Genomic DNA, 137,075 nt, shown 5'->3' with positions numbered 1-137,075 from the left:
TACACATCCCAGCATGCCCTGCATCAGTTTTTGCATGGCCAAATAGCAAAACTGTAGCAGGGCATGCTGGGATGTGTAGTTTAACAACAGCTGGAGTGTCAAGGTTAGCCATCACTGCACTAGGAGAAAAGGAATTACCGGTAGGTATTAAATTCCTATTTTCTCTTACGTCCTAGTGGATACTGGGGTCTTGTACTTTAGTACCATGGGCAAGTCTCAAAGCTCCCAAACGGGTCGGAAAGTGCTGAGACCCCTGTAAAACCGCCTGACCAAACTGAAGGTCATCCTTGGCCAGGGTATTGAACCGATAGAATTTTACAAACGTGTTCGAACCAGACCAAGTAGCAGCTCGGCACAACTGTAGGGCCGATACTCTTCGGGCAGCCGCCCAGGAAAAGCCCACCGACTTCTTTGAGTGGGCCTTAATAGACGAGGCAAGGGCAGAGCCACCGAAGTATATGCCTGTTGGATGGTCAACCGAAGCCAGCGAGTAATAGATTCCTTAGAAACCGGCTGACCAACCTTGGAGTCATCATAAAGGACAAACAGAGTCAGATTTCCGATGACGAGCCGTCCTTTTGACAAATCTTCAGGGCCCTGACCACATCCAGAGACTCAGGGCCAACGGAAGCATCAGACAACACCGGAACCACAATAGGTTGATTCACATGATAGACTGACACCACTTTTGGCAAGTACTGAGGACGGGTCCTATGTTCTGCTCTGTCTTCATGAAATATCAAATAAGGGCTCTTACAGGATAAGGCCCCCAATTCAGACACCCGTCTGTCAGACGCCAATGCCAATAACATCACCATCATTCAGGTGAGAAATTTTAACTCCACCCTATGTAAGGGTTCAAACCAATCCAATTGGAGAAAGGACAGAACCACATTGGAGGTCGCACGGAGACGTGGGAGGTAGAAAGGGCGGTTGCAAATGAAGAACTACCTTCAAGAAAGTTTGTACTTCAGGCAACCAAGCAAGTTGTTTCTGGAAGAAAATAGAGAGCGCAGAAATCTTAATGGAGCCTAACCGCAGGCCCATATCCACTCCTACTTTACCTGCAAGCGGAAAATGACCAATTCTAAATTCCACGGGAGAAACCTTTCTACCCTCACACCAGGAAACATACTTTTTCCAGATGGTAATGTTTTGACGCAACCATGTTCCTGGCCTGGACCATGGTGGAAATGACCCTGGAGGGAAGACTTTTCCTGGCTAGAATTTCAGTCTCAACTTCCAAGCCGTCAAACATAGCCGCTGTAAGTCTGGATAGACGAACGGACCTTGTTGAAGATCTTCTCGGAGCGGTAGAGGCCAGTGATCCTCCAGATCCATGGTTAGGAGGACCGAGTACCACGCCCGTGGCGGCCAATCCGGGACAATTAGAATTGCCTGAACGCATTCTCTTCTTAGTCTTTTTAGAACCCTTGGGATTAGTGGTAGAGGAGGGAACAGGTACACAAACTGGTACCTCCACGGCGTTGTCAGTGCGTCCACTGCAACAGCCTGCGGATCCCTCGTTCTGGAACAGTAACGGCATAGCTGCTTGTTGAGTCGAGAAGCCATCAGATCTATCTGCGGACAGCCCACCATTCCCCCGGATGGAGGTCGTGCCTGCTGAGGAAGTCTGATTCCCAGTTAACCACTCATGGAATTAATATGGCTGAGATGGCCCTTGCGTTGGCCTCCGCCCAGAGGAGGATTTTTGACAACTCTTGCATCGCCAATCTGCTTCTTGTTTTCCCTTGCCAGTTTATGTACGCCACAGCCGTGGCGTTGTCCGACTGAACATGGATTGCCTGATCCTTCAGGAGATGAGACGCCTGCAGAAGAGCATTGTAAATTGCCCCAAGTTCCAGGATGTTTAATCGGCAAAACAGACTCCTGTCTCGACTATATCCCCTGTAACTGGGCCCCTTGGGTCACAGCCCCTCAACCCCAGAGGCTGGCATCCGTTGTCAGTAGAGTCCATGAGTGGATATTGAAACTCCAGCCCTCCACCAGGTGAAGAACCTGTAGCCACTCTAATAGAGAAATCTGGGCTTTCGGAGATAAGGTCACTTCCTGATGCATATGAAGGTGAGACCCCGACCATTTGTCCAGTAGATCCAGCTGAAATGGACGGGCATGGAATCTGCTGTATTGGATTGCCTCGTAAGCAGCCACCATCTTGCCCAGTAATCGAATGCAAAGATGTATGGATACCTTGCGAGGACTAAGCACAGAGTGAACCATAGCCTGGATAGTCAAGGCCTTGTCCATCGGGAGAAATACCTTTTGAGACACTGTATCCAGCATCATTCCCAGGAACTGAATATGTTGGGTCGGTTCCAGGTGAGATTTCTGAAAATTTAGGATCCACCCATGATCCGTAAGTAGGTGAGTCGTCAGATCGATGCTGTGCAGCAGACACTCCTTGGACACAGTCTTTATGAGGAGATCGTCCAAGTAGGGGGACTATGTTTACTCCCATCATGTGCAGTTGCAGCATCATCTCCGCCATGACTTTGGTGAAGACTCCCGGAGCTGTGGGTAAGGCCTGAAACTGGAAATGTTTGTTCAATATGGTGAAGCCTGATGATGGGGCCACATGGGAATGTGTAGGTAAGCATCCTTGACATCCAGAGTCACCAGGAATTCCCCCTCCTCCAGAGCAGACACCACCGCCCGCAGGGATTCCATCTTGAATTTGAACACCCGCAGATACGGGTTTAGAGACTTCAGGTTCAAGAGGGAGCGCACCGAACCGCCAGGTTTGGGAACGACAAAAGGACTGGAGTAAAAACCCCTGTATTGTAATGGAGGAGGTACTGGAACCAACACCCCCGTCTGTAAGAGTTTTTGAATAGCCTCTCGTAAGGTAACTTTTGCTGCGGGTAAAGCTGGTAAGCCCGATTTGAGAAATTTGTGAGGAGGGAGTGTTTGAAATTCCAGCCAGTATCCTTGGGAAATGAGGCTGCTCACCCAAGGATCCTGGCAGGATTCCGCCCACAAGTGGGCAAAGTGTTGAAGGCAAGCACCTACCTGAAAGTCGTCTTGCTGCTGGGGCCAACCAGTACATATAGGGAAAATGGGGGATGGGGATGTCCTCTGCACTAGAGAGATACTGAAATTTTTAATTTTTGCTGAAAAATTCTCCAAATTTTATGATTTCAAGAAGTTTTATTATCATTCATCATAGGGGGTGCTGCCTTAGACAATAAGTTACAGAACAACACAGGACAGAAAAATCTTTTTCTGTCCTGTGTTGTGCTGGGGCCAACCGTCATGCGGAAGGCTTAGCGGCAGGGGGTCCGGTGGTCTGGTCCAGGGAGACAGCATTTGCAGGTTTACAGGACTTACCATGAGATCCTCTGGGAGTGGTGGAGACCCCTCTGACTCTGCCTCTGAACCTCGCCACACAAAAGGACTGTAAAGAGGGTCCGGTGTAAGAACGTCTAGCAGGTGGCGCAGCCGACGGCAGATAGGTAGACTTACCCGCCATTGCTTGGGAGATCCATTTATTTAATACTTCTCCAAACAAGGCATCACCTGTAAAGGGAAGATTTTCTACACCCTTTTTGGAATCCGCATCTGCCGACCACTGACGTAACCGCAGAGCTCTGCGTGACGAAAAAAAACCATAGCAGTAGCGCGGCCATTTATCTTACACAACTCTTTAAGAGCCTCACTCATAAAATTTGCAGCATCCTGTATATGTTGCAGCAGAGTAATTACCTCATCCCGGGGCAGAGTCTCTAAACCGTCAATAACATTATCTGACCACATGACTATGGCCCTGGAAATCCACCCAAACACAATTGTGGGGCATTGCGCTGCGCCTGCTGCCGTATATATTGCCTTGAGTGTGGTCTCAACCTTACGGTCAGCTGGCTCTTTTAGGGATATAGCCCCTGGCACTGGCAGTACCAATTTCTAAGACAGTCTGGACACAGACGTATCGACTGACAAAGGGTTTTCCCATACCTTCCTGCCATCAGCTGCGAGGGGAAAAGTAGTTAAAAACCTCTGAGGAATTTAAAATTTATCAGGGTTTAACCATGCTTCCTTGGCCAGTGAGTTTAACTCTTGACACAGGAAAAGTTGCAGAGGTCTTTGGTCTGACATTAAAATACAACTCCTTATCCGTCTCTGACTCCTGATCCGGTATGTGAAGAGCCTCTCACACAGCAAAGAGGTGGGCAGAGAGCTGTCCTCATCCATATCATCATCTACATCAGGCTGATCAGAATCAGACTGGAGCACCTGTGAGCGTTTATGTGAAACCACTACAGGGGGCTGAGAAGCCTTCTTGGTATCTGCTGCTTTGGGCACACAATCAATAGTGTTTTAACACCTGTCTCTCTTTTCTAGCTGCAGCTAATTCTGAATTAGCATGATTTTAACATCAGGCTTTTAAAACTATCTAGCCAATCAGGTGCCTGTGAACTGTGACCTTGTGGAGATAAGGAACATTGGGGGTCATTCAGAACCAATCGCACGCTGCCTGTTTTTGCAGCCGTGCGATCGGGGCTGAACAGCGCATGCACCGCAATGTGCAGGCGCATTGGCCGCCGGCAAAGGGGATCGCCGGGCAGCAACAAATATAACGAAGAAAGCGATCGCAAGAAGATTGACAGGCAGAAAGCGTTCGGGAGTGGCTACTCACTGTTTTCTGGGAGTGTCCGGAAAAACGCAGGTGTGCCCAGCCGTTCCTCCGGAGGATTCCTGACGTCACCACCTGTCCGGATCGTCGCAGCGGCTGAGTAAGTCCTGGGCTGTGCAGAAACTTTGTTTGTGCAGCTCACTGCACAGCCGATTGCACCCCTGCAATGCGCCTACCCTCTCCCCTGTAGGCGGCGATTACCCGGTCGCAGCAGTGCAAAAAATAGCCTGCATGCGACCAGGTCTGAATTAGGCCCATTGTTCACACGAGTGACCCCGCTGAAGACGGGGTTGAGTCACAAGCAGCAGACATTACCATGTTCACAGACATCTTACACAACTGTAAAAACAGCACAGCCCACTGACCAACACCTTCACACAGACCCTAGAGAGCCCCCGGAGTGACACTGAGAAGCGGACACCAGCGCACAGAAACACAGCAGTACAATGTGTAACGAAGTGTATGACCTGACAATAGTGCAGTGGTGCTACCGCTGGAGTGCCCCCCTCCCCCCCCCATCTATGACCCCCTGGTACCAGCACAGAGTCCTGTAGCAGCGTGGGTCTCTGGAGGAGCAGCGTGCATGCAGCCTTGATCCACAGCAGGAAATGGCGCCTTCCCGCCACAGGTCCTGCTACGGGAAGCCCTACCCCCTGTAATGGCGCGCAGTCCCTGATCAATAGTTTATACTGGCTATGTTAGAAATAACATCATAATATGCATACAGTACACACAAAGCCATTTTGTGAGAGGGAGCACTGAGGGGCATCAGCCCTTAGCCAGTTTGTCCGCAGCAGGCACCGTAGCTCTGGGCCCGTGACCACCGCGTGACTTGCCACCAAAACTGCACCAGGGACCGGCTAACCGGGACCCCGGTGTAAGACTCACGGCACCTTGTACTTCACCATCTGTTAGAGGGTGGCGGCTAGCTGCTGGTGTGGGCACACACACTAACGATGTGTGATCAGTACCTTACGAGCTCAGTTTTCTGTTAGCTGGGATTACGAACCATTAACCCTCAGGAGGTTGGTTCGGTCCACCCTTTAAGTCCCAAGAAGCATGTAGCCTGGTTGCCAACCAGGGCTACCTGAAAATAATAAAATAAAATAAAAACAAAAGGAAACTCTCTGGAACTCCAGAGAAATGCACCCGGCTCCTTGTGCACATTTTTCTAAACAGAGTCTGGTAGTAGGGGCTTAGAGGGGAGGAGCCAGCACACACATACACTAAAGGTTTTTAAAGTGCCAGGCTCCAGTGGACTCGATCTATACCCATGGTACTAAAGTACTAGACCCCAGTATCCACTAGGACGTAAGAGAAAATAACATTTGCCAGTGAAATGGAAAGTTTTTGACATTTTCAAAACAAGTTCAGTGCTGAGTAACCTAGTTAAACAAGCAGGAGGTGAATGGTGTGACGTTTAAGTGAAAGTAGTCCTTCAGTATTCTGATTTTGATAGAGTGGTCGCCTTCAAATTTACCCTGAATCTACCTGCTTCCAGTTTCAGTGCATAACCTTGTGTTCTAACACTTCTCTTCCTTTGAAGAATGTTAACTTCCGTCCCTTGTTAAGATCCTTGTTACATTTGAAAGTTTCTATCCTGTCCAAATGATACGTATTAAGATCATTTAATCTTTCCGGGTAAGTTTTGCGATGTAGACCATGAACCATTTTAGTTACCCTGCTTTGTAAAGCCTTTATTGTATTAATATCCTTCTGGAGATAAGGTCTCCTTCTTCCTGCCTCCTTCAAACCTCACAATCTGTACCTTTCGCAGTGCTGCCATTTCAGTCTCCGAAATACCTAAAGGAACAGTCCCTGCAGTTGTCCTGCGGTATCCGGCACCACAACGTTAGCAGCAGATCTTGTGAGTTGTGAAGGTAGAGCCTCTATGGCTCAGACTTGTGTACATCCCACAGATGCTCAATCAATTGAGATCTGGGGAGTTTGAAGGCCAAGTCAACACTTTGAACTCTGTTACATTCCTAAAACTATTCCTGAACAATTTTTGCAGTGGGCCAGGACGCATTATCCTACTGAAAGAGGCCACTGCTAACACGGAATTCCATTGCCATAAAGGGGTTTACCTGGCCTGCAACAATGCCAGGTAGGTTGTTCGTGTTAAAGTAACATACACTTGTATGCCAGGAACCAAAGTTTCAAAGCAGAATATTGCCCGGACTATCACATTACCTCCACCGGTTTGTGCACATCCAGCCATCCACAGAATATAAAAGAAAATGCGATTCATCAGACCAGGTCACTTTCTTCCACTTCATCATGGTCCAGTCCTGACAGTCACATGCCCACTGTAGGCGGTGGTGGACAGGCTCAGCATGGGTCTTTACTAATCTGCGTATTGCAGAAAATAGGATTTTAATTACCTACCGGTAAATCCTTTTCTCGTAGTCTGTAGAGGATGCTGGGGTCCACATTAGTACCATGGGGTATAGACTGGTCTACTAGGAGCAACTGGCATTTTAAGAGTTTAATAAGTGTGGGCAGGCTCCTCCCTCTATGCCCCTCCTACCAGACTCGTCTAGAAACTGTGTCCGAGGAGACGGACAACTTTGAGAGAAGGATTTTACACAGATAGTGGCGAGATTCAAACCCGCTCACACAAACAAGGCAAAACAAGCTAACCAGCTTAAAAACTCAGCAACAGCTGAATAACATTACTGAACCAAGTAACAATGCAGTACATAACGAAGAACACAGCAGTACTGACCAAGTAACCACTGCAGGATAAAGATGGGCTGGGCAAGCGCCCAGCATCCTCTACGTACTACGAGAAAAGGAGGTAATTAAAATCCTATTTTCTCTTACGTCCTAGAGGATGCTGGGGTCCACATTAGTACCATGGGGTACCATTAGTACCAAAGCTCCCAGAACGGGAGGGAGAGCGCAGAGGCTCCTGCAGATCTGATTGGCCTCTGAGGATCTGAAGTTTGGTCAAAGTATCAAACTTGTAGAACTTAGCAAACGTGTGCGACCCTGACCAAGTGGCCGCTCTGTAAAATTGTAAAGCTGAGACCCCCCCCTGGGCAGCCGCCCAGGAAGAACCCACCTTACGAGTAGAGTGGGCCTTAACAGAATTTGGGCACAGCAATCCTGCCGTAGAATAAGCGTGCTGAATAGTGAACCTGATCCAGCGAGAAATTGACTGCTTAGAAGCAGGACACCCAAGTTTCTTGGGATCATACAGGACAAACAGAGTCCAATTTTCTGTGACGAGCAGTCCTCTTCACATAGATCTTCAAAGCCCTCACAACATCCAAGGACTTTGATGTAATTGAGGAGTCAGTAGCTACTGGCACCACAACAGGTTGGTTGAAATGAAAAGCAGACACAACCTTCGGAAGGAACTGCTGACGCGTCCTGAGCTCAGCTCTATCTTCATGGAAGATTAAGTAGGGGCTTATACAGGACAAAGCCCCCAATTCCGACACACGTCGAGCAGAAGCTAAGGCCAACAAAGTGACCGCCTTCCACGTAAAACTTGACCTCAGCCTCCTGTAAAGGCTCAAACCAATTCGATTGCAGGAAATGCAGCACCACGTTAAGATCCCAGGGTGCCGTCGGCGCCACAAAGGGAGACTGAATGTGCAGAACCCCTTTCAAAAAAGTCTGAACCACAGGGGGTACAGCCAATTGTTTCTGGAAGAAAATGGATAAAGCTGAAATCTGGACCTTTATGGATCCCAAACGCAGGCCCATATCCACACCTGCTTGCAGGAAAAGGAGAAACTGTCCAAGTTGAAACTCCACCGTAGGAAACCGCTTGGATTCACACCAAGACACATTTTTTCCAAATGCAATGGTAATGTTTAGACATTACGCCTTTCCTAGCCTGTATCAGGGTAGGAATAACCCTGCTCGGAATACCCTTCGGGCTAAGATCTGGCGTTCAACCACCATGCCGTAAAACGTAGCCACGGTAAGTCTTGATAAATGAACGGCCCCTGTTGCAGAAGATCCTCGCGAAGAGGAAGAGGCTTTGGATCTTCCAGCAGTAAGTCCAGAAGATCCTCGTACCAAGCTCTCCTTGGCCAGTCCGGAGCAATGAGAATTGCCTGAACCCTTGTTCTCCTTATGAGTTTTAGAACTCTTGGAATGAGAGGAAGTGGAGGGAACACATACACTGACTTGAACACCCACGGTGTTACCAGGGCATCCACCGCCACTGCTTGTGGGTCTCTCAACCTGGAACAGTACCTCCTAAGTTTCTTGTTGAGGCGTGAGGCCATCATGTCTATTTGAGGCATGCCCCAAAGACTGGTCACCTCTGTGAACACCTCCGGATGGAGGCCCTATTCTCCTGGATGGAGATCGTGCCTGCTGAGGAAGTCTGCTTCCCAGTTGTCCACTCCTAGAAGGAAGATTGCCGACAGCACCACTGCGTGCGTTTCTGCCACGAGGAGGATTCTTGTTACCTCTGACATAGCAGCTCTGCTCTTTGTTCCTCCCTGTCAGTTTATGTAGGCCACCGTTGTCACATTGTCTGACTGTACTTGAATGGCCTGCTTTTGCAGAAGATGTGCCGCTTGGAGAAGACCGTTGTATACGGCTCTCAGTTCCAGAATGTTTATTGGAAGAATGGATTCCAGACTTGACCACCTTCCTTGGAAGGTTTCCCCTTGAGTGACTGCGCCCCAACCCCTCAGACTTGCATCAGTGGTTAGAAGGATCCAGTTCTGAACCACAAACCTACGGCCCTCCAGAAGGTGAGGCATTTGCAGCCACCAGAGGAGTGAAATCCTTGCTTTCGGCGACAGACGTATCCGCTGGTGCATGTGTAGATGAGATCCTGACCACTTGTCTAGGAGATGCAGTTGGAAAGACCGAGCATGAAATCTTCCGTACTGTAGAGCCTCGTAGGAGGCAACCATCTTCCCCAGAAGGCAAATGCACTGATACCCGGGTATGCTTCAAGACATCCCGGACCATTGATTGTATAAACGCTTTTTCCACCGGTAGAAACACCCTCTGTACTTCTGTGTCGAGGATCATCCCCAGGAAAGACAAATCTTTGTCAGCTCCAAATGTGACTTAGGAAGGTTCAGGATCCAGCCATGTCCCCTGAGCAGATGAGTCGTGAGAGCAATGGACTGCAACTTCTCCTCCCTGGACGATGCCTTTATCAGCAAATCATCCAGATATGGAATTATGTTCACTCTCTGTCTGCGGAGGAGAACCATCATATCTCTGCCATCACCTTGGTGAACACCCTTGATGCCGTGGAGAGACCGAATGGCAATGCCTGGAACTGATAGTGATTGTCTAACAGTGCAAACCTGAGATAAGCCTGATGCGGCGGCCAAATCGGAATATGGATGGACGCATCCTTGATATCTAGAGATACCAGAAACTGACCTGAGATCACCGCTCACAGAGACTCCATTTTGAATCTGAACTCCCTCAGGTAAGGGTTTAACGATTTCAAGTTCAAAATCGGTCTGAACGAACCATCCGGTTTCGGCACCACGAAAAGGTTTGAATAGTAACCCTTGTGTTGCACAAGGAACTGGAACAATGACCGCTGACCTTTCCAATTTTTGGATGGCTTCCTGTAGGATAGCCCTTTCTGTCAGTAAAGCTGGCAAGCCTGATTGGAAGAATCGGTGAGGCGGGAGTTTTTGAAACTCCAGTCTGTATCCCTGGGACACAATATCCTGTATCCAGGCCGGACGACACCCAGACGTGGCTGAAACTTCTGAGTCTCGCCCCCACCAGCCCGTTCTCCAGGCTGTGCGGACCACAATCATGTTGAGGATTTAGAGGAGCCAGAAGCAGGCTTCTGCTCCTGGGAACCTGCAGGTGCAGGCTTCTTGGATTTTGCCCAACCACCTCTAAAGAAGGTGGTAGGAGGCTTGGACTTTTTCGTCTTAGCGGTCCAAAAGGACTGCTATGTAGATGAAGAAAAGGGTTTCTTCGTAGAAGAAGTAGCTGAGGGAAGAAAGGGTGACTTACCCGCAGTTGCCGTGCAAATCCACGCATCCAACGCTCCCCCAAATAGAGCCTGACCTGTGAAGGATAGGTTCTCCACACTTCTCCTGGATTCCGCGTCTGCAGACCATTGGCGTAGCCAGAGTCCCCTGCGAGCTGAGACAGCCATGGCAGATATCCTTGAATTCAGCGTACCCAGGTCCTCATGGACACCACCATGAAACCCACAGAATCCTGTATGTTACGTAAAAACAGTTCAATGTCACTTCTATCAATTGTATCTAAGTCTTCTAGTAACGTGCCTGACCACTTTACTATAGCTTTAGAAATCCATGCACAGGCAATAGTGGCTTTGAGCATAGTGTCAATTTTACGATCAGCTGGTTATTTTAACGCGGTAGATCCACGGACAGGTAAAACCACCTTTTTTGACAGTCTGGAGACAGATGCGTCAACTATGGGTGGGGTTTCCCATTTTTTTTCTATCCTCCTCAGGGAAGGGAAAAGCAACCAGAATCCTTTTTGGGACCTGGAATTTTTTCTCCAGGTTTTCCCAGGATTTGTCAAATAGAGCATTTACTTCTTTAGACGCAGGGAAGGTTAGCAAGGCTCTCTTATTGTCTGTGAAGTGAGCCTCCTCAACCTGCTTAGGTGGTGTGTCAGTAATGTTTAACACATCCCTAATGGCCTCAATCATGAGCTGCACCCACTTTGCAAAGGATGCCGTGTCAGTCGGTATCCGTGTCGGCTTGCATAAACTGTTCAAGTGCACGTTTCTTTGGGTATATGCTAGGGGATTTAGAAGGAATAGGAACAGCACCTGACCAAACTGCCATAGAATTCTTTAAAACATGAGTTTCAGTCTCAGTATGAACCACCCATAGTAGAAATCTGAGAGATCATTCCCTTAATTGAAGTCATCCATTACATTACATTCCTGGGTACATGGAATGGATTCCTCTGGAGAAGATACCATCTCTGCAGCATAAGACACAGAGTCCCTGTCCCTGCACAGAGAACATATACCCCCACACACACACACACAGGAAAATGTCAGACACAGTCCTCCCCCCCCCCCCCTCCCAATTTCCTTCAGAGAAACACAAAGCTTGGAGCCAGCACACACACAGCGCTTCCATAGGTAGATATAAATCAAATACCTGGCGCTGACTGTGTACCCTTAAAAGACTACACAGTAATTTACAGCCTCCCCCCCTCTACAACCCCCTGGTACTGCACAGAATAGCTGGAGTCGTGTGGAGGGACAGCACTCCCTGTCAGCGTCGCTGTATCTGCAGGGAGAAAATGGCGCTGGAAGCCGCTGGGTCCGCTCTGAGTAGAAGCTCCACCCCTTAAACATGGCGCGTCTTCCCGCTTTCAAATCTTTATACTGGCCTGAGGTATGGGCTAGCAGCGTTACCAAGGTCCCCGACAGCCTTGAGTGACCAGTGTAGGGTATTCGCGCTGGCTCAGGTGTCCCTCATAGCGCCGTACTGTGTACCACTGAGCTCTCCGGGGCACAGTTAGTACTGCGCTCCTACCCTGTTGCCACCATTCACACCGGCTTCCCGCTTGTCGGGTCGCCGGTGACACTCACCACCGGAATCTTCTGGCTCTGTTAGGGGGTGGCGGCATGCTGCGGGAGTGAGCGGTCGCCTCTGGCGGCTAGCGATCATTACCCTCAGGAGCTCAAGATCCTGTCAGCAGAGATAGTGGCCATTAACCTCTCAGGGTTGGACACTACTCCCCCCCTAAGCCTCCCTGTGCCTAACTCTAGGTAAAATAATAAAACTAGAAAAACTCCTATGGAGCTCCCCTAGCTGTGACCGGCTCCTCCGGGCACATTTTCTAAACTGAGTCTGGTAGGAGGGGCATAGAGAGAGGAGCCAGCCCACACTATTAAACTCTTTAAGTGCCTAGTGGACCCGCCTATACCCCATGGTACTAAAGGGGACCCCAGCATCCTCCACGACGTAAGAGCAATCTGCAATGCACTGTTTTGATCCCTTTCTATCATAGGTAGCATTCACTTTTTCAGCTATTCGTGCTACAGTAGCTCTTCTGTGGGATTGGACCAGACGGGCAAGCCTTTGCTTCCCCAGTGGCATCCATGAGTTTTGCCCCCCCCCCCCCCCCTTCCTCCCCCATAACACTGTCAGCAGTTCTCCTGGCACAGACCACTTTCATAAGTACTAACCTCTGCACACTGTGAACACCCCCACAATACCTACCATTTTGGAGATGCTTTAACATCTACCCATAACAATTTGGCACTTGTCAAAGTTGCTAAGATCCTTACACTTGTCCATTTTCTTTGACTCCAACACATCAAGTTCAAGAACGAAGCATTCACTTGCTGCCTAATATATCCTACGTCAACAGGTGCCATTGTAATGAGATGTTATTCACTTCACCTGTGTGTACTGTACAATATGAATGCATTTGCTATAACAATCATTATAGGCATAGGAACAGCTATACAAAATGCAAAGAACATTTTTTTCTTGCCTTTTACCAGGGCATCCACCCTGGCTAAGATCATATGGTCGTCCCGAGTCTGGGACTTTTCGTTCTCTTCCGAGAATTCCTCTGATTGGGAATCATCTGACTACGTAAGAGGCAATGCAGTTTTACCTCTTGAGCTTGGTGGATGATTTGTTGCAGGTTATTAGATACAGGAACAATTCTCTGTACCAACTGGGACAGGCCCTGAAGCCAAGTTGGTTTAGTAGAAGGCTGCTGTGCCTGAAGGGGGCGGGTAGTGCATCAGGAGTAACCACCGCGACCAGTGGACTCTGGAAGCTGACAGTTGGGAAGCAAATTCACACATATCAATGAGGCCCAATCTAGTGGTGGTGCAAAGACCCCGGCAGCAACACCATGAGATGTTTCCGTATGGCAACGTTCACAGAGCTCTGTGTGGTCCTGTACCAGAGAAGAAAAAAGTTTCTGTAGGCTGTACAAGTATAAAAGTGTGCTACCCAGTAATACCCTTCTCCTTCTGGGAGGTTTTGGCAGAAGATCCCTTTGAGGACATCTGACAACCTGTAAGGAGTGGATAGGAATATGCGCGCGCACATACACACACCTAAAGTAGGTAAAGAGGACGAAAAACACTGGACTAGTGAACAAATAAAGGAATAAGTGGTTCGGGTACTACAACTGTGAGCCCACCACAGAAGTCGCTACTGTTGAGGTAAACAGGAGGCACTATAAGTAAAGCTAGAATTAGAGATAGCTCCAAATAAACGGTTTAGTATAAAATTACTAGGTAACCCAGTATTCTAGCAGTACCCTTAGTTGCAGTGCTTAAACAGAAATAGGAAACTTGGCACCTTGTTCTCAACCACCACCACCAAGAGGTGAGGCAGGGGATAATACAGAATACGTACATACGATATCCCAGCAGCGGGATGCCGACTGTCACTATTTCGACAGCTAGTCCCCTTGCGTGCTTGCTACGCTCGCCATGCATGGGGCCCACTGCGCTTGCCACAGGTTCTATTCACACTCAGTTGTGGCATGTACCCACAAACCAAGTAGGAATACCGCGCATCGGCATTTCACCGGCTGTTTTGGATTCCGGCTTTGGTCTCCTGAACGCCAGGTTCCCGAAAGCCGGTATATTAACTGCATCCCGAATATTCAGCCTGACACTAGGACAGTGCTATTATAAGGAAGGCAGAAGTGGTTGTCAATGTAGTCTGCAGCTCAGAGTAACACACTCACTGCAGATGTCTACAGTGCAGCCACTTGCCGAATGGATAGTGCCGTGACAACCTCTCAGTGCTGCCTGTAGCTCAGCCAGGATAAAATGGCTGCTGGGCTTGTGAAAGAGCGAGAAAGGACCCTGAGGCAGGAAACATAGTGGTAGGAACCAGTGAACAGGGCTGGGGGTGGAGCTACGGGAAACTAACCCACTCTTGGAGCCCTGGGGACCTGCTTCCCACCAGCACTAATGTTCCTGGTGGCCTAGCGGTGGACTCAAGAGTGATCTCTCGCTGATGTGAGGAGCCATTTACATCTTCCCCGCACTGACTGCGGCTGCACACAGTGCCAAAGAGGCTGGCCATGGAGGTCAGAGACCCGGCTACAGTGCGGAGAGCTGGAGCGGTGAGCAGTAGCACTAGCCGCTCAATAAAGGTGAAAGAAATTAAAGAAGTTAATCAGGGCTGAAACTGCCCTGCTTCTTAAAAATGTGCCCTTTTCTAAGGCATCAAGGAGAAAAAAAAAGTGACTGGCCTGGGGCAGGCTGGCTATAGGGAAGGAGGGGCCTCTCTGCTGCACTCAAAAGTAGTTTACTCCTTGGGGCTTGGTGGACGCCATTGGCTGAATGAAAAATGCACTAATGTTTACGTCAGAACACTTGCATGCCAACAGTCTCTTACTAGCTATACATATCTGTCCTTGTGGATCTATATATCATGTATCTAAGACAGGCCCTTCTAATCTCTGGATATCAATGACCGCAGTGGGTGTATTATTTTATGGGATTAGCACTAAATTAAAGACCATGACACCTCAATAGAGGTAATAATTGTCCAAACCGTGACCGAGTCAATCATCACTGGGGAAGCTTGTGTAAACCATGACTATAGACTTTTTAGATCCCTATGTGGCTTTTCAGAAGTATATTTGGGAAGCAGTTAGCTTCCCGACGGATAGGATCCCGGTGTTCAATATACGGATGCCGGGATCCCGAAGGACACAATGCCGGTGTCTACATACCGATGCCACTCAGGTTGTCGTTGTTGCATTACCGACGGTCAGCATCCCGATCGTTCTGCCGCACGGGATTTTTTTTTTGGGGGGGGGGGGGGGGGTTAGGCAGGAGAAGGGGTGTGGTTTAGGCACTTAGAAGGAGAGGGTTAGGCATCAAGCAGGGAGGGTTATATCTATATCTCTACACACACACACACACACACACACACACACACACACACACACACGTATGTGTCTTCTAGGAGTGTTTTTCATAATAGTGACCCAAAGTGATAACATGGAGCGAAGCCTCAAATCATTTGGCGACAGATATTTTAATTGATGTACAAGCAATGCGTTAAATCAAACAATTGAAGAAGAAAAATACACGCCATATCATTTCCACGTAAGGAGTTTATTGTAATATAATTTACAAATATCAGATTTCTTCATAAAATGAACCAACCCTTTCTAAGGCCTGGAGATCCACAGACAGCTGGCAAGCCAAAGGTTCATACATTATCTGAAAATAAAGTGATTTGTCATTAGGCTTTACAATTGCAAACACATTTGTTATACTGGCATTAGTATGTGGTAAGGACTAGTATGGTAATCTGCCATATCAATTTTATTTTCCCAGCACAATTTAAAATGGTTTCTTAATCCTTTCCATTTTTGACAGGTAAATCGAGGAGACACAGAAGCGGTTAAATCACTATCCATTCTGCGTTACATACTGCACAAGAGTGACCTAAGAAACCACTAGGCCCGATCCTGTGAGGACTACACATACAATAGTTTATCTCCAAAAAACGTACCGGACATAAGTGTAGAGAATGGTGTAATAGGCTGGAACAATAGGATGTGCATACAGATATAAATGAGGGGTTAAACCACCGCTAAATTCACAGTCAGTGTGTATTAGTGGTATTATACAGTATATAAAAATAAGTTTAAAATATATTTCAATTTTCAGATACATATTTAGATATTTCGCCATAGAGAGCCGTATTCAATAGCCGTCGTCTTGCCGGAAAGACTGCAGGTTCCGACCGATTCAATATGGGCGATCCGCGTGCTTCTGTCAGGAAACGGGGCCAAATCCGACAGGCGGCCGCTGCCAGCTCCCCCGCCACCCGCGCGCAGAGATCTCCTCTCGCTGCCAGCGCACCCCTGCCGCAGACATCACGACGATCCCGGCCGCTGCCAGCGCACCCCCCCCCCCCCCGCCAGCACACCCCCGCCGCAGACGTCACAACAATCGCAGCCACTGCCAGCTTCCCCACCACCCACGAGTAGAGATCTCCTTCCACTGTCAGCTCCCCCCGCCGAAGACATCACGACGATCACAGCCGCTCCTAGCTCCTCCCCACTGCCAGCGCACACCCGCCACGACGATCCCGCCCGCTGTCAGCTCCCCCCGCCAGCCGCAGCAGAGATCTCGCCCCGCTGCAAGCTCCTCCCGCTGATGCTGACAGCAGCAGCAGCATAGGACACAGTGAACGGCCAAATCCGAAAGTCGGATTTGGCCGTTCATTGAAATGCATGTCGGAATGGATCTGGCACTTATTGAATATACCCCTAAGCATGATAAGTAACACTGAGGCAGATGTATTAACCTGGAGAAAGCTGGTGCATTTATCACCTTGCACTTATCACTGGTTTATCACTTCCTTATACCATCTCCAGGCTTAATACATCTGCCCCACTGTACTGAGACTCTTAAACTACAGCTATGGCACATCATATGACAGTACCCTCCTCAAGCCCAAAAGGAGCAGCATTGGACTTGCATAACAGTCACAGTAACACAGCTTTTCCACTAACACAATAACCTGGGTTATTGTCAGGTCAACCCAGGTCACAGCTCAGTGGAAAAGGATACCAAAAAAATAACCTGGGTCTTGTTACCCAGGAATTAAACCCAAGTAGCTACCAGGGTCAGACCCAGGTAATACCCCTTTCACACTGCCAATGCTGGATCCCACCCGGGAATTAGAAACGGGTCCTTCCCGGGTGGCATCCGGCCCTGACCGCTGCTGCTGGCTTCCCCGACCCGGCAATATGCCGGGTGGGTTGACATAGCAGCGGGGAACGGAGCCGGCAGCGGGGGCGGAGCTGGGAGATTAGATCATCTCCGCGCCGCTTCTCCCTGCTGCAGTAAAACGGGTCCCATCTACCCGGGAGCCCGTTTACGCAGCCACTGACCCGGTATTCAACCCAGGTATAACACCGCTTTATTCCCGGGTTGAATTTCCGGGTCAGGATCCCGAGATTTCGGCTATGCCCCTTTCACACCGCACGCTGATACCGGGTTATTTTGTGCGGTGTGAAAGGGGTATAATGGGGCAGTGTAAATGGATAAACTGGGTCATCCCACCCGAGTCCCGTTAAATGCATAGGAAAAGTCAGATCACTGGCCCTTGGAGAGACCCTCTCCAAGGCGTTGGGTATGGGATGCCAGCGGCCGGGATCCCGACGGTCAGCATACCAATGCTGGGATCCTGCACGTTAGAATCCCAGCAGGGGGCGAGTGCAATGAAGCCCATTGCGGGCTCGCTGCACTCGCCACAGGTTCTTTTCCCACTCTATGGGTGTAGTGGATACCTACGAGTGATAATAGCCCCTATTAGCTGGGATTCTGGCTGGCAGCATTGTCAGTAGTAGGGATTTCAGCGTCTGGATCCTGACTGCCGGCAATGTAACTACATCCCCTCTCCAGGCGCTGGCAGAACAGAAACACTGCAGACGGATGTAGTGTGAAATAACCAGTGTTGTAGCTACAGCGTGGATGTGGAAAATGGGTATCAATGACTTCACCTCAGGCAGAGCATCGGAGAATGAGTAGACTTCTAATGGATATGACCAATACAGATGCATGCTAGGCCCCAGAGGTGCAGTTTTTTATTTTTTTAACACACGTTGATCAATTTCTGCATGTTATAAGCACAAACCGAGTATATAGGTCAGACACCACTGCTATGCTTTGGAAATATGTGTCTGCATTGTAGGTACATGGCAGATACGATTAGTAGAAATTAGGCAAACCCACCCATAACAATGTTTTACTTCATGTTCTGTGCACTACAAGATTTCCTTACAAGCTGTAACTACAAGTTGCTCCACGAGAGGAGAGTGTTGAACGGACTTGCAATACTGACGCTTGTTCTAGCAAGAATACTTCTGCTCGTGGCGGGATGGACAGATGGCAATGTCCCGTAACAGCTCCCGCTCTGCTATGCCGTGCACCTCCGTATTTGCCAGGAACACGCGTTTCGTCACGGAATCACGTGACTTTTTCAAAGTGGTACTACTTTGAAAAAGTCACGAGATTCCGTGACGAAACGCGTCAGTCTCCGCCCACTTTGTGCAGCTGCAGCAGTGTTCCTAGCAAATACGGAGGTGCACGGCATAGCAGAGCGGGAGCTGTTACGGGACATTGCCATCTGTCCATCCCGCCACGAGCAGAAGTATTCTTGCTAGAACAAGCGTCAGTATTGCAAATCCGTTCAACACTCTCCTCCCGTGGAGCAACTTGTAGTTACAGCTGGTGATACGAAAGGCAACCCCTGTGGACAATCCTAAACATCCGAGGACGCTCGGTTACTGGGGGCAGGACCACACCGCTATATCCACAAGGGAGGTAATCGGACACTTTGTAAACGCTGTCATTAGCCGCTACACCTCCACAATCTCAGCGTGCAACAGTTACCATCACTGACTGATACAAAGTTACTACACGCTGTCAGCACAGTTCTTTCAGTGCGCTGATTCCTCACTGAGGGAAGTTTTAACAGCAATCATTGTCAATTTAAACTGCTGGCCAGCAAGTTATTACCATATCATATTGGGTGCAATTAATTAATTGTCTGTGACATATCTATTGATGTCATTTTTTATTAAATAAACTTCTTAACCTATTTAATTACCGGCTCTGCATACACTTATTAGGTTTCTATTATGAACCCATGAGCGCTCCTCTCTTTTTGTATTTTTAACTATTGCTATATTGTAGGGGTGTATACAGCCCCTCGAGTGAAGCGAACGTGTGTTCTAGTGGTTACTTAATAGTCTTTTTTTTTTGGTTAATACAGACGCAGGCGATTCATATTTTGTGTTAAGATTTCCTTACAAAACTGTTGGCTCCTAAAGTATGGGGACTTTCACATATTTACACTGTATAATGTAGTTTGTCACTCTTATGTAAGGCAAGTTTTAGTTTACGCTCAAATGGTCCTTTAAGGCCAGAAATGTTTAAACTTTTAAATAGCACCAAAGCTGTCATGGTATGGACATTTTATTCAATGTTCACTAGGGCCAAGTGTTTCTACTACACCAATTTGAACCTGCATAATTTTTTATAAACTGCTGTCCATTAACACTGAGGTATAAATGTCACCTGTGATTTGAGAATTACTCAGGATGAAATATGGTGTGCGGCTAAAAATCCTGGGAGGGAAATGTGATCAGGTGACACATGCACCAATAGGCCAACAAGGCATCTCACACTTCCTGCCAGACCAGGATTTGCTGTGAACACCCCTTAACATCTGAAACCAAAGTGAGTATATTGTCGACTTCTAAGAAAGGCAAATGATTATACCGTTTCTCTTACATCCTAGAGGATGCTGGGGACTCAAAAAAGACCATGGGGTATAGACGGGATCCACAGGAGCTTGGGCACACTGAAAAGACCTAATCTGGGTGTGAACTGGCTCCTCCCTCTATGCCCCTCCTCCAGACCTCAGTTAGACTTTGTGCCCAGGAGTGACTGGACACACACTAGGGGAGCTCTCCTGAGTTTCTCTGGAAAAGACTTTTGTTAGGTTCTTTATTTTCAGGGAGACCTGCTGGCTACAGGCTCCCTGCATTGTGGGACTGAGGGGAGAGAAGCAGACCTATTTCTACTTAGTTAAGGGCTCTGCTTCTCGGCTACTGGACACCATTAGCTCTAGAGGGTTCGATCACTTGGTGCAACTAGCTGCTTGTTCCCGGAGCCACGCCGTCACAGAAGCCAGAAAAAAGAAGTCGGGTGAGTATGAGAAGAACAGAAGACTTCAGGACGGCAGAAGACTTCAGTAACGGAAGGTACAGCACAGCGGTAACGCTGTGCTCCATGCTCCAACACACATCACCAACGGTAATCACAGGGTGCAGGGCGCTGGGGGGGGGACGCCCTGGGCAGCATGTTACTGGAGTTCGGGGCTGGCAGAAAGTTTTTCGGTGCCTCGGCACCGTTTCTAAAACCCCCGCCGGCATCTTTTCATTTTCAAATTTGGCGGCCGAAGCGCGCCGGGAGGGGGCGGAGCTTCGTCCCGCAGCTCACAGGCGCCATCTTCTCCTTCAACACGCGGCTGAAGGAGACGCTGCCGGGACCTCCACAGCTCCTTTTACAAGTAACGGGGAGATATTCAGATAGGGGGGGGCCGCAGTGTGGTGCTTCTTATCATTATAAAGCAGCGCTGGGTACATATATCTTTTCTTGGGATATATGGGCGCTGGGGTGTGAGCTGGCATACTCCCTCTGTGTCCTCTATCTGGGCTTCATTGTGGGCCTGTCACCTAGCTGGGACGTTCTGTGTGTATCTGTGTATCGGTACTACGTGTCGGCATGTCTGAGGCTGAATGTTATTCACCAGAGGAGGTTATTGGGGGAGCGGATGCGGGGCTAGATTTGGGACTGTCGACGCAGCAGACACCCGATTTACTCGCATTGCTCAGTACGATGAATTCGAATGTAGCTTCTTTATCAAAGAGGTTAGATAAGTCTGAGTTACAGACGCAGGAGTGGAAAAAGTCCATGGAAGAGGCTTTGTCTCAGGTTCAGACCCCATCCGGGTCGCAAAAGCGGCCATTTACTCAAGTGGTAGATACCGATACGGACTCCGATTAGTTAAGAGTATTCAATACATGATTGTGGCTATAAAAGATGTTTTACACATTTCTGATGAACCTGCGGTACAGGAAACAAGGATTTGCTTGTTCAAGGGAAAAAAAACCTGGAGGTGAAGTTTCCCCCCTCTCATGAAATGAATACTCTTTGTGAAAAGGCTTGGGAGTCGCCGGAGGTGGCAGATTCCCAAGAGGATTTACATGGCATATCCGTTCCCCTCTGATGACAGGGAAAAATGGGAGTCGTCTCCAAATGTTGACAAAGCTCTATCTCGCTTGTCTAAGAAAGTGGCACTTCCATCTCCTGACACGGCAGCTCTCAAAGATCCGGCGGATTGCAAGCTGGAGACGTCTCTGAAGTCCATATTCGCTAATTCGGGTGCGCTGCTTAGACCTGCTGTGGCGTCGGTATGGGCGAGTAGTGCTATTGCTAAATGGGCTGAGAATTTAGCTAATGATATGGATACCCTTGATAAAGATAATGTCCTTTTGACTCTCGGTTATATCAAGGACGCTGCAGATTACCTGAAGGATGCGGCAAGGGACGTCTGTCTCTTGGGTTCAAGAACCAATGCCATGTCGATATCAGCCAGGAGGGCGTTGTGGATCCATCAATGGAATGCTGATGCCGACTCCAAGAGGGCTATGGAAGCGTTACCCTTCAAAGGTACCGTCTTGTTTGGGGAGAACTTGGCTGACCTGGTCTCGACCGCGACTGCGGGTAAGTCCTCTTTTCTTCCTTATGTTCCCACACAACAGAAAAAGGCACCACATCAGCAAATGCAGTCCTTTCGTCACAATAAATACAGGCGTGGAAAAGGTTCGTCCTTCCTCGCTTCAAAAGGTAGAGGAAGGGGAAGGAAACCACCTGCAGTGTCAGGCGCCCAGGACCAAAAGACCTCCCCTGCTTCTACCAAGTCCACCGCATGACGCTGGGGCTTCCCTGGGGGAGTCCTGACCGGTGGGGGGCCGTCTACAAATATTCAGTCAGGTCTGGATTCAATCAGACCTGGATCCTTGGGTCCTAGAGATTGTGTCTCAGGGATACAAACTGGAGTTTCGGGAGATACCCCCTCACCGGTTCCTCATTTCGGCATTACCAGTAGCTCCTCCGTACAGGGAGGTGGTGCAGGCAGCTATACAAAAATTGTGTCTACAGAGGGTCATTGTTCCCGTTCCCTCGTCCCAACGGGGGGAGGGGTTCTACTCGAGCCTCTTTGTTGTGCCGAAACCGGACGGTTCGGTCAGACCAACTCTAAATCTAAAATCCCTCAATCCATACTTGAAAGTTTTCAAGTTCAAGATGGAATCTCTTCGAGCGGTAATTGCCAGCCTGGAAGGGGGGGATTTTATGGCGTCAGTCGACATAAAGGATGCCTACTTACATGTCCCGATATATCCTTCGCATCAGGCCTTCCTCAGGTTTGCGATACAGGATTCTCATTACCAATTTCAAACGTTGCCGTTTGGGCTTTCCACGGCTCCGAGGATTTTCACCAAAGTCATGGCGGAAATGATGGTTCTCCTTCGCAAACAAGGGGTTACAGTTATCCCGTACTTGGACGATCTCCTGATAAAGACGAGGTCCAAGGAACGGTTGCTGAGAAGAAGTGTAGATTTGTCACTGTCTGTTCTGCGACAGCACGGTTGGGTACTCAATTTGCCAAAATCTCAGTTGATTCCAACCACTCGGCTGCCTTTTCTGGGCATGATTCTGGACACGGATTTACAGAAAGTATTTCTTCCAGAAGAAAAGGCTCTGGAACTGCAGACGATGGTCAGGGAACTTCTGAGGCCGACGAGTGTGTCAATCCATCACTGTACTCTGGTTCTGGGGAAAATGGTTGCAGCGTACGAGGCCATTCCATTTGGCAGGTTTCATGCCCGGGTGTTTCAGTGGGACCTGCTGAGCAAATGGTCCGGGTCTCACCTGCACATGCTCCGGAAGATAAGTCTATCTCCCAGAGCCAGAATTTCTCTCCTGTGGTGGCTACAAAGTCCTCACCTCCTGGGGGGGACGCCGGTTCAGTATCCTGGATTGGGTACTTCTGACAATAGATGCAAGTCTCCGGGGCTGGGGCGCAGTCACCCAAGGAAGAAACTTCCAGGGGAAATGGTCGCTCAAGGAAGCCTGTCTCCACATAAATGTTCTCGAGTTAAGAGCCATTTACAACGGCCTGCTGCAAGCAAGATGCCTTCTTCAGGGTCGACCTGTCCTGGTACAGTCAGACAACATCACAGCGGTGGCACATATAAACCGTCAAGGCGGAACAAGGAGCAGAGCAGCGGAGGCCACAAGAATCTTTCGCTGGGCGGAACAACACGTGAGCGCCCTGTCAGCAGTCTTCCTACCGGGAGTGGACAACTGGGAAGCAGATTTCCTTAGCAGACACGATCTCCATCCGGGAGAGTGGGCGCTTCACCAAGAGGTATTTGCAGAGGTGACAAAACGTTGGGGAATTCCGTTGATCAACATGATGGCATCTCGTCTCAACAAGAAGCTCCCGAGGTATTGTTCCAGGTCATGGGACCCCCAAGCCAGTGCAGTGGACGCCCTGGTGTCTCCGTGGGTGTTCCAGTCGGTGTATGTGTTCCCTCCACTTCCTCTCATTCCAAAGGTACTGGGGATCATTCGACGAGCAAGGGTTCAGGCGATTCTCGTTGTTCCAGATTGGCCAAGAAGGGCCTGGTACCCGGACCTTCAGGAATTACTGGTGGAAGATCCTTGGCCACTTCCTCTAAGAGATGACCTGTTGTTGCAGGGTCCATGCGTGTTTCCAGACTTACCGCGGCTGCGTTTGACGGCATGGAGGTTGAGCGCCAGATCTTAGCTTGTAAAAGTATTCCCAGGGAGGTCATTCCTACTCTCATTAAGGCTAGGAAGGAGGTTACGGCAAAACATTATCACCGTATTTGGATAAAGAATGTTTCCTGGTGTGAGTCTAAAATGGCTCCTGCGGAAGATTTTCACTTGGGTCGCTTTCTCCACTTTTTACAGGCGGGAGTAGATGCAGGCCTGAAATTAGGTTCCATCAAAGTGCAGATTTCGGCTTTGTCTATTTTCTTTCAAAAAGAGTTAGCGCTCCTCCCAGAGGTTCAGACTTTTGTGAAAGGAGTAATGCATATCAATCCTCCGTTTGTGCCTCCTGTAGCTCCATGGGATCTTGATGTGGTCTTACGGTTTCTCATGTCTTCCTGGTTTGAACCTTTGCGTAAGGTTGAGTTGAAATTTCTCACTTGGAAGGTAGTTACGCTATTGGCGCTGGCGTCTGCCAGGCGGGTGTCAGAGTTGGCGGCCTTATCTCATAAGAGCCCGTACTTTATTTTTCATTCGGATAGGGCGGAATTGAGGACTCGCCAACAATTTCTGCCGAAGGTGGTTTCTTCATTTCACATTAACCAACCTATTGTGGTCCCGGTGGCTACGGAAGCTGTGGCGATTCCAAAATCTCTGGATGTTGTAAGAGCGTTGAAGATCTACGTCACTAGGACAGCTGTTACCAGGAAAACTGAGGCGCTGTTTGTCTTGTATGCTTCAAACAAAATTGGTCATCCTGCTTCAAAACAGACTATTGCACGCTGGATTTGTAGTACGATTCAGCAGGCTCATTCTTCGGCCGGACTACCGGTGCCGAAGTCAGTAAAAGCCCATTCTACCAGGAAAGTGGGCTCATCTTGGGCGGCTGCCCGAGGCGTCTCGGCATTACAGCTTTGCCGAGCAACTACGTGGTCGAGTTCAAACACTTTTGCTAAGTTCTATAAGTTTGATACCCTGGCCGATGAGGACCTTGCGTTTGCTCAGTCGGTGCTGCAGAGTCGTCCGCCCTCTCCCACCCGTTCTGGAGCTTTGGTATAAACCCCATGGTCCTTTTGGAGTCCCCAGCATCCTCTAGGACGCAAGAGAAAATAGGATTTTGGTACTTACCGGTAAATCCTTTTCTCCTTGTCCGTAGAGGATGCTGGGCGCCCATCCCAGTGCGGACTGTTACTTGCAGTGTTTTCTTGCTGGTTAAATTTGTTTATACACGGGATGTGTATTACTTGTTTAAGCTTATTGCTGTTGTTGATTCATACTGTTATCTGGTTTAAAGTTACTCCGGTTGTACGGTATGTTTGTGGTGTGGGCTGGTATGTTGGTAGCCCTTAGTTTAAACAAAAATCTTTTCCTCTAAATGTCCATCTCTCCTGGGCACAGTTCCTATAACTGAGGTCTGGAGGAGGGGCATAGAGGGAGGAGCCAGTTCACACCCAGATTAAGTCTTTTTAGTGTGCAAAAGCTCCTGCGGATCCCGTCTATACCCCATGGTCCTTTTGGAGTCCCCAGCATCCTCTACGGACTAGGAGAAAAGGATTTACCGGTAAGTACCAAAATCCTATTTTTTCAGGACAGTTTTATTTTGGAAAAAAAAATAAAAATAAGAATTTACTCACCGGTAATTCTATTTCTCGTAGTCCGTAGTGGATGCTGGGAACTCCGTAAGGACCATGGGGAATAGCGGGCTCCGAAGGAGGCTGGGCACTCTAGAAAGATCTTAGACTACCTGGTGTGCACTGACTCCTCCCACTATGACCCTCCTCCAAGCCTCAGTTAGGATACTGTGCCCGGACGAGCGTACACAATAAGGAAGGATTTTGAATCCCGGGTAAGACTCATACCAGCCACACCAATCACACCGTACAACTAGTGATATGAAACCCAGTTAACAGTATGAAACAACGGAGCCTCTCAACAGATGGCTCAACAATAACCCGATTTAGTTAACAGTAACTATGTACAAGTATTGCAGATAAACCGCACTTGGGATGGGCGCCCAGCATCCACTACGGACTACGAGAAATAGAATTACCGGTGAGTAAATTCTTATTTTCTCTGACGTCCTAGTGGATGCTGGGAACTCCGTAAGCACCATGGGGATTATACCAAAGCTCCCAAACGGGCGGGAGAGTGCGGATGACTCTGCAACACCGAATGAGAGAACTCCAGGTCCTCCTCAGCCAGGGTATCAAATTTATAGAATTTTGCAAATGTGTTTGCCCCTGACCAAGTAGCAGCTCGGCAAAGTTGTAAAGCCGAGACCCCTCGGGCAGCCGCCCAAGATGAGCCCACCTTCCTTGTGGAATGGGCATTGACAGATTTTGGCTGTGGCAGGCCTGCCACAGAATGTGCAAGCTGAATTGTATTACAAATCCAACGAGCAATAGTCTGCTTAGAAGCAGGAGCACCCAGCTTGTTGGGTGCATATAGGATAAACAGCGAGTCAGATTTTCTGACTGTAGCCGTTCTGGAAACATATATTTTCAGTGCCCTGACAACGTCTAGCAACTTGGAGTCCTCCAAGTCCCTAGTAGCCGCAGGCACCACAATAGGCTGGTTCAGGTGAAACGCTGACACCACCTTTGGGAGAAACTGGGGACAAGTCCTCAATTCTGCCCTATCCATATGGAAAATCAGATAGGGGCTTTTACAGGACAAAGCCGCCAATTCTGATACTCGCCTGGCAGAAGCCAAGGCCAATAACATAACCACCTTCCACGTGAGATATTTCAGATCCACGGTTTTTAGTGGTTCAAACCAATGTGATTTTAAGAAACTCAACACCACGTTGAGATCCCAAGGTGCCACAGGGGGCACAAACGGGGGCTGAATATGCAGCACTCCTTTAACAAATGTCTGAACTTCAGGTACTGAAGCTAGTTCTTTTTGAAAGAAAATCGACAGAGCAGAGATATGTACCTTAATGGAGCCCAGTTTAAGGCCCATATTTACTCCTGCTTGCAGGAAATGCAGAAATCGACCTAGTTGAAATTCCTCCGTTGGGGCCTTTTCGGCCTCACACCATGCAACATACTTCCGCCATATGCGGTGATAATGAGTTGCTGTGACCTCTTTCCTGGCTTTAATAAGCGTAGGAATGACTTCCTCCGGAATGCCCTTTTCCTTCAGGATCCGGCGTTCAACCGCCATGCCGTCAAACGCAGCCGCGGTAAGTCTTGGAACAGACAGGGCCCCTGCTGTAGCAGGTCTTGTCTGAGCGGCAGAGACCACGGGTCCTCTGAGATCATCTCTTGAAGTTCCGGGTACCACGCTCTTCTTGGCCAATCCGGAACCACTAGAATTGTGTTTACTCCTCGCTTTCTTAATATTCTCAATACCTTTGGTATGAGAGGTAGAGGAGGGAACACAAACTGACCGGTACACCCACGGTGTCACTAGAGCGTCCACAGCTATCGCCTGAGGGTCTCGACCTGGCGCAATACCTCTCTAGTTTTTTGTTTAGGCGGGACGCCATCATGTCCACCTGTGGACGACCCCATTGATTTACAATCATTTGGAAGACTTCTGGATGAAGTCCCCACTCTCCCGGGTGGAGGTCGTGCCTGCTGAGAAAGTCTGCTTCCCAGTTGTCCACTCCCGGGATGAACACTGCTGACAGTGCTAGTACAGGATTCTCCGCCCATCGGAGAATTCTTGTGGCTTCTGCCATTGCCATCCTGCTTCTTGTGCCGCCCTGTCGATTCACATGGGCGACTGCCGTGATGTTGTCTGACTGGATCAACACCGGCTGGTGTAGGAGCAGGGATTTTGCTTGACTTAGGGCATTGTAAATGGCCCTTAGTTCCAGAATATTTATGTGAAGGGAAGTCTCCTGACTTGACCATAGTCCTTGGAAGTTTCTTCCCTTTGTGACTGCCCCCCAGCCTCGTAGGCTGGCATCCGTGGTCACCAGGACCCAGTCCTGTATGCCGAATCTCCGGCCCTCCAGAAGATGAGCACTCTGCAACCACCACAGAAGAGACACCCTGGTTCTTGAGGACAGGGTTATCAAGCGATGCATCTGAAGATGCGATCCGGACCACTTGTCCAACAGGTCCCACTGAAAAATTCTGGCATGGAACCTGCCGAATGGAATTGCTTCGTAAGAAGCTACCATCTTTCCCAGGACCCGCGTGCAGTGATGCACCGATACCTGTTTTGGTTTTAGGAGGTCTCTGACTAGAGAAGACAACTCCCTGGCTTTCTCCTCCGGGAGAAACACTCTTTTGTGGACTGTGTCCAGAATCATTCCCAGGAACATTAGACGTGTCGTGGGGACCAGCTGTGACTTTGGGATATTCAGAATCCAGCCGTGCTGGCTCAGCACTTCCTGAGATAGTGCTACTCCCACTAACAACTGTTCCTTGGATCGTGCCTTTATTAGGAGATCGTCCAAGTATGGGATAATTAAAACTCCCTTTTTTCGAAGGAGTATCATCATTTCCGCCATAACCTTGGTAAATACCCTCGGTGCCGTGGAGAGTCCAAACGGCAGCGTCTGGAATTGGTAATGGCAATCCTGTACCACAAATCTGAGGTACTCCTGGTGAGGATGGTAAATGGGGACATGCAGGTAAGCATCCTTGATGTCCAGGGATACCATGTAATCCCCCTCTTCCAGGCTTGCAATAACCGCCCTGAGCGATTCCATCTTGAACTTGAATTTTTTTATGTATGTGTTCAAGGATTTCAAATTTAAAATGGGTCTCACCGAACCGTCCGGTTTCGGCACCACAAATAGTGTGGAATAGTAACCCCGGCCTTGTTGAAGTAGGGGTACCCTGATTATCACCTGCTGGGAATACAGCTTGTGAATCGCTGCTAGCACCGCCTTCCTGTCTGAGGGAGCAATCGGCAAGGCAGATTTTAGGAACCGGTGGGGTGGAGCCTCCTCGAATTCCAGCTTGTATCCCTGAGATACTATTTGAAGAATCCAGGGATCCACCTGTGAGCGAGCCCACTGATCGCTGAAATTCATGAGGCGGGCCCCCACCGTACCTGGCTCCGCCTGTGGAGCCCCACCGTCATGCGGCGGACTTGGAAGAGGAAGCGGGGGAGGACTTTTGTTCCTGGGAACCTGCTGTTTGCTGCAGCCTTTTTCCCCTACCTCTGCCTCTAGACAGAAAAGACCCTCCTTTTCCCCGCTTGTTTTTCTGGGTCCGAAAGGACTGAACCTGATAAAATGGCGCCTTCTTAGGCTGTGAGGGGACATGGGGTAAAAATGCTGACTTCCCAGACGTTGCTGTGGAAACTAGGTCGGAGAGACCATCCCCAAATAATTCCTCCCCTTTATAAGGCAAAACTTCCATGTGCCTTTTGGAATCTGCATCTCCAATCCACTGGCGAGTCCATAAGCATCTCCTAGCAGAGATGGATAATGCACTTACTTTAGATGCCAGCCGGCAGATTTCCCTCTGTGCATCTCTCATGTATAAGACTGAGTCTTTGATATGGTCAATTGTTAGCAGAATCGTGTCTCTGTCTAATGTGTCAATATTTTCTGACAGTTTATCTGACCACGCAGCGGCAGCACTGCACATCCATGCTGACGCAATAGCTGGTCTAAGTATAATGCCTGAGTGTGTATATACAGACTTCAGGATCGCCTCCTGCTTTCTATCAGCAGGTTTCTTAAGGGCGGCCGTATCCTGGGACGGTAGTGCCACCTTTTTAGACAAACGTGTGAGCGCTTTATCCACCCTAGGGGGTGTTTCCCAACGTAACCTATCCTCTGGCGGGAAAGGGAACGCCATTAGTATCTTCTTAGGAATTACCAATTTCTTATCAGGGGAAGCCCACGCTTCTTCACACACTTCATTTAATTCATCTGACGGGGGAAAAAAATAAGATTTTACTTACCGATAAATCTATTTCTCATAGTCCGTAGTGGATGCTGGGACTCCGTAAGGACCATGGGGAACAGCGGCTCCGCAGGAGACAGGGCACAAAATAAAAGCTTAAGAATCAGGTGGTGTGCACTGGCTCCTCCCCCCATGACCCTCCTCCAAGCCTCAGTTAGGATACTGTGCCCGGACGAGCGTACATAATAAGGAAGGATATTGAATCCCGGGTAAGACTCATACCAGCCACACCAATCACACCGTACAACTTGTGATCTGAACCCAGTTAACAGTATGATAAACGCAAGGGAGCCTCTGAAAAGATGGCTCACACCAATAATAACCCGAATTTTTGTAACAATAACTATATACAAGTATTGCAGACAATCCGCACTAGGGATGGGCGCCCAGCATCCACTACGGACTATGAGAAATAGATTTATCGGTAAGTAAAATCTTATTTTCTCTGACGTCCTAGTGGATGCTGGGACTCCGTAAGGACCATGGGGATTATACCAAAGCTCCCAAACGGGCGGGAGAGTGCGGATGACTCTGCAGCACCGAATGAGAGAACTCCAGGTCCTCCTCAGCCAGGGTATCAAATTTGTAGAATTTAGCAAACGTGTTTGCCCCTGACCAAGTAGCTGCTCGGCAAAGTTGTAAAGCCGAGACCCCTCGGGCAGCCGCCCAAGATGAGCCCACTTTCCTTGTGGAATGGGCTTTTACTGATTTTGGCTGTGGCAATCCTGCCACAGAATGTGCAAGCTGAATTGTACTACAAATCCAACGAGCAATCGTCTGCTTAGAAGCAGGAGCACCCAGTTTGTTAGGTGCATACAGGATAAACAGCGAGTCAGATTTTCTGACTCCAGCCGTCCTGGAAACATATTTTCAAGGCCCTGACAACGTCAAGCAACTTAGAGTCCTCTAAGTCCCTGGTAGCCGCAGGTACCACAATAGGTTGGTTCATGTGAAATGCAGAAACCACCTTAGGTAGAAATTGAGGACGAGTCCTCAATTCCGCCCTGTCAGAATGAAAAATTAAGTAAGGGCTTTTATATGATAAAGCCGCCAATTCTGACACACGCCTGGCTGAAGCCAAGGCTAACAGCATCGACACCTTCCATGTGAGATATTTTAAGTCCACAGTGGAAAGTGGTTCAAACCAATGTGACTTTAGAAAACTCAACACCACATTGGAGATCCCAAGGTGCCACTGGAGGCACAAAAGGAGGCTGTATGTGCAGCACCCCTTTTACAAATGTCTGAACTTCAGGTACTGAAGCCAGTTCTTTTTGGAAGAAAATCGACAGGGCCGAAATTTGAACCTTAATGGACCCTAATTTTAGGCCCATAGATAGTCCTGTTTGCAGGAAATGAAGGAAACGACCCAGTTGAAATTCCTCTGTAGGGGCCCTCTTGGCCTCACACCACGCAACATATTTACGCCAAATGCGGTGATAATGTTTTGCGGTTACGTCCTTCCTGGCTTTGACCAGAGTAGGAATGACTTCTTCTGGAATGCCTTTTTCCCTCAGGATCCGGCGTTCAACCGCCATGCCGTCAAACGCAGCCGCGGTAAGTCTTGAAACAGACAAGGCCCCTGCAGTAGCAGGTCCTGTCTTAGAGGTAGAGGCCACGGTTCGTCCGTGAGCATCTCTTGAAGTTCCGGGTACCAAGTCCTTCTTGGCCAATCCGGGACCACGAGTATAGTTCTTACTCCTCTCCTTCTTATGATTCTCAGTACTTTTGGTATGAGAGGCAGAGGAGGGAACACATACACTGACTGGTACACCCACGGCGTTACCAGAGCGTCCACTGCTATTGCCTGAGGGTCCCTTGACCTGGCGCAATATCTGTCCAGTTTTTTGTTTAGACGTGACGCCATCATGTCCACCTTTGGTTTTTCCCAACGGTTTACAATCAGGTGGAAGACTTCTGGGTGAAGTCCCCACTCTCCCGGGTGAAGGTCGTGTCTGCTGAGGAAGTCTGCTTCCCAGTTGTCCACTCCCGGAATGAACACTGCTGACAGTGCTATCACATGATTTTCCGCCCAGCGAAGAATCCTTGCAGCTTCTGCCATTGCCCTCCTGCTTCTCGTGCCGCCCTGTCTGTTTACGTGGGCGACTGACGTGATGTTGTCCGATTGGATCAACACCGCCTGACCCTGAAGCAGAGGTTTTGCTTGACTTAGGGCATTGTAAATGGCCCTTAGTTCCAGAATGTTTATATGAAGAGATGTTTCCATGCTTGACCACAAGCCCTGGAAATTCCTTCCCTGTGTGACTGCTCCCCAGCCTCTCAGGCTGGCATCCGTGGTTACCAGGATCCAATCCTGAATGCCAAATCTGCGGCCCTCTAGTAGATGAGCACTCTGCAGCCACCACAGGAGAGACACCCTTGTCCTTGGCGACAGGGTTATCCGCTGATGCATCTGCAGATGCGATCCGGACCATTTGTCCAGTAGATCCCACTGAAATGTTCTTGCATGGAATCTTCCGAATGGAATCGCTTCGTAAGAAGCCACCATTTTTCCCAGGACCCTCGGGCACTGATGCACTGACACCTGGCCTGGTTTTAGGAGGTTCCTGACTAGCTCGGATAACTCCCTGGCCTTCTCCTCCGGGAGAAACACCTTCTTCTGGACTGTGTCCAGAATCATTCCTAGAAACAGTAGACGTGTCGTTGGAATCAGCTGCGATTTTGGAATATTTAGAATCCACCCGTGCTGACGTAACACTACCTGAGATAGTGCTACTCCGACTTCTAACTGTTCCCTGGATCTTGCCCTTATCAGGAGATCGTCCAAGTAAGGGATAATTAAAATGCCTTTTCTTCGTAGAAGAATCATCATTTCGGCCATTACCTTGGTAAAGACCCGAGGTGCCGTGGACAATCCAAACGGCAGCGTCTGAAACTGAGAATGACAGTTTTGTACTACAAACCTGAGGTACCCTTGGTGAGAAGGGTATATTGGGACGTGGAGATAAGCATCTTTGATGTCCAGAGACACCATATAGTCCCCTTCTTCCAGGTTCGCTATCACTGCTCTGAGTGACTCCATCTTGAATTTGAACCTTTTTATGTAAGTGTTCAAGGATTTCAGATTTAAAATTGGTCTCACTGAGCAGTCCGGCTTCGGTACCACAAACAGCGTGGAATAATACCCCTTTCCTTGTTGCAGGAGGGGTACCTTGATTATCACCTGCTGGGAATACAGCTTGTGAATGGCTTCCAAAACTGCCTCCCTGTCGGAGGGAGACTTTGGTAAAGCAGACTTCAGGAACCGACGAGGGGGAAACGCCTCGAATTCCAGTTTGTACCCTTGCGATACTACCTGTAGAATCCAGGGATCCACTTGCGAGTGAGCCCACTGCGCGTTGAAATTCTTGAGACGGGTCATGCTGAAGACTTGGCAGAAGCAGGGGAGGGCTTCTGCTCCTGTGAAGCGGCTGCATGGTGCAGTCTTTTTCCTCTTCCTCTGCCCCGGGGCAGAAAAGAATGTCCTTTTGCTCGCTTGTACTTATGGGAACGAAAGGACTGAGTTTGAAAAGACGGTGTCTTTTTCTGCTGATGTGGGGTGACCTGGGGTAAAAAGGTGGATTTTCCAGCCGTTGCCGTGGCCACCAGGTCCGATAGACCAGCCCCAAATAACTCCTCCCCTTTATACGGCAATACTTCCATGTGCCGTTTGGAATCCGCATCCCCTGACCACTGTCGCGTCCATAACGCTCTTCTGGCAGAGATGGACATAGCACTTACTCTTGATGCCAGGGTGCAAATATCCCTCTGTGCATCACGCATATATAGTAATGCATCCTTTAAATGTTCTATAGTTAACAAAATATTGTCCCTATCCAGGGTATCAATATTCTCAGTCAGGGAATCCGACCATGCGACTCCAGCACTGCACATCCAGGCTGAGGCGATTGCTGGTCGCAGTATAACACCAGTATGTGTGTATATACTTTTTAGGATATTTTCCAGCCTTCTATCAGCTGGTTCTTTTAGGGTGGCCGTATCAGGAGACGGTAACGCTACTTGTTTAGATAAACGTGTGAGCGCCTTATCTACCCTAGGGGGTGTTTCCCAACGCGCCCTAACCTCTGGCGGGAAGGGATATAATGCTAATAATTTTTTAGAAATTAGCTGTTTTTTATCGGGGGAAACCCACGCTTTTTCACACACCTCATTTATTTCCTCTGACTCAGGAAAAACTATTGGTAGTTTTTTCTCACCCCACATAATACCCTTCTTTGTGGTACTTGTAGTGTCAGAAAGGTTCAATGCCTCTTTCATTGCCGTGATCATGTAACGTGTGGCCCTACTGGACATTACGTTTGTCTCGTCACCGTCGACACTAGACTCAGTATCTGTGTCAGGGTCTGTGTCGACCCACTGAGGTAACGGGCGTTTTAGCGCCCCTGACGGTGTCTGAGACGCCTGGACAGGCACTAATTGATTTGCCGGCTGTCTCATGTCGTCAACAGTTTTTTGCAAATTGCTGACATTATCACTTAATTGTTTAAATACAATCATCCAGTCAGGTGTCGACTCCCTAGGGGGTGACATCACCAACACAGGCAACTGCTCCGCCTCCACATCATTTTCCTCCTCATACATGTCGACACATGCGTACCGACACACAGCACACACACCGGGAATGCTCTGATAGAGGACAGGACCCCACTTAGCCCTTTGGAGAGACAGAGGGAGAGTCTGCCAGCACACACCCAGCGCTATATATATATATATATATATATATATATATATATATATATATATACAGGGATAACCTTATATAAGTGTTATTCCCTTATAGCTGCTGTTATTATCGTTATTTGCTGCCAAAAATGCCCCCCCTTCTCTTTTTTACCCCGATTCTGAAGCAGGACTGCAGGGGAGAGTCAGGGAGCCGTCCTTCCAGCGGAGCTGTGAGGGAAAATGGCGCTTGTGTGCTGAGGAGATAGGCTCCGCCCCTTCACGACGTCCTTATCTCCCGCTTTTTTGTGTAAAAATGGCAGGGGATTAAAATACATCCATATAGCCCAGGAGCTATATGTGATGTATTCTTTTTGCCACCTAAGGTATATTGTTATATTGCGTCTCAGGGCGCTCCCCCCCAGCGCCCTGCACCCTCAGTGACCGGAGTGTGAAGTGTGCTGAGAGCAATGGCGCACAGCTGCGGTGCTGTGCGCTACCTTAGACTGAAGACAGGATGTCTTCTGCCGCCGATTTCACCGGACCTCTTCGTCTCTTCTGGCTCTGTAAGGGGGACGGCGGCGCGGCTCCGGTGACCCATCCAGGCTGAACCTGTGATCGTCCCTCTGGAGCTAATGTCCAGTAGCCTAAGAAACCCGATCCACTCTGCACTCAGGTGAGTCCGTTTCTTCTCCCCTTAGTCCCACGATGCAGTGAGCCTGTTGCCAGCAGGACTCACTGAAAATAAAAAAACCTAAACTAAACTTTTATTCTAAGCAGCTCAGGAGAGCCACCTAGATTGCACCCTTCTCGGCCGGGCACAAAAATCTAACTGAGGCTTGGAGGAGGGTCATGGGGGGAGGAGCCAGTGCACACCACCTGATCCTTAAGCTTTTATTTTGTGCCCTGTCTCCTGCGGAGCCGCTGTTCCCCATGGTCCTTACGGAGTCCCAGCATCCACTAGGACGTCAGAGAAACTACAGGTAGTTTTTTTCTCCCCAAACATAATACCCTTTTTTGTGGTACCTGGATGTAAATCAGAAATATTTAACACCTCTTTCATTGCCTCAATCATGCAGTGAATGGCCTTAACGGGCATTAAATTTGACTCATCGTCGTCGACACTGGTGTCAGTATCCGTGTCGACATCTACTTGTGCCATCTGAGATAGCGGGCGTTTCAGAGCCCCTGATGACTTTTGAGACACCTGGACAGGCACGAGCTGAAGACTCGGCTGTCCCACAGTCGGCATGTCGTCAAATTTTTTATGTAAGGAGTCTATACGTGCACTCATTTCCTGCCATAAACTCATCCACTCAGGTGTCTGCCCCCCAGGGGGTGACATCCCTGCTAAAGGCATCTGCTCCCCCTCCACATCATTATCCTCCTCAAACATGTCGACACAGCCGTACCGACACACTCCACACACACAGGGAATGCTCAAACAGAGGACAGGACCCACAAAAAGCCCTTTGGGGGGACAGAGTAAGAGTATGCCAGCACACACCAGAGCGCTATATATATATAGGGACTAACTGAGTTATGTCCCTAATAGCTGCTTTTCAATAAAATAGAGATATATATAATATATATATATATATATATATATATATATATATATATATATATATATAGCCAAATTTAATGCCCCCCCTCTCTTTTCCCTCTTACTGGTACTGTAGATTGCAGGGAAGAGCCAGGGAGCTTCCTTCCAGCCGAGCTGTGAGGGAAAAATGGCGCCAGTGTGCCGAGGAGATAGGCTCCGCCCCTTTTTCGCGGCCTATTCTCCCGCTTTTTATGGAATTCTGGCAGGGGTATTTTCCTCATATATAGCCCCTGGGGCTATATATTGAGGTATTTTAGCCAGCCAAGGTGTTTTTATTGCTGCCTCAGGGCGCCCCACCCCCAGCGCCCTGCACCCTCAGTGACCGGAGTGTGAAGTGTGTGAGAGGAGCAATGGCGCACAGCTGCAGTGCTGTGCGCTACCTTGGTGAAGACAGAGTCTTCATGCCGCCGATTTTCCGGACCATCTTCTTGCTTCTGGCTCTGTAAGGGGGACGGCGGCGCGGCTCCGGGACCGAACATCAAGGCTGGGCCTGCGGTCGATCCCTCTGGAGCTAATGGTGTCCAGTAGCCTAAGAAGCCCAATCCGGCTGCAAGCAGGCGAGTTCGCTTCTTCTCCCCTTAGTCCCTCGCTGCAGTGAGCCTGTTGCCAGCAGGTCTCACTGAAAATAAAAAAATCTAAGACTATTACTTTCTAAGAGCTCAGGAGAGCCCCTAGTGTGCATCCAACCTAGGCCGGGCACGAAATCTAACTGAGGCTTGGAGGAGGGTCATAGTGGGAGGAGCCAGTGCACACCAGGTAGTCTAAGATCTTTCTAGAGTGCCCAGCCTCCTTCGGAGCCCGCTATTCCCCATGGTCCTTACGGAGTTCCCAGCATCCACTAGGACGTCAGAGAAATATATATATATATATATATATAGATATATATATATATATATATATATATGCCCACAGGCAAAAATTATATGGGGAGAGGGTGGTGTCTACCTATTTATCACTTATTTATGAACTGGAAACCAGATTACTACTACATCCATGCAATCAAGGAACTAATAGTAATGCCTCAAACAGAATACCTTACTTATACCCCGCTCACAGTGCCATTGCCGGGTCACACCCAGGAATTGGATACGGGTCCTTCTAGGGTGTGACCCGGCATTGGACCTGTGCAATGTGAAAGGGGTGGTTTCCCGACCCGGCAAGGCGGCATCGGGGGCGGAGGCGGTGTTGGAGATGACATCTCCAGCGCCGCCTCTCCCTATGCTGTGAACAGATTCAAGGTTGCATCGACCTGGGTAATCCGCTCACACTGCGCCTGACCCGGTAATTCAACCCAGAAATAAAGAAGGGTTATTCCCGGGTTGAATTACCGGGTCAGGCGACCCGGGAATTCAGCAGTGACCCGTTCACACTGCACAGCGTCCTGTGTCGACCCGGCAAATTACCGGGTCAATACCGGGTTTTTGGTGTAGTGTGAATGGGGTGTTAGTGGTATTTGAGGACTGGTGTTAGGGACCACTAACAGGTCATGTTTTGTGGATCTTTTTAATCATACACAGATGCGTTAATCTACTTTGCTGGGTCATTAGCTACCCAACCTGCTTCAAAATATAGAAATCCTCAAAACATGACCTGTTGGAAATACTTGAGGGGAGGGTTGGGGTTCATTCTGCTATCACAGGATGGCTGCCTCACATGGCCACTAGGAGGAAAAGGCCTGATAACATTACTATGGTGCTTTGTTACTAAAGTATTCTGTGTTGAAACAGCAAGTATTATGTGGCCAAATATCACAGCTTCAGGTAACGCCGATAAGCAGGACAGCTGTTCTTATGTGGTTAGAAGAGGGTAGGGTTTAGGTAGGGTAGCTGAGATATATGAACAGAAATATGCTTAAGAGTAACTGGCTTGATTTTAAATAAGATTTTACTTACCGATAAATCTATTTCTCGGAGTCCGTAGTGGATGCTGGGGTTCCTGAAAGGACCATGGGGAATAGCGGCTCCGCAGGAGACAGGGCACAAAAAGTAAAGCTTTTCCAGATCAGGTGGTGTGCACTGGCTCCTCCCCCTATGACCCTCCTCCAGACTCCAGTTAGGTACTGTGCCCGGACGAGCGTACACAATAAGGGAGGATTTTGAATCCCGGGTAAGACTCATACCAGCCACACCAATCACACCGTACAACTTGTGATCTAAACCCAGTTAACAGTATGATAACAGCGGAGCCTCTGAAAGATGGCTTCCTTCAACAATAACCCGAATTAGTTAACAATTATTGCAGATAATCCGCACTTGGGATGGGCGCCCAGCATCCACTACGGACTCCGAGAAATAGATTTATCGGTAAGTAAAATCTTATTTTCTCTATCGTCCTAGTGGATGCTGGGGTTCCTGAAAGGACCATGGGGATTATACCAAAGCTCCCAAACGGGCGGGAGAGTGCGGATGACTCTGCAGCACCGAATGAGAGAACTCCAGGTCCTCCTTAGCCAGAGTATCAAATTTGTAAAATTTTACAAACGTGTTCTCCCCTGACCACGTAGCTGCTCGGCAAAGTTGTAATGCCGAGACCCCTCGGGCAGCCGCCCAAGATGAGCCCACCTTCCTTGTGGAGTGGGCCTTTACAGATTTAGGCTGTGGCAGGCCTGCCACAGAATGTGCAAGTTGGATTGTGCTACAGATCCAACGAGCAATCGTCTGCTTAGACGCAGGAGCACCCATCTTGTTGGGTGCATACAATATAAACAACGAGTCAGATTTTCTGACTCCAGCTGTCCTTGCAATATATATTTTTAATGCTCTGACAACGTCCAGTAACTTGGAGTCCTCCAAGTCACTTGTAGCCGCAGGCACTACAATAGGCTGGTTCAGATGAAATGCTGACACCACCTTAGGGAGAAAATGCGGACGAGTCCGCAGTTCTGCCCTGTCCGAATGGAAAATCAGATATGGGCTTTTGTAAGATAAAGCTGCCAGTTCTGACACTCTCCTGGCCGAAGCCAGGGCTAGAAGCATGGTCACTTTCCATGTGAGATATTTCAACTCCACCTTCTTTAGTGGTTCAAACCAATGAGATTTTAGAAAGTCCAAAACCACATTGAGATCCCACGGTGCCACTGGAGGCACCACAGGAGGCTGTATATGTAGCACTCCCTTAACAAAGGTCTGGACTTCAGGGACTGAAGCCAATTCTTTTTGAAAGAAAATCGACAGGGCCGAAATTTGAACCTTAATAGATCCCAATTTGAGACCCATAGACAATCCTGATTGCAGGAAATGTAGGAATCGACCCAGTTGAAATTCCTCCGTCGGAGCACTCCGATCTTCGCACCACGCAACATATTTTCGCCAAATTCGGTGATAATGTTGCACGGTTACTTCCTTCCTTGCTTTAATCAAAGTAGGAATGACTTCTTCCTTTTTCCTTTAGGATCCGGCGTTCAACCGCCATGCCGTCAAACGCAGCCGCGGTAAGTCTTGAAACAGACAGGGACCCTGCTGAAGCAAGTCCCTCCTTAGAGGTAGAGGCCACGGATCTTCCGTGATCATCTCTTGAAGTTCCGGGTACCAAGTCCTTCTTGGCCAATCCGGAACCACTAGTATCGTCCTTACGCCTCTTTGCCGTATAATTCTCAATACTTTTGGTATGAGAGGCAGAGGAGGAAACACATACACCGACTGGTACACCCAAGGCGTTACCAGCGCGTCCACAGCTATTGCCTGCGGATCTCTTTCCCAACGGGTTACCAGCAAGTGGAAGACTTCTGGATGAAGTCCCCACTCTCCCGGGTGAAGATCGTGTCTGCTGAGGAAGTCTGCTTCCCAGTTGTCCACTCCCGGGATGAACACTGCTGACCGTGCTATCACATGATTCTCTGCCCAGCGAAGAATCCTTGCAGCTTCTGCCATTGCACTCCTGCTTCTTGTGCCGCCCTGTCTGTTCACATGGGCGACTGCCGTGATGTTGTCCGACTGGATCAACACCGGTTTTCCCTGAAGCAGAGGTTCTGCCTGGCTTAGAGCATAGTATATTGCTCTTAGTTCCAGAATGTTTATGTGAAGAGACGTTTCCAGGCTCGTCCATACTCCCTGGAAGTTTCTTCCTTGTGTGACTGCTCCCCAGCCTCTCAGGCTGGCGTCCGTGGTCACCAGGATCCAATCCTGTATGCCGAATCTGCGGCCCTCCAATAGATGAGCACTCTGCAACCACCACAGAAGAGACACCCTTGTCCTTGGAGACAGGGTTATCCGCAGGTGCATCTGAAGATGCGACCCTGACCATTTGTCCAACAGATCCCTTTGGAAAATTCTTGCGTGGAATCTGCCGAATGGAATTGCTTCGTAAGAAGCCACCATTTTTCCCAGGACTCTTGTGCATTGATGTACAGACACCTTTCCTGGTTTTAGGAGGTTCCTGACAAGCTCGGATAACTCCTTGGCTTTTTCCTGCGGGAGAAAAACCTTTTTCTGAACCGTGTCCAGAATCATCCCTAGGAACAGCAGACGAGTTGTCGGCATTAACTGGGATTTTGGAATATTCAGAATCCACCCGTGCTGTTTTAGCACTTCTTGCGACAGTGCTAATCCCATCTCTAGCTGTTCTCTGGACCTTGCCCTTATTAGGAGATCGTCCAAGTATGGGATAATTAATATGCCTTTTCTTCGAAGAAGAATCATCATCTCGGCCATTACCTTTGTAAAGACCCGAGGTGCCGTGGACAATCCGAACGGCAGCGTCTGAAACTGATAGTGACAGTTTTGTACAACGAACCTGAGGTACCCCTGGTGTGAGGGGTAAATTGGAACGTGGAGATACGCATCCTTGATGTCCAAGGATACCATAAAGTCCCCCTCTTCCAGGTTCGCTATCACTGCTCTGAGTGACTCCATCTTGAACTTGAACTTCTTTATGTACAGGTTCAAGGACTTCAGATTTAGAATAGGCCTTACCGAGCCATCCGGCTTCGGTACCACAAAAAGAGTGGAATAATACCCCTTCCCTTGTTGTAGAAGAGGTACCTTGACTATCACCTGCTGAGAGTACAGCTTGTGAATGGCTTCCAAAACCGTCTCCCTTTCGGAGGGGGACGTTGGTAAAGCAGACTTCAGGAAACGGCGAGGTGGATCTGTCTCTAATTCCAACCTGTACCCCTGAGATATTATCTGCAGGATCCAGGGATCTACCTGCGAGTGAGCCCACTGCGCGCTGTAATTTTTGAGACGACCACCCACCGTCCCCGAGTCCGCTTGAGAAGCCCCAGCGTCATGCTGAGGCTTTTGTAGAAGCCGGGGACGGCTTCTGTTCCTGGGAAGGAGCTGCCTGTTGCTGTCTCTTCCCTCGACCTCTGCCTCGTGGCAGATATGAATAGCCCTTTGCTCTCTTATTTTTAAAGGAACGAAAGGGCTGCGGTTGAAAAGTCGGTGCCTTTTTCTGTTGGGGAGTGACTTGAGGTAGAAAGGTGGATTTCCCGGCTGTAGCCATGGCCACCAAATCTGATAGACCGACTCCAAATAACTCCTCCCCTTTATACGGCAAAACTTCCATATGTCGTTTTGAATCCGCATCGCCTGTCCACTGTCGCGTCCATAAAGCTCTTCTGGCCGAAATGGACATAGCACTTACCCGTGATGCCAGTGTGCAGATATCCCTCTGTGCATCACGCATATAAAGAAATGCATCCTTTATTTGTTCTAACGACAGTAAAATATTGTCCCTGTCCAGGGTATCAATATTTTCAATCAGGGACTCTGACCAAACTACCCCAGCACTGCACATCCAGGCAGTCGCTATAGCTGGTCGTAGTATAACACCTGCATGTGTGTATATACTTTTTTGGATATTTTCCATCCTCCTATCTGATGGATCTTTAAGTGCGGCCGTCTCAGGAGAGGGTAACGCCACTTGTTTAGATAAGCGTGTTAGCGCCTTGTCCACCCTAGGAGGTGTTTCCCAGCGCTCCCTAACCTCTGGCGGGAAAGGGTATAATGCCAATAATTTCTTTGAAATTATCAGCTTTTTATCAGGGGCAACCCACGCTTCATTACACACGTCATTTAATTCTTCTGATTCAGGAAAAACTATAGGTAGTTTTTTCACACCCCACATAATACCCTGTTTAGTGGTACCTGTAGTATCAGCTAAATGTAACGCCTCCTTCATTGCCAAAATCATATAACGTGTGGCCCTACTGGAAAATACGGTTGATTCGTCACCGTCACCACTGGAGTCAGTGCCTGCGTCTGGGTCTGTGTCGACCGACTGAGGCAAAGGGCGTTTCACAGCCCCTGACGGTGTTTGAGTCGCCTGGACAGGCACTAATTGATTGTCCGGCCGTCTCATGTCGTCAAACGACTGCTTTAGCGTGTTGACACTATCCCGTAGTTCCATAAATAAAGGCATCCATTCTGGTGTCGACTCCCTAGGGGGTGACATCCTCATATATGGCAATTGCTCCGCCTCCACACCAATATCGTCCTCATACATGTCGACACACACGTACCGACACACAGCAGACACACAGGGAATGCTCCTAACGAAGACAGGACCCACTAGCCCTTTGGGGAGACAGAGGGAGAGTTTGCCAGCACACACCAAAAGCGCTATATATAACAGGGATAGCCTTATAATAAGTGCTCCCTTATAGCTGCTTTATATATATCAAAATATCGCCATAAATTTGCCCCCCCTCTCTGTTTTACCCTGTTTCTGTAGTGCAGTGCAGGGGAGAGACCTGGGAGCCGTCCTGACCAGCGGAGCTGTGAGAGGAAATGGCGCCGTGTGCTGAGGAGATAGGCCCCGCCCCTTTTCCGGCGGGCTCGTCTCCCGCTATTTAGTGAATCCAGGCAGGGGTTAAATATCTCCATATAGCCTCTGGGGGCTATATGTGAGGTATTTTTAGCCTTTATATAGGTTACATTTGCCTCCCAGAGCGCCCCCCCCCAGCGCCCTGCACCCTCAGTGACTGCGTGTGAAGTGTGCTGAGAGGAAAATGGCGCACAGCTGCAGTGCTGTGCGCTACCTTTAGAAGACTGCAGGAGTCTTCAGCCGCCGATTCTGGACCTCTTCTGACTTCAGCATCTGCAAGGGGGCCGGCGGCGCGGCTCCGGTGACCATCCAGGCTGTACCTGTGATCGTCCCTCTGGAGCTAATGTCCAGTAGCCAAGAAGCCAATCCATCCTGCACGCAGGTGAGTTCACTTCTTCTCCCCTCAGTCCCTCGTTGCAGTGATCCTGTTGCCAGCAGGACTCACTGTAAAATAAAAAACCTAAGCTAAACTTTTTCTAAGCAGCTCTTTAGGAGAGCCACCTAGATTGCACCCTTCTCGGCCGGGCACAAAAATCTAACTGGAGTCTGGAGGAGGGTCATAGGGGGAGGAGCCAGTGCACACCACCTGATCTGGAAAAGCTTTACTTTTTGTGCCCTGTCTCCTGCGGAGCCGCTATTCCCCATGGTCCTTTCAGGAACCCCAGCATCCACTAGGACGATAGAGAAAAGTGTATATGTAGATTATATATAAAACATTATGACTGAACCCCCTTAACAATATCATCTATTGGTTTCTGAGAGACATTTTACCTGTTGACAGCGGTTCAAACTTGTTTCAATTTCAACCCCTGGTGAAAGTGTTAGAAACAGAACAAGCAAGTTAAAGCACACCATATAAAGTGCAGAACATTAAACCATGGACATAGCTGCAAATCTATATTACAACTTAACATGCAATTCTTATATTATATACAGATGTAGCCACACGCATTGTGGTTACATCTAGGCATGAATGCGGCTCATTTGCTGTGATGATGCGCACGCCGCACCCCACTGAAAGTATATGGGGTGAAAAAAAGCAGCACTGGGAGTGCACGTGGCGCCTAGACGTGGCTACATTTATATAATTATATATGCAACGATTACTCAAACATGCATAACAAAACCGTGATACGGTAGGTCAGCAGCATTCATGCAAACAATAAACAAATACCCAAATATTCAAATTAACAATAATCCACTCTGCAAAGTCATTTCCATGAACAGAAAATATGGGAATAAAGAATTTATACACCTTTCCTCTTCTGATGCTGGCAGTGCACAGTCTAATCTTGGGTATGCTTTATATTGGAAATACCCAAAACAAAAACAGCAGCATTGCCATACTATGGCATAAAAACAACATTATGCACTTACAGAGCAGCAGCACCAGAGATGATCTCAATAAGCTCCTTGGTGATGACAGCTTGACGCGTACGGTTGTAAGTCAATGTCAATTTGTCAATAATTTCAGCTATATAAGTGAGAAATAAACAAATAAAAACAGTAGTTGTAACACTCAATCCAGTATACTATGCAACATTAGCTCATTACCTCTGTAGATCGGGGAGAAGAGACCTCAAAATGACCTTTGTTGCCATCAAGGCAAATAATGAATCCTGAATTTAGCTGAATAATTTGAGTTTACAGTTAACATAAAACTTTCTGACATTAAAGGACATATTTTAATATATGAAAGTGCTAGCACTCAGACATTTACAGCAGGCTTTCTGCTCGCACCTCCATAGGCTGTGAGCACTAATCAGCAGAGAGAAATCATGCAACAGTGCTAGCGAGTAATGCTGGGTACACACTACGCGATGTGTACCCAGCTGATACAGTATGTCTGCCCGACAGGCTAACAAATCGGATCCTGGGTACAAATTAGAACAATCTAATGAAGGACGTAAAGATCACTGTTCCATTCTTCATTAGCATACACCAGGTTTACGTGAGATTGGGCGGGTGGCCATGCAGCACGGCTGACGTCATATGTGACCGTGGGCAGCCGCATATCAGGTAAACACTGAAAGATATGCCCGAAATGTCGTTCCCGATACGGCCAGAAACTACATATCGGCCCGATATCGTCTCAGTGTGTACCTGGCTTAATTTAATCAGCCCCTAAGTTGTAGGGGCACTCTGGATGAAAATTTGGCAAAAATCACTCTCTAAACTAGCATTTCTGCGATCATTGTGGTATTGAAACTGGTGTTAATTACTTTCAAAGTAGAGAATATTCAGTCAAAGAAAAATCTTTAAATCCAAGTCAAACAGATGTATCCATACTAATCTTTGCTGTGATGCAGCACGGCATGCCAGGCTGCGACTATTCGCAACCTCTGACTGTAAACAGTCACAGCCCAGCACGCCGCATTGCAGCAAGAAGAGCATGGCTACATCCGTATCTCTGCTACTTGCACGATTATGGCTTTTTCATTTTGAAAGAAAAAAATAAATAAAATAAAAAAGGGCACGCAGAAAGTGTAATATAACAGAAAAAAAATCTTACAAGCATTCTTGCTGGCATTGTCCATAGCGGTCATTCTGGCACTCTGCTCACTTGCAGTGGCCTCTTTCATTGTGTAGTAGATGATGTTTGCCAAAGTAAATTCCTGGTAATTTCTCAGCACATCTGCATCAATGTCATCATACACAGTGATACTTTCTGGAGAGGTTAAGGGCAGGGAAGAAGGGGGGGGGAAAAAATGCCTACAATTATTTTTCAGTCTGAACTACAGCCAGAGAAAAGTGTAGCTGAAAATGGGAACTCTGCCTGTACACCAAAAAAGCCAAACCAATTGGGAACACACTATAGATGTCTATTAGTGGTCAAAATACAAATATTTGGGATACTAGAATTGTATCAAACGGCTGTTATATGCATTAAAAAAAAAAAAAAAGTCTAAAACTGATAGGAAGCAGGTGTTTTTCCGCTAAATAAGTGCTCAAATTAAACTGGATGTAAATAAAAATGGTTATAAGTATATATTTGGGTTATTTAAAAAATCAAACACAGTAACTCCCACCTGCAAGCCTAAAGACCCTCTTCCCACTTAAAGCACCCAGATATAGCTTTTCCCATACCTAGTACTCCAATTTACATCATTTTGCACTTTTTGACCGCAAAAACAACATGTCATTAAAAATAAAATTAAAAAGTGTTTATTAGCCATTCAGGGGGTGTCCCAGGGGTTCCAAACCAATTCTAAAGTTTTTACCTTACCTAGGTATTTTTTCCAACTTCTTACCAATAACTTTTTACGGGCCTTGATAAAAACCCAGTTTTTTATAACAGAAATGGCATTTAGCGGCTAACTGAATTCCCCACTTAGAGTAGCACTATCCAATCTGAGATACAACTATGGTGGTCATTCAGAGTTGTTCGCTAGCAGTTTGTAGCAGTCGTGCAAACGCTAAGCCGCCGCCCTCTGGGAGTGTATTTTAGCTTAGCAGAAGTGCGAACTAAAGGATCGCAGAGCAAGCTACAAAAAAAATTAAAAATTGTGCAGTTTCAGAGCAGCTCCAGACCTACTCAGCGCTTGCGATCACTTCAGACTATTCAGTTCCTGTTTTGACGTCACGAACACGCCCTGTGTTCGGCCAGCCACGCCTGCATATTTCCTGGCACGCCTGCGTTTTTTCGAACACTCCCTGAAAACGGTCAGTACACACCCAGAAACGCCCTCTTCCTGTTAATCACTCTGCGGCCAGCAGTGCAACTGAAATGCATCGCTAGACCTTGTGTGAAACTGCATCGGCCGTTGTGAAAGAACGTTACACGTGCGCATTCCCCGCATGCACAGAAATGCCGCTTTTTTGTCTGATGGCTGTGCAGCGACCGAAAACAGCTAGCGAACAACTCGGAATGACTCCCTATATCTCTACATGGCTTTATGGAGGCTCTAGCTTGCACTGAAACTCTATTAATCCCAGGCTGTTTTTTCAATCCCTGAGCGTCCCTCAGATGGAATCAGAGAAAAAGATTTTACGGTAAGTAAAAAAATAAATAAATCCCTATTTCTCTTTCATCCATCTGGGGGATGCTGCGCACTTACTGATGGTATTTCCCAAAGCAAGCTAATTAGAGGAGGAAGAACCAGACGGCATAAGCTGTCTGCAAAAATTTTGATGCCCAACAGAGGCAGTCTCCAATCCAAAAGTATGAGAACAGTAGAACTTTGTGGAAATATGCACGGACGACCAGGTCGCCGCTCTACACAGCTGCTCGACAGATACACCTCCGCGAACAGCCCAGGAGGCTCCAACAGCCCTAGTCGAATGAGCCCTCAGGGGGTCAGGAACGGGAAAGGTAAAGGATACATAGGCCTGTTGAATAGCAGAGGACACCCAACGAGCCACCGAGGCTGGCCAGCCACGTTTGGGTGTGCGTCAATAAAAATCAATAAGGTATCCGTACGAGACAATAAATGCATGAGGCCCTAACAACATCCAATAAGGCCAAATGACTATCCTCTCTGGAAGAATTCGGAACAAAACACCAGCAGTACAATGTCATGATTCAGGTGGAAAGGCGACACCCACCTGAAGAGTAAGGAACCGCAAATCTACAGATTCCAGAGGTTCAAGCGGAGGCTTCTATATAGCCTTAAAAACTAAATATAAATCACAGGGGGGAACCAGAGGAACAAACGGAGATTGAAACCTGAGAACCCCTTGAAGGAACGTCTGGACCTACAGAATGAGAGCCAATTCTTTTTTTTTTTAAAAAGCACCGACAAGGCGGAAACTTGCCCTTTAAGAGAAGAAAGATGACGTCCTTTAGTCAGACCATCCTGAAGGAAAGACAACAGGCGAGGCAAGCGAAAGAGGTACGGCGACAACCCATTTTTCTCACACCAAGCAATGTAGATACGCCACACCCTATGATAAATTCAAGAGGTGACTGGTTTCCTAGCTTGGAGCATAATTCTCACCACCGGCCGAGATAAACCTTTAGCTCTGGAATGCTGGATTCAAGAACCCTGCCATCAAAGCCAGACGATTTAAACGTGGTGGCGACAAGGTCCTTGTAGAAGACGTTCTGGTCGCAGAAGTAGATGGAACGGTTCCTTGGTCTCCATACTGCGTAAGAGAGTGTAACACTGGTGACGAGGCCAGTCCGGAGTCACAAGAATGACCGGCAGACCACTTCTCCAGATGCACTGGAACAAACGTGGAATTGGCGGTAACACATATCCCAGTTGAAACCGCTATGGACCCTGAGTTTGTGAGCCGTACCGAGGCAGTTTTCTGTTGAGACGAGACGCCCTGAGGTTGATGTCGGGAGTACCCCACAGAGACACCAGAGTAAGAGAGACCTCTTGATGAAGCTCCCATTTCCCCGAATGGACTATGCGACGGCTTAAGAAATCTGCTTTCCAGTTTTCCACATCCCCGGAATGTGAACTGCGGAGATAGTCGGAACCCAATGTTCCGTTCACTGGAGAATATGAGAGACTTCTTTCATGGTTCTCCATTTATGTAAACCACCGCCGTTGCGTTTTCTGATTGAAAGCGTACTGAATGACCCCGGACCTGATTTGTATCTGAAGCAGAACATACCGGATTGCTCTCAATTCCAAGATGGTGATTGGCAACATCGATTCCTGGCTGTTCCAGAGGCCCTGAAAGTGCTGAGATTGAAACACCGCCCCCCAACCTGTGAGGCTGGCGTCCGAGGTGACCATCATCCAAGACCAAATAGTGAACGGCGCCCCTTTAGATAGACTGGGACTGTGAAGCCACCAATGGAGAGACTGATAAGTCTGTACCGATAAACGAAACAATTACATTCTGGTTTGTAGATCTTGAACTTTGTCCTGAGGCAGAAAAATCTCCATGGCTCCTGGTGTTGAACAAGAGACCTACTGTAGAAATACCATCTTCCAAGGAGGAAGCAGCGAAGATTTGGGGAATTTCACTATCTACCAGAATGACTGTAGGGCGACTGTTGTGCGCTGCCATTGTTGGTGATGAAGTGTGCCTTCAGCAACAGGTCATCAAAGTAAGGAGGAATGTCGACTCCCCGACACCTCAGTACCGCAACTATGTGGGCCATGATTTTCGTAAACAGCTGAGGGGCCGTGGATAGGTCGAACGTGAGAGCTTGAAACTGAAAAAGCCAGGGGCCGATTGCAAATCTCAGAATATGCTGGTGACCTGTCCAAATGGGAACATGTAGATATGCATCCTTTATGTCTATGGAAGCAAATATCCTCCAGTTCCACGGAGGCAATGATTGAACGAGAGGATCCCATTTTTAATTTTTGTAGAGAGAGATACGGATCTAGGCATTTTAGATTTAAAATGGGCCGAAACTAACCGTCCGGTTTGATTACGAGAAAAAGACTTGAGTAAAAGCCCTGATCCTGTTGTTGTTTGGGAACCGGAAGAATTACTCCGATGTGTAAAAAGCGCGGAAGTTGCCTGAATCAGTGCTTGTAGTTTGGAGGGATCGCATGGGAGAGGAGTGATGAAAATGCAGTGTGGGACTGGATCCTCGAGGTCCAAAATATATCCTTGGGATACGACCCCCGTCACCCACCGATCTGGTTTCAACAGGAGCAATACCTCCCTGAGTAGAAGTAACCGAGCCCCAACCACCAAGGATCACTCCTGAAACCTCAGAGCGTCATGTGATAGACTTATCTGTAGACTTGATGGTTGGCCAACGAGTTGCCTGGGTTTCCCTACCTCAGATTGCTCCTCTACGTGGAAATCTTGAAAAGGCTCGAAAGGACTGGAAACTTCCCCTGCCTTGAGTACAAAAGGACCAAAACTTCGTTGGTGTCGACTTTTGAGAAGCAACTGGAAGAAACGGGCACTTGCCCCCAGTGGTATTGGAGATAATATTCGTAAGCTCCGAGCCAAAGAGAGATTCCCTTTCAAAGGGAACGGCTGATAAAGTCTGTCTGGAATCGGAGTTAGTGTTCCAAACCCGAAGCCAGAGTGCACGCCTTGCAGTTACCGCTAAAGCAGATACACATGACTGGGGCAAGGCAGAGTCCAACAAGGCTTCACCTACATAAGTGAGTGTTTCAGAAATTTGTTCAGCTAATTGTATAGCCGCGGATGGGTCATCAGATTGAATTCCAGACAGCACCTGTGCAAGACAATCCTCTACAGCTTTAAGGATCTAAGCGCCGGCTATGATTGGATGTAGAGAAAACAAGATTTATGGTAAGAACTTACCGTTGTTAAATCTCTTTCTGCAAGGTACAGTGTACCTCGCAAAAAGCGATTTAACAACGGTAAGTTCTTACCATAAATCTCGTTTTCTGCTGCGGGGTACACTGGGCTCCACAGGAAATTACATTGGGGATGTCCCAAAGCAGTTCCTTATGGGAGGGGATGCACTGTGGCGGGCACAAGAACCCGGCGACCAAAGGAAGTATCCTGGGAGGCGGAAGTATCGAAGGCATAGAACCTTATGAACGTGTTCACTGAGGACCATGTAGCCGACTTGCACAACTGTTCAAGGGTCGCACCACGGCGGGCCACCCAAGAGGGTCCAAACGACCGAGTAGAATGGGCTTTGATGGTAGCAGGAGCTGGAAGGCCAGCCTGTACATAAGCGTGTGCAATCACCATTCTAATCCATCTTGTGAGCAGGCCAGCCACGTTTGTGAAAACCAAACAGAACAAAGAGAATCAGACTTCCTGATGGAAGCAGTTCTCTTCACGTAGATACAGAGAGCCTTTACCACATCCAAAGACCGCTCTTTGGTAGACAATTCAGGAGAGGCCAAAGTCGGAACCAATATCTCCTGATTAAGGTGGAAAGAAGACACCATCTTCAGTAAATACCCGGGACGTGTTCTAAGAACCGCCCGATCACGGTGAAAAATCAGCAGAGCAGAGTAAGAGGTTAGGCTGGCTGCACAGTATTTAAAGTTCAGGTTCTGGGTAATTATAATTAATGTATGTATGTATGTATGTATGTATGTATGTATGTATGTATGTATGTATGTATGTATGTATGTATGTATGTATGTATGTATGTATGTATGTGTGTGACATCTCATGGTTTTTATACCATTTCTTCAGGATGGTATAAAAACCATGAAACGTCGATCATAATCTTTCAGTGCCACCTCAGAAGCAAACCTAAGTATTTCCCTCCAGCATAGAGATACAGGGAGCGCACCTGGCACAATTACTTGCATTATTCATTGACAAGGAAGTACCGGAACAAGCATTTGGGTGTATGTGTATATATATATCACAGTACGTCAGCTTAAAAATACCCCAAAAGACAGTCTCTATATGCCACTCCCTAAAAACATAAAAGGCGTCTGCTACCTCTTAAATGGGTTCTGCACTAGTACGAGTGCAGGATAAAAATTAAAATTGGAAGTGATGGATAAGATCTGAGCGACCAATGGTGGCAGAAGAATAAAAAGGACTGCTAATATTAATTAAAAGAAGGGGGTTTATTTATGAACAGAAAGATGTTTTATATATAAAAGACTTATAAAAACACATAACTGGCCAAAGCGGGGTTACAACATCCAAGGTGCTAAATACTAGCACGATGGGACCCTAGGCACATAACAATGAAAAAGCATCAGAATTACACTGGCAAGAGAACAGTTTAAAATTTACATTGAGCACATAAAAAATTTTTGAAAGCAAATTAAAAAGCATGGGGTTACTAAAAAATACAATTCAAAATGTTAGAAAAAAAAAAATTAAAAACACGGAATTGATGAGGGATAAAGAGATTTGGAATGCAATTATAATGGAGATGGATAGAAGTAGCTTAACTGAGGATTCAGTAGTATCAGGATTCATACAACGCGTTTCGTCTGGTCTGACTTCATCAATATAAAATATAAATATATAATTTTCCTGACTACAATTTGAATAATAAATTGAAACGTTGAATTAGCATACAGGACAGCTGTCCTTTTTTTGCATGAGACAAGCATGAGTGCCGCACCTATGGGACATTAATGATTTTACACAGTGATGGCACCAGCGACAGGAGTTGATATGATATATTAGATCTTAGGGCCCCCTGTCACCACATTAGGTAAATAACCTGGCCGCGTTCTAAGAACCGCCCGGCCACGGTGAAAAATCAAATAGGGAGACTTACAGCATAAGGCACCCAAGTCCGAGACCCTTCTAGCTGAAGCAATCGCCAGCAAGAATAGGACCTTAAGTGAAAGCCACTTGAGGTCAGCAGAGGCAAGAGGCTCAAACGGAGACTCTTGCAAGGTCTCCAAAACCACAGACAAGTCCTAAGGGGCCACAGGTGGCACATAAGGAGGCTGAATCCGCAACACACCCTGAGTGAATGTATTGGGCATCAGGTAGGGAAGCAATTTTTCTCTGAAACCAAACCGACAAGGCAGAAATGTGAACCTTGAGGGAGGCCAGACGCATGCCTAAGTCCAGGCCCTGTTGTAGAAAGGCCAATAGTTTGGCTGTACTAAACTTGAAAACGTCATGATTGTGAGACGCACACCAAGTAAAGTAAGCATTCCAGACCCTATGGTAGATTCGAGCAGAAGCCGACTTACGGGCCTTCAACATAATTTGAACGACCGCCTCAGAAAAACCCTTGGCCCTCAGGACGGAAGCTTCAAGAGCCATGCCGTCAAAGCCAGACGGGCCAAATCCTGGTAAACACGAGGAGGTCTGGTCGTTGTGGAAGTAGAAGGGGACGATCCCACGAGAGACCCAGGAGATCGGAGAACCAGTGCCGTCTGGGCCACGCTGGAGCGACCAGAAGCAGGTTTCCTCCTTCTTGCTTGAACTTCCGTATTACTCTGGGCAGGAGTGACACCGGAGGGTACACATACGGTAGCTGAAAGTTCCATGGAATTGCCAGAGTGTCCACGAACGCAGCTTGAGGATCCCTTGTCCTTGCTCTGAATACCGGAATCTTGTGATTGTGTCGAGACGCCATCAGATCCACATCATGAAACACCTCCGGATGGAGGCTCCACTCTCCGGCGTGTACGTCCTGACAACTGAGATAGTCCGCTTCCCAGTTCAGGACGCCCGGAATAAACTCTGCGATTATGGCCGGCAGAAGGTGCTCCACCCACTGAAGAATTTGTGATACTTCCCTCATTGCCATGCGGCTTCGAGTGCCGCCTTGATGATTTATGTACGCCACCGTGGTGGCGTTGTCTGACTGTACTTGAACAGGTCAGCTCTGCATTAGATGCTGGGCCATTGTCAACGCATTGAACACTGCCCGCAGTTCCAGAATATTGATCAGGAGCAGAGACTCCTCCATGGTCCACCGACCCTGAAGAGAGTGTTGTTCTAACATCGTGCCCCAACCTCACAGACTGGCATCCGTCGTCAGAAAGACCCAGTTGGATATCCAGAAGGGACGGCCCCAGCTCAATTGTTGGTCCTGGAGCCACCAAGCTCAGTGACAGGCGGACCTCCGGAGACGAGATCATGCGAGATCTGATCTGGTGAGGCAAGCTGACCCACTTGGCCAGAATTAACTTCTGCAGAGGGCGAGAGTGGAATTGAGCATACTCCATCATGTCGAAAGCCGACACCATGAGAACCAGCACTTGCATTGCCAAATGTATCAACACTTGCAGACGAGATAGGAAGCATCAAATCATGTCCTGAAGCTTCAGGACTTTCTCCTGAGATAGGAACAACTGTTGGTTGTAAGTGTCCAATAATGCTCCCAGGTGTAACATGCTCCGAGCAGGAACTGGACTGTCAGATCGAGATGACACAGGAGAAGTTCTGGGGAATTTGCCAGGATCAACAAATCGTCCAAGTACGGTAGGATCCTGATCCCTTGACGGCGGAGTTTAGCCGTCATGACCGCCATAACTTTGGTGAAAACTCGGGGAGCCATTGTCAAACCAAAGGGTAACGCCCGAAATTGGTATTGAAGGTTACCCACCGCAAACCTCAGGTACTGCTGATGAGATACCGCAATAGGAATATGTAGGTAGGCATCCTGTATGTCCCGGGAGACCATATAGTCCCCAGGCTCCAAGGCCAGAACAATAGAGCGCAGCGCTTCCATACGAAACTTTGGAGACCCGCACATGCTTGTTCAAGGACTTCAGATTGAGAATGGGCCGCGAGGACCCATTCGGTTTCGGGACCAGGAACAGCGGTGAATAGTACCCCTTGCCTCTTTGAGCTAGAGGCACCTGTACTATCACTCCTGTGGTCAGGAGGGAATGTACCACAGAGTGCAAAGTGTATGCTTTTGCCAGATCCAGAGGCACATCTGTCAGGCAAAATCGATGAGGGGGACGATTCTTGAAGGGTATGGCGTAACCTCGAGCGACGACTTCCCTCACCCAGGTATCTGAAGTGGTCTTCAACCATTCCTGGGCAAAACCTAGAAGTCGGCCCCCACCCTGGGATCCCCCAGAGGGAGGCCCGCCCCGTCATGCAGCAGGATTGTCAGTTTTGGAAGCAGGCTGACTGGCAGCCCAGGCCCACTTCAGTCTGGACTTGGCAGGTGTGCAAGCACGAGCTTGCTTTGGGTACGCCTGACCTTTTGCTTTTCCTGTAGGACGAAAGGGCCGAGGGAAAATAAGAATTTACTTACCGATAATTCTATTTCTCGGAGTCCGTAGTGGATGCTGGGGTTCCTGAAAGGACCATGGGGAATAGCGGCTCCGCAGGAGACAGGGCACAAAAAGTAAAGCTTTCCGATCAGGTGGTGTGCACTGGCTCCTCCCCCTATGACCCTCCTCCAGACTCCAGTTAGGTACTGTGCCCGGACGAGCGTACACAATAAGGGAGGAATTTTGAATCCCGGGTAAGACTCATACCAGCCACACCAATCACACTGTACAACCTGTGATCTGAACCCAGTTAACAGTATGATAACAGCGGAGCCTCTGAAAAGATGGCTCACAACAACAATAACCCGATTTAGTTAGCAATAACTATGTACAAGTATTGCAGATAATCCGCACTTGGGATGGGCGCCCAGCATCCACTACGGACTCCGAGAAATAGAATTATCGGTAAGTAAATTCTTATTTTCTCTATCGTCCTTGTGGATGCTGGGGTTCCTGAAAGGACCATGGGGATTATACCAAAGCTCCCAAACGGGCGGGAGAGTGCGGATGACTCTGCAGCACCGAATGAGAGAACTCCAGGTCCTCTTTTGCCAGGGTATCAAATTTGTAGAATTTTACAAACGTGTTCTCCCCCGACCACGTAGCTGCTCGGCAAAGTTGTAATGCCGAGACCCCTCGGGCAGCCGCCCAAGATGAGCCCACCTTCCTTGTGGAATGGGCCTTAACAGATTTAGACTGTGGCAGGCCTGCCACAGAATGTGCAAGTTGAATTGTGCTACCAATCCCACGAGCAATCGACTGCTTAGAAGCAGAAGCACCCAGCATTGTTGGGTGCATACAGGATAAACAGCAAGTCAGATTTCCTGACTCCAGCCAACCTGGAAACTATATTTTCAGGGCCCTGATAACATCCAGCAACTTGGAGTCCTCCAAGTCCCTAGTAGCCGCAGGTACCACAATAAGCTGGTTCAGGTGAAACGCTGACACCACCTTAAGGAGAAACTGGGGACGAGTCCGCAGCTTTGCTCTGTCCGAATGGACAATCAGATATGGCTTTGTGAGATAAAGCCGCCAATTCTGACACTCGCCTGGCCGAGGCCAGGACCAACAGCATGGTCATTTTCCATGTGAGATATATCAAATCCACAGATTTGAGTTGTTTAAACCAATGTGATTTTTTAGGAATCCCAAAACTACGTTGAGATCGCCCAGTGCCACTGGAGACATCAAAGGGGCTGTATATGCAGTACTCCCTTAACAACTTCTGGACTTCAGGAACTGAAGCCAATTTCTTTCTGGAAGAAAATCAACAGGCCGAAATTTGAACCTTAATGGACCAATTTTGAGACCCATAGACACTCCTGTTTGCAGGAAATGTAGAAATTAACCTAGTTGAAATTCTTCCGTGGAGCCTTCCTGGACTCACACCCTGGCACATATTTTCACCTAAGTGGTGATAATGTTGTGCGGTCACCTCCTTCCTGGCTCTGACCAGGGTAGGGATGACCTCTTCCGGAATGCCTCTTTCCCTTAGGATCCGGCGTTCACCCGCCTTGGCGTCAACGCAGCTGCGGTAAGTCCCGGAACAGACACGGTTCTTGCCGAATCAAGACCCTTCTTAGTATCTCTTGAAGTTCCGGGTACCAAGTCCTTCTTGGCCAAACCGGAGCCACGAGTATAGTTCTTACTCCTCTCCTTCCTATCATTTTCAATACATTGGGTATGAAAAGCAGAGGATGGAACACATACACCGACTGGTACACCGACGGTGTTACCAGAGCGTCCCAGCTATTGCCTGAGTGTCTCTTGACCTGGCGCTTCAGGTGGGACGCCATCATAACCACCTTTGGTCTTTCCCAACGGTTTACAATCATGTGGAAACTTCCAGATTAAGTTTCCACTTTTCCGGGTGGAATTCATTTATGCTGAGGAAATCTTCCCAGTTGCCCACTCCCGGAATGAACACTGCTGACAGTGTTATCACATGATTTTCCGCCCAGCGAAGAATCCTTGCTGTCATTGCCCTCCTGCTTCTTGTGTCGCCCCGTCTGATAACGTGGGCGACCGCCATGATGATGTCCTACTGGATCAGCACCGGTTGACTTTGAAGCAGGAGTCTTCCTAGGCTCAGAGCATTGTAAATTGCCCTTAGCTCCAGTATATTCATGTGGAGAGAAGTCTCCAGACTTGACCACACTTCCTTGGAAATTTTTTCCCTGTGTGACTACTCCCCAGCCTCTCAGGCTGGTATCCGTGGTCCCCAGAACACAGTCCTGAATGCTGAGTGTGCTGCCCTCTAAAAGATGAGCACTCTGCAGCCCCCACAGAAGAGACACCCTTGTCCTTGGAGACAGGATTATCCGCTGATGCATCTGAAAATGCGATCCGGACCATTCGTCCAGCAAATCCCCTGAGATCTGCCGAATGGAATCGCTTCGTAAGAAGCCACCATTTTTCCCAGGACTCCTGTGCATTGATGCACTGATACTTGGCCTGGTTTTAGGAGGTTTCTGACTAGGTCGAATAACTCCTTGGCTTTTTCCTCCCGGAGGAACACCTTTTTCTGGACTATGCCCAGAATCATTCCTAGGAACAGCAGACGTATCGTCGGAAAACAGCTGCGATTCTTGGAATATTTAGAATCCAGTCGTGCTGTCGTAGAACTACTTTAGATAGTGCTCTTCCGACCTCCAACTGTTCTCTGGAACTTGCCCTTTTCAGGATATCGTCCAAGTAAGGGATAATTTAGATGCCTTTTTTCTTTGAAGAAAACATCTTTTCGGCCATTACCTTGGTAAAAGGCCCGGGGTGCCGTGGATAATTCAAACGGCATCGTCTGAAACTGATATTGACAGTTCTGTACCACGAACCAGAGGTACCCTTGTTGAGAAGGGCAAATTTGGACATGGAGGTAATCCTTGATGTCCAGGGACACCATATAGTCCCCTTTTTTCCGGTTCGCTATCACTGCTCTGAGTGACTCCATCTCGATTTGAACCTTTTATGTAAGTGTTCAAAGATTTCAGTTTAGACTATGTCTCACCAAGCCGTCTGGCGTCAGTACCACAATATAGTGTGGAAAAATAATACCCTTTTCCTTGTTGTAGGAGGGGTACTTTGATTATCACCTGCTGGATATACAGCTTGTGAATTGTTTCCAATGCTGCCTCCCTGTCGGAGGGAGCCGTTGGTAAAGCAGACTTCAGAAACCTGCGAGGAGAAGATGTCTCGACTCTCCAATCTGTACCCCTGGGATAATACTTGTACTATCTAGGGGTCAACCTGCGAGTGATCCCACTGCGCGCTGAGACTCTTGAGACTACCCCCCCACCTTGAGTCCGCTTGCATGGCCCCAGCGTCATGCTGAGGACTTGGCAGACGCGGTGGAGGGCTTCTTTTCCTGGGAAGGGGCTGCCTGCTGCAGTCTACTTCCCTTACCTCTATGTCTGGGCAGATATGACTGGCCTTTTGCCTGCATGCCCTCATGGGAAAGGAAGGATTGAGGCTGAAAAGACGGTGTCTTTTTCAGCTGAGATGTAACTTGGGGTAAAAAGGTTGGATTTCCCAGCTGTTGCCGTGGTCCCCAGGTCCGATGGACCGACCCCACTAACTCCTTCCCTTTATACGGCAATACTTCCATGTGCCGTATGGGATCTGTATCACCTGACCACTGTCGTGTCCATGACATCTTCTGGGTGATATGGACAACGTACTTATCTTGATGCCAGAGAGCAAATATCCCTCTGTGCATCTCACGTACATATATATAGAATGCATCCTATTAAATGCTCTATATGAATAAAATATTTTCAGTCAGGGAATCCGACCAAGCCAACCCAGCACTGCATCTCCAGGCTGATGGCGATCGCTGGTCGCAGTATAACCACCGTATGTGTGTATATACTTTTTAGGATATCTTTCCAGCTTCCTATCAGCTGGCTCCTTGAGGGCGGCCGTATCTGGAGACGGTAACGCCACTTGATAAGCGTGTGAGCGCCTTATCACCCTAAGGGGTGTTTCCCAACGCGCCCTAATTTCTGGCGGGAAAGGGTATAACGCCAATATTTGCTATCGGGGTAACCCCACGCATCATCACACACTTCATTTTATTTTATCTGATTCAGGAAAAACTACAGGTAGTTTTTTCACTCCCACATAATACCCTTTTTTGTGGTACTTGTAGTATCAGAAATATGCAACACCTCCTTCATTGCCCTTAACGTGTGGCCCTAATGAGAAATACGTTTGTTTATTCACCGTCGACACTGGATTCAGTGTCCGTGTCTGTGTCTGTGTCGACCGACTGAGGTAAATGGGCGTTTTTAACGCCCATGACGGTGTTTCTGAGACGCCTGGACCGGTACTAATAGTTTGTCGGCCGTCTCACGTCGTCAACCGACCTTGCAGCGTGTTGACATTCTCACGTAATTCCCTAAATAAGCCATCCATTCCGGTGTCGACTCCCTAGAGAGTGACATCACCATTACAGGCAATTTCTCCGCCTCCTCACCAACATCGTCCTCATACATGTCGACACACACGTACCGACACACAGCACACACACCGGGAATGCTCTGACAGAGGACAGGACCCACACTAGCCCTTTGGGGAGACAGAGGGAGAGTTTGCCAGCACACACCAAAACGCTATAATTATATAGGGACAACCTTATATAAGTGTTTTCCCTTATAGCATCTTTATATATATCTCAATATCGCCAAAATCAGTGCCCCCCCTCTCTGTTTTAACCCTGTTTCTGTAGTGCAGTGCAGGGGAGAGCCTGGGAGCCTTCTCTCCAGGCTTTCTGTGAGAGAAAATGGCGCTGTGTGCTGAGGAGATAGGCCCCGCCCCTTTTTCGGCGGGCTCGTCTCCCGCTATTTAGTGAATCTTGGCAGGGGTTAAATATCTCCATATAGCCTCTGGGGGCTATATGTGAGGTATTTTTCGCCAAAAAAGGTTTTCATTTGCCTCCCAGGGCGCCCCCCTCCCAGCGCCCTGCACCCTCAGTGACTGCCGTGTGAAGTGTGCTGAGAGGAAAATGGCGCACAGCTGCAGTGCTGTGCGCTACCTTTAGAAGACTGCAGGAGTCTTCAGCCGCCGATTCTGGACCTCTTCTTACTTCAGCATCTGCAAGGGGGCCGGCGGCGCGGCTCCGGTGACCATCCAGGCTGTACCTGTGATCGTCCCTCTGGAGCTGATGTCCAGTAGCCAAGAAGCCAATCCATCCTGCACGCAGGTGAGTTCACTCCTTCTCCCCTAAGTCCCTCGTTGCAGTGATCCTGTTGCCAGCAGGACTCACTGTAAAATAAAAAACCTAAGCTAAACTTTCTCTAAGCAGCTCTTTAGGAGAGCCACCTAGATTGCACCCTTCTCGGCCGGGCACAAAAATCTAACTGGAGTCTGGAGGAGGGTCATAGGGGGAGGAGCCAGTGCACACCACCTGATCGGAAAGCTTTACTTTTTGTGCCCTGTCTCCTGCGGAGCCGCTATTCCCCATGGTCCTTTCAGGAACCCCAGCATCCACAAGGACGATAGAGAAAGTACTTTTAGTCTTCTGTGCGGAAGGAGCCGTACTAGGTAGGCAAGCTATTTTAGCAGTAGCCAGATCAGCCACAATCTTATTGAGGTCTTCTCCAAAGAGAATGTCTCCCTTGAAAGGAAGCACCTCCAGGGTTTTCTTGGAATCCATATCCACCCACCAGGATCTCAACTAAAGGATACGTCTAGCCAAGACGGACGTAGTAGTAGCAGCCTTGGCCGCGAGCACCCCGGCATCGGAGGCCGCCTTCTTAAGGTACAGAGAAGATGTGGTAATATACGAGAGACATTGTCGAGCATGCCCAGATGCGTTGGAAGGCAGTTCCGCCTCAAGCTCTTGAGCCCACGCCTCAACAGCTTCAGCAGCCCATGTTGCTGCAATGGTTGGCCTATACACAGCCCCCATTAGGGTATAAATAGCTTTTAAACAACCCTCCACACGTCTATCCGTTGGTTCCTTCAGAGAAGTGATGGTAGTTACTGGCAGAGAAAAGGAAACAACCATACGCGCCACATGAGAATCTACGGGCGGAGGAGTTTCCCAATTCTTACATACCTCCGCAGAGAGAGAGAGGACAGCGAGCCAACAGACTCTTATTCGGTGTGAATTTTGTCACAGGATTTTCCAAGGATTCCTGACGTATGTCAACCAGGTGTTCAGAATGAGGTAAAACTTGTTAAACCACCTTCTTACATTTAAACCTATCTGGTCTCTTAGACACCTGAAGAGTGAGTCTGATAGCTTTAATCAAATCCACCAATGACTTCCCTTCCCCATCAGAAACATCTGTGTCAGTGTTTGTGGGATCGGTATATGCGCCATCCTCGTCAGAGGACGTGTCTGGGATAGCAATGGATTGGGAGGAGGTAATGGCCCGTTTAGAAGACGACTTAGTCTCAGGCGGGTGAGAGTGGCACTTAGATTTAGTCAATGACCGGTTCAAATGCAGTAACAGAGTGGAGATTTGATCTGCCCATGGCAGATTAACAGCAGGGACCATAAACTGCTGCATTGGCACAGGTGGTCCCACAGGTGGTGCCAATTTAGTTACAAGCATGTTTAACAGCGTGGAAAAACATAGCCCAAGGTGGGTCCTGAGATGCCAAAAGAGATGGGTGTACAACCACAGTATTGCGCAATAAATGAATCAAAGCAGCCTTGCTTCTACACAAATAAGGAATAAACACAAATTCCATAGACATAAAAATGGAGTTGAAATCGTGTAGCTTGCACTGGCGCTCAGTTTAAAAGATGTATCCCTTTTATTTAGAGGGATGTATGAGCCAACAGATGAATTATACCGAATATAGGATTATAATAAAAAAAGGGTTTTATTTAAACACATAAAATTACTGACATCTACACATACATAAGGTGCATCGGTGAAGCTGGACCAGTTAAAGTGACTGTGCAATGGAAAAAAAGGCTCTCACCATGTATTAGGGTTGCGGTGGGCTAGCTTTAAAAAAGCAACATGGGTCCAAGGCTGAAAATAGCCTAGGCACCACCGCAGTGGATTTATTCAGCTTATGAGTCCTTTAGCTTCCTTTACTGGTCCTCTCCACTCGTTACCTCCGTCCACGAACAACGCGTTTCGGTCACGTGACTGTGACCTTTCTCAAGTTTCTGGATCCTGAGATGCCCCAGGTGCTACCGACCCACTGGGGGGTAAGGAACCCCATGAACCTGAACTCTCAGCTGCCATATTCTACTCCATCACGTCTGCGGCCTCACTACCACGCAATGTGGGAGAAGCCCCAGCATCGTTGCCACGTGTTGCAGACATAAGAATGTGCACAATATCAGGCAACCTGGTACAATGTGTAGCAGCAATATACCTCGCAAGAACACTCGGTGAAGTGTGTCTATGACAGCACAAACCGGGAGTTCAAGAGATATATAGGGTGACTATGAATCACAAGTAAAAATACACAGCAAGTATATCTTGTGATACAATCCTATATTATACAGAAAGAAACCTGATCCATTTAGCCCCCTCAGGTATAGCAATATAGGAGTAGCCCACTGAGTGAAATACCCTTTAATAAGGCAACCACGCAGCAGCTACATGCACACACACAAATATAGTCACAAGCGTACCTTGCAGAAATGATGTACCATAAAACTGCACTGGACTAGCAATACAAAGTAATACTCAGTATGGCTATATGTGTTAACAATAGATATAACTAGCACAGTAGCTACTGGATGTATATCACAGGGTGTTTGTACCACACAACCCTGAATGTATGCACTCTTTCTTAACTAACACTGTCCCAGTGACAGGTAGAACACTTAAGTGTCCTGTAGGAAGCACAGCATTGGCAATCAGGCGGTTCTACAGAGGAGGATTTGCACCAGCAGTCCCAGGAACAGCACAGCTCTATCAGTGATGGCTGCTGGCCGGGAGTGAAGGAGAGGAAAGCAGCTCCAGGGCGGGAACATTTGTAGAAATGGCACCCTGGGGCTGTGGGGAGGGGCCACAGGTCCGACCTGCTCCCCCTGCTGCCATCCCACCGGGCGCTGCGGGCAGTTAAAAGCGGGGTTTATGTATAGTAAAAGACCCCCAGACCTGTGCACATTAAGTGTCCCTGGTGGCTAGGGGAGCGGCTGCCCAGTAATCAGTGTCCACGCCAGCACGCGCGCGGCCCGCCTCCTAAGTCCGCGCTGGATCGCGGTAAAGTGCAGGCACAGAAGCCCCTTACTTTCCCCGTACCTGCGGCTCCACGATCTGGGAGGACGGCGGCGTGTGTGCGACTCACGGTTTGAAGAAACCGGCGCCTCCGCTGCAGTGACCCGGCAACCAGGGCGCGGGAGTATACAGCGCCGCTGGGGGTGACGGAGCTGCAAACAGGAAAGTCTACGAGACGTTGCCTGCTGCAGCCCTTTGTAGTCTGAGAGAAGACTCTTCAGTTCTTTCTTTCAATTAAAGCAATGAATAGGCTGCCTAATGCAGCCCTCCTGTTAAGTGCCTGCTTACTGCATGGCACCAATTTACAAACTGAGCTACTGTGCACGGAGGCGGGGTTATAGAGGAGGCGGCGCTGTGCATTTTGGGAACAGTCAAAAGCTTTGAGACTGTTGGTGCCTCGGATCAAGAGCCTACTCTACACCCCGATGTTAATCCTTGTGGAGCCCAGTGTACCCCGCAGCAGAAAACTATTAGGCAGAGAAAAACTGTGCCTGTACTCTCCAGGCACAAAACTGAAACTGAGGTGATTCTTGAACAGGCTGCAGATGGGAGGGGTTAGAGAGGGAGGAGTTAGTTTCTATAGGTTCTGTGTCAAACTCCCTTCCCACACAATCTAACCCATCAGTAAGTGTGCAGCGTCCCCTAGATGGATGAAAGAGAAAAAAATAAGAATTTACTTACCGATAATTCTATTTCTCGGAGTCCGTAGTGGATGCTGGGGTTCCTGAAAGGACCATGGGGGATAGCGGCTCCGCAGGAGACAGGGCACAAAAGTAAAGCTTTTACAGGTCAGGTGGTGTGTACTGGCTCCTCCCCCTATGACCCTCCTCCAGACTCCAGTTAGGTACTGTGCCCGGACGAGCGTACACAATAAGGGAGGATTTTGAATCCCGGGTAAGACTCATACCAGCCACACCAATCACACCGTACAACTTGTGATCTAAACCCAGTTAACAGTATGATAACAGAGGAGCCTCTGAAAGATGGCTTCCTAAACAATAACCCGAATTAGTTAACAATAACTATGTACAAGTATTGCAGATAATCCGCACTTGGGATGGGCGCCCAGCATCCACTACGGACTCCGAGAAATAGAATTATCGGTAAGTAAATTCTTATTTTCTCTATCGTCCTAAGTGGATGCTGGGGTTCCTGAAAGGACCATGGGGATTATACCAAAGCTCCCAAACGGGCGGGAGAGTGCGGATGACTCTGCAGCACCGAATGAGAGAACTCCAGGTCCTCCTTTGCCAGGGTATCAAATTTGTAAAAATTTACAAACGTGTTCTCCCCTGACCACGTAGCTGCTCGGCAGAGTTGTAATGCCGAGACCCCTCGGGCAGCCGCCCAAGATGAGCCCACCTTCCTTGCGGAATGGGCCTTAACAGATTTAGGCTGTGGCAGGCCTGCCACAGAATGTACAAGTTGAATTTTGTTACAAATCCAACGAGCAATCGACTGCTTAGAAGCAGGTGCACCCAACTTGTTGGGTGCATACAGTATAAACAGCGAGTCAGATTTTCTGACTCCAGCCGTCCTTTAAATGTATATTTTTAAGGCTCTGACAACGTCCAACAACTTGGAGTCCTTCAAGTCGTCTGTAGCCGCAGGCACTACAATAGGCTGGTTCAGGTGAAACGCTAATACCACCTTAGGGAGAAAATGCGGACGCGTCCGCAGCTCTGCCCTATGTCGAATGGAAAATTAAATAAGGGCTTTTATAAAACAAAGCCGCCAGTTCAGATACTCTCCCGGCCGAAGCCAGGGCCAGTAACATAGTCACTTTCCATGTGAGATATTTCAAATCCACATTCTTTAGTGGTTCAAACCAATTGGATTTGAGGAAATCTAAAACTACATTTAGATCCCACGGTGCCACCTTAGGCACCACAGGAGGCTGTATATGCAGTACTCCTTTGATAAAAATCTGGACCTCAGGGACTGAGGCCAATTCTTTTTGGAAGAATATTGATAGGGCCGAAATTTGAACCTTAATAGATCCCAATTTGAGACCCACAGACAATCCTGATTGCAGGAAATGTAGGAAAACGACCCAGTTGAAATTCCTCCATCGGAGCACTCCGCTGCTCGCACCACGCAACATATTTTCGCCAAATACGGCGATAATGCTTCGCGGTGACTTCCTTCCTTGCCTTTATCAAGGTAGGAATGACTTCTTCTGGAATGCCTTTTCCTTTTAGGATCTGGCATTCAAACGCCATGCCGTCAAACGCAGCCGCGGTAAGTCTTGAAAAAGACAAGGACCCTGCTGAAGCAGGTCCCTTCTCAGAAGTAGAGGCCACGGATCGTCCGTGACCATCTCTTGAAGTTCCGGGTACCAAGTCCTTCTTGGCCAATCCGGAGCCACTAGTCTTACTCCTCTTTGCCGTATAATCCTCAATACCTTTGGTATGAGAGGCAGAGGAGGAAAAACATATACCGACTGGTACACCCAAGGTGTTACCAGCGCGTCCACAGCTATTGCCTGCGGATCTCTTGACCTGGCGCAATACCTGTCCAGTGTTTTGTTGAGGCGAGACGCCATCATGTCCACCATTGGTTTTACCCAACGGTTTAATAGCATGTGGAAAACTTCTGGATGAAGTCCCCACTCTCCCGGGTGAAGGTCGTGTCTGCTGAGGAATTCTGCTTCCCAGTTGTCCACGCCCGGGATGAATACTGCTGACAGTGCTATCACGTGATTCTCCGCCCAGCGAAGGATCCTGGCAGCTTCTGCCATTGCCCTCCTGCTTCTTGTGCCGCCCTGTCTGTTTACATGGGCGATTGCCGTGATGTTGTCCGACTGGATCAACACCGGTCTTCCTTGAAGCAGAGGTTCCGCCTGGCTTAGAGCATTGTAGATTGCTCTTAGTTCCAGAATGCTTATGTGAAGAGACTTTTTCAGGCTCGACCACACTCCCTGGAAATTTCTTCCCTGTGTGACTGCTCCCCAGCCTCTCAGGCTGGCATCCGTGGTCACCAGGATCCAATCCTGCATGCCGAATCTGCGGCCCTCCAATAGATGAGCCTCCTGCAACCACCACAGACGGGATACCCTTGTCCTCGGCGACAGGGTTATCCGCAGGTGCATCTGAAGATGCGACCCTGACCATTTGTCCAACAGATCCCTTTGCATGGAATCTGCCGAAAGGGATTGCTTCGTAAGAAGCTACCATTTTTTCCCAGGACTCTTGTGCATTGATGTACAGACACCTTTCCTGGTTTTAGGAGGTTCCTGACCAGGTCAGATAACTCCTTGGCTTTTTCTTCGGGAAGAAAAACCTTTTTCTGAACTGTGTCCAGAATCATCCCCAGGAACAGCAGACGAGTTGTCGGCATTAATTGGGATTTTGGAATATTCAGAATCCATCCGTGCTGCTTTAGCACCTCTTGAGATAGTGCTAAACCCATCTCTAGCTGTTCTCTGGACCTTGCCCTTATTAGGAGATCGTCCAAGTATGGGATAATTAATACGCCTTTTCTTCGAAGAAGAAATATTATCTCGGCCATTACCTTTGTAAAGACCCGAGGTGCCGTGGACAAACCAAACGGCAGCGTCTGAAACTGATAGGTGACAGTTTTGTACAACGAACCTGAGGTACCCCTGGTGTGAGGGGTAATTGGAACATGGAGATACGCATCCTTGATGTCCAAGGATACCATAAAGTCCCCTTCTTCCAGGTTCGCTATCACTGCTCTGAGTGACTCCATCTTGAACTTGAACTTCTTTATGTACAGGTTCAAGGACTTCAGATTTAGAATAGGCCTTACCGAGCCATCCGGCTTCGGTACCACAAAAAGAGTGGAATAATACCCCTTCCCTTGTTGTAGAAGAGGTACCTTGACTATCACCTGCTGAGAATACAGCTTGTGAATGGCTTCCAAAACCGTCTCCCTTTCTGAGGGGGACGTTGGTAAAGCAGACTTCAGGAAACGGCGAGGTGGCTCTGTCTCTAATTTCAACCTGTACCCCTGAGATATTATCTGCAGGATCCAGGGATTTACCTGCGAGTGAGCCCACTGCGCGCTGTAATTCTTGAGACGACCGCCTACCGCCCCCGAGTCCGCTTGCGAAGCCCCAGCGTCATGCTGAGGCTTTTGTAGAAGCCGGGGAGGGCTTCTGTTCCTGGGAAGGAGCTGCCTGTCGCTGTCTCTTCCCTCGTCCTCTGCCTCGTGGCAGATATGAATAGCCCTTTGCTCTCTTATTTTTAAAGGAACGAAAGGGCTGCGGTTGAAAGGTCGGTGCCTTTTTCTGTTGGGGAGTGACTTGAGGTAGAAAGGTGGATTTCCCGGCCGTAGCCGTGGCCACCAAATCCGATAGACCGACCCCAAATAACTCCTCTACGCATCGCCTGTCCACTGTCGTGTCCATAAAGCTCTTCTGGCCGAAATGGACATAGCACTTACCCGTGATGCCAGTGTGCAGATATCTCTCTGTGCATCACGCATATAAAGAAATGCATCCTTTATTTGTTCTAACGACAGTAAAATATTGTCCCTGTCCAGGGTATCAATATTTTCGATCAGGGACTCTGACCAAACTACCCCAGCACTGCACATCCAGGCAGTCGCAATAGCTGGTCGTAGTATAACACCTGCATGTGTGTATATACCTTTTTGGATATTTTCCATCCTCCTATCTGATGGATCTTTAAGTGCGGCCGTCTCAGGAGAGGGTAACGCCACTTGTTTTGATAAGCGTGTTAGCGCTTTGTCCACCCTAGGAGGTGTTTCCCAGCGCTCCCTAACCTCTGGCGGGAAAGGGTATAAAGCCAATAACTTCTTTGAAATTAGCAGTTTTTTATCGGGGCACCCCACGCTTCATCACACACGTCATTTAATTCTTCTGATTCGGTAAAAACTACTGGTAGTTTTTTCACACCCCACATAATACCCTGTTTAGTGGTACCTGTAGTATCAGCTAAATGTAACATCTCCTTTATTGCCAAAATCATATAACGTGTGGCCCTACTGGAAAATACGGTTGATTCGTCACCTTCACCACCGGAATCAGTGCCTGTGTCTGGGTCTGTGTCGACCGACTGAGGCAAGGGGCGTTTTACAGCCCCTGACGGTGTTTGAGGCGCCTGGACAGGCACTAATTGAGTGTCCGGCCGCCTCATGTCGGCAAACGACTGCTTAAGCGAGTTGACGCTATCCCGTAATTCCACAAATAAAGGCATCCATTCTGGTGTCGACCCCCTAGGAGGTGACATCCTCATATTTGGCAATTGCTCCGCCTCCACACCAATAACGTCCTCATACATGTCGACACACACGTACCGACACACAGCAGACACACAGGGAATGCTCTATACGAAGACAGGACCCACTAGCCCTTTGGGGAGACAGAGGGAGAGTCTGCCAGCACACACCAAAAAGCGCTATATATGACAGGGATAGCCTTATGATTAAGTGCTCCCTTATAGCTGCTTTTATATTAATATATTGCCATTTATTTTGCCCCCCCTCTCTGTTATACCCTGTTTCTGTAGTGCAGTGCAGGGGAGAGACCTGGGAGCCTTCCTGACCAGCGGAGCTGTGACAGAAAATGGCGCCGTGTGCTGAGGAGATAGGCCCCGCCCCTTTTTCGGCGGGCTCGTCTCCCGCTATTTAGTACATTTAGGCAGGGGTAAATATCTCCATATAGCCTCTGGGGCTATATGTGAGGTATTTTTAGCCTTTTTAAAGGTTTTCATTTGCCTCCCAGGGCGCCCCCCCCCAGCGCCCTGCACCCTCAGTGACTGCCGTGTGAAGTGTGCTGAGAGGAAAATGGCGCACAGCTGCAGTGCTGTGCGCTACCTTAAGAAGACTGCAGGAGTCTTCAGCCGCCGATTCTGGACCTCTTCTTGCTTCAGCATCTGTGAGGGGGCCGGCGGCGTGGCTCCGGTGACCATCCAGGCTGTACCTGTGATCGTCCCTCTGGAGCTTCATGTCCAGTAGCCAAGAAGCCAATCCATCCTGCACGCAGGTGAGTTCACTTCTTCTCCCCTCTGTCCCTCGTTGCAGTGATCCTGTTGCCAGCAGGAATCACTGTAAAATAAAAAACCTAAGCTAAACTCTCTAAGCAGCTCTTTATGAGAGCCACCTAGAATTGCACCCTTCTCGGCCGGGCACAAAAATCTAACTAGAGTCTGGAGGAGGGTCATAGGGGGAGGAGCCAGTACACACCACCTGACCTGTAAAAGCTTTACTTTTGTGCCCTGTCTCCTGCGGAGCCGCTATCCCCCATGGTCCTTTCAGGAACCCCAGCATCCACTTAGGACGATAGAGAAATAAATAAATATTTACCTTCCTTGGGTCCACCTGTCAGTGAGTCTGGGCGGGCACGGCTCGCACTGTGCTACGCAATGTGACCTCTAAAACCAAGTCACGCTGTGCAGGGGGAGCCAGGCAGTGTCCGCTATATTGTGACCCAGCTCAGATTAAAAATGTTTCTTTAAAAAAAAAAAAAAAGGATTTTAGTACCTACCGGTAAATCCTTTTCTCCTAGCCAATCAGAGCTCGCGGACCGGCAGCCAATCAGGAGCCGCGGCTGCCGGTCCGCGAGCTCTGATTGGCTCTCGAACCGGCGGCTGGTTTGAAGTACTACACGGCGCCGCCGCTCCCACCCGACAGCCGCGCTCTCCTCCGTGTCTCACGGTAAGCAGCACGGAGGGGAGGGGGGAGGGCATCTGCATACCTGGCACTGTGGGGGTCATCTGCATACCTGGCACTGTGGGGGTCATCTGTATACCTGGCACTGTGGGGGGCATCTGTATACCTGGCACTGTGGGGGGCATCTGTATACCTGGCACTGTGGGGGGCATTTGTATACCTGGCACTGTGGGGGGCATTTGTATACCTGGCACTGTGGGGGGGCATTTGTATACCTGGCACTGTGGGGGGCATTTGTATACCTGGCACTGTGGGGTCATCTGTATACCTGGCACTGTGGGGTCATCTGTATACCTGGCACTGTGGGGGCATCTGCATACCTGGCACTGTGGGGGGCATTTGTATACCTGGCACTGTGGGGAGCATTTGTATACTTGGCACTGTGGGGGCATCTGTATACCTGGCACTGTGGGGGCATCTGCATACCTGGCACTGTGGGGGCATCTGCATACCTGGCACTGTGGGGTCATCTGCATACCTGGCACTGTGGGGGGCATTTGTATACCTGGCACTGTGGGGGCATCTGTATACCTGGCACTGTGGGGGCATCTGTATACCTGGCACTGTGGGGGGCATTTGTATACCTGGCACTGTGGGGGGCATTTGTATACCTGGCACTGTGGGGGCATCTGTATACCTGGCACTGTGAGGGGCATCTGTATACCTGGAACTGTGGGGGGCATTTGTATACCTGGAACTGTGGGGGGCATTTGTATACCTGGCACTGTGGGGGGCATTTGTATACCTGGCACTGTGGGGGCATTTGTATACCTGGCACTGTGGGGGCAATTGTGGATCTGGCACCGCACTATTGGAGGCATATGTGTATCACGTCCCATTTTAACTGGCCACACCCATTTTTTTGGCGCGTGGGCGCCTCCGGCGCGCACACACAGTACCTCTAAGGGGCAGACCTACTGGGGGGCAGGGTAATTTTTTAAGTTGAGAATTTTTGTATGGCCCCCGAAGGATTTTATAAATATCCAAATGGCCCTCGGTAGAAAAAAGGTTCCCCACCCCTGTCCTAGAGGATGCTGGGGACTCCAAAAGGACCATGGGGTCTATACCAAAGCTCCAACACGGGCAGGAGAGTGCGGACGACTCTGCAGCACCGACTGAGCAAACATGAGGTCCTCCTCAGCCAGGGTATCAAACTTGTAAAACTTAGCAAAGGTGTTTGAACCCGACCACGTAGCTGCTCGGCAAAGCTGAAGTGCCGAGACCCCTCGGGCAGCCGCCCCAGATGAGCCCACCTTCCTGGTAAAATGGGCCTTCACTGATTTCGGCACCGGTAGCCCAGCCGAAGAATGAGCTTGCTGAATCGTACGACAAATCCAGCGTGCAATAGTCTGCTTCGAAGCAGGATGACCAATCTTGTTGGAAGCATACAGGACAAACAGCGCCTCTGTTTTCCTGGCCACCACCGTTCCGGCGACGTAGATCTTCAAAGCTCTCACAACATCAAGAGACTTTGGAACTGCCAGAGCATCTGTAGCCACAGGTACCACAATAGGTTGGTTAATGTGAAACGAAGAAACCACCTTCGACAGAAATTGTTGACGCGTTCTCAATTCCGCTCTATCTGAATGGAAGATCAAGTACGGACTCTTGTGAGATAAGGCCGCCAACTCAGACACCCGCCTAGCAGATGCCAGAGCCAACAACATGACCACCTTCCAAGTGAGAAACTTTAACTCAACCTTACGCAAAGGTTCAAACCAGGAAGACATAAGAAACTGTAAGACCACGTCAAGATCCCATGGTGCCACTGGGGGCACAAACGGAGGATGGATATGCATCACTCCCTTCACAAAAGTCTGAACCTCAGGGAGAACAGCCAATTCCTTCTGAAAGAAGATAGATAAAGCCGAAATCTGCACCTTGATGGAACCCAATTTCAGTCCGGCATCGACGCCCGCCTGCAAAAAATGGAGAAACCGACCCAAGCGAAATTCTTCTGCAGGAGTATCTTTAGTCTCACACCACGAAACATACTTTCTCCAAATACGGTGATAATGTTTCGCCGTAACCTCCTTCCTCGCCTTAATGAGAGTGGGAATGACCTCCCCAGGAATACCTTTCCGAGCTAAGATTTGGCGCTCAACTTCCATGCCGTCAAACGCAGCCGCGGTAAGTCTGGAAACACGCATGGACCCTGCAATAACAGGTCCTCCCTTAGAGGAAGTGGCCAAGGATCTTCCACAAGTAATTCCTGAAGATCTGGATACCAGGCCGTTCTTGGCCAATCTGGAACTACAATAAGTGCTCGCACTCTTGCCCGTCGAATGATTCCCAGCACCTTTGGAATGAGAGGAAGCAGAGGGAACACATACACCGACTGAAAGACCCACGGAGTCACAAGGGCGTCCACTGCACTGGCCTGGTGGTCCCTTGACCTGGAACAATACCTCGGAAGCTTCTTGTTGAGGCGAGACGCCATCATGTCGATCATCGGCGTTCCCCAACGCTTCGTCAGTTCTGCAAACACCTCCTGATGAAGAGCCCACTCTCCTGGATGGAGATCGTGTCTGCTGAGGAAGTCTGCTTCCCAGTTGTCTACTCCCGGAAGGAAGACTGCTGACAGAGCGCTCACGTGTTGTTCCGCCCAGCGAAGGATTCTTGTGGCCTCCGCCATAGCCGCCCTGCTCCTTGTACCACTTTGGCGGTTTACATGCGCCACCGCTGTTATGTTGTCCGACTGGATCAGGACAGGTTGACCCTGAAGAAGGCTTTTTGCTTGTAGCAGGCCGTTGTAAATGGCTCTTAACTCGAGAACATTTATGTGGAGACAAGATTCCTGGAGCGACCATTTCCCCTCGAAATTTCTTCCCTGGGTGACTGCGCCCCAGCCTCGGAGACTTGCATCTGTTATCAACAGGACCCAATCCAGGATACCGAGTCGGCGGCCTCCAAGGAGGTGAGCACTTTGTAGCCACCACAGGAGAGAAATCCTGGCCCTGGGAGATAGACGTATCTGCCGGTGCACGTGCAGGCGAGATCCCACTGAAAAGCCCGAGCATGAAACCTGCCAAACGGAATGGCTTCGTACGCCGCAACCATCTTCCCCAGAACTCGAGTACATTGATGAACAGACACACTCTTTGGTCTCAGAAGTTCCCCGACCATCGTCTGGAGTTCCAGAGCTTTTTTTTCCGGAAGAATCACCTTCCGTAAGCCTGTGTCCAGAATCATGCCCAGAAAGGGCAACGATTGGTCGGAATCAACTGCGACTTTGGCAAATTTTGCAGCCAACCGTGTTGTCGCAGAACGGACAGAGACAAATCCACATTTCTTAGTAACCGTTCCCTGGACCTCGCCTTTATCAGGAGATCGTCCAAGTACGGGATAATGGTAACACCTTGCTTGTGAAGGAGAACCATCATTTCTGCCATGACTTTGGTGAAAATCCTCGGGGCCGTGGAAAGCCCAAACGGCAATGTCTGAAATTGGTAATGAGAATCCTGTACCGCAAACCTTAGGAAGGATCGGTGCGGAGGATATATCGGAACGTGTAAGTAGGCATCTTTTATGTCGACTGACGCCATAAAGTCCCCCCCCTTTCTAGGCTGGCAATCACAGCTCGAAGAGATTCCATCTTGAACTTGAAAACCTGCAAGTATGGATTGAGGGACTTTAGGTTCAGAATCGGTCTGACCGAACCGTCCGGTTTCGGTACCACAAAAAGGCTCGAGTAGAACCCCTCCCCCCGTTGGGACGGGGGAACGGGAATAATGACCCTCTGTAGACACAACTTCTGTATTGCTGCCAGCACTACCTCCCTGTCCGGAAGAGACACTGACATGAAAAACCGGTGAGGGGGTGTCTCCTGAAACTCCAGCTTGTATCCCTGAGATACAATCTCTAGGACCCAAGGATCCAGGCCTGATTGAATCCAGACCTGACTGAAGATCTGCAGACGGCCCCCCACCGGTCCGGACCCCCCCAGGGAAGCCCCAGCGTCATGCGGTGGACTTGGTAGAGACAGGGGAGGACTTCTGGTCCTGGGCGCCTGACACTGCAGGCGACTTCCTTCCCCTTCCTCTACCTTTTGAAGCGAGGAAGGACGAACCTTTTCCCCGCCTGTATTTATTCGGACGAAAGGACTGCATCTGCTGATGTGGTGCCTTTTTCTGTTGTGTGGGAACATAGGGAAGAAAAGACGACTTACCCGCAGTCGCGGTAGAAACCAGGTCAGCCAAGCCGTCCCCAAACAAGACGTTACCTTTGAAGGGTAAAGCTTCCATAGCTCACTTGGAATCGGCATCAGCATTCCATTGACGGATCCACAGCGCCCTCCTGGCCGAAATCGACATGGCATTGGCTCTTGATCCCAAGAGATCAACATCCCTCGCCGCATCCTTCAGGTAATCTGCAGCGTCCTTGATATAACCAAGAGTCAAAAGAACAGTATCTTTATCAAGGGTATCCATATCAGCAGCTAAATTCTCATCCCATTTAGCAATAGCACTACTCACCCATACCGACGCCACACAGGTCTGAGTAATGCACCCGTATTAGCGAAAATGGACTTCAGCGACGTCTCCAGCTTGCGATCCGCCGGATCCTTGAGAGCTGCAGTGTCAGGAGACGGAAGCGCCACATTCTTAGACAAACGAGATAGAGCTTTGTCAAGATTTGGAGACGCCTCCCATTTTTCCCTGTCAGAGGGGAAAGGATACGCCATGTAAATCCTCTTGGGAATCTGCCACCTCTTGTCCGGCGACTCCCAAGCCTTTTCACAAAGAGTATTCATTTCATGAGAGGGGGGAAATTGCCCCTCAGGTTTTTTTCTCTTTGAACAAGCAAATCCTTGTTTCCTGCACCGCAGGTTCATCAGAAATGCGTAAAACATCCTTAATAGCCACAATCATGTACTGAATACTCTTAACTAATCGTGGATGTAAAGCAGCCTCAGTGAAATCGACCTCGGAATCAGAATCCGTATCGGTATCAGTATCTACCACTTGATTAAACGGCCGCTTTTTTGACCCCGATGGGGTATGCACCCGAGTCAAAGCATCCTCCATGGATTTTTTTCCACACCTGTGTCTGTGACACAGATTTATCTAACCTCTTTGACAAAGAAGCCACATTTGTATTAATTGTATTTAACAATGTAAGCAAATCAGGTGTCGGCTGCGCAGACAGAGCCAGCTCCAGACCCGCATCTGCCCCCCCAATAACCTCCTCCGGTGAATAGCATTCAGCCTCAGACATATCGACACGGAGTATCGACCCACCGACACACACACACACAATGTCTCAGCTAGGGGACCACAAGGAAGCCCGGAAGGAGAAACACAGAGGGAGTATGCCAGCTCACACCCCAGCGCCCATATATCCCACCAAAGCACATATGGGAAAGCGCTGCTGGAAAAACACTAATTTGCACCACCAAACTGTGCCACTGTGCCCCCCCCTTCCCCCCGATCAGCTCCCAGTTACTTTCAGTGGAGCTTTAGAGGTCCCGGGCCAACGTCTCCTGCAGCCGCGTGTGGAGGAGAAATGGCGCCTGTGAGCAGCGCGGCTAAGCTCCTCCCCTTCCCGACGCGCTTCAGCCCGCCAAATTTGAAAAATGCCGTCGGGGGTCTGAAAAGCGCTGCCGGCTCCCAGACCTCAGTAACTGCTGCCCAGGGCGACCTCCAGCACCCTGCGAGTGCCGATGGAGAAGTGTGTGGGAGCATGGAGCGCAGCGCTACCGCTGCGCTGTACCTCGTTACTGAAGTCTTCTGCCTTCTGCATACTAACCTGGCTTCTGTGAGGGGGGTGACGGCGCGGCTCCGGGAACAAGTAGCTAGGCGCACCAAGTGATCGAACCCTCTGGAGCTAATGGTGTCCAGTAGCCAAAGAAGCAGAGCCCTTAAACTAAGTAGAAGTAGGTCTGACTTCTCTCCCCTCAGTCCCACGCTGCAGGCAGCCTGTAGCCAGCAGGTCTCCCTGAAAATAAAAAAACATAACAAAAGTCTTTTCTAGAGAAACTCAGGAGAGCTCCCCTAGTGTGTGTCCAGTCACTCCTGGGCACAAAGTCTAACTGAGGTCTGGAGGAGGGGCATAGAGGGAGGAGCCAGTTCACACCCAGTTAAAGTCTTTTCAGTGTGCCCAAGCTCCTGCGGATCTCGTCTATACCCCATGGTCCTTTTGGAGTCCCCAGCATCCTCTAGGACGTAAGAGAAAGCAGCATTGGGCCCGAACCCTGGGATTGGAAGCTTAAATCCCAGCCAATTTTAGGCCAAAATTCCAGGATCCCACCGATCCCAGGATTGACCACCCTATACACTATACTAGCATAACACACATGCAGGACTTAAACTGCACTGCTGTGTGGGGATTACATGACGATTGACACTTAGTAAATTTGAAAGATAGAGCACCTTCTAAACCAGTGTAATTAACAGAGCAGCAAATCACAGAGAGATTAGCAGAATAGCAATCTAAACTGTATCACACAAATAAGAGTGGATAATGCCTACCGGAATTTGCAACAGTGTCAATAGAGAAGATTGGCTTTTCTTCAGTCTTGTAAGAAATGACTGACCTACAAACACAGAAAATAATGAGTAAAGGTTCATAGAGACAAGTAAAAATCATAAGATTATAAAAACTCTTCATACCTGAATCTATTGAACAGCACAGATCCTTGGTCAAATTCATAGCCAGAGTTCAGCAGCTCTGAAGCAATGATAGAGGCATCACCAAACGTTGGAGGCTTCCTGCCAACTTCCTTAAAGTTCAGAAGTAAGTGTCCACCGTGAGTCCTTCAAAAATAAATCAGTGTCAAATACTGTTAATATGGCTTGACAATATTTTAACAAATTATCATACCAGAATTTATCATGATATGCCCCCACTTTACAGCTGCCTATGTTTTCCTATTAGATTCTCCCCATAAATACTGCTACAAAAATGAGACGCAAAATATATAAAATAGCAAGTGATCAATTACACTTCTTACACTTTAGTTGAAATTATTTCACAAATTCTCACAAAAGATCTTCAAAGCATGACCCATTGGGCAGAGCTGCAGTAAATCATCTTGTCCTTTTGACATAACAAAATGCTGAGTTAGGTACCAGCAACAAACCGTAGGTGTCATGGCTACCTGGCTCCAGAAATTATTCTGCCAATAAATGGCTAAATTTAGTGTTCACAAAATAAAATGATTAATATGTAAAAAGAACCAATTTTTGTTAAGGTGTGCATATTGTTTTTGCTTTGTACTGATAAAAATCTCTCATTCATAGGGGTCTATTCATGAAGCAGTGAAAAGTGTGGAGAAGTGAGCCTGTGGAGAAGTTGGCCATAGCAACCAATCAGCTGCTCCGTACAGTTGTACAGCATGCAAATTATAAATGTTACTTTAATGTTGATTGGTTGCCATGGGCAACTTCTCCACTGGTTCACTTCTCCACACTTTTCACTGCTTCATGAACAGACCCCTAAATTGTTTTTAAAACACTGAAGAAAACTGAGCTATTACTAGGCCACGGTTTGCATATACTTGCTGATAAGCACATTCCTCCCAAACTATCCATCGCTATTCATACATACCTTTGAAGCAGGCCTCTCAGCTTGTCCCCAATTCCAACCACCATAACTTTCTTTCCACTTGCAGACAGAGTTGAGATTTCAAGCTTAATGGCTTTTGCCACAGAGGTATGAATAGCACCGCAGAGGCCCCTATCGGAGGACACTCCAATTATAAGGTGATTCTTCTTGTCCTCGGGAGCCTTAATTTCAGCTTTCTCATACAGTGCTAAGGGAAATAAAAAGGTTATGCCATTAAATTGGCCTAGAATCACAAATAAATGGAATTACAAAATAGTCCATTATGCTGATAAGTGGTTTTATGATGGCTGATAAAGTGATCCTATCATGATTTATACAAACAAAAATAAGAATTTACTTACCGATAATTCTATTTCTCGGAGTCCGTAGTGGATGCTGGGGTTCCTGAAAGGACCATGGGGAATAGCGGCTCCGCAGGAGACAGGGCACAAAAAGTAAAGCTTTAGGATCAGGTGGTGTGCACTGGCTCCTCCCCCTATGACCCTCCTCCAAGCCTCAGTTAGGTACTGTGCCCGGACGAGCGTACACAATAAGGAAGGATTTATGAATCCCGGGTAAGACTCATACCAGCCACACTGTACAACCTGTGATCTGAACCCAGTTAACAGTATGATAACAGCGGAGCCTCTGAAAAGATGGCTCACAACAATAATAACCCGATTTTTGTAACTATGTACAAGTAATGCAGATAATCCGCACTTGGGATGGGCGCCCAGCATCCACTACGGACTCCGAGAAATAGAATTATCGGTAAGTAAATTCTTATTTTCTCTATCGTCCTAGTGGATGCTGGGGTTCCTGAAAGGACCATGGGGATTATACCAAAGCTCCCAAACGGGCGGGAGAGTGCGGATGACTCTGCAGCACCGAATGAGAGAACTCCAGGTCCTCCTTAGCCAGGGTATCAAATTTGTAGGATTTTACAAACGTGTTTGCCCCTGACTAAATAGCCGCTCGGCAAAGTTGTAAAGCCGAGACCCCTCGGGCAGCCGCCCAAGATGAGCCCACCTTCCTTGTGGAATGGGCATTTACATATTTTGGCTGTGGCAGGCCTGCCACAGAATGTGCAAGCTGAATTGTATTACACATCCAACTAGCAAAAGTCTGCTTAAAAGCAAGAGCACCCAGTTTGTTGGGTGCATACAGGATAACAGCAAGTCAGTTTTCCTGACTCCAGCCGTCCTGGAACCTATATTTTCAGGGCCCTGACCACATCTAGCAACTTGGAGTCCTCCAAGTCCCTAGTAGGCGCAAGACACCACAATAAGCTGGTTCAGGTGAAACACTGACACCACCTTAGGGAGAGAACTGGGGACGAGTCCGCAGCTCTGCCCTGTCCGAATGGACAAACAGATATGGGCTTTTTTGAGAAAAAAACCACCAATTTGACACTCGCCTGGTCCAGGCCAGGTCCAAGAGCATGTTCACTTTTCATGTGAGATGCTTCAAATCCACAGATTTGACTGGTTTTAACCAATGTGTTTTGAGGAATCCCAGAACTACGTTGAGATCCCACAGTGCCACTGGAGGCACAAAAGGGGGTTGTATATGCAATACTCCCTTGACAAACTTCTGGACTTCAGGAACTGAAGCCACTTCTTTCTGGAAGAAAAATCGACAGGGCCGAAATTTGAACCTTAATGGACCCCAATTTGAGGCCCATAGACACTCCTGTTTGCAAGAAATGCAGGAATCGACCGAGTTGAAATTTCTTCGTGGGGCCTTCCTGGCCTCACACCACGCAACATATTTTCGCCACATGTGGTGATAATGTTGTGCGGTCACCTCCTTTCTGGCTTTGACCAGGGTAGGAATGACCTCTTCCTGAATGCCTTTTCCCTTAGGATCCGGCGTTCCACCGCCATGCCGTCAAACGCAGCTGCGGTAAGTCTTGGAACAGACATGGTACTTGCTGAAACAAGTCCCTTCTTAGCGGCAGAGGCCACAAGTCCTCTGTGAGCATCTCTTGAAGTTCCGGGTACCAAGTCCTTCTTGGCCAATCCGGAGCCATGAGTATAGTTCTTACTCCTCTACGTCTTATAATTCTCAGTACCTAAGGTATGAAAAGCAGAGGATGGAACACATACACCGACTGGTACACCCACGGTGTTACCAGAACGTCCACAGCTATTGCCTGAGGGTCTCTTAACCTGGCGCAATACCTGTCCCGTTTTTTGTTCAGACGGGACGCCATCATGTCCACCTTTGGTAATTCCCAACGGTTTACAATTATGTGGAAAACTTCCCCATGAAGTTCCCACTCTGCCGGGTGGAGGTCGTGCCTACTGAGGAAGTCTGCTTCCCAGTTTCCATTCCCGGAATGAAACACTGCTGACAGTGCTATCACATGATTTTCCGCCCAGCGAAAAGTCCTTGCAGTTTTTGCCACTGCCCTCCTGCTTCTTGTGTCGCCCTGTCTATTTACGTGGGCGACTGCCGTGATGTTTTATCCCACTGGATCAATACCGGCTGACCTTGAAGCAGAGGTCTTGCTAAGCTTAGAGCATTATAAATTTACCCTTAGCTATATTTATGTGGAGAAAAATCTCCAGACTTGATCACACTCCCTGGAAATTTTTTCCTTGTGTGACTGCTCCCCAGCCTCTCGGGCTGGCCTCCGTGGTCACCAACATCCAAACTGAATGCCGAATCTGCGGCCCTCTAGAAGATGAGCACTCTGTAACCACCACAGGAGAGACACCCTTGTCCTTGGATATAGGGTTATCCGCTGATGCATCTGAAGATGCGATCCGGACCATTTGTCCAGCAGATCCCACTGAAAAGTTCTTGCATGAAATCTGCCGACTGGAATTGCTTCGAAGGAAGTCACCATTTTTTTTACCATGGCCCATTGTGCAATGATGCACTGATTTTAGGAGGTTCCTGACTAGCTCGGATAACTCCCTGGCTTTCTCTTCCGGGAGAAACACCTTTTTCTGGACTGTGTCCAGAATCATCCCTAAGCACAGGAGACTTGTTGTCGGGATCAGCTGCGATTTTGGAATCTTTAGAATCCACCCCTGCTGTTGTAACAGTATCCGAGATAGTGCTACTCCGACCTCCAACTGTTCCCTGGACTTTGCCCTTATCAGGAGATCGTCCAAGTAAGGGATAATTAAGACGCCTTTTCTTCGAAGAAGAACCATCATTTCGGCCATTACCTTGGTAAAGACCCGGGGTGCCGTAGACAATCCAAACGGCAGCGTCTGAAACTGATAGTGACAGTTCTGTACCACGAACCTGAGGTACCCTTAGTGATAAGGGCAAATTTGGGACATGGAGGTAAGCATCCCTGATGTCTCGGGACACCAGATAGTCCCCTTCTTCCCGGTTCGTTATCACTGCTCTGAGTGACTCCATCTTGATTTGAACCTTTGTAAGTGTTCAAATTTTTTTAGATTTAGAATAGGTCTCACCTAGCCTTCTGGCTTCAGTACCACAATATAGTGTGGAATAATACCCCTTTTGTTGTAGGAGGGGTAATTTAATTATCACCTGCTGGGAATACAGCTCGTGAATTTTTTCCCATACTGCCTCCTTGTCGGAGGGAGACCTTGGTAAAGCAGCCTTCAGGAGCCTGCGCAGGGGAAACGTCTCGACATTCCAAACTGTACCCCTGGGATACTACTTGTAGGATCCAGGGGTCCTGTACGGTCTCAGCGTCATGCTGAGAGCTTGTCAGAAGGGTTGGAACGCTTCTGTTCCTGGGAATGGGCTGCCTGCTGCAGTCTTCTTCCCTTTCCTCTATCCCTGGGCAGATATGACTCTTATAGGGACGAAAGGACTGAAGCTGAAAAGACGGTGTCTTTTTCTGCAGAGATGTGACTTAGGGTAAAAACGGTGGATTTTCCAGCAGTTGCCGTGGCCACCAGGTCCGATGGACCGACCCCAAATAACTCCTCTTCCTTTATACGGCAATACACCTTTGTGCCGTTTGGAATCTGCATCACCTGACCACTGTCGTGTCCATAAACATCTTCTGGCAGATATGGACATCGCACTTACTCTTGATGCCAGAGTGCAAATATCCCTCTGTGCATCTCGCATATATAGAAATACATCCTTTAAATGCTCTATAGTCAATAAAATACTGTCCCTGTCAAGGGTATCAATATTTTTAGTCAGGGAATCCGACCAAGCCACCCCAGCTCTGCACATCCAGGCTGAGGCGATCGCTGGTCGCAGTATAACACCAGTATGTGTGTATATACTTTATGATATTTTTCCAGCCTCCTGTCAGCTGGCTCCTAAATATGTAACACCTCCTTCATTGCCCTTAACGTGTGGCCCTAATAAGGAATACGTTTGTTTATTCACCGTCGACACTGGATTCAGTGTCCCTGTCTGTGTCTGTGTCGACCGACTAAAGTAAACGGGCGTTTTAAAACCCCTGACTGTGTTTTTGAGACGTCTGGACCGGTACTAATTGTTTGTCGGCCGTCTCATGTCGTCAACCGACCTTGGCGCGTGTTGACATTATCACGTGATTCCCTAAATAAGCCATCCATTCCGGTGTCGACTCCCTAGAGAGTGACATCACCATTACAGGCAATTGCTCCGCCTCCTCACCAACATCGTCCTCATACATGTCGACACACACGTACCGACACACAGCACACACACAGGGAATGCTCTGATAGAGGACAGGACCCACTAGCCCTTTGGAGAGACAGAGGGAGAGTTTGCCAGCACACACCAAAAACGCTATAATTATATAGGGACAACCTTATATAAGTGTTTTCCCTTATAGCATCTTTTTTATATATTTCTAACGCCAAATTAGTGCCCCCCCTCTCTGTTTTAACCCTGTAGTGCAGTGCAGGGGAGAGCCTGGGAGCCTTCCCTCCAGCCTTTCTGTGAGGGAAAATGGCGCTGTGTGCTGAGGAGATAGGCCCCGCCCCTTTTTCGGCGGCCTCGTCTCCCGCTCTTAACGGATTCTGGCAGGGGTTAAATATGTCCATATAGCCCCCGGAGGCTATATGTGAGGTATTTTTAGCCAAAAAAGGTTTTCATTTGCCTCCCAGGGCACCCCCCTCCCAGCGCCCTGCACCCTCAGTGACTGCCGTGTGAAGTGTGCTGAGAGGAAAATGGCGCACAGCTGCAGTGCTGTGCGCTACCTTAAGAAGACTGAGGAGTCTTCTGCCGCCGATTCTGGACCTCTTCTCGTTTCAGCATCTGCAAGGGGGCCGGCGGCGAGGCTCCGGTGACCATCCAGGCTGTACCTGTGATCGTCCCTCTGGAGCTAATGTCCAGTAGCCAAGAAGCCAATCCATCCTGCACGCAGGTGAGTTCACTTCTTCTCCCCTCAGTCCCTCGTTGCAGTGATCCTGTTGCCAGCAGGACTCACTGTAAAATAAAAAACCTAAGCTAAACTTTTCTAAGCAGCTCTTTAGGAGAGCCACCTAGATTGCACCCTTCTCGGCCGGGCACAAAAATCTAACTGAGGCTTGGAGGAGGGTCATAGGGGGAGGAGCCAGTGCACACCACCTGATCCTAAAGCTTTACTTTTTGTGCCCTGTCTCCTGCGGAGCCGCTATTCCCCATGGTCCTTTCAGGAACCCCAGCATCCACTAGGACGATAGAGAAAGCTCTTTACTAAAACTCTGTCTATAGACCTTTCTGACCTTCCTAGTAGCACAAAATTATATCATGGCGCTAACATTCTTGAGTGCATGCAAAGAACTGGCACATCTTTACATTGTGCTACTATGGGGTGTATTCAATGTTTGTCGGATCCTTTCCGACGGAAAGGATCTGACAATGCAGTATTCAATTAGCAAACATCCGACAAACATTGAATACACCCCATAGTAGCACAATGCCAGACTTTTTTTTAAAAGTCGGATTGACATTGTCGGAAACGGGGCTAAAACCTGTTGGATTTGGCAGTGAATCCGACAAAACACATGGATTGGCAGTTTAAGCTGTCATCCACGTGCTTTCCAACAAGTCGGATTTTCTGACTTGTCGGATAAACAGGAGTATGATTGAATAGGTTGAATCTGGATTCGACCCATTAATCCAGCAGGTCGGGAAATCAGACTTGAATTGAATACACCCCTAAGGCACCAACTCACATTTATTGTCAGACTACTTCCTTGTAGTAATAGTTTTTGGATGGTAAAAAAAAAAAAAAAAAAAAGCTCCAACAGTTTCTCATGAAGAAAGGAATTTGCCACCCAAGGCAATGGGAGGAATTCAATTAGCTGCAGAGTTTGCTATGCAGAGAACAGCTCAGGGATTCACACTCAGAGCTATTCATTAAAATAACTTTTTACCTCCGTGGGAAAACCATGGGTTACCGCGTGGAGAAACCTACTGACTCTGCATATAATGCAGAACTAATATACAGTATTTCCTCTCGTGTTACATCCCCGATAGTGCCTTTTATTGCAGGCTTTTCTTTGCAGCTCCTAAACTAAAGGGACTCCTGCTGTAGAAATTAAATCATTTTCGCCAAAGCTACAGGGTACACTTTCAATGGAGACAGGACACAAAAGTGAAAGGACACAAAATTAATCTTTCCTGGATAAGTTGGTCTGCAGTTTGATATGTCTGCACAGGAAAAACTGCCATGGCAAAAAATTGCTACCCACCATGTGAATACAGCGGGCATGGCACCATGGCTGTGTGATTCCACCAGCAGGCTTTTCTCCCCCAGCACTTGTTATTACGTAAATGCAATTCTGCTCTGATGTCATTGTCACAATAACACTGCTGCTGTGTAGTAACAAGCGATCTGATAAAGGCCTGCTAAAGTAAATATAATATAGCCATTTACAGTTTATTGAAAAAGGTGGTCGCTGTTTTACAGGACTGAACTAGAGCCCAGAGGGAAAATTGAAGTATGCTTATGGGGTGTATTCAATGCAGTATTCAATTAGCGGCCAAATCCGACAGAATTTGGCCGTTCCGAACAATGCCAATCCGACTTTTTTAAAGTCGGATTGACATAGTCGGAAATGAGGCTAAAACCTGTAGGATTTGGCCGCGAATCAGACAAAACACATGGATCGGCAGCTCAACGTGCTTTTCGACAACTGGGATTTTCTGACTTGTCGGATAAGCGGGAGTATGATTAAATAGGTTGAATCTGGATTCGAACTTAAACTCCCGTTAATACGACAAATTGGGAAATCCGACTTGAATTGAATACACCCCTAACCAGTAAATTAGCTTGTCACATTCATGTATTAAAAGGTTTACGGGAAATTATTTTATTCTAGGGTAAATTAGCACCAGAAAAAAAGACAGCTGAAATGTGAAGGTTCCTATAAGCAACACCACCATCTTTAGAAAGTTTGATAAATCTCCTCCAATGTGTATCTGAAAACTGCCCAATCTATCAGACACTCTATGGCCATAGCAAATAGGTTCATTTAAGCTTTGTATGACTTAAGAAACTTAAAACAAATGGAAAAAGAAAGGAAAGTAAAACAATTAATAAAAACTATGCAGTTTGTCTGTATAAATACGGAATTACCTAATGCTCCTACGCCATAAATTCTAGCTGGCTTCAGCTCTCTCTCAGCTCTTGAGTATTTTGCTGCTGCAACCATCTTCATGGATTTTGTAATCTTCTGGATATTCTTGATGGACTTCAGACGTCTTGTAACTGTTTTAAAACAGAAAAGCCACATTTAATCACAAGTGGACAAAACAGACAATGAATGAAATCTAATTACTAAATGGTGTTTACTTACTGTCTTTCAAAGTCGCCATATTCCTGACTTGACCCCTTCAAAGAAGAATATTGTATGTAAGTCATCTAAGCAGGACTGTACAAATACAACGCACCCCAACTAAATGGCTAAATTACAGTACATAACAGCAAGATGTGTGTATTATAAGAAATATTACACCACTAAAGTATTGTTAGAGGTCATCTCATTTCTGTAACCTCCATATGCACTTTCTACCTACAGCCTTGTGCTTTTATATGGTCACAGAACTCATACTACCCAGCTTATATACAGTATGGAGTACGTTATACAATATATAAACTAGTGATGAGCGGATTCGGTTTTACTCGGTTCTCAAAACCGAATCTTATTGGCTATCCAAAACACGTGACATCAGTGAGCCAATAAGATTCGGTTTTGAGAACCGAGTAAAACCGAGTAAAACCGAATCCGCTCATCACTAATATAAACCTCCCTTAGTAACTTAACTTGAAATGAAGAAGGTACTGAAAACTTGCATTACAATCTATCAACTCCAATGAATGGCTAATGAGGTAAAATCCACCATAAAATGTTTTGTTTGCATTTTAACCTACAATATATGTAGGTAAAAGCCATTATAATAACATTCCAATATTGCAAATCAGCGATTAATAGAAACACAGCATGTGATAGCAGATAAGAACCACTTTGCACAACTAGTCTGCCCATGTGCACACACTTACATAGGGTTAATTTTTTGTCGGGAACCAGTTAACTTACCAGTATATTTTTGGATTGTGGGAGGAAACCCACTCAAGCATGGAGAGAATATACAAACTCCACACAATTAAGGCCATTGTGGGAATCAAACCCAGCCATGAGCTCAGTGCTGTGAGGCAGTAATGCTAACCATTACACCATCTGAAGAACAGCAGATTTCTACTCATGCCCTCCTGAGGAGCAAGCAGAAAGCCATGTGAAGTTTGGGTGTTGGGGCTGATACGTTTTGGTATTTTATGTCTACAGAGTATGCCGAGCTCTGCTGCTGAAAAGGAAAATTATGTGCTGCTGGAGAATGGGACAATGTGGATCCGGTGTATGAACTGCAATCAGTAAGCAGGCCAAATAATTCAATTAGTGCACAAATTAAAATAGCAACCCTTGCTGACCGATGAAATAATGACTCCATACCTCAGTCACCATTTACGTCATTAAGGCCGGTCTAGACATTTTCAGCTGCATGACATTAATTATGAGAGAAAAAATGTACAACCAACAGATCCAAATGAAGCCAGGTAGACAGGCAACTAGTGTAGCGGTTAACACAGAGGTTCTTAAACGCGGTCCTCAAGGAACCCCAACGGTCCAGGCTTTAAGTAAATCCAAGCTTGGCCACAGGTGACTTAGTCACAATCTCAGTCAATTCGATTTAACTGTGCTGAACCATGGATACACCCAACACCTGGACCGTTGGGCAGCCTTGAGGACAGCGTTTTAGAACCTCTGGGTACAAAACTGCAAGACTGCAGCCCAAATAAACTTGACAGGCATGTTTACTAACATTTCAGAGCTCCAATGGGCATGACTTTACAGGGAAGTGCACAGGCGTCAGACTCTGCAGGAGTGTTATACCGTATATCAGGACCCAGGCAGGCTTAGACTTGTCAGTAGGGTAAGCTGGCCAGCACTGCGATAGCCAAAGGCAGGGAATCGCAAATAATCGCACGCCACTGGGAACAGTTTAGGGCAGCTTGCTTGGCATCATCAATATGGAAGTGCAATGGTTGAAGGTCTTGGGCAACCTGATTTTGCCATGTTTTCTTTGGGGCTTCAGGTGCTATTTTTCATCCATCCGGGGGGGTGTTATGTAGGCACTGGGATGGTATTCTTTTAGGCTTCATTCTAGAGTCATGTCCAAACTACTTTAAGCGCTACAATTTAATATAGGATTCAACTGCAGGTTAGTCTTGGCATAGTTATCGGATGTTTTCATTTCTCCAGCGGTCTGTTTTGCTTGTAGTACAGTAGGTTTCATAAGCAACTCATTTGAAAACGTTCCCGCCTTGTTAGGTCGTTTTTAAGGATTGTCCATGATTCTGAACGATAAAGGAATATTGTTCTAACCGATGCGTTAAATACATTTATTTTGTGGCACTGGAAAATCAGAATTTACTCACCGGTAATTCTAATTCTCGTAGTCCGTAGTGGATGCTGGGAACTCCGTAAGGACCATGGGAAATAGCGGGCACCGAAGGAGACTGGGCACTCTAAGAAAGAATTAGGACTACCTGGTGTGCACTGGCTCCTCCCTCTATGCCCCTCCTCCAGACCTCAGTTAGGGAAACTGTGCCCGGAAGAGCTGACACAATAAGGAAAGGATTTGGAATCCCGGGTAAGACTCATACCAGCCACACCAATCACACCGTACAACTTGTGATACTATACCCAGTGAACAGTATGAACAACAACTGTGCCTCTCGAATAGATGGCTCCAAACAATAACCCTTTAGTTAGGCAATAACTATATACAAGTATTGCAGACAATCCGCACTTGGGATGGGCGCCCAGCATCCACTACGGACTACGAGAAATAGAATTACCGGTGAGTAAATTCTTATTTTCTCTGACGTCCTAGTGGATGCTGGGAACTCCGTAAGGACCATGGGGATTATACCAAAGCTCCCAAACGGGCGGGAGAGTGCGGATGACTCTGCAGCACCGAATGAGCAAACTCAAGGTCCTCCTCAGCCAGGTTATCAAACTCGTAGAATTTTGCAAACGTGTTTGAACCCGACCAAGTAGCAGCTCGGCAAAGTTGTAAAGCTGAGACCCCTCGGGCAGCCGCCCAAGAAGAGCCCACCTTCCTCGTGGAATGGGCTTTTACAGATTTAGGATGCGGCAGTCCAGCCGCCGAATGTGCAAGTTGAATCGTGCTACAGATCCAGCGAGCAATAGTCTGCTTTGAAGCAGGAGCACCCAGCTTGTTGGGTGCATACAGGATAAATAGCGAGTCAGATTTTCTGACTCTAGCTGTCCTGGAAACATATATTTTCAGGGCCCTGACTACGTCCAGCAACTTGGAATCCTCCAAGTCCCGAGTAGCCGCAGGCACCACAATAGGTTGGTTCACATGAAAAGCTGATATCACCTTAGGAAGGAATTGGGAACGAGTCCTCAATTCCGCCCTATCCATATGAAAAATCAGATAAGGGCTTTTACATGACAAAGCCGCCAATTCTGATACACGCCTGGCCGACGCCAAGGCAAACAGCATGACCACCTTCCACGTGAGGAACTTTATCTCCACGGTTTTAAGTGGCTCAAACCAATGCGACTTTAGGAAATCCAACACCACGTTGAGATCCCAAGGTGCCACTGGGGGCACAAAAGGGGGCTGAATATGCAGCACTCCCTTCACAAAAGTCTGAACTTCAGGCAGTGAAGCCAGTTCTTTTTGGAAGAAAAATCGACAGAGCCGAAATCTGGACCTTAATGGAACCCAATTTTAGGCCCATAGTCACCCCTGACTGTAGGAAGTGCAGAAATCGACCCAGCTGAAATTCCTCCGTTGGGGCCTTCCTGGCCTCACACCAAGCAACATATTTCCGCCATATGCGGTGATAATGTTTTGCGGTCACATCATTCCTAGCTTTAATCAGTGTAGGAATGACTTCCTCCGGAATGCCCTTTTCTTTTAGGATCCGGTGTTCAACCGCCATGCCGTCAAACGCAGCCGCGGTAAGTCTTAGAACAGACAGGGCCCCTGCTGCAGCAGGTCCTGTCTGAGCGGCAGAGGCCATGGGTCCTCTGATATCATTTCTTGAAGTTCTGGGTACCAAGCTCTTCTTGGCCAATCCGGAACCACGAGTATAGTTCTTACTCCTCTCCTTCTTATTATTCTCAGTACCTTGGGTATGAGAGGCAGAGGAGGGAACACATAAACCGACTGGTACACCCACGGTGTCACTAGAGCGTCTACAGCTATCGCCTGAGGGTCCCTTGACCTGGCGCAATATCTTTTTAGTTTTTTGTTGAGGCGGGACGCTATCATGTCCACCTGTGGTCTTTCCCAACGGTTTACAATCATTTTGAAGACTTCTGGATGAAGTCCCCACTCTCCCAGGTGGAGGTCGTGTCTGCTGAGGAAGTCTGCTTCCCAGTTGTCCACTCCCGGAATGAACACTGCTGACAGTGCTATCACGTGATTTTCCGCCCATAGGAGAATCCTTGTGGCTTCTGCCATCGCCAACCTGCTTCTTGTGCCGCCCTGTCGGTTTACATGGGCTACCGCCGTGATGTTGTCTGACTGGATCAGCATCGGCTGGTGTTGAAGCAGGGGTCTTGCCTGATTTAGGGCATTGTAAATGGCCCTTAGTTCCAGAATATTTATGTGTAGGGAAGTCTCCTGACTCGACCATTGTCCCTGGAAGTTTCTTCCCTGTGTGACTGCCCCCCAACCTCGAAGGCTGGCATCCGTGGTCACCAGGATCCAGTCCCGTATGCCGAATCTGCGGCCCTCTAGAAGATTAGCACTCTGCAGCCACCACAGCAGAGACACCCTGGTCCTTGGAGACAGGGTTATCAGCCGATGCATCTGAAGATGCGATCCGGACCACTTGTCCAACAGATCCCACTGAAAGATCCTTGCATGGAACCTGCCAAATGGAATTGCTTCGTAGGAAGCTACCATCTTTCCCAGGACTCGTGTGCAGTGATGCACCGATACCTGTTTTGGTTTCAGGAGGTCTCTGACTAGAGATGACAACTCCTTGGCTTTCTCCTCCGGGAGAAACACTTTTTTCTGGTCTGTGTCCAGAACCATCCCCAGGAATAGTAGGCGCGTTGTAGGAACCAGCTGCGACTTTGGAATATTCAGAGTCCAGCCGTGCTGTTGTAGCACTTCCGAGATAGTGCAACGCCGACCAACAACTGCTCCCTGGACCTCGCCTTTATAAGGAGATCGTCCAAGTATGGGATAATTAAAACTCCCTTTTTCCGAAGGAGTATCATCATTTCGGCCATTACCTTGGTAAATACCCTCAGTGCCGTGGACAGACCAAACGGCAACGTCTGGAATTGGTAATGACAGTCCTGTACCACAAATCTGAGGTACTCCTGGTGAGGAGGGTAAATGGGGACATGCAGGTAAGCATCCTTGATGTCCAGTGATACCATGTAATCCCCTTCGTCCAGGCTTGCAATAACCGCCCTGAGCGATTCCATTTTGAACTTGAACCTTCTTATATAAAAGTGTTCAAGGATTTCAAATTTAAAATGGGTCTCACCGAACCGTCCGGTTTCGGTACCACAAACATTGTGGAATAGTAACCCCGTCCTAATTGAAGGAGGGGTACCTTGATTATCACCTGCTGCGAATACAGCTTGTGAATCGCCTCCAGCACTGCCTCCCTGTCTGGGGGAGCTGTTGGCAAGGCTGATTTGAGGAAACGGCGAGGGGGAGACGTCTCGAATTCCAGCTTGTACCCCTGAGATACCACTTGTAGAATCCAGGGATCCACCCGTGAGCGAGCCCACTGGTCGCTGAAGTTCCGGAGACGGGCCCCCACCGCACCTGGCTCCGCCTGTGGAACCCCAGCGTCATGCGGTGGACTTAGAGGAAGCGGGAGAGGACTTTTGTTCTTGGGAAGTGGCTGTATGGTCAGCTTTTTCCCTCTACCTCTGCCTCTGGGCAGAAAGGACGCCCCTTTAACCCGCTTGCCTTTCTGGGGCCGAAAGGACTGTACCTGATAATACGGTGCTTTCTTTGGCTGTGAGGGAACATGGGGTAAAAATGTCGACTTCCCAGCTGTTGCTGTGGAAACGAGGTCCGAGAGACCGTCCCCAAACAATTCCTCACCTTTGTAAGGCAAAACCTCCATGTGCCTTTTAGAATCTGCATCACCTGTCCACAATCCTCTCCTGGCAGAAATGGACATTGCATTAATTCTAGATGCCAGCCGGCAAATATCCCTCTGTGCATCTCTCATGTATAAGACTGCGTCTTTAATATGCTCTATGGTTAGCAATATAGTGTCCCTGTCGATAGTATCAATGTTATCAGACAGGGAATCTGACCACGCAGCAGCAGCACTGCACATCCATGCTGAAGCAATAGCCGGTCTCAGTATAATACCTGAGTGTGTATATACAGACTTCAGGATAGCCTCCTGCTTTCTATCCGCAGGCTCCTTTAAGGCGGCCGTATCCTGAGACGGTAGTGCCACCTTCTTTGAGCGCTTTATCCACCCTAGGGGATGTCTCCCAACGTATCCTGTCCTCTGGCGGGAAAGGGTACGCCATTAGCAACTTTTTAGAAATCACTAATTTCTTATCGGGGGAAGCCCACGCTTCTTCACACACTTCATTCAACTCATCAGATGGGGGAAAAACCACTAGTTGCTTTTTCTCCCCAAACATAATACCCTTTTTTGTGTTACCTGGGTTAATGTCAGAAATGTGCAACACATTTTTCATTGCCGTAATCATGTAACGGGTGGCTCTGTTGGAATGTACACTAGTCTCATCGTCGTCGACACTGGAGTCAATATCCGTGTCGACTTCTGTGTCAGCCATCTGAGGTAGTGGGCGTTTTTGAGCCCCTGATGGCTTTTGAGACGCCTGGGCAGGCACGGGCTGAGAAGCCGGCTGTCCCACATCTGCTATGTCGTCAAACCTTTTATGTAAGGAGTTGACACTGTCGCGTAATTCCTTCCACATATCCATCCACTCAGGTGTCGACCCCGCAGGGGGTGACATCACATTTATCGGCACCTGCTCCGCCTCCACGTAAGCCTCCTCATCAAACATGTCGACACAGCCGTACCGACACACCGCACACACACAGGGAATGCACTGACTGAGGACAGGACCCCACAAAGTCCTTTGGGGAGACAGAGAGAGAGTATGCCAGCACACACCACAGCGTTATATAATGCAGGGAGTTACACTACACAAGTGATTTACCCTATAGCCGCTATATATATATATATATATATATATAGTATTTGCACCTAAATTTAGTGCCCCCCCTCTCTTTTTTACCATATTGAGCCTGGAAACTGCAGGGGAGAGCCTGGGGAGCGTCCTTCCAGCGGAGCTGCGAGAGGAAATGGCGCCAGTGTGCTGAGGGAGATTGCCCCGGCCCTTTTTCGGCGGACTTCTCCCGCTTTTATAATAATAATAATGTGGCAGGGGTATTTTACACATATATAGCTTCTTATGCTATATTATGTGCGATTAGCCACTTTAAGCTACTCTAATTGCTGCCCAGGGCGCCCCCCCCCCCCCCAGCACCCTGCACCCATCAGTGACCGGAGTATGTGGTGTGCACAGGGAGCAATGGCGCACAGCTGCAGTGCTGTGCGCTACCTTAATGAAGACCGGAGTCTTCAGCCGCCGATTTCCGTGAACATCTTCATGCTTCTGGCTCTGCAAGGGGGACGGCGGCGCGGCTCCGGACGACCGAGGCTGGGCCTGTGTTCGATCCCTCTGGAGCTAATGGTGTCCAGTAGCCTAGAAGCCCAAGCTAGCTGCAAGCAGGTAGGTTCGCTTCTCTCCCCTAAGTCCCTCGTTGCAGTGAGTCTGTTGCCAGCATATCTCACTGAAAATAAAAAACCTAATAAAAACTTTCTTTACTAGAAGCTCAGGAGAGCCCCTAGTGTGCAACCAGCTCGAGCCGGGCACAGATTCTTACTGAGGTCTGGAGGAGGGACATAGAGGGAGGAGCCAGTGCACACCAGGTAGTCCTAATTCTTTCTTAGAGTGCCCAGTCTCCTTCGGAGCCCGTTATTCCCCATGGTCCTTACGGAGTTCCCAGCATCCACTAGGACGTCAGAGAAATGTCCTTTTTGTTCCACAGGCCTTTTTTCAGGAATGCAAAGGCAGCTGTGGCACAACCTATACAATGTGGGATATCACGTGTAGTGGCAATCTGTTGACCATTGATAGTTGAACCCAAGAATTTTGAAGTATCCACTTGTTCAATGATGTTTCCACTTAGGTTTAGCTGCACAGGTGTAGCTCCAGTAAAAAATGTACTTGGTCTTTTCCACATTTATTTGTAAGCCAAGCTTTGCTGCAGTTGTGCAGAGCATGTTTAGGTTGTTTTGGGCACCCTGCATTTTTTCGGCAATTAACACGATATCATCGGTGTAAACTAGATCTGTGAGGACTGTATGTTTACCATTGACAGTGCCTATATAAGTTATAATTTTTTTTTCTGAGATTCGAGTCCATAACGGCGTTGAAGAGCATGGGCGCTACTACAGAACCTTGCTTGACGCCAGTTGAGACTGTGAAGGATTGGTACACTTGACCCACACATTTAAATTTGTTTAATCAGTTGCAGAGAGCTTGAGACACCTTAAAAGTTGTTATGTGGGATGTTTTCCACCTTGAGGGCACACCAAACAGATTCTCGGTCCACACTGTCAAAGGCACACTTAAAGTCTACCTGGCCAATCTGAACAAAGTAGAACTGGTGTTCCTTCTAGAAAGCAGCCTATGCACACTTGTGTATTTGGAATTGCTGACACAGAGCCCTCTTACTTCTTGGTCTGTCTGTTATTACAAAGTCTGGTCCTATTAGTATTTTGTTCCCAACTGCAAAGCTCTATCAAAATAAGCCTAAAATAAAAGGAATTTAAAAAAAAAAAAATGTTTGTGATCAATTGTATCATAATACATAGTGATAATTCTAGAAACCTGCACCTGTCAAAACAGTTACAGTTCCTCTTTACTGCCTGGGGTGTCGCTCTCTGCTTTGGTGCTACTAGTTCACTGTGGTCTGTATCTCAGTGTTGATATATGTGGCCCCTTGACGACGGGATTACCAGTTCTTTAAGAATTGGTAATGGCATAGCCACCATGGACCAACGCAATATTCATTTTTTTGTTGTTGTTAAGTTAGAAAAGTATAAATGTGCTTGCCGGGATACTTTTTTTTTTACAACTTTCAGCTTAATTTGCATAACAGATATTGGTCTGCAGCAATCCATATTAAAAATTCTGAGATCACCACCAAAAACTGTACAAAGATACCTAAACACAAGGCGTTCTGGCCTTGCTTTAAAAGTTATTGAGAAATGCCTTAATTTCATAATATTGTATCCATAAGTCAAAAATGACCTTACTTTAAAGGGGTGCGATATGATATCCTGTCGTTTGGGATGCCGGCGGTCAAAAGACCACAGCATCCTGAAGGAGACTATCCCAACAGGGGCTAGGTAAGTATATCTACCTTCACCCAATACTCCCCTTAACCCTAACCCTCCCTTCCCGCAGACCTAACCCTTACCTTCCCCACTGGTGCCTAAACTTAACCAAACCTTGGGCTAATGCTGCCAGTCCCCGCATGCTTATAAATGGGATGCCAGGTGTCAGCATTATGGAGGCGTATCAGGATTCCAACTACTGGCATCCTGACTGCAAGCTTGTTTTCTACCTTCATGGGGCAAAATGCCTATTCAGGAAAAGGTACAAATAAAAAATGAATCACTGATGTGTATGCCACTGATATCAGAAAGCATTATTTATAAGTTACCCTTGGGACAATATAGTTTTACAGTAAACTAGATGCTTCACTAGACAGCCTCTAACATAGATGCTACAACTATAACACACGTGAAAATATATCCTCTCTCTGGATGGTGGCAGACACACACAAATAATCCAGGACTGTCTGGAAATGGGATAATGTCACCTTGCAGTACACCATAAGGACATCAGTATAACCAAAGAGCATAAGTGGATTTGTGCAGTGCACAAGCACTAGAGTGACATGTATACTATACTATGCAAGATGAAAGTGGATGTATAGTTACTGCTCTGAACAAGTACTTTCAGTAGAAGCATATGAAGAACACATCACACTGAGAATACTCTTGGAGACTGAACTGATTGAATGTTTGTATTAGCTGTTAAATGACTTTTAGGCCGACAAGCCAGGGAGCCCAACTGCCAGTACAGAGCAGAACCTTTACCTACAGCCCATTACCAGTCTATACACCAGGATCATTGCAGTCCACTGCCAGTATATACACCACTCCCCTCATACCCCTTTACCAACATATACAACACCCCTCGCAGACAGAGACTGCGCCATCACACTAGCACGGACGGTGTAATGGTTAGCATTACTGCCTCACAGCACTGAGGTCATGGGTTCGACTGATGTGAATAGCCAAATATTCTCTGTAAAGCGCTGCGGAATATGTGTGCGCTATATAAATAACTGGTAATAAATAATAAACAATCATAATCACACTCTATTACCAGTATATAACAGGACCCTTACAACCCACCAGTATACACACCCCACCCTCACATATATACCAGTATCCTCACACCGTATTCCCAGTATATGCAATTATATTTAAGGACCCTTATGCAGCATTACAAGTATAATCAAAGACCTATAACCCCAATACCAGTATATACCCCAGCTCTCACATATATACTGGGTGAGAGTGTAACAGGACACGTTCACCTCCCACCTCTATGAATTAGGATTCTTTTCCTGCACACGGCACAGGTAAGCCGCAGCATGGTGATCACACACTGCGATACAGTAGACTCCCAGGTCACCATACTGTCACTTTGCCCAGAACCCTTGAAGTGCAGGAACCCGGCTGCGGCCTAACACTTCCACCCGGAGGCTGTCTGTGCTAAGCTCCCCACCACCAGCGCACAGCATAGCCCACAGCACGCCTGCCCTGCTCGATGCACCTCTCCAGGTGACCGCGACGGAGATTCCCCGGTTCTCACCATTGTGGCTGGAAGATGAGGACGCTGCTGCGGGACAACATGGTGACTCCAAGCAAGGTCAGACAGCGCAGGACGCGCATGCGCGGCACCGGGGCCGGGAATAGTGAGCAGCGGCGGCCAAAGCTCTCGCGAGATCGTGCAGAGCTCCTCTTGCCCTTGACTCTAGTTGGCGGCAGCCATGTTTGATGTGGTCAGTATAATCATTATACAATGCTCAAGTGCGTACCTCCCAACATGACCCTCTCCAGGAGGGACACAATGCTCTGTTCCTGGACTTACCTCTTACTTTATGATTGGTTGTGTCTATGTTGCCTTCGTGCAAAGGACCTGGACGTGACAAAACGAGTGGGCAGGAGAGAACTTCCGCCCTTACAGCTCCTAAATGTTGTCTTAGGGATGGACATCGAAAGCAAACCATCATATGATGGCAATGCTTCCACCATTGAAACTTTCAAAGCGATGGTTACTAAACATTACATCAAAAGTATTTGATGGTGAAAACTATTTATATGACTAGTGCATGCGCAAAAGCCTGCATTTTCGTTCGCAATGTGGGAATTGGGATCGGGGGCAGGGCCAGACTCTGAGCAACATATTACTTTCTCTGACGTCCTAAGTGGATGCTGGGACTCCGTAAGGACCATGGGGAATAGCGGCTCCGCAGGAGACTGGGCACAACTAAAGAAAGCTTTAGGACTACCTGGTGTGCACTGGCTCCTCCCACTATGACCCTCCTCCAGACCTCAGTTAGAATCTTGTGCCCGGCTGAGCTGGATGCACACTAGGGACAGGGCCGGCGCTACCATTAGGCAGCTTTAGGCAGCTGCCTATGGGCGCTGGCCACTGGAGGGCGGCAGGCTCCACTTAAATCTATTTTACCAAAAAAAAAATATATATTTTGATAAGTAAGCCCAGACAGGGGCGCCGCGGCGAGGGTCTAGCCTGCCACAGCCGTCAGTCACCTCACCAACGCTAGTGTATTGCTTTCCCTGCTCCCTGTCTCTAACAGAAATTGACTTTGCTGCGCGTATGAGAGAGCAGGTCAGGAGACGGGCGCCGCCCACTGACAGCCTAACACTCGTCCCAGGCGCCGTCAGCACTGACATGCTGTCTGTGCGCTTGTGCGGCGCCCGTCTCCTGACCTACTCTCTCATACGCGCAGCAAAGTCAATTTCTGTTAGAGACAGGGAGCAGGGGAAAGCAATACACTAGCGTTGGTGAGGTGACTGACGGCTGTGGCAGGCTAGACCCTCGCCGCGGCCGCCCCGTTTGTTTACCATTTAACTAGCAAAATTTAATTTTTAGAGAGGAGGAGCAGGGGCAGGGCTGTCGCATTATGCGGAGGAGACAGCACTTCAAGTTCTCCCCTCTGACTGCCATCGACGAGCCCTCCCCCTAACATTATCGTCAGTACTGCAGCTGGAAGCCCCAGGAAGAATGGGCAGAGGGGAGACGCTGCAGATGGTGATGTCTACTGCATCTGAAAGGCAAGAGAAGTCTCCCTATCCCCTCCCTCCCTGCCGCCCCACGCCTCCCTATCCCCTCCCTCTCTGCCGCCCCGTGTCTCCCTATCCCCTCACTCCCTGCCGTCCCGCGCCTCCCTATCCCCTCCCTCTCTGCCGCCCCATGTCTCCCTATCCCCTCGCTCCCTGCCATCCCGCGCCTCCCTATCCCCTCCCTCTCTGCCGCCCCGTGTCTCCCTATCCCCTCGCTCCCTGCCGTCCCGCGCCTCCCTATCCCCTCCCTCCCTGCCGTCCCGCGCCTCCCTATCCCCTCCATCCCTGCCGCCCCGCGTCTCCCTATCCCCTCCCTCCCTACTGTCCCGCGCCTCCCTATCCCCTCCCTCCCTGCCGCCCCGCGTCTCCCTATCCCCTCCCTCCTACTCCGCGTCGCCCTATCCCCTTCCTCCCTGCCGCCCCGCCAGGGCCGGTTCGAATGCCCTCGGCGCCCCGGGCAGGGAACGGGGGCGTGGCTTACTACAGGGGGCGTGGTCAGTCACGCCCCCTGTACAGCAGAAGCGCCGCTTAAATGCTGAGCGGTGCGCGATGACGTCATCGCGCACCGCACAGCAAAAGGTCCTCTCCGCGAAGGGAAACTAGACGCGTAGTGTCTAGTTCCCTTCGCGGAGAGGACCTTTGCTGTGCGGTGCGTGATGACGTCATCGCGCACCGCTCAGTAATGGTCCTCTTTGCGAAGGGAAACTAGACGCTACGCGTCTAGTTCCCTTCACGGGACCAGAGCCGCAGGAGCCGGGGGGACACAGCGGGCAGCGGAGGGCACAGCAGTGGCGGATCTTGCCATGGTGCGGCGCCCTCCGGATGGCGCCAGCGCCCTCCGGATGGCGCCAGCGCCCTCCGGAAGGCGGCGCCCCGGGCAAAAGTACTGCTTGCCCGTGGCAAGATCCACTACTGCGCCCCGCGTCTCCCTATCCCCTCCCTGCCGCCCCGCGTCTCCCTATCCCCTCCCTGCAGCTCCGCGTCTCCCTATCCCCACCCTGCCGCCCCGCGTCTCCCTATCCCCTCCCTACAGCTCCGCGTCTCCCTATCCCCTCCCTGCCGCCCGCGTCTCCCTATCCCCTCCCTGCAGCCCCGCGTCTCCCTATCCCCTCCCTGCAGCCCCGCGTCTCCCTATCCCCTCCCTGCAGCTCCGCGTCTCCCTATCCCCACCCTGCCGCCCCGCGTCTCCCTATCCCCTTCCTGCAGCCCCGCGTCTCCCTATCCACTCTCTGCAGCCCTGCGTCTCCCTATCCCCTCCCTGCAGCCCTGCGTCTCCCTATCCCCTCCCTGCAGCCCCGCGTCCCCCTATCCCCTCCCTGCAGACCCGCGTCCCCCTATCCCCTCCCTGCCGCCCTGCGTCTCCCTATCCCCTCCCTGCCGCCCCGCGTCTCCCTATCCCCTCCCTGCCGCCCAGCGTCTCCCTATCCCCTCCCTGCAGCTCCGCGTCTCCCTATCCCCTCGATGCTGCCCTTTCAAGATTCTACTACGGGGGCCCACAAAGCAGGGACGTGTAGTCAGGAGGCAGGGGAGGTAGGAGGCAGTGCCTCCCCTGCCATTAATGATTAAAATAATATAAAGAAGATACTTATGACACATATTCTGTGTCATAAGTAATCTCTTTATATTATGATAAGCATTTTAAATCTTTAAATCACTTTGGGAGGCACAGATAGCAGTGCCTCCCGTTAACAATTGGAATGGGAGAGAAAGGGGGGCGGGGCCAGGCACAGGGTTGTAAAAGCCCATTAAAAAACTGCGGGGGAAGCGGCACATATGCCAGTGCGTCATTGACAGGGAAAACCTGCCCCTGTCAGCGAGGCAGATGTGATTGGACAGCGGATCCGCTGTCCAATCACCCATAGGCATTGAGGTCAAGCTGCGGCGGGACCCGACGCTACAGTGGAGCTGCCTGCCACTTCAGGAGCGCGGAGGGGGGGCAGCGGCGGGACCTGATGTTGGCGTTGCCTACAGGGGGGGGGGGGGGTTTGTGCTTGGTGGTAAGTGTCTGGGCAGCTCCCCCCCAGATCACTTGGACTGCAGCTCTCCCCTTGTGATCTGGGGGTGAGCTGCAGTCCAAGTGATCTGGGGGTGAGCTGCAGTCCAAGTGATCTGGGGGTGAGCTGCAGTCCAAGTGATCTGGGGGTGAGCTGCAGTCCAAGTGCTCTGGGCAAGATTACTTGGACTGCAGCTCACCCCCAGATCACTTGGACGCAGGGACAGGGAAAAATAAATAAAATAAATGTAAAAAAAATTATATATTTGTATCACAGCTGCCCGCCGCCCACCACTGACCAGCGCTCACTGCTGCACGCTGCGCCGCCATTAAAAGCTGACCACCGCAGACCACAACTGGCGGTGGTCAGAGGGACATCAACGCCGCAGCGACGAAGGACAGCTTAGTACCACTGCATCCCCCGCAGACCATGGGCTCATACGCCACCGACAACCACAGTCCCTTCCGCACCTCTGCTGCACATATCAGGTAATGTTACCCTATGTCTCTGCTGTCACGCTCTCAGTCCCTGCTGTCACTCTCTCAGTCCCTGCTGTCACTTTCTCTCCCTGTCCCTGAATTGTGGGTCATACCATGTGCTGTAATGTGAATTTCGGCTCATACTGTGTGGTAAAATATGAATTTCGGATCATACGGTGTGCTGTAATGTGAATTTTGGCTCATCCCGTGTGCTGTAGTGTGAATTTTGGCTCATACCGTGTTCTGTAATGTGAATTTTGGATCATACGATGTGCTGTAATGTGAATTTCGGCTCATACAGTGTGCTATAATGTGAATTTTGGCTCATACCATGTGCTGTAATGTGAATTTTGGCTCATACCGTGTGCTGTAATGTGAATTTCTAGATAGTATAAGAATTTCTAGATAGTATAAGGGGTCCTACTACACTGAAGGACACGCCCCCATTTGAGTGCAACCTTCACTTTTCCATACCCCCACTTCAAAATGTCCACTTCGACCACTGTATATGTATGCGTGTGTATATGTATATATATATATATATATATATATAAAATCTCAGTGCCTCCCCAGCCAATGACGTCACCGCACGTCACTGCCACAAAGTTCTAGTTACAACCCTGGTGCCTATCTATAATACTGTATAAAACAACAGACTGTGGTATTATACTATATATGGATGTGGGGCTGGATGCTTTTTAACTTGTGTGTATTTAATATAATATTTGTCAGGTTTTCTTTTGCTGTTATTTGGCTGCTTCAGGAGGATCAACATACTGTTAACACAGCCTCTAGATAACGTGATCACTCCGCTGTCCAAGCAACAGGGGAAGGGGAGGGCCGGGAGGACGGGGGGGGGGGGGTGTAGGCAGAAATTTTGCCTAGGGTGCCGAGAAACCTTGCACCGGCCCTGACTAGGGGCTCTCCTGAGCTCCTAGAAAGAAAGTATATCTTAGGTTTTTTATTTTACAGTGAGATCTGCTGGCAACAGACTCACTGCAGCGAGGGACTAAGGGGAAAAGAAGCGAACCTACCTAACTGGTGGTAACTTGGGCTTCTTAGGCTACTGGACACCATTAGCTCCAGAGGGATCGAACACAGGACCCGACCTCGATCGTTCGGTCCCGGAGCCGCGCCGCCGGCCCCCTTACAGAGCCAGAAGCAAGAAGTGTTCCGGAAAATCGGCGGCAGAAGACTTCTGTCTTCAACAAGGTAGCCATTGCTCCTTATGCACACCTCACACTCCGGTCACTGATGGGTGCAGGGCGCTGGGGGGGGGGGGCGCCCTGAGGGCAATATAATACACCTTGGCTGGCAAATCTACACCATATATAGTCAGGAAGGCTATATAGGTGTAAAAATACCCCTGCCAGAATTCCAATAAAAGCGGGAGAAGTCCGCCGGAAAAGGGGCGGGGCCATCTCCCTCAGCACACTGGCGCCATGTTTCCCTCACACCTCCGCTGGAAGGACGCTCCCTGGCTCTCCCCTGCAGTGTCAAGCTACATAAGGGTAAAAAAGAGAGGGGGGGCACTAAATTTAGGCGCAGTATATATATATATATATATAATATAAACAGCTATAAGGGAAAAAACACTCATTTATATTGGGATCCCTGTGTTATATAGCGCTCTGGTGTGTGCTGGCATACTCTCTCTCTGTCTCCCCAAAGGGCTTTGTGGGGTCCTGTCCTCTGTCAGAGCATTCCCTGTGTGTATGCGGTGTGTCGGTACGGCTGTGTCGACATGTTGGATGAGGAAGGTTACGTGGAGGCGGAGCAGAGGCCGATAAATGGGATGTCGCCCCCTGTGGGGCCGACATCAGAGTGGATGGATAGGTGGAAGGTATTAACCGACAATGTCAACTCCTTACATAAAAGGCTGGATGACGTAACAGCTGTGGGACAGCCGGCTTCTCAGCCCGCGCCTGCCCAGGCGTCTCAAAGGCCATCAGGGGCTCAAAAAAACGCCCGTTACCTCAGATGGCAGACACAGATGTCGACACGGAGTCTGACTCCAGTGTCGACGAGATTGAGACATATACACAATCCACTAGGAACATCCGTTGCATGATCTCGGCAATGAAAAATGTGTTACACATTTCTGACATGAACCCAAGTACCACATAAAAGGGGTTTTATGTTTGGGGAGAAAAAGCAGCCTGTGTTTTGTTCCCCCATCAGATGAGTGAATGAAGTGTGTAAAGAAGCGTTGGTTCCCCCGATAAGAAACTGGTAATTTCTAAAAGGTTACTGATGGCGTACCCTTTCCCGCCAGAGGATAGGTCACGTTGGGAGATATCCCCTAGGGTGGATAAGGCGCTCACACGTTTGTCAAAAAAGGTGGCACTGCCGTCTTAGGATACGGCCACTTTGAAGGAGCCTGCTGATAAAAAGCAGGAGGCTATCCTGAAGTCTGTATATACACACTCAGGTACTATACTGAGACCTGCAATTGCCTCAGCATGAATAGTGCTGCTGCAGCGTGGTCTGATACCCTGTCAATATTAATACCCTAGACAGAGATAATATTTTGCTAACATAGAGCATATTAAAGACGTCGTCTTATATATGAGGGATGCACAGAGGGATATTTGCCGGCTGGCATCCAGAATTAAGGCAATGTCCATTCTGCCAGGAGGGTATTAGAGACCCGGCAGTGGACAGGTGATGCTGACTTTAAAAGGCACATGGAGATTCTGCCTTATAAAGGTGAGGAATTGTCTCTGGGACCTCGTATCCACAGCAACAGCTGGGAAGAAAATTTTTTTTACCTCAGGTTTCCTCACAGCCTAAGAAAGCACCGTATTTTCAGGTACAGTCCTTTCGGCTTCAGAAAAGCAAGCGGGTCAAAGGCGCTTCCTTTCTGCACAGAGACAAGGGAAGAAGGAAAAAGCTGCACCAGACAGCCAGTTCCCAGGATCAAAAATCTTCCCCCGCTTCCTCTGAGTCCACCGCATGACGCTGGGGCTCCACAGGTGGAGACAGATGTGGTGGGGGCGCATCTCGGGAACTTTAGGGACCAGTGGGCTTGCCCACAGGTGGATCCCTAGGTTCTGCAAGTAGTATCACAGGGATACAAGCTGGAGTTCGAGGCGACTCCCCCTCGCCGTTACCTCACATCAGCCTTGCCTGCTGCCCTCGGAGAAAGGGAGGTAGTACTGGCGGCAATTCACAAGCTGTACTTCCAGCAGGTGAAATCAAGGTACCCCTCCTTCAACAAGGCCGGGGTTACTATTCCAAAATGTTTGTGGTACCGAAACCAGACGGTTCGGTGAGACCCATTCTAAAATTGAAATCCTTGAACACTTATATACGAAGGTTCAAGTTCAAAATGGAATCGCTCAGGGCGATTATTGCAAGCCTGGAGAATTTCATGGTATCACTGGACATCAAGGATGCTTACCTGCATGTCCCTATTTACCCTCCTCACCAGGAGTACCTCAAAATTGTGGTACAGGTTTGTCATTACCAATTCCAGACGTTGCCGTTGGTCTGTCCCCGGCACCGAGAGTATTTACCAAGGTAATGGCCGAAATAATTATCCCCTACTTGGACGATCTCCTTATAAAGACGAGGTCCAGGGAGCAGTTGTTCATCGGAGTAACACTATCTCGGGAAGTGCTACAACAGCACGGCTGGATTCTGAATATTCCAAAGTCGCAGCTGGTTCCTACGACGCGTCTACTGTTCCTGGGTATGGTTCTGGACACAGAACAAGAAAAAAAGGGTTTCTCCCGGAGGAGAAGTCCAAGGAGTTGTCGTCTCTAGACAGAGACCTCCTAATACAAATACAGGTGTCGGTGCATCAATGCACGCGAGCCCTGGGAAAGATGGTAGCTTCTTATGAAGAAATTCCATTCGGCAGGTTCCATGCAAGGATCTTCCAGTGGGATCTGCTGGACAAGTGGTCCGGGTCGCATCTTCAGATGCATCGGCGGATAACCCTGTCTCCAAGGGCCAGGGTGTCGCTGTGGTGGTGGCTGCAGAGTGCTCATCTTCTAGAGGGCCGCAGATTTGGCATACAGGACTGGGTCCTGGTGACCACGGATGCCAGCCTTCGAGGCTGGGGGGCAGTCACACAGGGAAGTAACTTCCAAGGACTATGGACAAGTCAGGAGACTTCCCTACACATAAATATTCTGGAACTAAGGGCCATTAACAATGCCCTAAGTCAGGCTAGCCCCTGCTTCAACACCGGCCGGTGCTGATCCAGTCAGACAACATCACGGCGGTCGCTCATGTAAACCGACAGGGCGGCACAAGAAGCAGGATGGCGATGGCAGAAGCCACAAGGATTCTCCGATGGGCGGAAAATCATGTGTTAGCACTGTCAGCAGTGTTCATTCCCGGAGTGGACAACTGGGAAGCAGACTTTCTCAGCAGACACGGCCTCCACCCGGGAGAGTGGGGACTTCATCCAGAAGTCTTCCAAATGATTGTACACCGTTGGGAAAGGCCACAGGTGGACATGATGGCGTCCCGCCTCAACAAAAAGCTAAAAAGATATTGCGCCAGGTCAAGGGACCCTCAGGCGATAGCTGTGGACTCACCGGTAAATCTATTTCTCGTAGTCCGTAGTGGATGCTGGGCGCCCATCCCAAGTGCGGATTGTCTGCAATACTTGTATATAGTTATTGCCTAACTAAAGGGTTATTGTTGAGCCATCTGTTGGGAGGCTCAGTTATATTTCATACTGTTAACTGGGTATAGTATCACGAGTTATACGGTGTGATTGGTGTGGCTGGTATGAGTCTTACCCGGGATTCAAAATCCTTCCTTATTGTGTCAGCTCTTCCGGGCACAGTATCCTAACTGAGGTCTGGAGGAGGGTCATAGTGGGAGGAGCCAGTGCACACCAGGTAGTCCTAAAGCTTTCTTTAGTTGTGCCCAGTCTCCTGCGGAGCCGCTATTCCCCATGGTCCTTACGGAGTCCCAGCATCCACTACGGACTACGAGAAATAGATTTACCGGTGAGTAAAATCTTATTTTATCACTGGACATTGTGTGTATAATATACATATATAATATACACACACAATGCCCAATGATGAATCAACATTGACCCCTCAGTGCCAGATATACAATGCCCCCACAGTGCCAGATATACAATGCCCCACAGTGCCAGATATACAATGCCCCACTGTGCCAGATATACAATGCTCCACTGTGCCAGATATGCAATGCCCCCACAGTGCCAGATATACAATGCCCCCACAGTGCCAGATATACATTGCCCCCACTGTGCCAGATATAAAATTCCCCTACAGTGCCAGATATACATTGCCCCCATAGTGCCAGATATAAAATTCCCCATACAGTGCCAGATATACATTGCCCCCACAGTGCCAGATATACATTGCCCCCACAGTGCCAGATATACAATTCAATATACAATTCCCCCACATTGCCAGATATACAATTCCCCCACAGTGCCAGATATACAATTCCCCCACAGTGCCAGATATACAATGCCCCCACAGTGCCAGATATACAATGCCCTCACAGTGCCAGATATACAATGCCCTCACAGTGCCAGATATACAATTCCCCCACAGTACCAGATAAACAATTCCCCCACAGTGCCAGATAAACAATTCCCCCACAGTGCCAGATAAACAATTTCCCCACAGTGCCAGATAAACAATTCCCCCACAGTGCCAGATATACAATGCCCCCCTGTGCCAGATATACATTGCCCCACTGTGCGCTCATTGCCCCCCACCCCTTACCGCTGGCTCTGTTTCTTCTATGTGAGGGGAGGAGAGCGCAGCATAGCGTCTCTCTTGCCCCTCAATTCTCTTTGATGCCCGGTCTCACTCTCCAACGGCGGCGGGGTCAATCTGAAATGATGCGCCGGTTCGTTAGCCAATCAGAGCTCGCGGACCGGCAGCCAATCAGGAGCAGCGGCTGCCGGTCCATGAGCTCTGATTGGCTAGTAAAGCGGTGGCTTATTCAGATTGACCCCTCCGCCGCCGATGGAGAGTGAGACCGGGCATCAAAGAGAATTGAGGGGCAGGAGAGGTACTGTGCTGCGCTCTCCTCCCCTCACACAGAACGAAGCCAGCGGAATGCAGTATTGTGGACGGCCCGGCGGTACGACGTACCGGCTGGGAATTTCTTACAATAATGTGGATGACAGCTGGCTCAGTGCACGGTTTGCTTTGCTGTCTCACATGGGACCAATTCCGATGTTTATGGTGTGGAGTTTGTATGTTCTTTCCATGTTTTTTGTGTTTTCTCTTGGTTTTTCCCACAGTCCAAAACATACTTAAGCAAGGACTTTGTCCATAGCCCTCCTAAATGATGCCCCCTGATCAGTGGTGGTGTATAGCTGGGGTGATATAAAGATCAGTGAGGTCACTCTGTCTCCTCTGAATCCTCCTGAGCTCCGTGTGTCTGTGGCTTCTGCTGCTGCAGGGTAAGGTCTGTGATCTGATTGGCTCTCTGAGTCAGTGAGAGCCAATCAGAGCTAGCTGATGGTTCGGAAGCATCGACCATCGATGTCCATCCCTATGTTGTCTTCGTTCTCCGATCGTTTGGGGCAGAGGTTCTCAAACTCGGTCCTCGGGGGCCCACACAGTGCATGTTTTGCAGGTCTCCTCACAGAATCACAAGTGAAATAATTAGCTCCACCTGTGGACCTTTTAAAATGTGTCAGTGAGTAATTAATACACCTGTGCACCTGCTGGGTTACCTGCAAAACATGCACTGTGTGTGCGCCCGAGGACCGAGTTTGAGAACCTCTGGTTTGGGGTATTTTTTTTTTCTATGCAGCAATGGACCCTCGCCACGCATCGGGCTCAGTGTCTCGCTCCGCTCCGCTTCGCTCGCCACACTTTTCTATTCCAAATAGATTGTGACATGGACCCAGGGGGTTATGGGAAAGGTCCTCTGCACGAAAAGAATCTAAACGCTACCCTTTAGGATTGCCATCACCTGTGCTGAAACACCTCTCTTATCCATTCACCTGTTCAAAACAGGTGCCGGCAATCATAAATTGACAGAAACGTCCAGAAGCAGAGCATTGTGTCCCTCCTGGAGAGGATCATGTTGGGAGGTATGCAAGTGTTTATTCTCTTTCTATTTATCTGTAACCATACGGTTGAGGCTAGATCCAAGTGGCCTAAGGGACCTTTTCCGTCAGGGGGAGGAGCCACAACACAAGTGGGAGGAGCTACACCAGCGGGTCAGTTGCTCTAGTATCCACGTCACCAATTATTACCTTTAGTAATTAGGTGGCGAGCGAAGCGAGCACCGTGCCCGAAGCGTGGCGAGCGAATTACTTTTTGGGTACCTTGTTCGCCCGTAGCTCCTCCCCCTGGTGACGGGTCTCCTCCCATAGGTAGTCAGAAGGTCCCTTCTCCCACTCTGATATAGAATCAACCGTAACCATACCTCTCAACATGACCCTCTCCAGGAGGGACACAATGCTCTGCTTCTGGACTTTTCTCTTAATGTATGATTGCCGGCACCTGTTTTGAACAGGTGAATGGATAAGAAAGATGTTTCAGCACTGGTGATGGCAATCATACATTAAGAGAAAAGTCCAGGAGCAGAGCATTCTGTCCCTCCTGGAGAGGGTCATGTTGGGAGGTATGCGAACTGTTGTTTCCTAATTTACCATGCATAAGTCATAGGAAAATATCTGTAGCCAATTCTACTAATTATATAAAGAATAACAAATAAGCAGAATATAAATGACAGCCAGGGATCAGAATGTAACCTTTCTTTCTCATACGTCCTAGAGGATGCTGGGGTCACTTCAAGAACCATGGGGTATAGACGGGATCCGCAGGAGACATGGGCACTTTAAGACTTTCAAATGGTGTGACCTGGCTCCTCCCTCTATGCCCCTCCTCCAGACTCCAGTTTAGAATTGTGCCCAGGCAGACTGGATGCACTCTGAGGAGCTCTACTGAGTTTCTCAGAAAAATACTTTTGTTAGGTTTTTTATTTTCAGGGAGACTGCTGGCAACAGTCTCCCTGCTTCGTGGGACTTAGGGGAGAGAAGTCAGACCTACTTCTAGTGAGTTTAAAAGCTCTGCTTCTTTGGCTACAGGACACTATTAGCTCCTGAGGGTTTGGAATACTAAGTACGCCTAGGGGTTCATTCCCAGAGCCCGCCGTCACCCCCCTTGCAGAGCCAGAAGTCAGAAGACAGATGAGTAGAAGAAGAAAAAAAGACTTCAGTGATGGCTTCTGAGGTACCGCACAGCGATCGCGCTGCACGCCATGCTCCCGCACACAGCGGCACTGTAGGGTGCAGGGTGCGGGGGAAGGGGCGCCCTGGGCAGCATAAAATCCTCATATGTGATTGGAAAACAAGGGTATGAGTGCCTAGGCACTAAATCCTGACCCCCGCCAGTATAAATATAATAAAAAATAGCTGGGCTGAAGTGCGCCATTAAGTGGGCGGGGCTTAGCCCTCACAGCTCTCATCAGCGCCATTTTTCTCTTGTAGAGACGCTGGTCCTTCCTTCCTCACACTACTGTACAACATGACAGAGTGAAAAACGGGGGGGGGGGGGGGGGCACAGTGGATTTGATGCAATATAAGTTAATATAAGGTCTGAGGCATTATATAAAGGTTTCAGAACTGGGATTGAGCACTGGGTTGTGAGCTGGCAAACTCCATCTGTGTCTTCCTGACAGAATTTACTGTGGGTCTGTCCGCTATATGCCCGGGGTGTCGGTGGGTGTTTGGTACACATGTGTCGGCATGTCTGAGGCTGAGTGCTCATCCCACAAACGGCTGTGGGAGTGACCCTGTCGACACCACCGGCTCTTGATGCTACTTGGTACATGTGTGTCGACACGTCGGTGGCTCAATGTTTTTCCCAAGAGAAAACGATATTAGGGACACAGACGGGTGTGGGCGGCCATGTAGGCACCACCATTATCTGACTGGGTAGAACATTTGCATATCAGAAAGGGTATATAGTAAGGTTGCATAACCCTGTGCCCCAAGACCCCTCGGGGTCGCAAAAAATGTTCTTTTGCCTAGTTACTACTTCCTGATATCGACACGGATACTGGGGGTAATTCCAAGTTGATCGCAGCAGGATTTTTGATAGCAATTGGGCAAAACCATGTGCACTGCAGGGGAGGCAGATATAACATGTGTAGAGAGAGTAAGATTTCGGTGGGTTATTTTGTTTCTTTGCAGGGTAAATACTGGCTGCTTTATTTTTACACTGCAAATTAGATTGCAGATTGAACACACCCCACCCAAATCTAACTCTCTCTGCACATGTTATATCTGCCTCCCCTGCAGTGCACATGGTTTTGCCCAATTGCTAACAAAAATCCTGCTGCGATCAACTTGGAATTACCCCCACTGTTTCCTATGTCAACCATAATTTTTCCTGATTAGATCCTAAAAAAAAGAGCATTCAGTACATGAGTAGTGCACAGTAAAGACGTCACTGAGATGTGACAAAATGGCTGACAGGCATTGTCCTGCGTTTAACCTCCATACATCCAGGCTGGGGGAGATCTGCAGACCATAAAGTTTGGGATGACAGCAATGACCAGAGCAGAGGTTATAAATATTGATAAAAGGGAGATGTCAGGGAAATCACAATTTCTCCTGTGAGCTGACCTCAGAATTGTATATTGTCCAAAATATAAATTATCTGTGGCCTGGGACCCTGACATGAAGTTGTAAAGGGGGATTGCATTTCTACATCAAAAGCAGATATTGCCAAGCTCTGGACATTGAGGTCTGATAAGCCCAATTCCTTTGTTATGTAAACAGGGGGCTCTGTAAACAGACCAGGGAAGTGTGACCAATATGTCCTGATTGGAATGTTCAGGAATCCTGTTTCCTGGCTAATGTCGTAAACCTCTAAAACTTCAAATCCACAACTCCAGGCTTAGGAAGATGTGACACCCAGAGCCCAGACCTCACTCTCTTTTGGGTTACACTCCCTCCCCCCTGCCTGTTGCCAAGCACCAAGTATGTAAAAATTGTGTATGTTTAGTGTGTAGCAGGGTAGTCGTTAAAAATCCCAAGGGAGGAGGCTTGCTGGAGCTGAGGACTATATCTGTCTCTCCCATTGGGACACAAAGTGCGTCTCTTGGGGACTCAACTTATATGTTGGAGATGGCCTGAGTTATTCTGTAAAACTCCCCCACACCAGAATCACCTAAGTTCGTTTAAGTAAGTGAGTTATTTTTTATTTCTTTTCATTTGTTGAGATTGCTGTATTCTGTGTGTGTGTTTTTAAATATTCTTAATAATCTTTGTAACTTTTTGTAACTAAAGCTCTGAAGTATTCTTGAAATTAAATATCTAATTTTAGTTCTGATTCTGTGATTCTCATAAACCAAGGCCAGTGTGGCTCACGTCTAACTACTTTTCTAAGTATTGAAGTGTGTGTGTGACAGGTAGAAGCGAAGGCTACCTTGCATTTATACGCTAATTTCCTCTTGCTGGTGGCAGCTAAGGTATGTGTCAAAAGCGACCCCCACGTCGCATGTGGCAATTCTCAAATTGGCGTATTTGTGGAATTGGCCGGCAGCGTCGTGACATTACAGTTCCCCCACAACAATAGCACTGTTAATTCGACTTTGTGGATAATTAAATAACTTCATTTATTTGCACTGTGTCCCCAGGTGTATAAATATGGGTAATCTGCTGGACAGAGTGAACACATATCTTCCTGCAATTTATCCTGTGAAAGCTTGAATTTTACTGCTTGGCCTTAATAGTTCTGGAAAGACCACAGTCCTTTATCAGCTAAAGTTAGATGAAAAAGTAACCGCTACCTTGACTATTGGATTAAATTTTGAGACTTTGGCGCCAATAAATGGAGTTTCTTTCATCATATGGGATGTCAGCTTAAATCCTCAAACATGGCCTTTCTATAAGCATTATTTTGAAAACACACAAGGTATGGTGTTTGTAGTGGACTGTAATGACAGTGACAGAAAGACTGATGCCAAACGACTTTTATATATGATATTAGGAGAGGCGGATTTGGAAGGTGTGCAATTTGTAGTACTGGCCAACAAACAAGACCTGGAAGGTGCAAAAAGACCATCTGATCTCGCAGAAGATTTGGAGCTGGAAAAGTTAGACATTCATGGGAGGTATTTTCATGCTGTGCCACATCTGGGGAAGGACTCACGAGGCACTTAGTACACTCGCTGTAATGGTTAAAGAGCGAGGGGTTTTTAAGTCATGAGAAAAAAAAACTTTTTATTTGTTTTTTTTAGTCCTGCAATCTACAAAAAAAAAATGCCACATCAGAGTAGACAATAATAATAAAATGTTTATTTTATGAAAGTTTCTAATAGATTTGAATATGATGCTTAAAGGGTTAAAACATGTAACTACTGTACAAGGATAGTGACATAACAACATTGTAGACTTTCATATGCCCATTTGTTTACCTGCGAAGACTCTGTTGTACGATATAAATATTATTAATGTAACAATCAAGTAACCAAATGTGTTTATAACATGTTTTATAGACTTTGGAAAGTACTAAGTGTGAAGGTGGATGGCTGGTATAACTAACAGAAAACACCATTCACCAGTGGACACTATTTGCTAAAGGGAACATATTCTTATGTCATACTAAACAAGTAATTACTTTTCAGTATTCCAAAGCTTGGTGAAATAAGCTTTGCCTGTAAAACCTGTTGAATAATATTTCTTCTAAGCTGAATAAGTAAACAATTTACATAATTACTCCATACAGTTAAAAGGGATTATGAATTTTACTAAATTCCAAGTTCCAAATAATAGTACTTTGGTGGGGAACCTATGCTTGGATCACACCGTTCTCCAGTATACCATATGTCCTGGTTTAATGTAGGTTCTGTGAAAAGGTTTCCCCATTGTATTATTATAGGGAATATATAAGATAATAAGATTTTACTTACCGGTAAATCTATTTCTCGTAGTCCGTAGTGGATGCTGGGGACTCCGTAAGGACCATGGGGAATAGACGGGCTCCGCAGGAGACAGGGCACTTTAAGAAAGAATTTGGATTCTGGTGTGTTCTGGCTCCTCCCTCTATGTCCCTCCTCCAGACCTCAGCTAGAGAAACCGTGCCCGGAAGAGCTGACAGTACAAGGAAAGGATTTTAGAATCCAGGGCAAGACTCATACCAGTCACACCAATCTTACCGTATCACTCGTGATAAATTTACCCAGTTAACAGTATGAACAACAACGGAACATCAGATCAACCCTGATGCAACCAAACATAACCCTTATTTAAGCAATAACTATATACAAGCATTGCAGAAGAAGTCCGCACTTGGGATGGGCGCCCAGCATCCACTACGGACTACGAGAAATAGATTTACCTGTAAGTAAAATCTTATTTTCTCTAACGTCCTAGTGGATGCTGGGGACTCCGTAAGGACCATGGGGATTATACCAAAGCTCCCAAACGGGCGGGAGAGTGCGGGTGACTCTGCAGCACCGAATGAGCAAACACAAGGTCCTCCTCAGCCAGGGTATCAAACTTGTAAAACTTTGCAAAAGTGTTCGAACCTGACCAAGTAGCTGCTCGGCAAAGCTGTAATGCCAAGACCCCTCGGGCAGCCGCCCAAGAAGAGCCCACCTTCCTTGTGGAGTGGGCTTTTACTGATTTTGGAAGCGGCAATCTAGCCGCAGAATGAGCCTGCTGAATCGTGTTACAGATCCAGCGAGCAATAGTTTGCTTTGAAGCGGGAGCATCCAGCTTGTTGGGTGCATACAGGATAAACAGCGACTCAGTTTTCCTGACTCTAGCCGTTCTGGCTACATAAACCTTCAAAGCCCTGACCACATCTAGTAACTCGGAATCCTCCAAGTCACGAGTAGCCACAGGCACCACAATAGGTTGGTTCATATGAAAAGATGACACCACTTTTGGCAGAAATTGTGGACGAGTCCGAAATTCTGCCCTGTCCATATGGAAAAACCAGATAGGGGCTTTTATGTGACAAAGCCGCTAATTCTGACACACGCCTAGCTGAAGCCAAGGCTAATAGCATGACCACCTTCCACGTGAGAAATTTTAACTCCATGCCGCCAAACGCAGCCACGGTAAGTCTAGGAACAGACAGGGCCCCTGTTGTACAAGTCCTGTCTTAGAGGCAGAGGCCACGGGTCCTCTGTGAGCATTTCTTGCAGATCTGGATACCAAATCCTACTTGGCCAATCCGGAACAAAGAGTATTGTTCTCACTCCTCTTTTCCTTATGATTCTCAGCACGTAGGGTATGAGAGGAAGAGGAGGAAATACATAGACCGACGGGAACACCCACGGTATCACCAGTGCGTCCACAGCTATCGCCTGAGGGTCTCTTGACCTGGCGCAATATCTCTGCAGCTTTTTGTTGAGGCGGGATGCCATCATGTCCACCTGTGGCAGTTCCCACCGACTTGCAATCTGCCTGAAGACTTCTAGATGTCCCCACTCTCCCGGGTGGAGGTCGTGCCTACTGAGGAAGTCTGCTCCGCAGTTGTCCACTCCCGGAATGAACACTGCTGACAGTGCGCTTACGTGATTCTCCGCCCAGCGAAGAATTCTGGTGGCTTTTACCATCGCCACCCTGCTCCTTGTGCCGCCTCAGCGGTTTACATGAGCCACTGCGGTGATATTGTCTGACTGAATCAGAACCGGTTGGTCGCGAAGCAGGGTCTCCGCTTGACTTAGGGCGTTGTATATGGCCCTTAGCTCCAGGATATTGATGTGAAGGCAAGTCTCCTGACTTGACCACAGCCCTTGGAAATTTCTTCCCTGTGTGACTGCCCCCCACCCTCGGAGGCTTGCATCCGTGGTCACTAGGACCCAGTCCTGAATGCCGAATCTGCGACCTTCGAGAAGGTGAGCACTCTACAGCCACCACAGTAGAGACACCCTGGCCCTGGGGGATAGGGTGATTAACCGATGCATCTGAAGATGTGATCCGGACCACTTGTCCAGTAAGTCCCATTGGAAGGTCCTCGCATGGAACCTGCCGAAGGGAATGGCCTCGTATGAAGCCACCATCCTTCCCAGGACTCGAGTGCAGTGATGCACTGACACCTGTTTTGGTTTTAATAGATTGCTGACCAGTGTAATGAGCTCCTGAGCTCTCTCTATCGGGAGATAAACCCTTTTCTGGTCTGTGTCTAGGATCATGCCTAGGAGAGGCAGATGAGCTGTAGGAACCAACTGCGACTTTGGAATATATAGAATCCAGCCGTGTTGCCGTTACACTTCCAGAGAAAGTGATACGCTGTTCAGCAACTGCTCTCTTGATCTCGCTTTTATGAGGAGATCGTCCAAGTACGTGATAATAGTGACACCTTGCTTCCGCAGGAGCACCATCATTTCCGCCATTACCTTGGTGAATATTCTCAGGGCCGTGGAGAGACCAAACGGCAACGTCTGAAATTGGTAATGACAATCCCGTACCGCAATTCTGAGGTACGCCTGATGAGGTGGATAAATGGGGACATGAAGGTATGCATCCTTTATGTCCAGAGTCACCATAAAATCTCCCCCTTTCAGGCTTGCAATGACCGCTCTTAGCGATTCCATCTTGAACTTGAACCTTTTCAGGTATATGTTCAGGGATTTTAAATTCAATATGGGTCTGACCAAACCGTCTGGTTTCGGGACTACAACATGGTCGAATAATAACCCCCTCCTTGTTGAAGGAGGGGAACCTTGACCACCACCTGTTGAAGATACAATTTGTGAATTGCAGTTAACACTGTTTCCCTCTCGTGGGGGGAAGCCGGCAGGGCCGTCGGTGAGAGGGCATCTTCTCAAAGTCCAGCTCGTATCCCTGAGACGCAATATCAATTGCCCAGGGATCTAACAGGGAGTGAACCCACTTATGGCTGTACTTACGAAGGCGTGCCCCCACCGGGCCTAGCTCCGCCTGTGGAGCCCCAGCGACATGCGGTGGATTTTTGTAGAGGCCGGGGAGGACTTCTTTTCCTGGGAACTAGCTGTGTTGTGCAGCTTCTTTCCTCTGCCCCCGCCTCTGGCAAGAAAGGACGCACCTCGGACTTTCTTGTTTCTTTATTCGAAAGGCTGCATTTGATAATGTCGTGCTTTCCTAGGCTGTGCAGGAATATAAGGCAAAATATCAGAATTACCAGCTATAGCTGTGGAGACCAGGTCCGAGAACCCTTCTCCACACAATCCTCAGCCTTCCATATGCCTCTTAAGTCGACATCATCTGTCCATTGCATATTCTACAGGACACGTCAAGCAGAAATCGACATAGCTTTGACTCTAGGACCCAGTAGACTCATGTCTCTTTGGGCATGTTTTATATATACATATCTCTTAAGACAGCATCTTTAATATATATATATCTCTATATAAACATATATATATCTATATACATACTAGGGTCTCAATCTCTGCTGATAAGGTACCTGTCCACGCTGCCACAGCGCTATAAACCCATGCCGACACAATCGCCGGTCTGAGTAGTGTACCAGAATGTGCCCGCTATCTGCAGGATCCCTGAGAATAGCTGTTACGTCAGGGCTACCTTTTGGGCAAACGTGACACCCTAGGGGAAGATTCCCATCATATCCTGGCCCTAGTGGGGAAAGGATACTGCCTGAGAATTCTTTGTGGGAAACTGCAGCCTCTTGTCTGGAGATTCCCGCTCTTTTTCCTCATGAGAGGAGAGAAATTTACCTCAACTTTCTTCCCCTTAAACATGTGTACCCTTGTGTCAGGGACAGATGAGTCATCAGTGATATGCAAATCATCTTTTATTACAATAATCATATATTGAATACTTTTCTGCATTTTGGCTGTAACTGTTGGGAAATCTGCTTAGGTCCCCTCGATATAATCGCCTCTTTGGTACCAGTTGAGAGCAAGGCTTAACGTAATATGAAACACACGAGTCAATGGTTAAGAATTACTCTGTTTATTTAAAAAATTACAGCGTACTATATAGATAAGAAACATGGGTGTATACAATATGTGCAAGCATATGATTGGATAAATAGAAGTAGCATACGACATTACATGCAGGATATTTAGTAACACACAGAAGTAACAGTTTTGATCTGGTATGTAATTGTCCTTGAAGATAAGACACAAACAAGCCTTATATTATATGAACAGACAAGGGCATCTTGTAGAGAGTGCGTACGTGTCTATTCAAGCACATAACAGTTCATATAGCATGTTTAACCCTTCAATCCCCTCTTAGAATCATATATTTATATAACATGATTCTGTACATGGAGCTTTTTATTTCTATATTCAGTTAGGTATTGCTTATAGGCTGCAGGGGAGTTAGGAGGGATTGTAAGGACGGCTTCATACATAAGCGAGTTTTCAATACCTTTTGTGGCGAGTTTTCTGCAGCAGGGTATAATGCAAAAGAAAACAACACAAAAAATTACTATCACAATCAATATGTAGATTCCTAGTTGAACAAGACCCTGTTTCCAATTTTCAAACCAACCAAAGTATTGGCTCCATGGGTTATCAATACCTGAATTCTTTTTTAGCTCTATGGATAAATCATCTAGTTTTTTTATGGCTAGGGTAACTTTACCATTTGGCCCTGTGTTGTCAGGGATAAAGGTACAACATCCTTCTAAAACATGTCCCATAAATGAAAGTTTTGCCTTTCGCTATAGTACCCTGTTCCCCACCATATTCCAACTACATAGGTACCATTATCTGCTCTGCTGGGGCGTTCTATGTTTAATCTGAACCTATATGCACTTAGGCCCTCGTCCATCTTAAAGATAGACATTCTAGAGAGTAGAGGTATTCCATCAGGTTGGCTCCATCTATTTAAAGCGTCTGATGGTCTGTACCCCCAGTCAATTCCTGTGTTCCACCCCACAGATCCCCAGGAATCACAGTTGTATCCCCACCATGAATCAGTAACACAAATATAAACTGTCTCAGATATTCCTGATTTTCTTTTTTTTGTGTATAGAGTGTTTTGCTTCAGCAAGCTTGGAGAACAGAAAGTAATCTAAGACATAGGTGGCTACGTGTGTGTTGGAGGAGTTATACCATAAGGTGGTCACCCCTTCCTTTTGTGAGATGTCAACCTCAGTTCTACAGGGAAATGTTAGGACTGTGATGAGGGTTAGGATAACACATGCCCAGCGGGGTCCGTGGTTCACAATCATCTTCTCCATGTGTGAGGTCATCTTGGTTGGAGGTCAGGGCTGTCTGCCCCCGTTAGTACCTCTCCTCGTTGGAGGTCAGGGCTGTCTGCCCCCGTTAGTACCTCTCCTGGACTTGCTTCGCGGTTTGGGCTGGGTATCTTCTTTACTCGGGATGCATGTATCCACGTGGGCCCCTCCTCAGTAAGGACAGCTGTTCTGGTTACTGCAACAACTTCTGTTTCTGGACCATAGGTGAAGTCTCCTGGACTCTTATTCCTGGGAAGCACCTTCACCACGACTCTGTCTCCGACCTGGAAAGGGTGTGTTGGTTCCTGTGGGTTAAAAGGATTTTTACAAACAACCTTGTGTTCAATTTCATCTAGTTTTGTTATGAGGGACCTGACGTATTCTTCCCTTATGAGCTCTAAGTCTCCTTCCTGTACTACTAATGGTTTCTTAGCCCAGGGTGTAGGGAAGGGCCTACCCATAAGTATTTCAAAGGGTGAGTAACCTAGGGTCTTTTGTGGGGTCATTCTGATTTCTGCTAAGATAATGGGAAGGACCTGTTTCCATTTGTGGAAGGTACCTCCTGTGGCCTTCCTAAGTTTGTCTTTGAGGGTCCTATTCATCCTCTCTACGACCCCTGAACTCTGCGGGTGATATGGAATATGGAATTTCCATTCAATTTGTAAGGCCTTCACCAGGGCCTGTGTGATTTTTGCTGTAAAGGCTGCGCCTTTATCACTGTTTATCTGTAGTGGGCATCCCCATCTAGGGATGATTTCTTGGGTTAAAATCCTTGCTACAGTCTTAGCATCTTCTGATTTTGTTGGAAATGCTTCTGGCCACCGTGAAAACATATCAACTATGACCAAGGCATATTCCTGTTTTCCTTTACCTGGTATGTGTGTAAAATCAATTTGCAAATGCGTAAAGGGTGTAGTAGGGTATTCAAGATGCTGATGTTTTGCTTTATCAGGATTATTTGGGTTGTTGCGTAGACAGGTAACACATCTGCTGACGTAATGATCTACCAGTGTTTTAACATCAGTGATATAAAAGTCTTTGCTTAAAAGTAAGGCTGTGGTGTTCTTGCTATGATGTCCTACCCCATGGTAATGAGCAATGAACAAAGGGGCACTTGTTTGGGGTATACAAGGTTTCCCCTCTTTGCAGATTAATCCTGATTTGGGATTTTTCTGCAATACAGGATATATCCAGTCATCCAAATCCTTGTTGGAGGCTGTGGCCTGTAGCTCCGTGATAAGATATTGATCATTAATGGCAGGGGGGGTCATGACAGTCATATGGGACTGGGCAATGGGTTGTAGAGCTGCTTATTTGGCAGTTTTGTCAGCAAGGGCATTGCCTTTGGATATGTCGTCCTTGCCACCAGTATGGGCCCTGCAGTGCAAAATTGCAATGTCAGAGGGCAGTGTGATGGCATGGAGGAGGTTTGTGATAAGCTGTGCATGGGAAATGCCTTTTCCATCGGCTCCTACAAAGCCTCTTCTTGCCCAAATAACTCCATGGTCGTGGACAACGCCATGGGCATATTTGGAGTCTGTGTAAATTGTAACAGGTTTGTTTTGGTACATTTGGCAGGCTCTGGTAAGGGCTATGAGCTCTGCAGCCTGTGCCGACTGGTAAGGTATGGGCTTTGCTTCAAGAATGTCATTGGGCAGGCGCACAACGGCATAACCTGCTTGGTATGTGGAGTCATTTGGTCTGCTACAGGAGCCATCAACAAAGACATTGTCCGAACCGGGTATGGGTACAGGGGACATGTCTAATCTCGGGGAGGTCTCTGATTCTATTGATGCTGAGCAGTCATGGTTGTCAGGTATGTCATCTTGGGGATCCTTTAGTCCTAGGAGTGCATTAAGAATGGGTGCTGGGCCTGATGACGTGTTTGCATATTTGATGATGAGGGATGGGCTGCTTTGCAATAGGACTTCATACCCACTAAGGCGTTGGGCTGACATATGCTGTGTATGCAAGCCGTTAAGTATTGCTACTACATCATGTGTTGTGTGTAGAATTGTTGTGTGACCTAAGGTGAGTGTAGTTGCCATCTCAGCCACCATTGCACAAGCTGCCAGTGCTCTGAGGCAGGCAGGCATACCTTGGACCGACACAGGAATGCCACAGGGCGCAGTTTGCCTCCATGAAATTGAGTCAGTACCCCCGCCATGGTTTTACAGTTGTCCCTTGCATATAAATGAAACGGTAGTACATAGTTAGGGAGGCCCAGTGCCGGACTTTTTACCAACATACATTTTAGACTTTCATATGCAGTTAACATTTCTTGTGACCATTGAATCTGTTTAGGTTTGTCATTGAGAGTGGCTTGTCTCAAGATATTGTCATAGTAGGAACAATCAGATATCCACTGTCTGCAATAATTAATCATGCCCAGAAAGGATAGCATTTCCTTCTGAGTAGTTGGGGTGACCAGGCCCAATACAGACTGAATGCGTTGTGGACTGATTTTCCTTTCTCCCTGTGTGAGCACAAAACCCAAATAGTTAACTAGAGATGAGCGGGTTCGGTTTCTCTGAAACCGAACCCGCACGAACTTCATGTTTTTTTCACGGGTCCGAGCAGACTCGGATCCTCCCGCCTTGCTCGGTTAACCCGAGCGCGCCCGAACGTCATCATGACGCTGTCGGATTCTCGCGAGACTCGGATTCTATATAAGGAGCCGCGCGTCGCCGCCATTTTCACACGTGCATTGAGATTGATAGGGAGAGGACGTGGCTGGCGTCCTCTCCATTAGAAATTAGATTAGAAGAGAGAGAGAGATTGTGCAGAGTCAGACAGAGTTTACCACAGTGACCAGTGCAGTTGTTGTTAGTTAACTTTTATTTATTTTAATATAATATATCCGTTCTCTGCTATATCTGTTCTCTGCCTGAAAAAAAACGATACACAGCAGCAGCCAGTCACACAGTGTGACTCAGTCTGTGTGCACTCAGCTCAGCCCAGTGTGCTGCACATCAATGTATAAAAGGCAAAGCTTATAATAATTGTGGGGGAGACTGGGGAGCACTGCAGGTTGTTATAGCAGGAGCCCCCAGGAGTACATAATATTATATTAATTTAAAATTAAACAGTGCACACTTTTGCTGCAGGAGTGCCACTGCCAGTGTGACTAGTGGTGACCAGTGCCTGACCACCAGTATAGTAGTATATTGTTGTATGTATTGTATACTATCTCTTTATCAACCAGTCTATATTAGCAGCAGACACAGTACAGTGCGGTAGTTCACGGCTGTGGCTACCTCTGTGTCGGCAGTCGGAACTCGGCAGGCAGTCCGTCCATCCATAATTGTATTACAATATATACCACCTAACCGTGGTATTTTTTTTTCTTTCTTTATACCGTCGTCATAGTGTCATACTAGTTGTTACGAGTATACTACTATCTCTTTATCAACCAGTGTACAGTGCGGTAGTTCACGGCTGTGGCTACCTCTGTGTCGGCAGTCGGCAGGCAGTCCGTCCATCCATAATTGTATTATTATTATAATATATACCACCTAACCGTGGTTTTTTTTTCATTCTTTATACCGTCATAGTGTCATACTAGTTGTTACGAGTATACTACTATCTCTTTATCAACCAGTGTACAGTGCGGTAGTTCACGGCTGTGGCTACCTCTGTGTCGGCAGTCGGCAGGCAGTCCGTCCATCCATAATTGTATTATTATTATAATATATACCACCTAACCGTGGTTTTTTTTTCATTCTTTATACCGTCGTCATAGTGTCATACTAGTTGTTACGAGTATACTACTATCTCTTTATCAACCAGTGTACAGTGCGGTAGTTCACGGCTGTGGCTACCTCTGTGTCGGCAGTCGGCAGGCAGTCCGTCCATCCATAATTGTATTATTATTATAATATATACCACCTAACCGTGTTTTTTTTTTCATTCTTTATACCGTCGTCATAGTGTCATACTAGTTGTTACGAGTATACTACTATCTCTTTATCAACCAGTGTACAGTGCGGTAGTTCACGGCTGTGGCTACCTCTGTGTCGGCAGTCGGCAGGCAGTCCGTCCATCCATAATTGTATTATTATTATAATATATACCACCTAACTGTGGTATTTTTTTTCTTTCTTTATACCGTCGTCATAGTGTCATACTAGTTGTTACGAGTATACTACTATCTCTTTATCAACCAGTGTACAGTGCGGTAGTTCACGGCTGTGGCTACCTCTGTGTCGGCAGTCGGCAGGCAGTCCGTCCATCCATAATTGTATTATTATTATAATATATACCACCTAACCGTGGTTTTTTTTTCATTCTTTATACCGTCGTCATAGTGTCATACTAGTTGTTACGAGTATACTACTATCTCTTTATCAACCAGTGTACAGTGCGGTAGTTCACGGCTGTGGCTACCTCTGTGTCGGCAGTCGGCAGGCAGTCCGTCCATCCATAATTGTATTATTATTATAATATATACCACCTAACCGTGGTTTTTTTTTCATTCTTTATACCGTCGTCATAGTGTCATACTAGTTGTTACGAGTATACTACTATCTCTTTATCAACCAGTGTACAGTGCGGTAGTTCACGGCTGTGGCTACCTCTGTGTCGGCAGTCGGCAGGCAGTCCGTCCATCCATAATTGTATTATTATTATAATATATACCACCTAACCGTGGTTTTTTTTTCATTCTTTATACCGTCGTCATAGTGTCATACTAGTTGTTACGAGTATACTACTATCTCTTTATCAACCAGTGTACAGTGCGGTAGTTCACGGCTGTGGCTACCTCTGTGTCGGCAGTCGGCAGGCAGTCCGTCCATCCATAATTGTATTATTATTATAATATATACCACCTAACTGTGGTATTTTTTTTTCTTTCTTTATACCGTCGTCATAGTGTCATACTAGTTGTTACGAGTATACTACTATCTCTTTATCAACCAGTGTACAGTGCGGTAGTTCACGGCTGTGGCTACCTCTGTGTCGGCAGTCGGCAGGCAGTCCGTCCATCCATAATTGTATTATTATTATAATATATACCACCTAACCGTGGTTTTTTTTTCATTCTTTATACCGTCGTCATAGTGTCATACTAGTTGTTACGAGTATACTACTATCTCTTTATCAACCAGTGTACAGTGCGGTAGTTCACGGCTGTGGCTACCTCTGTGTCGGCAGTCGGCAGGCAGTCCGTCCATCCATAATTGTATTATTATTATAATATATACCACCTAACCGTGGTTTTTTTATACCACCTAACCGTGGCAGTCCGTCCATAATTGTATACTAGTATCCAATCCATCCATCTCCATTGTTTACCTGAGGTGCCTTTTAGTTCTGCCTATAAAATATGGAGAACAAAAAAGTTGAGGTTCCAAAATTAGGGAAAGATCAAGATCCACTTCCACCTCGTGCTGAAGCTGCTGCCACTAGTCATGGCCGAGACGATGAAATGCCAGCAACGTCGTCTGCCAAGGCCGATGCCCAATGTCATAGTACAGAGCATGTCAAATCCAAAACACCAAATATCAGAAAAAAAAGGACTCCAAAACCTAAAATAAAATTGTCGGAGGAGAAGCGTAAACTTGCCAATATGCCATTTACCACACGGAGTGGCAAGGAACGGCTGAGGCCCTGGCCTATGTTCATGGCTAGTGGTTCAGCTTCACATGAGGATGGAAGCACTCAGCCTCTCGCTAGAAAACTGAAAAGACTCAAGCTGGCAAAAGCACCGCAAAGAACTGTGCGTTCTTTGAAATCCCAAATCCACAAGGAGAGTCCAATTGTGTCGTTTGCGATGCCTGACCTTCCCAACACTGGACGTGAAGAGCATGCGCCTTCCACTATTTGCATGCCCCCTGCAAGTGCTGGAAGGAGCACCCGCAGTCCAGTTCCTGATAGTCAGATTGAAGATGTCAGTGTTGAAGTACACCAGGATGAGGAGGATATGGGTGTTGCTGGCGCTGGGGAGGAAATTGACCAGGAGGATTCTGATGGTGAGGTGGTTTGTTTAAGTCAGGCACCCGGGGAGACACCTGTTGTCCGTGGGAGGAATATGGCCGTTGACATGCCAGGTGAAAATACCAAAAAAATCAGCTCTTCGGTGTGGAGGTATTTCACCAGAAATGCGGACAACAGGTGTCAAGCCGTGTGTTCCCTTTGTCAAGCTGTAATAAGTAGGGGTAAGGACGTTAACCACCTCGGAACATCCTCCCTTATACGTCACCTGCAGCGCATTCATAATAAGTCAGTGACAAGTTCAAAAACTTTGGGTGACAGCGGAAGCAGTCCACTGACCAGTAAATCCCTTCCTCTTGTAACCAAGCTCACGCAAACCACCCCACCAACTCCCTCAGTGTCAATTTCCTCCTTCCCCAGGAATGCCAATAGTCCTGCAGGCCATGTCACTGGCAAGTCTGACGAGTCCTCTCCTGCCTGGGATTCCTCCGATGCATCCTTGCGTGTAACGCCTACTGCTGCTGGCGCTGCTGTTGTTGCCGCTGGGAGTCGATGGTCATCCCAGAGGGGAAGTCGTAAGCCCACTTGTACTACTTCCAGTAAGCAATTGACTGTTCAACAGTCCTTTGCGAGGAAGATGAAATATCACAGCAGTCATCCTACTGCAAAGCGGATAACTGAGTCCTTGACAACTATGTTGGTGTTAGACGTGCGTCCGGTATCCGCCGTTAGTTCACAGGGAACTAGACAATTTATTGAGGCAGTGTGCCCCCGTTACCAAATACCATCTAGGTTCCACTTCTCTAGGCAGGCGATACCGAGAATGTACACGGACGTCAGAAAAAGACTCACCAGTGTCCTAAAAAATGCAGTTGTACCCAATGTCCACTTAACCACGGACATGTGGACAAGTGGAGCAGGGCAGGGTCAGGACTATATGACTGTGACAGCCCACTGGGTAGATGTATGGACTCCCGCCGCAAGAACAGCAGCGGCGGCACCAGTAGCAGCATCTCGCAAACGCCAACTCTTTCCTAGGCAGGCTACGCTTTGTATCACCGCTTTCCAGAATACGCACACAGCTGAAAACCTCTTACGGCAACTGAGGAAGATCATCGCGGAATGGCTTACCCCAATTGGACTCTCCTGTGGATTTGTGGCATCGGACAACGCCAGCAATATTGTGTGTGCATTAAATATGGGCAAATTCCAGCACGTCCCATGTTTTGCACATACCTTGAATTTGGTGGTGCAGAATTTTTTAAAAAACGACAGGGGCGTGCAAGAGATGCTGTCGGTGGCCAGAAAAATTGCGGGACACTTTCGGCGTACAGGCACCACGTACAGAAGACTGGAGCACCACCAAAAACTACTGAACCTGCCCTGCCATCATCTGAAGCAAGAAGTGGTAACGAGGTGGAATTCAACCCTCTATATGCTTCAGAGGTTGGAGGAGCAGCAAAAGGCCATTCAAGCCTATACAATTGAGCACGATATAGGAGATGGAATGCACCTGTCTCAAGTGCAGTGGAGAATGATTTCAACGTTGTGCAAGGTTCTGATGCCCTTTGAACTTGCCACACGTGAAGTCAGTTCAGACACTGCCAGCCTGAGTCAGGTCATTCCCCTCATCAGGCTTTTGCAGAAGAAGCTGGAGGCATTGAAGAAGGAGCTAACACGGAGCGATTCCGCTAGGCATGTGGGACTTGTGGATGCAGCCCTTAATTCGCTTAACAAGGATTCACGGGTGGTCAATCTGTTGAAATCAGAGCACTACATTTTGGCCACCGTGCTCGATCCTAGATTTAAAGCCTACCTTGGATCTCTCTTTCCGGCAGACACAGGTCTGCTGGGGTTGAAAGACCTGCTGGTGACAAAATTGTCAAGTCAAGCGGAACGCGACCTGTCAACATCTCCTCCTTCACATTCTCCCGCAACTGGGGGTGCGAGGAAAAGGCTCAGAATTCCGAGCCCACCCGCTGGCGGTGATGCAGGGCAGTCTGGAGCGACTGCTGATGCTGACATCTGGTCCGGACTGAAGGACCTGACAACGATTACGGACATGTCGTCTACTGTCACTGCATATGATTCTCTCAACATTGATAGAATGGTGGAGGATTATATGAGTGACCGCATCCAAGTAGGCACGTCACACAGTCCGTACTTATACTGGCAGGAAAAAGAGGCAATTTGGAGGCCCTTGCACAAACTGGCTTTATTCTACCTAAGTTGCCCTCCCACAAGTGTGTACTCCGAAAGAGTGTTTAGTGCCGCCGCTCACCTTGTCAGCAATCGGCGTACGAGGTTACATCCAGAAAATGTGGAGAAGATGATGTTCATTAAAATGAATTATAATCAATTCCTCCGCGGAGACATTGACCAGCAGCAATTGCCTCCACAAAGTACACAGGGAGCTGAGATGGTGGATTCCAGTGGGGACGAATTGATAATCTGTGAGGAGGGGGATGTACACGGTGATATATCGGAGGGTGAAGATGAGGTGGACATCTTGCCTCTGTAGAGCCAGTTTGTGCAAGGAGAGATTAATTGCTTCTTTTTTGGGGGGGGTCCAAACCAACCCGTCATATCAGTCACAGTCGTGTGGCAGACCCTGTCACTGAAATGATGGGTTGGTTAAAGTGTGCATGTCCTGTTTTGTTTATACAACATAAGGGTGGGTGGGAGGGCCCAAGGATAATTCCATCTTGCACCTCTTTTTTCTTTTCTTTTTCTTTGCATCATGTGCTGATTGGGGAGGGTTTTTTGGAAGGGACATCCTGCGTGACACTGCAGTGCCACTCCTAGATGGGCCCGGTGTTTGTGTCGGCCACTAGGGTCGCTAATCTTACTCACACAGCTACCTCATTGCGCCTCTTTTTTTCTTTGCGTCATGTGCTGTTTGGGGAGGGTTTTTTGGAAGGGACATCCTGCGTGACACTGCAGTGCCACTCCTAGATGTGCCCGGTGTTTGTGTCGGCCACTAGGGTCGCTAATCTTACTCACACAGTCAGCTACCTCATTGCGCCTCTTTTTTTCTTTGCGTCATGTGCTGTTTGGGGAGGGTTTTTTGGAAGGGCCATCCTGCGTGACACTGCAGTGCCACTCCTAGATGGGCCCGGTGTTTGTGTCGGCCACTAGGGTCGCTAATCTTACTCACACAGCTACCTCATTGCGCCTCTTTTTTTCTTTGCGTCATGTGCTGTTTGGGGAGGGTTTTTTGGAAGGGACATCCTGCGTGACACTGCAGTGCCACTCCTAGATGGGCCCGGTGTTTGTGTCGGCCACTAGGGTCGCTTATCTTTCTCACACAGTCAGCTACCTCATTGCGCCTCTTTTTTTCTTTGCGTCATGTGCTGTTTGGGGAGGGTTTTTTGGAAGGGACATCCTGCGTGACACTGCAGTGCCACTCCTAGATGGGCCCGGTGTTTGTGTCGGCCACTAGGGTCGCTTATCTTTCTCACACAGTCAGCTACCTCATTGCGCCTCTTTTTTTCTTTGCGTCATGTGCTGTTTGGGGAGGGTTTTTTGGAAGGGACATCCTGCGTGACACTGCAGTGCCACTCCTAGATGGGCCCGGTGTTTGTGTCGGCCACTAGGGTCGCTTATCTTTCTCACACAGTCAGCTACCTCATTGCGCCTCTTTTTTTCTTTGCGTCATGTGCTGTTTGGGGAGGGTTTTTTGGAAGGGACATCCTGCGTGACACTGCAGTGCCACTCCTAGATGGGCCCGGTGTTTGTGTCGGCCACTAGGGTCGCTTATCTTTCTCACACAGTCAGCTACCTCATTGCGCCTCTTTTTTTCTTTGCGTCATGTGCTGTTTGGGGAGGGTTTTTTGGAAGGGACATCCTGCGTGACACTGCAGTGCCACTCCTAGATGGGCCCGGTGTTTGTGTCGGCCACTAGGGTCGCTAATCTTACTCACACAGCTACCTCATTGCGCCTCTTTTTTTCTTTGCGTCATGTGCTGTTTGGGGAGGGTTTTTTGGAAGGGACATCCTGCGTGACACTGCAGTGCCACTCCTAGATGGGCCCGGTGTTTGTGTCGGCCACTAGGGTCGCTTATCTTACTCACACAGCGACCTCGGTGCAAATTTTAGGACTAAAAATAATATTGTGAGGTGTGATGTGTTCAGAATAGGCTGAAAATGAGTGTAAATTATGTTTTTTGAGGTTAATAATACTTTGGGATCAAAATTACCCCCAAATTCTATGATTTAAGCTGTTTTTTAGGGTTTTTTGAAAAAAACACCCGAATCCAAAACACACCCGAATCCGACAAAAAAAATTCGGTGAGGTTTTGCCAAAACGCGGTCGAACCCAAAACACGGCCGCGGAACCGAACCCAAAACCAAAACACAAAACCCGAAAAATTTCCGGCGCTCATCTCTATAGTTAACATGCTTTTTACACCATTGCATTTTTGTTTTAGACACCTTGTGTCCACATTCACAGAGCCAGTTTAACAGTGATATACCATCCTGTCGGCAGGCCTCCTCCGTTTGACTACAGAGAAGCAGATCATCTGCATACTGTAGCAGGACAGAACCATAGGGGGGGTGCCAGGGAGCCAATGTGGCTTGGAGTACAATGCTATACACAACAGGTGAATCAATCCATCCCTGTGGTAATCTGCACCATGTTAACTGCTTGCCCTCAAAAGAAAAAGCAAAAAGTAACTGTGTTTGGGGGTCCACTGGTATGCTGAAAAATGCATTTTTTTAAATTAATCACTGAAAAAAATGCAGCATCTACAGGGATGGCTGAGAGGAGTGAGTTTACATCAGGTACAATTGGTGCAATGGGAACAATTAGCTGATTAATTGCTCTAAGATCTTGCACAAACCTTATAGTCCCATCTACTTTTGCTACAGGGTTAACTGGTGTGCAGTATGGGGATACTACATGTCTAAGAATGCCTTGCTCTAAAAATTGCTGTACCATAGGTCTAAGACCTTCTATTTTTTCTTTTAGACAATGGATATTGTTTCTGGTAAAGGGGTGTACATCAGGTTTCAGTGTGGCCTTGTAGGGGGTACAAGATATTAGGCCAGTGTCATAGGGCCCCTCTGGAACCTATTGTCTTGGGTGGGCGGAAAGACCTATTTGGCTTTCCCGGGGGGTTCTGGTAGTTATGTGAGGGTATAGTACTGACAGATTTCCTCATTTCAAAACAACCCGCTGCTTCTTTCTCATATAAATGTTTTTCGAAATCTTTAAGATCGTCAGAGGTCCAGCTGGAAACACTCTGTTTTACTGTGAGGCCAATAGAGGGCAGCAGATTATTAACAAATGTGGAAACAAGAAGATTATCATTGTTTACCAGGCTCAACCCTGCTTCCTCGGTCCAACACTTCTTAAATCTTTTCCAGAACTCTGTTACTGATTCACTAGGTTTCTGTTTACATGCTACGGCAATCGGGAGAGATGAACGGGTTTTAAATACCACATTCATGTGATCACTAAGTTCCTTCCACATTTTGTCTATTCCATCCTGCGTATTTAAAGGATAATTAGTGGCAGTTTGATTATCTGCTGTTATGGGGGTGTTAATTGTGGGTACTTTTGTCCAATCCCACCCATTATAATGATCTATGACCCCATCTATGATGAGTCTCATGTCTTCTTGTGTGAAACTCCGTCCCTTAGAAGCCTTTTTTAAGTAAGCAATACATCCTAAAGGGGTGATCATTGGTTTAGGACAATTTTTAATTATTCTGTCTAGATCCTCAACTTCAATGGATTTTTTAAGTAACTGGTCCCCCACTGTCATAAAAGGCAGATGAGTGCCAGTGCTACTGGTTGCTGTGTTATCTTCAGAGAATTCATTACCGGACCTGGTGTGGTGTGGGCTAAGAGGGTTCTCGGTGATAACAGTGGAGTCAGCCGTTTGGCGACGGGCAGTTAACATCCTAACCGGGGTACCAAGAATGTCTATACCAGTATTTAAAATACTCCTACCCCAGGTAGTTCCTGGGGAATCTGCGGGTGGTGGGATATTATGTTCCTCAACTAACTGATCTACAGGGGCACTAGGGGTAGGTGGGGGTGGTATCTGACCTGCAGGGGGGTTCTGTATGAGAGTGTCTAAGAGGGCAGGTGAGAGATCGCCACCCCCTGCGCCTCCACCAACACCTCCAGTGGGTCTCTGAATGTGTGAAAGGGCTACAGCCGCCAAAATGTCTGTATCATTTAAAGATGGGTATAAAGGACTATAGGGAGGTGGACAGGATGCTTTAACTGTTTTACTTATCCTCTCCTCCTCTGCCTTGTGTAATTGGGTTGTTATATTTTTTAGTTTTCTTTGTTTCTTATTAGTGGAACTGTCATACCAATGGGGCGCTATAGTAAGCCACTGTTCCCCTCCTGCTCTCATGTATGTCATGTTCCATTGTGGATCATGATCATACCATGGCCAGGCTGCTTTATCTTCTAAACATAGTCCCTTAACCATATCCATATAGAAGGGAAAATTTGTTCCATCCCGTGGGAAAGATTTGGGACTTCCTACGGCTTCTGTCCAGCCTGCCAGATTATCTACCCATGGGTTAACAAGATAAAAATTTGTAGGAGAAACACGGCCGACATAGTCTTTACATGTTTCTCTGGGGAGGGGCGGGGGATATTCAGTCTTTTTACTCTGACTTGCTCCCATCTCTTAAATAAACTTTCAAAACAAACTAACAACAGATTATACAAGTATATATATGCGATTAGATAAAAAAAGTCACTGAGGGGGAATATCAGTTTACGTATGCATTCAGCTGATCTGATCATAGATCATTGGTAACATGTTGGATTACACATTCCTACATAAACCAAAGGGACATTGGGTATACAAAATGTTTTTATGATATCAACCATACGTACACTTACCACCCGTATAATTGATATTTTGCAAATAAAGTACAATTTTCTTGCATAAAATAACTGTAAATAGCAATGTTATATGACATTCAGTGTCTGTACACTTACCAACCGTACACTGAGTATCCTAATACAAATAAACAATATAATTTTTACAAATATATGGCCATATTCAAACTAACTAGGCGATCAGATCGAGGAGGCGTTGTTATTTGGACCCCTGGTCCATATATGGTATCCCGGATACCTGTGCCTTTAAAGATTATATGGACCCCTGGTCCTTCTATGGTATCCCTGATACCTTTATGTGGCGCCCGGCGCCTTTAAGAAAACAAGTTTCTTTTCTGCCAAGTCCCGGACTTGGATTGTATTTTTTGTCACGTGTTCCCGGAACACGAAATGAGTTCAAATCTAGTAGTAATCGCAATCCCTGAACGGAAAAGACAGACAATAAAATTCTCTATCTTACCGGGCAGGGGACGATCGCCTAGATCCCGGACTTTGAGCCCCCAGACTGTTGGGAAATCTGCTTAGGTCCCCTCGATATAATCGCCTCTTTGGTACCAGTTGAGAGCAAGGCTTAACGTAATATGAAACACACGAGTCAATGGTTAAGAATTACTCTGTTTATTTAAAAAATTACAGCGTACTATATAGATAAGAAACATGGGTGTATACAATATGTGCAAGCATATGATTGGATAAATAGAAGTAGCATACGACATTACATGCAGGATATTTAGTAACACACAGAAGTAACAGTTTTGATCTGGTATGTAATTGTCCTTGAAGATAAGACACAAACAAGCCTTATATTATATGAACAGACAAGGGCATCTTGTAGAGAGTGCGTACGTGTCTATTCAAGCACATAACAGTTCATATAGCATGTTTAACCCTTCAGTAACTTTGCATTATCGTAGTCGACACTGGAGTCAAACTCCGTGTTGATATCAGTGTCTATTTTTTGGATAGTGAGCATTGAGAGACTCTGAAGGTCTCTGCGACATAGGGACAGACATGGGTAGATTTCCTGTCTGTTCTCTAATCTTTTGTGCAATAAATTCACCATAGCACTTAATTACACATATCCAAACAGGTGTCGGCGTTGTCGACGGAGACACCCTCTCACACACATATTTGCTCCATTTCCTCCTTAGGGGAGCCTTTTACCTCAGACATGTTGACACACACGTACCGACACACCACACACTCAGGGAATGCTCATCTGAAGACAATTCCCCCATAAGGCCCTTTGGAGAGACAGAGAGAGAGTATGCCAGCACACACCCCAGCGCTATTAACCCAGGAATAACACAGTAACTTAATGCTGCTGTTTATATTGATTTTTGCGCCTAATTATGTGCCCCCCCTCTCTTTTTACCCTCTTCTACCGTGTAACCGCAGGGGAGACTGTGGAGCTTCCTCTCAGCGGTGCTGTGGAGAAAAAACATGGCGCTGGTGAGTGCTGAGGGAGAAGCCCCGCCCCCTCGACGGCGGGCTTCTGTCCCGCTTTCATGTACAACTTTGGCAGGGGCTCATACATATATACAGTGCCCAACTGTATATTATGCAAACTTTTGCCAAAGAGGTCTCTAATTGCTGCCCAGGGCGCCCCCCCTGCGCCCTGCACCCTACAGTGACCGGAGTATGTGGGTTTAGTGTGGGAGCAATGGCGCACAGCTGCAGTGCTGTGCGCTACCTCATATGAAGACTGGAGTCTTCTGCCGCCGATTTCGAAGTCTTCTTGCTTCTGTCACCGGCTTCTGTCTTCTGGCTCTGCGAGGGGGACGGCGACGCGGCTCCGGGATCGGACGACCAAGGGTGCGATCCTGTGTACGATCCCTCTGGAGCTAATGGTGTCCAGTAGCCTAAGAAGCAGGACCTATCTTCAGTGAGTAGGGCTGATTCTCTCCCCTCAGTCCCACGTAGCAGAGAGCCTGTTGCCAGCAGATCTCTCTGAAAATAAAAAACCTAACAAAATACTTTCTTTTTAGCAAGCTCAGGAGAGCTTACTAAGTAGCACCCAGCTCGTCCGGGCACAGATTCTAACTGAGGTCTGGAGGAGGGACATAGAGGGAGGAGCCAGAACACACCAGAATCCAAATTCTTTCTTAAAGTGCCCTGTCTCCTGCGGAGCCCGTCTATTCCCCATGGTCTTTACGGAGTCCCCAGCATCCACTAGGACGTTAGAGAAATATTTAAAATCATATTTCTCATATGTCCTAGAGGATGCTGGGGTCCACTTCATGACCATGGGGTATAGACGGTTCCGCAGGAGCCATGGGCACTCTTAAGACTTTTCAATGGGTGTGAACTGGCTCCTCCCTCTATGCCCCTCCTCCAGACCTCAGTTTTAGAAATGTGCCCAGGCAGACTGGATGCACTCTGAGGAGCTCTACTGAGCTTCTCTGAAAAGACTTATGTTAGGTTTTTTGATTTCAGGGAGAACTGCTGGCAACAGTCTCCCTGCTTCGTGTGACTGAGGGGGCAGAAGTACGAACCAACTTCCTGAAGAGTTTCATGGTTCTGCTTCTGGCTGACAGGACACCATTAGCACCTGAAGGGTACTGAACGCTAGCCGTGTCTAGATGCTCACTCCCACAGCACGCCATCACCCCCCTCACAGAGCCAGAAGTCAGAAGACAGGTGAGTAGAAGAAGACAGATCTTCTATCAAGAAAAGTGACGGCTGAGGTACAGCGCGGCTGGCGGGAGTGCAGCGCGCCATTGCTGCCACACACACAGGCACTGCAGGGTGCAGGGCGCAGGGGGGGGGGCACCCTGGGCAGCAAAAACACCTCTATAAACTGGCAAAAAGGGGGCATAAGATGCCCAGGCACAGCCCTACCCCCACCAGTATAAATATTATGAAAAGTTTCTGAGGTAAAAAGGGCGGAGCTTCTTCCTCAGGCAGCCAGAACACTGCTCAGTGCCATTTTCTCTCTCCTCAGGCTGCAGAGACATCGCTGGTCCTCCTTCACTTCTGACTACAAGTATCAGGGTGCAAAACAGGAGGGGGCACAAGCGAATTTGGTGCTTTACAAGTGTGTTTTACTGTGTAAAACAGCGCTGCATGTCAGTGGGCATTCTGTGTTCACAGGCATTAGATACTGGCGCTGGGGTTGTGAACTGGCTGCTCCTAAACTGTGTCCCTTTGACAGATTTTACTGTGGGTCTGTCCCCTATAAGTCCCAGTGTGTGTGTTTGTGTGTGTGTTGTACACGTGTGTAAGACATGTCAGAGGCAGGGAGTTCCTCCCCGGAGGAAACCATTTTAGGGACACAGAAGTGTAATGTGGTGGAGCTGCCGGCACACCAAGAGCCTGCATGGGTGAAATAAATACGTGATAGTATGCATCATATCAATAGGAGATTAGATAAGTCTGAATCTCATGCTGAGTGCTGGAGAAAATCTGTGGAGGATGTGATTTTTCAGGGCTCTGTTCTTCCATCCGCAGGCGACCCCTCTGTGTCACATAAGAGACCATTTGCGAATATTGTGAATACTGATACCGACACGGACACTGATTCTTGTGTTGACGATAGTGACTCCAGAGAAATAAATCATAAATTGGCAAAAAATATACAATATATGATTGTGGCTATAAGGGAAGTTCTGGAAGCCACTCCTGTACCTCAGGAGAAGGCTTATTTCTATAAAGAAAAGAAATCTAAGGTCACTTTCCCTCCTTCCCACGATCTTAATACACTCTTTGAAGGGATGTGGGTGAATCCTGAAAAGAAATTTCATATTCCCAAGAGAATTCAGATAGCTTATCCTTTCCCGGTGGAGGACAGGAAAAATGGGAGTCACCCCCTTTGTTAGACAGTGCACTGTCCAGGTTGACAAAGAAGGTAATTCTCCCTGCACCTGGCACGGCTTCACTAAAAGAGCCGTCAGACCGAAAGATGGAAACTACATTGAAATCCATTTATGTTTCCAATGGTACGCTGCTCAGGCCCACAATCAGAAATTGACACGATTGATAAAGATGAGATACTCCTTAAGTTAGGGAATATCAAAGACGCTGCCGCATACATGCTAGAAGCGATGAAAGATATTGGACTCTTGAGTTCACAAGCCGCTACCATGGCAGTATCGGCTTGGCGGGCGTTGTGGATTCGCCAGTGGAACACGGAAGCAGATTCCAAAAGAAATATGGAGGCTCTCCCATATAAAGGTGAGGCCTTATTTGGCTATGGACTGGATGCGTTAGTCTCGGCTGCTACCACAGGTAAGTCAACATTTTTGCCCTCTGCGCCTGCACCAGCAAAAAAGACATATCACCCGCACATGCAGTCCTTTCGGCCCAATAAATACAAAAAAGCGAGAGGTTCCCCCTTCTTTCCCTTTGCCCTTACCCTACCCGCAAAGAAGTCCACAGCAGCTTCAGGTTCCCAGGAGCAGAAGTCTACCCCTACTTCTGCCAAATCTTCAGCATGACGCTGGGGCTCCTTTGCGTTAGGCCGCTCGGGTGGGGGCACGTCTCAAACTGTTCAGCCAAGGTTGGATTCTGTCTGGCCTGGATCCCTGGGTGTTGCAAATAGTGTCTCAGAGATACAAGCTGGAGTTTCAAGACGTTTCCCCATGCCGATTTTTCAAATCGACCTTGCCAGCTTCTCTTCCAGAAAGGGAAGCCGTAACAGCGGCAATCCAAAAATTATGTCAGGATCAGGTCATAGTCCTGGTACCTTTGTCACAACAAGAGGAGGGGTTTTATTCAAGCCTTTTTGTAGTTCCGAAGCCGGACGGCTCGGTCAGACCGATCCTAAACCTGAAAAATCTGAATCTCTACTTAAACCGATTCACGTTCAAAATGGAATCACTGAGGGCAGTGATTTCCAGTCTGGAGGAGGGGGACTACATGGTGTCTGTAGACATAAAAGATGCTTACCTGCATGTTCCCATTTATCCTCCTCACCAGGCTTATCGGAGATTCGCAGTTCAGGATTGCCATTACCAATTCCAGACGTTACTTTTCGGTCTCTCCACAACGCCGAGGGTATTCACCAAGGTGATGGCGGAGATGATGGTTCTCCTGCGTCAAAAAGGAGTCAATATAATTCCTTATGTAGACGATCTCCTGATAAAGGCGAGATCCAGGTGTTACGTTCACTGTAGTTGGCACTCCTGGAACTGGGCAGATGAGCCCCAAGTACAGGAACGTAATGCTGCAATAGAGACGGAGCTCGGCAGCACCCTCAAGGATCCCTAACTCCGTTGTCTCACCCTCATTGTCAGCCTACGCCTGCATGACTATGGTTTCTTGGGCCCACGGCAGCCGCGTTTGAAGGGCGGATTATGTCTGCCCAACTCCGCTGCCCCCCGGTCTTAGTTGGAGACAAGGCATAGACTGAGACGACAAGGGGAACCTCTAACTAGAGAAGGAAGTACCCAGTTGGGGGTGATATAGAACTAAAATAAAGTATGTGCGGCACAGCCGCCAAGACAAAAACTGCAACAAAGGCAGTGTGTTCCGGTGAGGACAGCACACACAGAACCCTCTGCAGAAAATCCAAAGCAAAAGCAGCAGGTAGCTACAGCCTAGGCCGAGGGACGCGGCGAAGCCGCTACTAACGAAACCGGTACGAATACTGGCAAAAAGGACAGGAACCCCCAAAGTAGCTGACACAGGCTATCAGGACCAGAGGACAGGCAGAATTCCAAACGACAGACTAGTGGACACCAAGAAGCAAGATACTGGATCAGACACAGTCAAAGCCACAGGACTCCTGGACAGGAATGCTTCAAGGCAGGATACTGGATCAGACACAGGCAAAGCCACAGGACTCCTGGACAGGAATGCTTCAATGCAGGATACTGGATCAGACACAGGAAGCAGCTAGACAGAAGCTATCACCGGCGTCTGTGTAATGCACTGAGACAGAATATAACAAGGATTTCTTCCAATCACAGCAGGGACCCTAATTAATTATGTCGTGCAGCTGCCCTGCTGCACGACTCCAAACTGACAGGTGCAATTAACAGACAGGTGAGGCTAAACACATGGAAACAGGCTGCAATTACCACCGGCAGCCAACAAGAGTCTTTCTAAACCAGAGCAAAGGAAATCCTGGCCTGCAAGAGAACTATAACATAAAATACATAAACGGAAAGCAAACAGGAATGAACCACTACTTGTGGTTTATAACAGTACCCTCTCCTTAAGGGTGGACTCCGGACACCCCATGACACCCACGGGGAACAGAAACAGAAGTATAACATAAAATACATAACCAAAATGCAAAACAGGAATGAGCCACTGCCGTGGCTCATAACACCAGGGAGCAGTTGTTACAAAACATCACACTCTGCCTGTCAATACTCCAACAACATGGTTGGATCATAAATTATCCAAAGTCACAGTTGGAACCGACAACAAGATTGTCTTTTCTCGGGATGATTCTGGACACAGAAGTTCAGAGAGTATTTCTTCTGGTGGAAAAGGCTCTGGAAATCCAGAAAATGGTAAAACAGATATTGAAACCATCGAGTGTGTCGATCCATCAGTGCATTCGGTTGTTGTGGAAGATGGTGGCGGCCTACGAGGCCATACATTTTGGCAGGTTCCATGCCAGGGTATTCCAGTGGGACCTGTTGGACAAGTAGTCGGGATCCCACCTACACATGCACCGGAAGATAATCCTGTCGTCAAAAGCCAGGATTTCGCTCCTGTGGTGGCTACACAGTTCTCACCTACTAGAGGGACGCAGGTTCAGGATTCAGGACTGGGTCCTGGTAACCACGGATGCAAGTCTCCGAGGCTGGGGAGCTGTCACTCAGGGGGAAAGCTTCCAAGGAAAATGGTCAAGTCAGGAAGCCTGCCTTCACATAAACGTGCTGGAATTAAGAGCCATTGACGACGGCCTTCAAAAAGCGGTACATCTTCAAGATCATTCTGTACAGATCCAGTCGGACAATGTAACAGCAGTCGCGTACATAAACAGGCAGGGCGGAACGAAAAGCAGAGCGGCAATGGCAGCGGTGACAAAGATCCTCAACTGGGCAGAAAGACATGTAAAGGCTCTGTCGGCAATTTTCATTCCGGGAGTAGACAACTGGGAAGCAGACTTCCTCAGCAGACACGATCTCCATCCAGGAGAGTGGGGCCTCCACCAAGAAGTCTTCGCAGAGGCGACAAGTCTTTGGGGAGTTCCTCAAGTAGACATGATGGCATCTCGTCTCAACAAGAAGCTTCAGAAATATTGTTCCAGGTCGAGAGACCCTCAAGCAATAGCAGTGGATGCGCTGGTGGCCCAGTGGGTGTTCTGGTCGGTGTATGTCTTCCCTCCACTTCCGCTGATCCCAAAAGTGCTCAGTATCATAAGGAGAACAAGAGTTTGAGCAATCTTCATTGCCCCAGACTGGCCAAGGAGGGCTTGGTACCCAGATCTTCAGGAGTTGCTCATAGAAGATCCTCGGCCTCTTCCTCTTCGCGAGGACCTGCTGCAGCAGGGGCCATGCGTGTATCAAGACTTACCGCAGCTACGTTTGATGGCATGGCTGTTGAGCGCCGGATCCTAGCCCGAAAGGGTATTCCCAAGGAAGTCATCCCCACCCTTATTCAGGCCAGGAAAGGAGTAACGTTGAAACATTACCACCGTATTTGGAGAAAATATGTGTCTTGGTGTGAATCCAAGAAGGCTCCTACGGAAGCGTTTCAGTTGGGACATTTTCTCCATTTTCTGCAGGCTGGTGTGGTGGCGGGCCTCCGATTGGGGTCAATCAAGGTCCAGATTTCGACCTTGTCAGTGTTTTTTCCAAAAACAATTGGCCTCTCTTTCAGAAGTTCAGACCTTCGTGAAAGGGGTTCTGCACATCCAGCCTCCATTTGTGCCTCCAG

General features: G+C 48.1%; 1 protein-coding gene across 3 annotated transcripts; it reads right to left on the bottom strand.

Annotated features, from left to right (window-relative positions):
* Positions 1–15,694: 15,694 nt before the first annotated feature.
* On the bottom strand, positions 15,695–95,438 carry ATP5F1C (ATP synthase F1 subunit gamma). Of its 3 annotated transcripts, XM_063926820.1 has the most exons (10): positions 95,337–95,437; positions 84,612–84,646; positions 84,392–84,523; positions 76,891–77,095; positions 75,954–76,097; positions 75,813–75,877; positions 45,430–45,585; positions 44,295–44,391; positions 43,689–43,726; positions 15,695–15,821 (listed from the first exon to the last, which is right to left on the bottom strand). In XM_063926820.1, the coding sequence occupies exons 1-9, from the start codon at positions 95,414–95,416 to the stop codon at positions 43,720–43,722; spliced, it is 921 nt and encodes a 306-aa protein (XP_063782890.1). In that variant the 5' UTR covers positions 95,417–95,437; the 3' UTR covers positions 15,695–15,821; positions 43,689–43,719. The 3 variants fall into 3 exon arrangements, with proteins under 3 accessions (XP_063782890.1, XP_063782891.1, XP_063782892.1); XM_063926821.1 differs by lacking the exon at positions 43,689–43,726 and having other exon boundaries at positions 95,337–95,438; XM_063926822.1 differs by lacking the exons at positions 15,695–15,821; positions 43,689–43,726 and having other exon boundaries at positions 44,291–44,391.
* Positions 95,439–137,075: the final 41,637 nt, after the last annotated feature.

This window comes from Pseudophryne corroboree, chromosome 6 (assembly GCF_028390025.1).
Source record: "Pseudophryne corroboree isolate aPseCor3 chromosome 6, aPseCor3.hap2, whole genome shotgun sequence".
Classification (NCBI taxonomy): domain Eukaryota; kingdom Metazoa; phylum Chordata; class Amphibia; order Anura; family Myobatrachidae; genus Pseudophryne; species Pseudophryne corroboree.
This window is presented reverse-complemented; position numbering and strand designations above follow the sequence as displayed.

Bases quoted from the DNA above. Each gene is read 5' to 3' on its own strand.
- ATP5F1C (XM_063926820.1), bottom strand. From the start codon at position 95,416: ATGCGCGTCCTGCGCTGTCTGACCTTGCTTGGAGTCACCATGTTGTCC. The intron at 84,524-84,611 runs GTAAGTAAACAC...GTTTTAAAACAG, and splicing joins TATGGCGACTTTGAAAGACA to TTACAAGACGTCTGAAGTCC. The intron at 45,586-75,812 runs GTAGGCATTATC...TAACCTCTCCAG, and splicing joins TGACACTGTTGCAAATTCCG to AAAGTATCACTGTGTATGAT.